This window comes from Patagioenas fasciata, chromosome 30, assembly GCF_037038585.1.
Source record: "Patagioenas fasciata isolate bPatFas1 chromosome 30, bPatFas1.hap1, whole genome shotgun sequence".
NCBI classification, from domain to species: Eukaryota; Metazoa; Chordata; class Aves; order Columbiformes; family Columbidae; genus Patagioenas; species Patagioenas fasciata.
The window spans coordinates 4,834,141-4,969,659 of record NC_092549.1 but is presented as its reverse complement, the minus strand read 5'-3'; the positions used below and the strand labels follow the sequence as shown (position 1 = coordinate 4,969,659).

At 52.1% G+C, this 135,519-nt stretch overlaps 9 protein-coding genes and 1 long non-coding RNA gene across 21 annotated transcripts; 4 read left to right on the top strand and 6 right to left on the bottom strand.

The window, feature by feature from the left end:
* The first annotated feature begins 15,494 nt into the window (after nt 1-15,494).
* LOC136112950 (uncharacterized) lies at nt 15,495-18,467 on the top strand. Its single transcript, XM_071800375.1, has 7 exons — nt 15,495-15,602; nt 16,463-16,669; nt 16,817-16,918; nt 17,493-17,531; nt 17,633-17,694; nt 17,886-17,966; nt 18,098-18,467. The coding sequence occupies exons 1-7, from the start codon at nt 15,542-15,544 to the stop codon at nt 18,155-18,157; spliced, it is 612 nt and encodes a 203-aa protein (XP_071656476.1). The 5' UTR covers nt 15,495-15,541; the 3' UTR covers nt 18,158-18,467.
* A 1,565-nt stretch (nt 18,468-20,032) lies between these two features.
* On the bottom strand, nt 20,033-36,563 carry VANGL2 (VANGL planar cell polarity protein 2). 6 transcript variants are annotated; one of them, XM_071800387.1, is made up of 9 exons: nt 36,488-36,563; nt 28,830-29,019; nt 26,975-27,242; nt 26,761-26,881; nt 24,669-25,276; nt 23,526-23,662; nt 23,192-23,327; nt 22,420-22,693; nt 20,033-22,169 (listed from the first exon to the last, which is right to left on the bottom strand). In XM_071800387.1, exons 3-9 carry the CDS (start codon nt 27,043-27,045, stop codon nt 21,909-21,911), a joined length of 1,608 nt encoding a protein of 535 aa, XP_071656488.1. In that variant the 5' UTR covers nt 27,046-27,242; nt 28,830-29,019; nt 36,488-36,563; the 3' UTR covers nt 20,033-21,908. The 6 variants fall into 6 exon arrangements, with proteins under 6 accessions (XP_071656488.1, XP_071656486.1, XP_065713952.1 ...); XM_071800385.1 differs by lacking the exon at nt 36,488-36,563 and adding an exon at nt 35,278-35,430; XM_065857880.2 differs by lacking the exon at nt 36,488-36,563 and adding an exon at nt 35,278-35,430 and having other exon boundaries at nt 22,462-22,693.
* Nucleotides 36,564-39,854: 3,291 nt separating this feature from the next.
* NHLH1 (nescient helix-loop-helix 1) lies at nt 39,855-46,523 on the bottom strand. Of its 4 annotated transcripts, XM_065857887.2 has the most exons (3): nt 46,239-46,511; nt 45,410-45,556; nt 39,855-42,926 (listed from the first exon to the last, which is right to left on the bottom strand). In XM_065857887.2, the coding sequence occupies exon 3, from the start codon at nt 42,536-42,538 to the stop codon at nt 42,140-42,142; it is 399 nt and encodes a 132-aa protein (XP_065713959.1). In that variant the 5' UTR covers nt 42,539-42,926; nt 45,410-45,556; nt 46,239-46,511; the 3' UTR covers nt 39,855-42,139. The 4 variants fall into 4 exon arrangements, with proteins under 4 accessions (XP_065713959.1, XP_071656492.1, XP_071656493.1 ...); XM_071800391.1 differs by lacking the exon at nt 45,410-45,556 and having other exon boundaries at nt 39,855-42,553; nt 46,239-46,523; XM_071800392.1 differs by lacking the exon at nt 45,410-45,556.
* An 11,333-nt stretch (nt 46,524-57,856) lies between these two features.
* Nucleotides 57,857-71,555, bottom strand: NCSTN (nicastrin). The gene is made up of 17 exons (XM_065857870.2): nt 71,410-71,555; nt 71,062-71,166; nt 69,191-69,314; nt 68,599-68,717; nt 67,448-67,593; nt 67,117-67,267; nt 66,587-66,696; nt 65,605-65,757; nt 64,130-64,234; nt 63,880-63,957; nt 63,563-63,732; nt 62,256-62,358; nt 61,884-61,979; nt 61,289-61,376; nt 61,000-61,151; nt 60,029-60,241; nt 57,857-58,555 (listed from the first exon to the last, which is right to left on the bottom strand). The coding sequence occupies exons 1-17, from the start codon at nt 71,516-71,518 to the stop codon at nt 58,433-58,435; spliced, it is 2,145 nt and encodes a 714-aa protein (XP_065713942.1). The 5' UTR covers nt 71,519-71,555; the 3' UTR covers nt 57,857-58,432.
* A 40-nt stretch (nt 71,556-71,595) lies between these two features.
* COPA (COPI coat complex subunit alpha) lies at nt 71,596-91,678 on the top strand. 2 transcript variants are annotated; one of them, XM_065857768.2, is made up of 33 exons: nt 71,596-71,736; nt 71,873-71,986; nt 72,814-72,887; nt 73,204-73,284; nt 73,543-73,619; nt 74,070-74,179; nt 76,177-76,286; nt 76,887-76,986; nt 77,545-77,680; nt 78,116-78,198; nt 78,793-78,943; nt 79,369-79,435; nt 79,521-79,596; nt 81,626-81,708; nt 82,690-82,829; nt 83,741-83,826; nt 84,245-84,383; nt 84,734-84,896; nt 85,008-85,154; nt 85,930-86,119; nt 86,238-86,333; nt 86,685-86,773; nt 87,016-87,139; nt 87,418-87,507; nt 87,598-87,707; nt 87,876-87,953; nt 88,155-88,223; nt 88,423-88,559; nt 89,177-89,363; nt 89,445-89,555; nt 90,190-90,351; nt 90,452-90,646; nt 90,971-91,678. In XM_065857768.2, exons 1-33 carry the CDS (start codon nt 71,697-71,699, stop codon nt 91,028-91,030), a joined length of 3,675 nt encoding a protein of 1,224 aa, XP_065713840.1. In that variant the 5' UTR covers nt 71,596-71,696; the 3' UTR covers nt 91,031-91,678. The 2 variants fall into 2 exon arrangements, with proteins under 2 accessions (XP_065713840.1, XP_065713841.1); XM_065857769.2 differs by lacking the exon at nt 73,204-73,284.
* Nucleotides 91,679-92,160: 482 nt separating this feature from the next.
* On the bottom strand, nt 92,161-94,117 carry S100A11 (S100 calcium binding protein A11). Its single transcript, XM_065857770.2, has 3 exons — nt 93,914-94,117; nt 92,696-92,833; nt 92,161-92,467 (listed from the first exon to the last, which is right to left on the bottom strand). The coding sequence occupies exons 1-3, from the start codon at nt 93,914-93,916 to the stop codon at nt 92,315-92,317; spliced, it is 294 nt and encodes a 97-aa protein (XP_065713842.1). The 5' UTR covers nt 93,917-94,117; the 3' UTR covers nt 92,161-92,314.
* A 2,994-nt stretch (nt 94,118-97,111) lies between these two features.
* On the bottom strand, nt 97,112-103,474 carry TCHH (trichohyalin). Its single transcript, XM_071800410.1, has 3 exons — nt 103,337-103,474; nt 97,580-102,865; nt 97,112-97,246 (listed from the first exon to the last, which is right to left on the bottom strand). The coding sequence occupies exons 1-3, from the start codon at nt 103,472-103,474 to the stop codon at nt 97,112-97,114; spliced, it is 5,559 nt and encodes a 1,852-aa protein (XP_071656511.1).
* A 391-nt stretch (nt 103,475-103,865) lies between these two features.
* On the top strand, nt 103,866-118,125 carry LOC139825901 (uncharacterized). Of its 3 annotated transcripts, none has more exons than XR_011736059.1 (5): nt 103,866-103,968; nt 105,875-106,043; nt 107,938-108,088; nt 110,887-111,183; nt 116,565-118,125. It is a non-coding gene; the product is annotated as an uncharacterized lncRNA (long non-coding RNA). The 3 variants fall into 3 exon arrangements; XR_011736057.1 differs by having other exon boundaries at nt 116,493-118,125; XR_011736058.1 differs by having other exon boundaries at nt 110,568-111,183; nt 116,493-118,125.
* LOC136113019 (uncharacterized) lies at nt 108,315-110,715 on the bottom strand. Its single transcript, XM_065857964.2, has 3 exons — nt 110,668-110,715; nt 109,973-110,132; nt 108,315-109,615 (listed from the first exon to the last, which is right to left on the bottom strand). Exons 2-3 carry the CDS (start codon nt 110,108-110,110, stop codon nt 108,548-108,550), a joined length of 1,206 nt encoding a protein of 401 aa, XP_065714036.1. The 5' UTR covers nt 110,111-110,132; nt 110,668-110,715; the 3' UTR covers nt 108,315-108,547.
* Nucleotides 118,126-124,782: 6,657 nt separating the features above from the next.
* LOC136112668 (uncharacterized) lies at nt 124,783-126,513 on the top strand. The gene has a single exon (XM_065857462.1). It carries the CDS (start codon nt 124,783-124,785, stop codon nt 126,511-126,513), a length of 1,731 nt encoding a protein of 576 aa, XP_065713534.1.
* Nucleotides 126,514-135,519: the final 9,006 nt, after the last annotated feature.

Here is a 135,519-nt window from a genome sequence, read left to right as displayed (position 1 = left end):
TCAGGCTCCGTCAGGCCCTGTCGGGTTTGCTCGTGCCCTGTCGGGCTCCGTCGGGCCCTGTCAGGTTTGCTCGGGCCCTGTAAGGATCCGTCGGGCCCTGTCGGGTTTGCTCGGGCCCTGTCGGGCTCCTTCGTGCCCTGTCAGGTTTGCTCGGGCCCTGTCGGGTTTGCTCGGGCCCTGTCGGGCTCCGTCGAGCCCTGTCGGGTTTGCTCGGGCCCTGTCGGGTTTGCTCGGGCCCTGTCGGGTTTGCTGAAGCCCTGTCAGGCTTCGTCAGACCCTGTCGAGTGTGCTCGGGCCCTGTCGGGCTCCGTCGAGCCCTGTCGGGTTTGCTCGGGCCCTGTCAGGCTCCGTTGGGCCCTGTCGGATTTCCTCGGGCCCCGTCGGGTTTGCTCGGGCCCTGTCGGGTTCTGTCGGGCCCTGTCGGGTTTCCTCGGGCCCTGTCGGACTCCATCGACCCCTGTCAGGCTCCGTCGGGCTCTTTCGGGTTTGCTCGGGCCCTGTCGGGCTCCGTCGGGCCCTGTCAGGCTTTGTCAGGTCCTGTCAGGTTTGCTCGGGCCCTGTCGGGCCTTGTCGGGCCCTGTCGGGTTTGCTCGGGCTCTGTCGGGCTCCAGCGGGCCCTGTCGGGTTTGCTCGGGCCCTGTCAGGCTCCGTCAGGCCCTGTCGGGTTTGCTCGGGCCCTATCGGCCTCCGTCGGGCCCTGTCGGGTTTCCTCGGGCCCTGTCGAACGCCATCGAGCCCTGTCAGGCTCCGTCGGGCCCTTTCGGGTTTCCTCGGGCCCTGTCGGGCTCCGTCGGGCCCTGTCGGATTTGCTCAGGCCCTGTCGGGTTTGCTCGGGCCCTTTCGTTCTCCGTCGGGCCCTGTCGGGTTTCCTCGGGCCCTGTCGGGCTCCATCGAGCCCTGTCAGGCTACGTCGGGCCCTTTCAGGTTTGCTCGGGCCCTGTCGGGTTTGCTGAAGCCCTGTCAGGCTTCGTCGGACCCTGTCGGGTTTGCTCGGGCCCTGTCGGGCTCCGTCGAGCCCTGTCGGGTTTGCATGGGCCCTGTCGGGCTCCGTCGCGCCCTGTCGGGTTTGCATGGGCCCTGTTGGGCTCCGTCGCGCCCTGTCAGGTTTCCTCGGGCCCTGTCGGGCTCCATCGAGCCCTGTCAGGTTTGCTCGGGCCCTGTCGGGTTTGCAAGGGCCCTGTTGGGCTCCATCGAACCCTGTCAGGCTTTGTAGGCTTCTGTCAGGTTTGCTCGGGCCCTGTCGGGTGTGCCTGCATCCTGTCGGGCTCCGTCAAGCCCTGTCAAGTTCGCTCGGGCCCTGTCGGGTTTGCTCGGGCCCTGTCAGGCTCCGTCAGGCCCTGTCGGGTTTCCTCGGGCCCTGTCGGGCTCCGTCGGGCCCTGTCAGCTTTGCTCAGGCCTTGTAAGGATCCGTCGGGCCCTGTCGGGTTTGCTTGGGCCCTGTCGGGCTCCTTCGTGCCCTGTCAGGTTTGCCCGGGCCCTGTCGGGTTTGCTCGGGCCCTGTCAGGCTCCGTCGAGCCCTGTCGGGTTTGCTCGGGCCCTGTCAGGCTCCGTCGGGCCCTGTCAGGTTTCCTCGGGCCCTGTCAGGCTGCATCGAGTCCCGTCAGGCTTTGTCGAACCCTGTTGCGTTCGCTCGGGCCCTGTCGGGTTTGCTCGGGCCCTGTCGGGTTTGCTGAAGCCCTGTCAGGCTTCGTCGGACCCTGTCGAGTGTGCTCGGGACCTGTCGGGCTCCGTCGAGCCCTGTCGGGTTTGCTCGGGCCCTGTCAGGCTCCGTCGGGCCCTGTCGGATTTCCTCGGGCCCCGTCGGGTTTGCTCGGGCCCTGTCGGGTTTGCTCGGGCCCTGTCAGGCTCCGTAATGCCCTGTCAGGTTTGCTCGGGCCCTGTCGGATTTGCTCGGGCCCTGTCGGGCTCCATCGAGCCCTGTCAGGCTCCGTCGTACCCTGTCAGGCTTTGTCAGGACCTGTCGGGTTTGCTCGGGCCCTGTCGGGTTTCCTCGGGCCCTGTCGGGCTCCCTCGGGCCCTGTCGGGTTCGCTCGGGCCCTGTCGGGTTTGCTCGGGCCCTGTCAGGCTCCGTCAAGCCCTGTCGGGTTTGCTCGGGCCCTGTCGGGTTTGCTAGGGCCCTGTCGGGCTCCGTCGGGCCCTGTCTGGTTTCCTCGGGCCCTGTCGGGCTCCGTCGGGCCCTGTCGGGTTTGCTCAGGCCCTGTCGGGTTTGCTGAAGCCCTGTCAGGCTTCGTCGGACCCTGTCGGGTTTGCTCGGGCCCTGTCGGGCTCTGTCGAGCCCTGTCGGGTTTGCATGGGCCCTGTCGGGCTCCGTCGCGCCCTGTCGGGTTTCCTCGGGCCCTGTCGGGCTCCATCGAGCCCTGTCAGGTTTGCTCGGGCCCTGTCGGGTTTGCACGGGCCCTGTTGGGCTCTATCGGACCCTGTCAGGCTTTGTAGGGTTCTGTCAGGTTTGCTCGGGCCCTGTCGGGTTTGCCCTCATCCTGTCGGGCTCCGTCAAGCCCTGTCAGGTTCGCTCAAGCCCTGTCGGGTTTGCTCGGGCCCTGTCGGGCTCCGTCGGGCCCTGTCAGCTTTGCTCGGGCCTTTTAAGGATCCGTCGGGCCCTGTCTGGTTTGCTCGGGCCCTGTCAGGCTCCGTCAGGCCCTGTCGGGTTTGCTCGTGCCCTGTCGGGCTCCGTCGGGCCCTGTCGGGTTTGCTCGGGCCCTGTCGGTTCTCGGTCGGGCCCTGTCGGGTTTGCTCAGGCCCTGTCAGGCTCTGTCGGGCCCTGTCGAGTTTCCTCGGGCCCTATCGGGCTCCATCGGGCCCTGTCGGGTTTGCTCGGGCCCGGTCGGGTTTGCTCAAGCCCTGTCAGGCTCCGTCGGGCCCTGTCGGGTTTGCTCAGGCCCTGTCGGTCTTCGTCGGGCCCTGTCGGGTTTGCTCAGGCCCTGTCGGTCTCCGTCGGGCCCTGTCGGGTTTGCTCGGGCCCTGTCGGGTTTGCTCGGGCCCTGTCAGACCTTGTCAGGCCCTGTCGGGTTTGCTCGGGTCCTGTCAGGCTCCCTCGCGCCCTGTCGGGTTTCCTCGGGCCCTGTGGGGCCCCCATCGAGCCCTGTCAGGTTTGCTAGGGCCCTGTCGGGTTTGCTCGGGCCCTGTCGGTCTCCATCGGACCCTGCCAGGCTTTGTCGGGTCCTGTCGGGTTTGCTCAGGTCCTGTCAGACCTTGTCAGGCCCTGTCGGGTTTGCTCGGGCCCTGTCGGGTTTGCTCGGGCCCTGTCGGGCTCCGTCGCGCCCTGTCAGGTTCGCTCGGGCCCTGTCGGGTTTGCTCGGGCCCTGTCAGGCTCCCTCAAGCCTTGTCAGGTTTCCTCGAGCCCTGTCGGGCTCCGTCGGGCCCTGTCAGGTTTGCTCGGGCACTGTCAGGTTTGCTCGGGCCCTGTCGGGCTCCGTCGGGCCCTGTCGGGTTTGCTCGGACCCTGTCGGGCTCCGTCGGGCCCTGTCAGGTTTGCTCGGGCCCTGTCGGGTTTGCTCGGGCCCTGTCGGGCTCCGTCGAGCCCTGTCGGGTTTGCTCGGGCCCTGTCAGGCTCCGTCGGGCCCTATCGGGTTTCCTCGGGCCCTGTCGGGCTCCATCGAGCCCTGTCAGGCTCCGTCAAGACATGTCGGGTTTGCTCGGGCCCTGTCGGGCTCCGTCGGGCCCTGTCAGGTTTGCTCGGGCCCTGTCGGGCTCCGTTGGGCCCTGTTGGATTTGCTCAGGCCCTGTCGGGTTTCTTCAGGCCCTGTCGGGGTCCATCGGGCCCTGTCGGGTTTGCTCGGGTCCTGTCGGGTTTCCACAGGCCCTGTCGGGTTTGCTCGGGCCCTGTCAGGCTCCGGCGGGCCCTGTCGGGTTTGCTCGGGCCCTGTCGGGTTTGCTGAAGCCCTGTCAGGCTTCGTCGGGCCCTGTCGGGTGTGCTCGGGCCCTGTCGGGCTCCGTCGAGCCCTGTCGGGTGTGCTCGGGCCCTGTCAGGCTCCGTCGCGCCCTGTCGGGTTTCCTCGGGCATGGCGGGCTCCATCGAGCCCTGTCAGGTTTGCTTGGGCCCTGTCGGGTTTGCTCGGGCCCTGTCGGGCTCCATCGGACCCTGTCAGGCTTTGTCAGGTCCTGTCTGGTTTGCTCGGGCCCTGTCAAGCCTTGTCGGGCCCTGTCAGGTTTGCTCGGGCCCTGACGGGCTTAGTCGGGCCCTGTCAAGTTTGCTCAGGCCCTGTCGGGTTTGCTCGGGCGCTGTCGGGTTCCGTCAGGCCCTGTTGGGTTTGCTCGGGCCCTGTCAAGTTTGCTCAGGCCCTGTCGGGTTTGCTCGGGCGCTGTCGGGTTCCGTCAGGCCCTGTCAGGTTTGCTCGGGCCCTGTCGGGCTCTGTCGGGCCCTGTCAGGCTCCGTCGGGCCCTCTCGGGTTTGCTCGGGCCCTGTTGGGCTCCATCGGGCCCTGTCAGGCTCCGTCAAGCCATGTCGGGTTTGCTCGGGCCCTGTCGGGCTCCGTCGGGCCCTGTCAGGTTTGCTCGGGCCCTGTCGGGCTCCGTTGGGCCCTGTTGGATTTGCTCGGGCCCTGTCGGGTTTGTTCAGGCCCTGTCGGGGTCCATCGGGCCCTGTCGGGTTTGCTCGGGTCCTGTCGGGTTTCCACAGGCCCTGTCGGGTTTGCTCGGGCCCTGTCAGGCTCCGTCGGGCCCTGTCGGGTTTGCTCGGGCCTTGTCGTTCTCTGTCGAGCCCTGTCGGATTTGCTCGGGCCGTGTCAGGTTTGCTCGGGCCCTGTCGGGCTCCGTCGGGCCCTGTCGGGTTTGCTCGGGCCCTGTCAGGCTCTGTCGGGCCCTGTCGAGTTTCCTCGGGCCCTATCGAGCTCCGTTGGGCCCTGTCGGGTTTGCTCGGGCCCTGTCAGGTTTGCACAAGCCCTGTCAGGCTTTGTCGGGCCCTGTCGGGTTTGCTCGGGCCCTGTCGGTCTCCGTCGGGCCCTGTCGGGTTTGCTCGGGCCCTGTCGGGCTCCGTCAGGCCCTGTCAGGTTTGCTCGGGCCCTGTCGGGATTGCTCGGGCCCTGTCGGACTCCGTCGAGCCCTGTCGGGTTTGCTCGGACCCGACAGGCTCCCTCGCGCCCTGTCGGGTTTCCTCGGGCTCTGTGGGGCCCCCATCGAGCCCTGTCAGGTTTGCTAGGGCCCTGTCGGGTTTGCTCAGGCCCTGTCGGGTTTGCTCGGGCCCTGTCGGGCTCCGTCGCGCCCTGTCAGGTTCGCTCGGGCCCTGTCGGGTTTGCTTGGGCCCTGTCAGGCTCCCTCAAGCCTTGTCAGGTTTCCTCGAGCCCTGTCGGGCTCCGTCGGGCCCTGTCAGGTTTGCTCGGGCACTGTCAGGTTTGCTCGGGCCCTGTCGGGCTCCGTCGGGCCCTGTCGGGTTTGCTCGGACCCTGTCGGGCTCCGTCGGGCCCTGTCAGGTTTGCTCGGGCCCTGTCGGGTTTGCTTGGGCCCTGTCGGGCTCCGTCGAGCCCTATCGGGTTTCCTCGGGCCCTGTCGGGCTCCATCGAGCCCTGTCAGGCTCTGTGAGGCTTTGTCGGGTTTGCTCGGGCCCTGTCGGGCTCCGTCGGGCCCTGTCAGGCTTTGTCAGGTGCTGTCGGGTTTGCTCGGGCCCTGTCGGGCCTTGTCGGGCCCTGTCGGGTTTGCTCAGGCCCTGTCGGTTTTACTCGGGCCCTGTCAGGCTCCGACAAGCCCTGTCGGGTTTGCTCGGGCCCTGTCTTTTTTGCTCGGGCCCTCTCGGGCTCCGTCGGGCCCTGTCGGGTTTCCTCGGGCCCTGTCGGGCTCCGTCGGGCCCTGTCGGGTTTGCTCGGGCCCTGTCGGGTTTGCTGAATCCCTGTCAGGCTTCGTCGGACCCTGTCGGGTTTGCTAGGGCCCTGTCGGGCTCCGTCGGGCCCTGTCGGGTTTGCTCGGGCCCTGTCTAATTTGCTTGGGCCCTCTCGGGCTCCGTCGAGCCATGTCGGGTTTGCTCGGGCCCTGTCGGGCTCCATCGGACCCTGTCAGGCTTTGTCGGGTCCTGTCGGGTTTGCTCAGGTCCTGTCGGGCCTTCTCAGGCCCTGTCGGGTTCGCTCGGGCCCTGTCAGGTTTGCTCGGGCCCTGTCGGGTTTGCTCGGGCCCTGTCGGGCTCCGTCGCGCCCTGTCAGGTTCGCTCGGGCCCTGTCGGGTTTGCTCGGGCCCTGTCAGGCTCCCTCAAGCCTTGTCAGGTTTCCTCGAGCCCTGTCGAGCTCCGTCGGGCCCTGTCAGGTTTGCTCGGGCACTGTCAGGTTTGCTCGGGCCCTGTCGGGCTCCGTCGGGCCCTGTCGGGTTTGCTCGGACCCTGTCGGGCTCCGTCGGGCCCTGTCAGGTTTGCTCGGGCCCTGTCGGGTTTGCTTGGGTCCTGTCGGGCTCTGTCGAGCCCTGTCGGGTTTGCTCGGGCCCTGTCAGGCTCCGTCGGGCCCTATCGGGTTTCCTCGGGCCCTGTCGGGCTCCATCGAGCCCTGTCAGGCTCTGTGAGGCTTTGTCGGGTTTGCTCGGGCCCTGTCGGGCTCCGTCGCGCCCTGTCAGGTTCGCTCGGGCCCTGTCGGGTTTGCTCGGGCCCTGTCAGGCTCCCTCAAGCCTTGTCAGGTTTCCTCGAGCCCTGTCGAGCTCCGTCGGGCCCTGTCAGGTTTGCTCGGGCCCTGTCAGGTTTGCTCGGGCACTGTCAGGTTTGCTCGGGCCCTGTCGGGCTCCGTCAGGCCCTGTCGGGTTTGCTTGGACCCTGTCGGGCTCCGTCGGGCCCTGTCAGGTTTGCTCGGGCCCTGTCGGGTTTGCTCGGGTCCTGTCGGGCTCCGTCGAGCCCTGTCGGGTTTGCTCGGGCCCTGTCAGGCTCCGTCGGGCCCTATCGGGTTTCCTCGGGCCCTGTCGGGCTCCATCGAGCCCTGTCAGGCTCTGTGAGGCTTTGTCGGGTTTGCTCGGGCCCTGTCGGGCTCCGTCGGGCCCTGTCAGGCTTTGGCAGGTCCTGTCGGGTTTGCTCGGGCCCTGTCGGGCCTTGTCGGGCACTGTCGGGTTTGCTCAGGCCCTGTCGGTTTTACTCGGGCCCTGTCAGGCTCTGACAAGCCCTGTCGGGTTTGCTCGGGCCATGTCGGGTTTGCTCGGGCCCTCTCGGGCTCCGTCGGGCCCTGTCGGGTTTCCTCGGGCCCTGTCGGGCTCTGTCGGGCCCTGTCGGGTTTGCTCGGGCCCTGTCGGGTTTGCTGAAGCCCTGTCAGGCTTCGTCGGACCCTGTCGGGTTTGCTAGAGCCCTGTCGGGCTCCGTCGGGCCTTGTCGGGTTTGCTCGGGCCTTGTCTAATTTGCTTGGGCCCTCTCGGGCTCCGTCGAGCCATGTCGGGTTTGCTTGGGCCCTGTCGGGCTCCATCAGACCCTGTCAGGCTTTGTCGGGTCCTGTCGGGTTTGCTCAGGTCCTGTCGGGCCTTCTCAGGCCCTGTTGGGTTTGCTCGGGCCCTGTCAGGTTTGCTCGGGCCCTGTCGGGTTTGCTCGGGCCCTGTCAGGTTCGCTCGGGCCCTGTCGGGTTTGCTCGAGCCCTGTCGGGCTCCGTCGGGCCCTGTCGGGTTTGCTGAAGCCCTGTCAGGCTCCGTCGGTCCCTGTCGGGTTTGCTCGGGCCCTGTTGGGCTCCGTCGGGCCCTGTCAGGTTTGCTCGGGCCCTGTCAGGCTCTGTCGAGCCCTGTCGGGTTTGCTCGGGCCCTGTCAGGCTCCGTCGGGCCCTGTCGGGTTTCCTCGGGCCCTGTCGGGCTCCATCGAGCCCTGTCAGGCTCTGTCGGGCCCTGTCGGGTTTGCTCGGGCCCTGTCAGGCTCCGTCGGGCCCTGTCAGGCTTTGTCAGGTCCTGTCAGGTTTGCTCGGGCCCTGTCGGGCCTTGTCGGGCCCTGTCGGGTTTGCTCGGGCTCTGTCGGGTTCCGTCAGGCCCTGTCGGGTTTGCTCAGGCCCTGTCGGGCGCTGTCGGGCCCTGTCAGGCTCCGTCGGGCCCTCTTGGGTTTGTTCGGGCCCTGTTGGGCTCCATCGGGCCCTGTTAGGCTCCGTCAAGCCATGTCGGGTTTGCTCGGGCCCTGTCAGGCTCCGTCGGGCCCTGTCAGGTTTGCTCGGGCCCTGTCGGGCTCCGTTGGGCCCTGTTGGATTTGCTCGGGCCCTGTCGGGTTTCTTCAGGCCCTGTCGGGGTCCATCGGGCCCTGTCGGGTTTGCTCGGGTCCTATCGGGCTTCCACAGGCCCTGTCGGGTTTGCTCGGGCCCTGTCAGGCTCCGTCGGGCCCTGTCGGGTTTGCTCGGGCCTTGTCGTTCTCTGTCGAGCCCTGTCGGATTTGCTCGGGCCCTGTCGGGTTTGCTCGGGCCCTGTCGGGCTCCGTCGGGCCCTGTCGGGTTTGCTCGGGCCCTGTCAGGCTCTGTCGGGCCCTGTCGAGTTTCCTAGGGCCCTATCGGGCTCTGTTGGGCCCTGTCGGGTTTGCTCGGGCCCGGTCGGGTTTGCTCAAGCCCTGTCAGGCTCCGTCGGGCCCTGTCGGGTTTGCTCGGGCCCTGTCGGTCTCCGTCGGGCCCTGTCGGGTTTGCTCGGGCCCTGTCGGGCTCCGTCAGGCCCTGTCAGGTTTGCTCGGGCCCTGTCGGGTTTGCTCGGGCCCTGTCGGACTCCGTCGAGCCCTGTCGGGTTTGCTCGGGCCCTGTCAAGCTCCCTCGCGCCCTGTCGGGTTTCCTCGGGCCCTGTGGGGCCCCCATCGAGCCCTGTCAGGTTTGCTAGGGCACTGTCGGGTTTGCTCGGGCCCTGTTGGTCTCCATCGGACCCTGCCAGGCTTTGTCGGGTCCTGTCGGGTTTGCTCAGGTCCTGTCAGACCTTGTCAGGCCCTGTCGGGTTTGCTCGGGCCCTGTCGGGCTCCGTCGCGCCCTGTCAGGTTCGCTCGGGCCCTGTCGGGTTTGCTCGGGCCCTGTCAGGCTCCCTCAAGCCTTGTCAGGTTTCCTCGAGCCCTGTCGGGCTCCGTTGAGCCCTGTCAGGTTTGCTCGGGCACTGTCAGGTTTGCTCGGGCCCTGTCGGGCTCCGTCGGGCCCTGTCGGGTTTGCTCGGACCCTGTCGGGCTCCGTCGGGCCCTGTCAGGTTTGCTCGGGCCCTGTCGGGTTTGCTCGGGCCCTGTCGGGCTCCGTCGAGCCCTGTCGGGTTTGCTCGGGCCCTGTCAGGCTCCGTCGGGCCCTATCGGGTTTCCTCGGGCCCTGTCGGGCTCCATCGAGCCCTGTCAGGCTCTGTGAGGCTTTGTCGGGTTTGCTCGGGCCCTGTCGGGCCTTGTCGGGCCCTGTCGGGTTTCCTCAGGCCCTGTCGGTTTTACTCGGGCCCTGTCAGGCTCCGACAAGCCCTGTCGGGTTTGCTCGGGCCCTGTCTTTTTTGCTCGGGCCCTCTCGGGCTCCGTCGGGCCCTGTCGGGTTTCCTCGGGCACTGTCGGGGTCCGTCGGGCCCTGTCGGGTTTGCTCGGGCCCTGTCGGGTTTGCTGAAGCCCTGTCAGGCTTCGTCGGACCCTGTCGGGTTTGCTAGGGCCCTGTCAGGCTCCGTCGGGCCCTGTCGGGTTTGCTCGGGCCCTGTCTAATTTGCTTGGGCCCTCTCGGGCTCCGTCGAGCCATGTCGGGTTTGCTCGGGCCCTGTCGGGCTCCATCGGACCCTGTCAGGCTTTGTCGGGTCCTATCGGGTTTGCTCAGGTCCTGTCGGGCCTTGTCAGGCCCTGTCGGGTTTGCTCGGGCCCTGTCAGGTTTGCTCGGGCCCTGTCGGGTTTGCTCGGGCCCTGTCAGGTTCGCTCGGGCCCTGTCGGGTTTGCTCGAGCCCTGTCGGGCTCCGTCAGGCCCTGTCGGGTTTGCTCGGTCCCTGTCAAGTTTGCTCAGGCCCTGTCGGGTTTGCTCGGGCGCTGTCGGGTTCCGTCAGGCCCTGTCGGGTTTGCTCGGGCCCTGTCGGGCGCTGTCGGGCCCTGTCAGGCTCCATCGGGCCCTCTCGGGTTTGCTCGGGCCCTGTTGGGCTCCATCGGGCCCTGTCAGGCTCCGTCAAGCCATGTCGGGTTTGCTCGGGCCCTGTCGGGCTCCGTCGGGCCCTGTCAGGTTTGCTCGGGCCCTGTCGGGCTCCGTTGGGCCCTGTTGGATTTGCTCGGGCCCTGTCGGGTTTCTTCAGGCCCTGTCGGGGTCCATCGGGCCCTGTCGGGTTTGCTCGGGCCCTGTCAGGCTCCGGCGGGCCCTGTCGGGTTTGCTCGGGCCCTGTCGGGTTTGCTGAAGCCCTGTCAGGCTTCGTCGGGCCCTGTCGGGTGTGCTCGGGCCCTGTCGGGCTCCGTCGAGCCCTGTCGGGTGTGCTCGGGCTCTGTCAGGCTCCGTCGCGCCCTGTCGGGTTTCCTCGGGCATGGCGGGCTCCATCGAGCCCTGTCAGGTTTGCTTGGGCCCTGTCGGGTTTGCTCGGGCCCTGTCGGGCTCCATCGAACCCTGTCAGGCTCCGTCAGGTCCTGTCTGGTTTGCTCGGGCCCTGTCAAGCCTTGTCGGGCCCTGTCAGGTTTGCTCGGGCCCTGTCGGGTTTGCTCGGGCGCTGTCGGGCTCCGTCAGGCCCTGTTGGGTTTGCTCGGGCCCTGTCAAGTTTGCTCAGGCCCTGTCGGGTTTGCTCGGGCGCTGTCGGGTTCCGTCAGGCCCTGTCAGGTTTGCTCGGGCCCTGTCGGGCTCTGTCGGGCCCTGTCAGGCTCCGTCGGGCCCTCTCGGGTTTGCTCGGGCCCTGTCAGGCTCCGTCGGGCCCTCTCGGGTTTGCTCGGGCCCTGTTGGGCTCCATCGGGCCCTGTCAGGCTCCGTCAAGCCATGTCGGGTTTGCTCGGGCCCTGTCGGGCTCCGTCGGGCCCTGTCAGGTTTGCTCGGGCCCTGTCGGGCTCCGTTAGGCCCTGTTGGATTTGCTCGGGCCCTGTCGGGTTTGTTCAGGCCCTGTCGGGGTCCATCGGGCCCTGTCGGGTTTGCTCGGGTCCTATCGGGTTTCCACAGGCCCTGTCGGGTTTGCTCGGGCCCTGTCAGGCTCCGTCGGGCCCTGTCGGGTTTGCTCGGGCCTTGTCGTTCTCTGTCGAGCCCTGTCGGATTTGCTCGGGCCCTGTCGGGTTTGCTCGGGCCCTGTCGGGCTCCGTCGGGCCCTGTCGGGTTTGCTCGGGCCCTGTCAGGCTCTGTCGGGCCCTGTCGAGTTTCCTCGGGCCCTATCGGGCTCCGTTGGGCCCTGTCGGGTTTGCTCGGGCCCTGTCAGGTTTGCACAAGCCCTGTCAGGCTCCGTCGGGCCCTGTCGGGTTTGCTCGGGCCCTGTCGGTCTCCGTCGGGCCCTGTCGGGTTTGCTCGGGCCCTGTCGGGCTCCATCAGGCCCTGTCAGGTTTGCTCGGGCCCTGTCGGGATTGCTCGGGCCCTGTCGGGCTCTGTCGAGCCCTGTCGGGTTTGCTCGGGCCCTGTCAGGCTCCCTCGCGCCCTGTCGGGTTTCCTCGGGCCCTGTGGGGCCCCCATCGAGCCCTGTCAGGTTTGCTAGGGCCCTGTCGGGTTTGCTCGGGCCCTGTCGGGTTTGCTCGGGCCCTGTCGGGCTCCGTCGCGCCCTGTCAGGTTCGCTCGGGCCCTGTCGGGTTTGCTCGGGCCCTGTCAGGCTCCCTCAAGCCTTGTCAGGTTTCCTCGAGCCCTGTCGGGCTTTGTCGGGCCCTGTCAGGTTTGCTCGGGCACTGTCAGGTTTGCTCGGGCCCTGTCGGGCTCCGTCGGGCCCTGTCGGGTTTGCTCGGACCCTGTCGGGCTCCGTCGGGCCCTGTCAGGTTTGCTCGGGCCCTGTCGGGTTTGCTCGGGCCCTGTCGGGCTCCGTCGAGCCCTGTCGGGTTTGCTCCGGCCCTGTCAGGCTCCGTCGGGCCCTATCGGGTTTCCTCGGGCCCTGTCGGGCTCCATCGAGCCCTGTCAGGCTCTGTGAGGCTTTGTCGGGTTTGCTCGGGCCCTGTCAGGCTCCGTCGGGCCCTGTCAGGCTTTGTCAGGTCCTGTCGGGTTTGCTCAGGCCCTGTCGGGCCTTGTCGGGCCCTGTCGGGTTTGCTCAGGCCCTGTCGGTTTTACTCGGGCCCTGTCAGGCTCCGACAAGCCCTGTCGGGTTTGCTCGGGCCCTGTCTTTTTTGCTCGGGCCCTCTCGGGCTCCGTCGGGCCCTGTCGGGTTTCCTCGGGCCCTGTCGGGCTCCGTCGGGCCCTGTCAGGTTTGCTCGGGCCCTGTCGGGTTTGCTGAAGCCCTGTCAGGCTTCGTCGGACCCTGTCGGGTTTGCTAGGGCCCTGTCGGGCTCCGTCGGGCCCTGTCGGGTTTGCTCGGGCCCTGTCGAATTTGCTTGGGCCCTCTCGGGCTCCGTCGAGCCATGTCGGGTTTGCTCGGGCCCTGTCGGGCTCCATCGGACCCTGCCAGGCTTTGTCGGGTCCTGTCGGGTTTGCTCAGGTCCTGTCGGGCCTTCTCAGGCCCTGTCGGGTTCGCTCGGGCCCTGTCAGGTTTGCTCGGGCCCTGTCGGGTTTGCTCGGGCCCTGTCAGGTTCGCTCGGGCCCTGTCGGGTTTGCTCGAGCCCTGTCGGGCTCCGTCGGGCCCTGTCGGGCTCCGTCGGGCCCTGTCGGGTTTGCTGAAGCCCTGTCAGGCTCCGTCGGTCCCTGTCGGGTTTGCTCGGGCCCTGTTGGGCTCCGTCGGGCCCTGTCAGGTTTGCTCGGGCCCTGTCGGGTTTGCTCGGGCCCTGTCAGGCTCTGTCGAGCCCTGTCGGGTTTGCTCGGGCCCTGTCAGGCTCCGTCGGGCCCTGTCGGGTTTCCTCGGGCCCTGTCGGGCTCCATCGAGCCCTGTCAGGCTCCGTCGGGCCCTGTCGGGTTTGCTCGGGCCCTGTCAGGCTCCGTCGGGCCCTGTCAGGCTTTGTCAGGTCCTGTCAAGTTTGCTCAGGCCCTGTCGGGTTTGCTCGGGCGCTGTCGGGTTCCGTCAGGCCCTGTCGGGTTTGCTCGGGCCCTGTCAAGTTTGCTCAGGCCCTGTCGGGTTTGCTCGGGCGCTGTCGGGTTCCGTCAGGCCCTGTCGGGTTTGCTCGGGCCCTGTCGGGCGCTGTCGGGCCCTGTCAGGCTCCGTCGGGCCCTCTCGGGTTTGCTCGGGCCCTGTTGGGCTCCATCGGGCCCTGTCAGGCTCCGTCAAGCCATGTCGGGTTTGCTCGGGCCCTGTCAGGCTCCGTCGGGCCCTGTCAGGTTTGCTCGGGCCCTGTCGGGCTCCGTTGGGCCCTGTTGGATTTGCTCGGGCCCTGTCGGGTTTCTTCAGGCCCTGTCGGGGTCCATCGGGCCCTGTCGGGTTTGCTCGGGTCCTGTCGGGTTTCCACAGGCCCTGTCAGGTTCGCTCGGGCCCTGTCAGGCTCCGTCGGGCCCTGTCGGGTTTGCTCGGGCCCTGTCGTTCTCTGTCGAGCCCTGTCGGATTTGCTCGGGCCCTGTCGGGTTTGCTTGGGCCCTGTCGGGCTCTGTCGGGCCCCATCGGGTTTGCTCGGGTCTGTCGGGCTCCGTCGGGCCCCATCGGGTTTGCTCGGGCCCTGTCGGGTTCTGTCGGGCCCCATCGGGTTTGCTCGGGCCCTGTCGGGCTCCATCGGGCACCATCGGGTTTGCTCTGGCACTGTCGGACTCCGTCGGGCCCTGTCGGTTTTGCTCGGGCCCTGTCGGGCTCTGTCGGGCCCTGTCAGGTTTGCTCGGGCCCTGTCGGGTTTGCTCGGGCCCTGTCGGGTTTTGTCGGGCCCTGTAGCGCTGTGTCGGGCTCTGTCAGGAGTTGTCAGGCCCTGGCACGGCTCCAGTGCACCCGTCAGCCTGCTCTGAGCACGGTGCTCTGCTCCGCTGGCTCCCAGCCTGTAGGACTGCAGCATCCTCCTGCTTCCCTCCCCATGGCTGATGTCCCTGTTTTGCTTGCTGGCAGTGGTCCTTGACCACCGATGTAAGGATGGAAATAAGTGCAGGCTTGTCTGGCATAGAAGCTTTACCAGTGTTTTGGCATCCCCATGGGGTCTGGGCTCATTTTTCTGCCCTCTCTGACCAGACCAAGGAACATGGACCAAAACTGTGGTTGCAAACCCAGCCCTCCCAGTGCAAGGACATGAGCCGATGCTCCTGCGATTCGTTCTGCAGCACCTTGCACTGCGGAGCCTCCAGACAAGAGGACAGCAAAACTCAAGGAGCTTCTTAAAGTCCTTTTAAAATAACTTTATTTTTGCTATACTTTTAAACTTGGTAAATACTTTGACTCCTCTGGTTGCTAAACCAAGAGAAAGCAAAAATAACACTTGGTGGTAGGAAGCTGCAAAAGGAAACACATGTGCCTTTGCTCCGGCACACACACACACACGGCTGCTGCGGTTTTGGTGCTGCCGGCTGCTTCCTCAGTGCTTGATGATGCTTCCCTGGTGCACATTGCTTCTGGGCCCGCCATGTACCTTCTGAACCTCGCAGCCCTGCACCATGCTTCAGCATCACTTTGTGCTGTGAATGCACTTGTGGTCCTCGGGGATGCTGCAGGGCCACTCTGGAGTCTAGGGGCAGAAGGTGGTCCAGGCTCAGGGGAAAGCAGGACAAGTAACTGGCTGGTGCCATGCTTCTCCATTCCTTTGATGTGTTTGTATATGAGGCCTTTATTCTTGGATGAACTATTTGGATGTGAAATGCTGTGGCTGCAGTGAGGTGGCTTCCTAGCAGACCTTTAGGGAGGAGAGCAGGTCTCTGAGCCCTGAATGATGCAGAGATGCTGCACAGGGTGGCCATGGCTGCATCCCAGCAGGATCTGCCTGGGTTCACTCTGAGCTGGTGCCCACAGGGACCTGGGTTTCCGGACAGTTCCCCACCTGACCTTCTCCCCTGTCCTGCCCAGAGCAGTCAACTGACCAAAACACGCACATTGGCATCAATTTTCCAGCGCTGCCAGAGAGACAGATGCTGCCCATGCGCTGATGCGTCTTCCCGTACATGCCACTTCCCCTTGGTCTTTGTCTTGTCTGTGCAGATAGTAAATTATTCAGGGATGAAACCAGAGATTTCTTTGAAGTGCCTGGCACAGGAGACCCCTCTAGGAGCTACTGGAATAAAAATGCAAGACGCATCTGAGCTCAGTTTCTGTCTGTATATTATTTTGGGTGAAAACAGTCATTTACTGAAAGTCCGTGGAGTAATTTTTTTGTTCTCTGTGTTTTCACAGTATGTGACAGGCTTGATTTTGAGTTCCTCAAATTCACGCCCATCGATTAAAAATATATACCTCAGTGGGTTACATATTTTACCAATGGATTTGTCTACATGGCACCAAATCTCTTGTAACTCCAGTCGCCATCCTGGACAAGGTGGTGATGGCAGCAGGAACTGGCCTGAATGGAGCCAGGATAGTGCTGGACCATTACCTTGTCCTTCACCCATGCCAACGGCTGATGGGGCTCTAGCCCTCACCCCAGAAATGACCTCCCAGGGTGGTTTCTGGCTATTAATCACCCTATTTCAGTGCCAACAACTTGAGCTCACAGGAAGCTGTTGGTGGGGCAAAAAGGGGAAGGAAGACATTGCAAGAGAGAGCAGCGGTGGAGAGCTCGGTGTGGCAGAGGAGGATGGAGCCGAGCAGTGTCAGGACAACGTGGCTCTGCTTCGCCGTGCTCTGCTCTGGAGCTGGTGAGTGTGGTCAGGGGGATGGTGTGGGGTCCAGGCACTCCTCACAACTGTGGTGCTGGAGAGAAGAGGAGGAAGGGGTGGTGTGAAGGCAAGTGGGTGCGAAGCCGCAGGGCAGGATGCTCACCCAGCCTTTTCATGGGCAGCCAGGCTCAGAGCTGCCTGGTCTATTGCTTGATTTGGGTCTGGCTTGTGTGGGGGGAAGAATCAGGGTTTCCTGACTTCCCCCTCCACCAAGCTGGGCCCCAAACCAGCACCCTGGGCTCCCCTACTCCTGCCCAGCCCTCTGCTGGCTAAGTGGTAAGGCTGCTCACTGACCACTTGGCTCCCTGCATGGTGAGAACCATAGGTGGTTGTGGACTAGTTTGCTTGGAGACCCTGTTTTGCCACCACAGATCACTCGTCTATGTCAGCACCACTGCCAGTTGCCCAACCTCCAGTAGCTCAGCGTGATGCCATCTGGCAGCATGTGGCCCTACACGACTTCCAACCAGCCCTCGGTTCTGCCTCCCCATTAGCACCTTCTTTGTTAGTGGGCGTTTGTCTCCGCAGGGTCATGCAGGAGGGTGGTGTGGGACTGGCTGCTTCAGTGTCCCAGCTGGGTGTGAGCCAGCAGCACCTGCTAGCACCCACCAGCCCACCCAGGAGCTGGCCCTCCAGCCCCACATCTCCACCCCAGCTCACTCGAAGTTGGCAGGACATGGGTTTGCTGTTTCTTGCTCCTGCCTTGTGTTTCCAGCCATCCTCGGTGCAGGACCATGGTAGGGCCAGTGCAGCCCCTGGCTCTGCAGCTCCATTCCTGCTCCTCAGGGGCACTTCTGCTTTAGGGAGGCATTAACATGAATAATGACCCTTGTTTCAAGCTTTCGCCCTCAACGGAGAAGAGCTGAGGCACCAAAGCACCACGAAGGGTGTTCATGTTCCAGAGACCATGGGAGACCCCACCACAACCACCGAGGATGAAGGCAAGCTGATGACATGGCCAATGGCCACTCTGACTCCTCTGGTGACCGAGGTCCCTGTCATCACCCTCGTGCCAACACAAGCAGATGCCGCAGAGAACAAAACACGTGAGTGCCATGGACAAAGGAATAGATGTGGCTTGGGAATGTGCCACCATTCTGGAGGGTCCTGCATCCTCCAGAGACAGTGCCAGGAAACACCCCCGAGGCCACTTTTGTGAGCAGAAATCCTGCATCTTCTGTCTTTTCCCATAGAAAACATGTCAGCTGTTCCCATCAGGTACTGGTCCCCTTTCATTTTTGTGGTGGTTGCTCTGCTCGTGCTTTTCTTCACCTACCGGCGGAAAAAGGGGGAAGGTGAGCACCCCACCGGGGCACCGATATCTCCCAGCTTCACTCAGCCCCACGCTGGCTTAGCAGGAAAGGGGGGGCAGCCATCCTGTAGCCCACATCCTCAAAGCAGCGAGAAGTGCGGTAAAAAGTCAATTATTCTGGTGCAGCTCGATGGTGGGGCGGGGGGGGGGGAGGGGTGGTGTCTGCCTTTATGCTGGGGGGGCAGGATAAGGCCTTCGCACCAACAAGAGGCCATCCCTAGAAGTCCCCTTTGGCCACAGTTCAGCCCCATAGGGACAGTTCCCCCTTGCACAGATCTGGCCTTAAGAGTCCAGAAGTCTGGACTTTCCTGCTCCATTTTGCATCTCTTGCTGCCAGCTCTGCCCTTCCCCCCGGGTGGGGGGGGCAGTGCTTCTCCTCCTCTGCTTTAACACAAACCTCGAGCTCAGGGTTTTTTTTTTTGCTCCTGCAAAGCAAACCCAAAAGCTCACCAGCTTATCCCCTGCTGCTGCCCTGTTACCAGGTGGGTCTTGCTGGGCTTTTGATGGAGCTCATTTGGCCCTGCTGGTGTAACACCTGTGTCTACCCTGGCCCACAGGGAGCCAGGACCAAGTTGCCCCCACCAGTGACTCTTCAGGTGAGAGAAGCTCAGCCTAAGTGGAAGGTTGGCTGTGAGGCCAGGGTGTTGTGTTATGCCATCTCTAACTGTGCTGGGATTCACATCTCATTGTGTTGCAGATTTGGGAGCCCTGGACCCACTCCCTATCCAAGACACCATCCCAATAATTCCTGCTCCCCAGGTGAGCCCAACCAACGGGGATCCTCTCACCAGCAAAGTATGATCTGGGGGGTGGGTGGTAGGTTGGGAGCTGCTTTCTTACCCTGCATGGCTTTGGCCAAACCCCAGGCTGTGACTCAGTTTCCCTATCCACCACAGCGGTGGCGGGTGATGAGGAGGCTCAGATGGGTCCTTGAGCTGCTTCTCTTGCAGGAGGAAAGAAAGGGACTGGAGAAAACCCCAGAGGACACCGAAACCAACTTCAGTGAGCCGAGCCCCCCAGTGGTGCCCCAGGTATTTCACCCTAGTGCCCAGCAGAGGGGGGAGCTGCCAGCTGAGACCTTGGCCCTCCAGGCTGTGCGGGTCCCCGTGGGGGGTTTGTAACTGTTCCCCCGCCCCCAGCACCTGATTTTGCTTGTCTCCAGCCTGACACCCCCACAGCTGCTGGTGGTCTCCGCTGTCCTGGGGAGCTGGAGGCTGACTGAGGGGTTCTGGGGGAACCAGTGGCTTCCAGACCCCCCCAAGGAGTGCAAGGCCACCCCCGAGGGACAGTATGGGGATGATGCTCCTGGCCAGGGTACCATGTGGCGGCTGCAGGCCACGAGCATCTTATGCCACCTCTGCCCTTCCTCTGGATGCTGGAGCATCTGCTTAAATCCCAGAGGAACAGGGACATGTGTGGGACGGGGACTTGTGTGGGATGTGGCCACACGTGTGCCCCGTGTGTGAGGATGGAGGCTCAATGCACCTGCAGAGGGCATGGCTGAGTCAATAAAGCAGGATTTCATCCCAGAACCCCTGGACTTTCTCTGCTGGGACAGGCAGCCTCCCCCACTCACCCCAGTTTGAATAATTGAATCATTCTGGTTGGAAAAGCCCCTCAAGATCATCGAGTCCAACCATTAACCCACCCCTGGCACTAACCCATGTCCCTGAGAACCTCATCTCCATCTGTTCAATGCCCCACAGGCCTTTCTGTTGAAATTTTTTTTCTGTGTCAGTTGTCCCTTTTCCCCCCGTTTCACACGGAGGGTGAGAAGCTGCCATGGGGGCTGGAGGAAGGAATTTCTTGTGCTGCTCCGTTACTCACGGAGGGAAAAAAACCCAACCACCACACAGGACTGAAATAACCCCATGGCTTCAGGGCCCGGGGCTGGTCAGGTAAATGTAAAACTCATCGCTGGGCAAAGATGGGATGAGGGCTGGAAAGCTCCATGGGTAATGTGGCCTGGGAGAGGAAAGAACAACCCTGGGTAAATGAGGAGCTGTGGGGGAGACAGACCCTGAGCCCCAACATGGCTCACCGGGGGGGCTGGCAAACCCCCCCAGCTCCATCCATGCATGCACTGCAGGCAGCTCGCGGCTGCCGCTGACCTGCCTCAGTTTCCCCTCAGCCACAGCACACATCTTCCTGCAACAGGATGCAGTGGGGGTGGGGTCCAGGGCTGAGATGAGGGGGAGGAAAGGTGCAAAAACCAAAGGAAATGCTGACACCAAGTCCCAGCGAATCAGCGTTGCTGTTGTCGTAAGGGGATCCCAAACCAGCCCCCGAGCAGGGGGGGAGTGCAGGCGGGTGCTGGGGCTGCGGGTGCAGGTGCCGGCACATCCGCTGCCTCCGCAGCAACGGCAGTTGTGCGAGGGGGAGTGTGAGCTGTGCGTGGAGTGCGGGTTTGCTCCCCAGCAAAGTGTCCTCACCCCAGGGAGGGTTTGGGCATTTCTCTGCTAGCAGAGCAGCCCCTGCTCACCCTAAGCCATGGCCCCATCAAAACCCTTCACCCCCATAAACCCCAAATCCTTGGTCCACCAAAACCTTGGCCCTCACAAATTCCAAATCTTCGGCCCTATGAAGCCCAGACCCTTGACCTCACAGATCCAAACACTTGGCTCCATAAACCCCAAATCCTTGGCTCTCAAGCCCTTGGCCCCTGTAAATTCCAAATCTTTGGCCCTATCAACCCCAAACCCTTGATCTCACAGATCCAAAACGCTTGGGCCCATGAAGCCCAAATCCTTGTCCCCACAGATCACAAGCCCTTGGCCCCATTAGACTCTAAACACTTTGTCCCACAAACCCCAAATCCTTGGCCCCACTAGATTCCAAGTTATTTGTCCCATAAATCCCAAATCCTTGGTCGCACAAACCCTCAGCCCCGTAGACTTTAAATCCACCATCCTACAAACCTCAAGGCCTTGACCCCCCAAACCACAAAACCTTTACCCTCTAGACTCCAAACTCTTGGCCCCACAGACCCTAAATCCATGATACCCCAAAACCCCTGAGCCCTCATCCTGCTCTGAGCATCCTCCAAGGGCGAATTTCTCTCATTGGATGCTGGAAGACAAAATTAGAAAAAAAAAAGTCAAATGGGTTCATTTTATTTAAAAAAAAAAAAAATGTACAATTTTAGCTCCTCTATGAAAAAATAAACCAAAACCAACCAACAAAACTTCCTACCACTGCTGTAATGCTTCGATCCACTGCAAACTGTAAAAACAAGCTTTTTATATATTAAAAAAAAATATATATATACATTTTACAGTTTTCTACACACATGCACAAGGTCTCGGCTCTGCAGAAAAAAAACCAAACAATCAAAACAAAAACAAACCCAAAAATGAATGAAACAGGGTTTATTCTTCTTAAAATCCAAGTGGAAAATGCCCCATCCCTGGTTGACCCATCCGCTCACACTCACAAAAGTCTTTTTTGCAGTAAAGCACACCAAAAATGGGCTCCCAGAGGCAGCAGCACTGATGGAGTGGGGGAAACCAGGGGGGTGAAACCCGGATTCTTCAGCCTGAAGAGGCTGGAAGATCAGGGCTTAGAAACTCCTGAAAAACAGTGACTTCCTGGAAATCAGGAAAGTCATCCCAGAACAACACGTTGCCCGGGTGGGGACAGACCCCACAGGACCCCTCCAGCTTCTTAATCTTACTACTGGTACTTACTGGGGAAGCCACCAGCCCCTCTGGGGTGGCACCTGTGGCCTGAGGACACACAGCATCATTGCTCCCCTCAAACTCAGCCCTTTTTAGTGCTTAGGACAAAAAAAAAACCAAAATCCAGTAAAACCACAAGCTTCCCCACGATGAAATTTGGCAGCTCCCATAACCAAAGAGCCCCACCCTGCCCAGTCACAATCCCCCCTGGGACATCGTGAGACCCCCAGCCTGGCTGGATGACAGGACCCAGAGGGATAATAACATAACAAAAATTAAAATAAATCCATGAGGTATTTGTGACTCTAACAAAACCAAGGGAAGGCAAAAGCTTTTGTGTCCCTGACAGCAAGTCAGCCCCTGTTCGTGGCATCACCACGGGCTGCTTGCCACCCTGGGATGTTAATTAAGGACCTCCAGGACCTCCATGAGCCACCAGCCCTCATCATCCTCATGAGGAAACCCTTCTGTCACCCACCTCGCCAGCTCCAAGTCCAGGGTTGGAGCCCCAGAGACATCTTAAGCTGCCCTTCCTGCAACCTGCGGCCACAGCTCCAACCACCCCATGGGGATGTTGCTGAGGCCAAGGACACAGGTCGCCTCGGGAGCAGGGAAACAGCTTAAAAAAAACCTCCTCCTCTTTCACTTAAAAAACAGATTTTTGCTTGCTTTTGTTAAGAGCTGAGTGTAGAAACCATCAGCAGAGAGGCAAGGAGGACATTTCTGTGTCGCCACTCTGGTTTCTTAGGTGCTGGGGGAGGTTTTCATAGCAGCCATGGATCATGGAGGTGTTTGCAAAATCTTCCCCCCAAAAAAGTCTCTAGGATTAAAAACCAGCCCCAAATGCTGGGCAGCAGTTTAAGGCCAGAGCCGGGACAGGCACCAGGTAGAAAACGGGTGAGCATGGAAGGTCCTTGGGACCTGATGGTGCTTGAAGACGCTGGTGAAGAGAACATAGAGTTTAGCCCTTGAGTTATGGCACCAAAACACCATCTCCTTCCTGGCTGCACAGCTGTCCTCTGCCGGCTGCACCTTCTAGGGGGTTGCTACAAGGATTTGGGTTTCAAGGAGGAGGAGGAGGAGGAGGACAAAGGGGCTCAGCCCACCCTGGCGGAGGGCAAGTGGTCGTGGGTGAGTGATGGAGCCAGGCATGGGCGCTGCGTCCCAGTGCCCACCACAGTTCTGCCCTTGAGTCGCAGCCTCCCGGAGCCCCAGTGGAGACGGGGAGGATGAGACGGGGGGGGTCTGGAGAGGGTATTCCCCCCTGCCCCAAACCCCTCTCCATCCCTCTTCAGCTCACACAGAAGTCTCTGACTGCAGCCTCATGACGAACTTGTGTGACTTGGGGTCCACAAACTCTTCTGAGAGCTTGAAGAACGGGATCTTCTTGGTGCTCACCACAACGCTGAAGTCCTGGCGCTTCAGCACAAAGACCACCCCATCTTTCAGGCCATTTGTCACCGGCTCCTCGCTGACCAGTGTCCACTGCTTGGCCAGCCAGCGGTCCTTGTGGTACTGGATGGTGGGTCCTGCCGTCAGGTACCGCTCAAGGAACGCCTGGAAGAAGGAAAGGGCACGTGAATGTCACCTACCTACGGATCAGCCTATTTGTTTTTTTTTTTTTTTTTGCAGCCTCAAGTTGCTTGGCAGGTCCTGCAGGAAAAACATCCCCACTCAGCTGCTTCCCATTGCCGCACGTTGCTCCCTCGGGGTTACACCCACTTTTCTGGCTGTATTCCCCAGCCCCTCGTCCTCTCAGGGAAGAAGCTCTCACACAGTGCGGTAAAAATCCCACCCAAGTCCTCACCTTCTGGACCAAGAACCTGGGAACCCGTTCCACCCCGCGCACCTTGGGTGTCATGTCATGGGTGATGCAGAACTCGAGGTGCTGCAGGATGCTCTCCATGGTGTGGTAGGGCTGCTGCTTGGTGGTGCGCAGGTACTTCTGCATGGCCCGGGCCATGGAGGCGAAAATGGCCTGAGCCGCTTCCCGAGGGTCCATGATCTCCCGGGGGTTCTTCTGGTCCTCCTCCTGCAGCCGCTTGATGTGGGTGAAGGCTTCTTCCACCGCCACCACCAGCCTGCCAGGAGGACAAACTGTGGACGTGGCTGCAGCAGGGCAGAGTCCAGCCGCAGGCAGGAGATCCCCTGGGGCTAGGGCATGAGCCGCTCGCTGCCTGCCCACCTATGGTGGCAGGAACCTAGCTTCCACCCCACAACAGCTTTGCAGGAGATCTGGCCATGCCATGCAACAGCCAGGCTTGTGATCATAGAATCATAGACTCATTTTTGTTGGAAAAGAGCCTCAAGATCGAGTCCAACCATTAACCCAACACTGGCACTAACCCATGTCCCTGAGAACCTCATCTCCGCGTCTGTTCAACCCCCTCCAGGAATACCCTGGGCAGCCTGTTCCAATGCCCAACAAAGATGTGCTTTCCCAAGAGAGTGGGTACCTTGTTTTGGGGGTGGTAGAGGTGGACACCCCGTGGGAAACCCCCAAGGTCCTTGGGGGGCAGTCCTGTGTACCCCAAAGGGAGCAGCAATGGGGCACCCAGTCCCCGCCCCCAGCCCCGTACCTGGCACGGCGTTTCCGCACCCTGCGCTCATGCTCAGCCTCCTCGTAGTAATACTCGTTGTGGCTGTTGTCACGCCTCCGGGCAGCCGCTGCGATGACGGCCCGGGACTGGCCCGTAGAGTTGTTCGTCGTGTTTTCTGCAGGGAAAAGGGTGAGGTTAGAGAGGACTTTGGGGGCTGCGAGGTGCCCGATGTTCCCCCTGTCCCTTGGCCAGGCTGTGATGATCCCACTGTGGGCTCTCTGGAGTCAACAGGAGCCTTCCGAGGGGAAAATATGGGGATGGAGAAGGGAAGGAGAAGAGAAAACAGGAGAAGCCAGGGGAAGGGGGAACTCACCCTCGCCAAGGGAATAGACTTTAAACCCGGACATTTTCTTGGACAGGATGGATTTTGGCAGGTTGAGGAGGGCAGGGTTGTAGACCGGGAAATCGTGGTAATAGTTCTCCAGGATCCACACGGCCGCTCGCTGGATGCTGCAGGGAGAGGCAGCCGGGCGGGGGGGTGCACAGAGAACCGTGAGCACCACGCCACAGCAAGGGGCACACACAGATGGGCGGGACAGGGAGGGACAGACGGACAGCATGTGGCACTGTGAGGACGGGGACGTCTTGTCCCACAGAAGGAAGGGAGCTGTGCCCACCATGGGGCACACATGCAGCTCCTCCAGCCAGCGGGTGCTGGGTGCCATGGAGGGGAGCAGTGTCCCACTTGTGAACATATGCATGGATATACACACATGCACCTGCACACACAAGTGTGTGTGCTCAAATGCACATGCCTGAATATACATACACGTGTGTATGTGGACATGTATCAGTGCATATGTCATATGTATGTGCGTATGTCCATGTAGAAGGAGAATCATTTCTGTTGGAAAAGACCCTCAAGATCAGGGAGTCCAACCATAACCTAAATCTAGCACTAAATATGTCCCTGAGAACCTCATCTCTACGTCTGTTCGAGCCCTCCAGGGATGGTGACTCCAGCACTGCCCTAGGCAGCCTGTTCCAATGCCCCACAGCCCTTTCCAGGGATAAATTGTTCGCAAGATCCAACCTCAGCCTTCCCTGGTGCAACCTGAGGCTGTTTCCTCTGCTCCTGGCGCTTGTTCCTGGGGAGCAGAGCCCGACCCCCCTGGCTCCAAGCTCCTTTCAGGCAGTTCAGAGATCAGAAGGTCTTCCCTCAGCTCTTGTTCTCCAGCTGAACCCCCAGGTCCCTCAGCCGCTCCATCACACTTGTGCTCCAGCCCCTCACCAGCTCCGTTCCCTTCTCTCAACTCACTCCAGCACCTCAAGGGCTTTCTTGGCCTGAGGGTGCACATGCACAAATCCATGGACACATATGTATGTGCACATGCACCAACGCCCATGCAAACAGATGAATATGCACTCACACACGGGACACGCAAACACCCCATGGTCACGCAAACCTTGTGCACACCCACAAAAGCAGGACCCCCACTTCCCGGCACCCCCGCACCTGAGGTGGCCAACGTTGTAGAAGCGGCTGGCCCCATCTGTGGAACGGACGGCCTTGAGGGTGAACTGGGGCTGGAGCTGCCGCAGCTCCAGCAGCACCACAGCCAGGTAGTGCACGAAGAGCAGAGCGTCCACCAGCGAGACCGTGTACTGCACCACCCCCTGGTAGTTCCGCTCACGCGAGTCCAGGATCCGCACCCCATAGAAAAGCCAGTAGGAAACGACGAGGAGGAAGACAAGCACCATGAGCAATGCTCGGAAGATGAAGATGCGGGGGAAGAAGGCTTTGGGGCGACGGAAGAAAAGAGCCCAGCTACCCAGCAGGAGGATGAGGAGTTTGAAGGCCACGGAGATGAAGAGCCCCTCGCAGGGGGTCCCGCAGGGCTCCAGCTCCTCCCTCCACAGCAGCTGGGGCAGGACCATGAAGGTGAGGGGGGTGACAAAGGCCAGCAGCGCCAGTGCTGCCGCCAGTGCGACGCCCAGGTGCCGCGAGCAGTCCAGGTGGGCACTGTCCTCCATGTCCTTGGTGATGCGGGTGATGTCGTCGTGTGAAATGCTGTGCTCCGATGTCCCCGTCACCACCGTTGTGGTCTCGCCCCAGTTGTCATCCTGGGGAGAGGCAGACGGGAGGGTTACATGGGGGGATGGCTCTGTGTCACCCCAGCCCAACCCCAGCATCTCCCATCCACCAAACCTCAATGCCTGGCACCATCACCCCCATTTCATTGGCAGAAACCGCAGCCTGGAGCAGGGGGACACAATGATTTGGCTGCCACCCTCCATGAAACCCCCACTGGTGGCTCCATGCTGCGCCCCACCTCTCCAGCAGCGGTAAGAGCAGCTTTGGAAGTTGGAAGCATCCTGCTTCCAGGCAAACCCCCTCATTAGCAGGGCCAGAACGAGCATGCCCAGCCACTGTCCCAACACACCCTTGCTGCCACTGCACGGGCAGGCGCTGCCGCCTCCAGCACCGGGCAGGACAAAGTCACAGGTGATCCAGCAATTCCGAGCACCGGGCAGGTCTCCCACCACCTTTGGAAACCCCTTCCTCAAGCCAAGTGGTGCAGAAATAAATAATCCCCTTTTGATTCCTCCCCAGCTAAAACTGGTTTCAGTGAAGGGAGAAGCGTTGCACCACAGTTGCTGAAAATGCCATCCCAGGTCTGCCCATCTGTCTGTCTGCTCACTCAGACTCCTACATTCTGTTTTATAGCACATCAGCATCCCTGAAAATTGGCAGTTTACCATAGCGTATCTTTTTCCCCCACAATTTCTGCAGGAAAGCTAGCAATTTAATCGTAAACATCAAACTAAAGCCACAGCCTGGGGCTTTCCAGAGGGACAGGGAGCAGAGGAGGGTCCAGGAGGGCCAGTTCCTGTCCAGCCCATCCCCAGGTGAACCCGTGATGCTGTTGCTTCACTCCACCTGCAGCTGGATTGGGTGGTTCAGCTTCCGTCACCCGCAAACCCCAGCCTCTGCTGGCACTGACTCCTTGGTGGGGGAAGATGAAAGGAGCTGGAGCCGCCTGCGTAGGTGGCTGGGAGATAATTAAAGCTGGGGACTGGGCTCCAGCGCCCAGTGCAGGGGGCACAGCAGCACTGCCCCTGCTGCTGCTCACACCAAGGGACCCCACGGAAGTGCAGGGCTGGGGTGGCTGGTCGAGGGACAGGGCACAGGATCCTCCTGGGGTTATTAATGCTTTGGCACGGCCAAGCTGGCACAGCCCTGTGGGCAACAAGCAAGGAGCTGGAGCTAATCCCCAGGGAGCAGATTCCCAAGGAGCAGATCCCCAGGGTCTGGATCCCCAGGGCATTTTCCACCCTGAGTAGCCCGTGCCCACCCCAGCTGCTTCCACGGGGCACCCTGACAGCCAGTCCCCTTTCATTTGCATCCGTGCTGCCCGCCTGCCCTCCCTGTCGGCACTCGGCAGAGCCGCCAGCAGCCCAGGGCCTGCCCGACCAGCTCGACTGCTCTGCTGGGGAGCACTGGGCATGTCTGGAGCCTCCATGCTCCACTGGCGGCTCCCACCCTCAGCAGCATCCCCATGGCGGGGCTGAGATGCTGATCCCATCCCTCCCCGTGCCCGACTCACCCTCTCGTCCCCCCGGGTGGACTCGTTGTCCAACAAGGGCTCGCCTGGTGCTTGGATGGTCACTGACTTGTCCCCACGGCTCCCGTCCCGGCTTTTGGAGCGATGCCGGTCCCGCCGGTCCCTGGAAGGCAGAGACGGGAGAAGGTGGGTGCACTGGGGTGGCAGCACCCACTGGAGCCAGGGGAATCCCCCGGGCATGCACCAACCCCCTCACCTGTGCTTGCGGGAGCTGCGGGAGTGCCCGGATTTGTAGGAATACCCCGAGTACTGGGACTCATTGTCCATGGTGTCGCAGTGCCGGGACTTGTGCCGCTCCACACCGAAGGGCTTGGCTCTCCCCGGCCCCGGGACGGCGGCCAGGGCCTCCTTCAGAGGGGGCTTCTTCAGGCCCAGGGGCACCTTCAAGAAGTCAACCGTCACCTTGAGGGACTCTATTTTGATCACCTTGTTGGGCTTGTCTCAGGAGAAAATGGCTCACCCGCCTGCAGAGGGGAAGTGAAGGTAGCGGCAGAGCAGAAGCATCCCCTCGCCCACCACCCACCCCATTCCTCCATCCAGCCCTGGTGGGACTTCGGCAGGGAAAGGGAATTTAGGTCACCTTGGGGCATTTTCTATTTTATCCCATGTCTGAGCTGGGTCCGGGATGATCATCTTCCCCTTTATTAACAACACAGCACAATTTGCTTCTGTTTCGTGTGATTTATGCTTAAATTAATATCACGATCATTATTTTAACTGCTGAGAGTGCCTAGGGTGGGGGCCAAAAAAAAGAAAGGAATGAATAACTGGGTGCAGGCAACGTTTCAGGCCCATCTCACAGTGCAGGGCGCTGCCTGGACACGTTTCCCAGCACGGAGCCAGGTGATGGCGCGGGATCCCGCTCTGCCAAGGCGCACTGCTGCGTGCTGGCTCCAGCTCGCCTCGCACCGGCAGACGGACTGGGGAGAGCTTCGGGTTTGCTGGGGGAACTCCCAGGCTGCTGGGAGCCACAGTGGTGGCTCCGAGGATAGGACTGGGGACTGGTTCCCATCGCCCTGTGCCACTGACTCACGGCTGCCACGTTGCTGTTTGCCAACCCCAAACTTCCATTACAGGCGTTTGTAGGCCCAGGCGTATGGGCCTACAAACACACGTACATGACACCCACCTACGGTATCAGATCTTTGCTGGGATGGGAAAATATCACCTTGTTTCAAACCTGGCCAGATGGCACAAGGCACTGGGACCTTGGGGAATGGCTTGGGGGATGGGGGCAGGAGATGGGTACCACATCAGTTGTCTCCGGGGTCCCAATTCATGTCACCCCGCTGTCCTGGGGGACTCGTAAGCTACTTACAGCTGCGACACAGCTTGCCTGGGTCCGTGATCCCAGCAGCGAGGGGACCTGGGGAGGGACGGGAGCCACCAGCAGGGCGGCAGTGGGGATATCACGCTGTCTAATGCGTGCTGGATGCTGCTGCAGGGGTCCTGCCAAATTCTCCTGTCCTCACCCTAAGGGTGCTGGGGGGCTGGGCGCTGTTCAGAGACCTGAACCACCCCTCTGAGCCAGCACCGCCACAAGGGGTGCACGCCAGGGGGGCCATGCTGGCTGCGTTTGGGGATGGGTCCATGACAGGTTACCACAGAAATGCCATTTCAACCAAATAAAACCCAAATGTCTTTTGGCCTCTTTTCCAAGGCCTCGGGGAAGGGGGAGATGGGGTCAAGGAGGCGAAAAAGGGGGCAGCAGGGGATCCTTTTGTCCCAGATGCTGGATGCTCACACATTTATCACTATGGAAACAAAAGCGCCCCCCCCCCACGTCCGTTGTCTAGGAGATGGCAACAGCGCCTAGAGCTCGTCCTGGCATCTCCAGCGAGCAATGGGGGAAGGGACAGGGAGAGAAAGGACCCCGTAGTGCCCCCCAAAACCTCCTGCCAGACCCCTCTTCTGGGCTTTGTTTGCAGCTGGGGATCGGGTTTCTGTCAGGAACAATGATGGGCGATGGCGTAAGGACACATTTGTCCCCAGTCCATTAACACCCATAGGACATTGATACTGGGGCAGAGGACAGACCCAGGAGGACTCACCAGTGGGGCGGCACAGGTCAGGGTGAGGCAGCTGCAGGCAGGCGCTGTCCCCCGTCCCAACAGTCACCGAGGCACTTGGGGCATCCTGAGCCGCCGACGGGAACGGCATCCAACTGGTGGGTGCTGGAAGGGGCTGCGCATGGGGGGCCACTCACAGGACAGGCAGCTGTGCCAGGGGTCTGCAGTCAAGCTGGGGGGAGCAAGAGAGGAGGAAATCAGGAGCCAGGCATCCCTGCCACACACAGACAGAATCAGAGAATCGTTTTGGTTGGAAAAGCCCCTCAATCATTGAGTCTAATCGTTAACCTAACACTGGCACTAACCCATGTCCCTGAGAACCTGATCTCCGTGTCTGTTCAACCCCTCCAGGGATGGTGACTCCACCACTGCCCTGGGCAGCCTGTTCCAATGTCCAATAACCCTTTTGGGAAGACATTGTTCCTAATTTCCAATGTATAGAAAGATGTCTTGTGGCATCCCTTCCCTGGGGACTGGGACAACGCATGTGCTGCGGTAGCCATTCAGCACCTATTTGGGGGAGAGTTGCAGCACGTCATGCTGGGGACCATCAGTCAAAGTACTTGTCCTGCAGGTCACCCAGTCGCCTGGGGACACCCACCCCATGAGAGCTCCTTGCTTGGCCATGACCCTCGTGAGCACCCAAGAGGAGCGATGGGCAGGGGAGGAAGACAAGGGTAGGCTGGATGTGTGCACAGACACCGCAAGAGCCCAAAACCTGCCCAAGCATCACTTCCATGTGGCATCAGCAGCCTGCTCTGTATCCAGCACCAGGCACCCACCGGCTGCTGGATGTGACTCCCCTCAAAGTGTCTGGAGCCCCCAGCATGGCTCCCACCTCTCAGCCCCAGCCTGGCAATCCTGCAGAGGCAAAGCTGATTTATCAGTCAAAATCTGGACAGGGTTTTCTAGCACATCTCAGAGATTCAAAGTACTGGCCCGTGGATTTAATGCTTCTCAGCCACCACAATCCCATGGCCAGTGGCCACACTTTGAGTCTGTCCCTGAGTCACAGTGTCCCTGTGGCTGCATCGGTAATGTGGGGACCCCAGAGCCGTCCAGCAAAGCTGGAGCCAGGAGCTGAAGGTGGATCCATTCAGAGGGAGAACAAGCGTGGCCCTTCCATCACCATCCGGCAATGGGGCCGAGGTTATGAGCAGAGGCTTTCGGACCCTTTCTCAGGGCAGAGCAGCAGCACGGGATGGTTTGGTCCAGCAAAATCCACAGATGAACCAGAAGCAACCTCCAGATTCAGAGCAGGGCTGGGCTCTGGACAGTGAGGACCCTCCAACTTGCCTGCACAAGAGTGGCTGAACCTTCCCCCCAGCAAAAGGCTGGTGTAGGGATAAACCCCAAACCAGGAGTTTCGCCAGCTTAATTTGTAAATCGAGCAGGTTGCTGGAGCTGGGAGCTCCTCATCCATCCCACAGCTGCTCCAGTGCCGGCAGAGCAGCTTGACTGCTTCAGCAAGGAAGAAAGAGAACTTTTTTTGATGGTTTGCCCAGCAGAGTGGGGAGAGCAGGTTCGGCGGCACAGGGTGCTCTGGTGGAGAGGCTGGAAACAGTTCCTCATCTCCAGCAGAAGCGGCCTCGCCTTATGGAGCCCGTGGAGACGTGGAACAACCGCCGAGGGCTGGGAGCAAGATCCAGCCGCATGCAAATGAGAAGGAAAATTCACATTTTTTAATAGCGAGGTGATTAACCATCAGAACGAACTCCCCAGGGGAGGAGAGGATTTGCCATCTCTTTACATCTTCAAGTCCAGACTGGATGGCTTCTCAGGACGATGCTGGAGCACATCAGAGGGTTCAAAGCAGAGAGAGCTCAGCTGGGTGACCGGGATGGTCAGAAAATCCACTGCTGCCGTCTCTCCTGCCTTTGAGCCCACGAACCTCAAAAAACAAACTCTCTTTTACATTCAAATGCTCAAAAATAAATAAGCTCCAAGCCTGTCTAGTTGAGAAAGCTTTCTTATTTCTAACAGCTCCAGGGCAAATCCTAAAAGGGAGATCCTCTCCTCCCCCCGGCATGGCAGCACATCCCTCGGACAGGGCAGCACCCAGCCGTCACCCTACTCGCTTCAGCACCTTGCGGGAGCCAGGCACAACGTTTGCTGGAGAAAAACACACTTGGAGCAAAGGGCAGAGGGAAAAAACGATAGTTGAGCAACCCTGTCCCAGCCAAGAGGGCTGGGATCGAACCAGCTGCAAGCACTCATGCCAGAGCTCAGACAGGTGAGACCAAGGTCCTGAGGGAACGTTGGGAACAGCCATCAGCAACCAAACCGCGCCGGCTGTTTCCTCAGCGACTGTACACCCGCACCTCTGCACCAGCAGGACAAGGATGGAACCGCAGTGTGCCCGCCTGCATTGTGCCACCACGCTGGTGCCCGCCATTTACACCACCGGTGCTTTTCTTCCAGCATCGTCAAATCTAGTGCAGTTAAATAAATACCAGCGTTAAGTCAGGACGCTCTAATGTGGTCAGGAGAAAGGTGCGAATGCAGCCCTTCGCACACCGGCGATAGCTGGCTTCCCGCTGCTGAGTCAAGCAGGAGCAGAACGAAACATCAGCTCAGGCACATCTGGGCAGGTGTTTTCCTGCACCACGCGACGAACATCACAGCAACTTGGAAACCGAGTCACGGAGCTGGTCAGGAGAACCCTCGGGTCCTGGAACATCACCCCACCGCTGTTTGTCCTCCCAATAATAAGCCCAGGAGAGCTGGAAGCATGGCTCTGCCTGTGACAGAGATGAGGAAACTGAGGCACGACACAAACTGGAGTTTATGGACAGGCGGGAAAGCTAACACAAGCCTTGGCCCTGCCTCACACTGTAACTTTCGGGGTGTCCTTCCTTGCCATGCCGACACCGGGGAGGTTGACCCAGGGACCCCTGAGCAGCGATCCCCGCCATGGGGACGCCATGTACTGCCGCGACGCTTCCAAAACCGATTCTTTCCCTGCCTGGGAACGGGAGGCACCTCCCGGCTCCGGCAGACGGCTGAGCCAAGCCCAGTGCCCGGCACATTTGCTTGCTTGGCTACACAAACACGCCTTGTTGCCTCCACACAATAGGCACCTCTCCCCCACCGGCCACCGCCTCGGTCCCCCGCTGGTCACTGGCCCCAAGGCCCTGCGCTGCCCAGCTTTGGGGGGGACGCAGCCGTAGCTCCCATATGCACCAAATTCTGGAGAGCCAAGGCAGCTGCCAGCACTGGGTGCCCCCAGGTGAACGGCAAAGTACAGAAGGTGGGTGCCCGGTGGGTATCCCTGCTTGGAGTGGGGGGACACGGTCTGCCCAAGGAGGAGCTGGTTGGGAGTCAGCGCGAGGGGGGCCCCAGCCCCCCCCATCACCCCAGCCCCGGGAGATGCGACCACCAGGGGAAATCCACAAACTTCCGACTTTCTGGTCCATTGGCACAACTAGGTGCTTCAGGGGGATGCAGGAGAGGCCCATGGGAAGCCCAAGTGGCTTAATCCGCCTCCCCCATGGGGTCCCATTCTGCTCTCAAATTGCTCAGCGTCAGCTTGGATGCAGAAGGTTTAATATCCCTTCCAAACTGCCAGCTTTAATTACAATCACTCGGGATTGTTACAATATCCACAGGAACGTCCAGTCCCTCCAGCACCCAGTCCTCACCAAGCTTCCTCCGGCAGGGAAGTCCCACTGTGTGACTAGGGGACAAAGCCCGGCCTGTCCCCCAGCATTTCATTCCTGCTGCATCTGGGAGTGACAGAGGTTGCAGCCACATCAGGTGGCAGGGATGCGCTAGCTCCACAGGTAAAAATCACTGTACCAAGATCTCGAATCAGAGGAAGAAAAAATGTACAAAAAAAGAGAAGGATTTGCATGAGAACGGGGCTGGATGCAAAGAGAAAGCTATTTGCATTGCAAAATGTGCTGGCATCAAGGGATCCTAACTCCAGTCCCACAGCCAGCTGCTCTCCCAGGCACCCCCTGGCTCCTTCTGGCCCACCCCAGGGCTCAGAGGGGTTCAGCCCTCACCCCATGTCCTCACAGCCCCTGTCCCCCTCAGCTCGAGCTCGTTGGAAGCGCCCAGGGATCCCCGGGAAGATGAGCGGCAGCTTGCCCCTCGTGATCTCTGGTGCCAGATCCAGGCAGCGGTGGGATGGCACCGTGACATCCAGCACAGCGCCAGCCCCACCAGTGGCACCTCTGAGTGGGATGACGGCATGAAGTGACAAACCTATGGTCACCCTGGGGCAGAGGAGGATGCAAATGCTGGTGTTCTGGGCTGCTTCTCAGGTGGTCACAAGCATCACGAGCTGAGAAGGCACACGGGTCTGCACTCGCAGCTTGGGCCATTACTTGGATTTCAGTGCGTTCCCCAAGAGCATCTCCAAGGCACTGCAGTGACACCCCAAAAGCCCAGTTCCCACCCCAAAGGGACACTTGCAGTGTAAACGACTGTGCTTGTAGATCGATTGTAACTCTGGTCTGTCAGCTGTGGAGTTAACCCTCCTAAATCATGCCAGGCTGCGGCAGGCAGACAGCATTATCCACCTCTTGGAGCCTGGAAAAGCAGCGCAGAGCTGGGATCTGTCCGTGGAGAGACATGGAGGAGGGTGACTGCATTTGCACACCAACCGCAATGCTTGAGCTGAAGCTGAGCTCAGCCCGAGGTGCCAAACACCTTTGGAGGGCACCAGGGAACAAAAAATCCCTTCATGCAGCATCCAGCTTTGGTGGCTGGTCCCATGGGGACTCCAGTGTCACCCTGGTATGCCTGTGCCACGATGGCCTTGAGTTTGAGTACTCGCTGCTTCTTTGCTGACACTCACCCAGGGGCAGCTGGGGACAGGCAGCGAAGCCCTGTGGTTTTCTCCAAGGCCTCCTCCCAAGCATCCCAGACAGACAATGAAGCCATAAAGCATCTGCCGGCCACACCAGCTCTCGAAAGACAGGACCAAAAATCTAAAATTAGCTCAGACCAAAGGACCTGGGGTTGATTCAGTCCTGCCTGATGCCAGGGTGAGGGGCTCCCTGCCTTCCCCCAAGCCCCCTCCAGCCCCATTGTCTGTGAGCTGATGAGAACAACAAACCACATTTGATCACTCAAACGGCTGAAGGGAGCCCAGAAGGAGCATGGGGACGGGCAGCTGGTATCCCCAGCGCGGTGCCCGTCCTTGGGGCCATGTCTCCAGAACAAGGGCTGCCCACGGGACCTGGTGACCTGCACCCCTAAACCAAACAAGCTGACGGCCACCCCACGGTCCAACAGCCAGGTAGAGGAGCCGCCACCAGCTCCAAGGTAGTCCTGTGCTAATTAAATCAGCCAGTCTCACCCTGAGCTTCCCTGCCCCAGCAGAAAGGCAGTGTAAATACACAGGGAGAAACCCGGCTGCTCGGAGCTCGCATCTGACTCAGGCTGCCTCGGAGCCCAGCTTGGTCCCAACACAATCCTGGATTGCTGTGATTAAGCAACAGCCATCCCCAGAGGCTCCATGAAGATAATATTTAATTCTTTTTTTTTTTTTTTAAGCCTCTGCCTCAGTTATTATACCACGGCCTGCAGGGGGAACAGGCTCTACGCCCTCTCCCAAGGAAATAAAGCCCAGACAGAGCAGCAGGGCCGATGTCTGAGCTCGTGCTCAGTGTAGAATGGAGGGAACTCCCTGCCGGTTCAGGGCGCTCTGCCAGGACAGGACCAAGATAAACCGGATCAGAATCCGGCCGGGTCTCTCCCAGAAGCAGGTGAGTGTGCTGGCGGGGCCAGACCCTGCCCTGCAGGTCCTGCAGATCCGGCAGGAGCATCACGTCCCCGTCCTCACCAGCAGCGCCCCAGCCCTGGCACAGGGCAGGTACTGGGGTGGGCACCCCATAAGCGTCCACCCTTACCCAGGGAGAGGCTGGCCGCTGCTGCGGTCACTCTCTTGCTCGCAGGGGTTGCAGGCAGGGAGAAAACCCGGTGCCAGGCACAAAGGGCTGGAAGGCCAAGGGCTGGTTGACCGCAGCAGAGCAGCTTGACCAGTAAACTCCAGTATAAGCATGCCCGCTGCAGAATGAAAAAGCTACGGGCACTGCTGCAACCGGGGGAGACCCGGCCCCGCTGCATCGCCCCCCAGGGAGGCTCCCCAGGGCCAGCGGAGCCCTGCGAGAAGGGAGCACCCAGCACGATGGGAGCGGGGCCCATGCCCGGGTGCGTCCTCAGCACCCCCCGCCCAGGGACCCCAGCACTGCAACCGCCCCCACCCACCCCGGGACCCTCTCGTACCACGCAGCGGGGTATCCCCGGCAGTGGGGCTCGCCGAACAGCCGCTCCCCGCCTGGCTGGCGGCCCAGGAAAATCCCCGGCTTCCCAGGCCCCTCCTGCGGGGACGCGCCGAGCCCGGCCCCGTTCCCTCCGCGCTGCTGCGGGGCCGCCCAACTCCCCCCGCATCCCCCCTGCTTCTTGCCCCCGCACTCACCATCGCCGCCGCACCTTTGTGCGCGTCAACGCCCCCCCCCGCACCAAAATCCTGGGGCTGCTGCTGCGGCGGCGGCGGCGGAGGAGGAGGAGAAGGAAGAGGCGGAGGAAACCCCGAATCCCAGCGGAGCGGCTCCCCCCCCCAGCCCCGCCGCTCCCCGGGCCGGCAGCCCCCGCCCGCCGCTGTTCCCGGCCGCTCCCCCCGCGCCCGCCCATTGTCTCCGCTCCGCGCTCCCGGCGCCCCTCCGGGGCCATTGTCTGGCGAGAGGCCGGGGGAAACCCGGCGACCCCCGGCTTCCCCCTCCCCCGTACCTGCAGGACCCCCCGCCCCGGGGATCCCACCCGCTCTCCCGGTTCTCAACACGCAGCCGGGGCTTTTGGAGTAAGGAGTGTAAGGATAGTGGGGTTGGGGGCGCCCTGGTCCTGGAGGGGGTCCCTGCTGCTGGGGGTGTGGGCACAGTGGGGTTCAGGGTTCTGCCCTGCTGGAGTCTCCCCCAGCTTCAGCAATCGGTGGGGTCACATGGGACCTCCAAGAGGGTCACTGTACCCCCAGGTGCCCCTCTGCACTCAGGCATGAGCTGTGTGCCCCCAGAGGGGTAACAACCCATGGGGGTCATGCTTCTGCTCCCACCTTTGTGCCAAGCCCAGGTGTTTTGGGGTGAGGGTAATGATGTGAACACGCAGTTCCTCTTGGCTCTTGAACCCCCTCACCCATGAAACCTGGGGCCATCGCCCGGGTCTGGCTCTGTTCCTCAGTGTGGCCGGGTGGAGGGTGTCTGTCACCTCCAATGGCTGGGGTCTCCTGGCTCAGCCCAGAAACGGGTCATGGCACATGGGACCTTCCCAGTGCCAGAGGGTCAGCCCCAAATCTCCACTTCAGTGGGGCTCCTGCCGCACCAGGCTGGGTGGGAGCACCTGGGAGACCCCCACCCGCTCTCCCAGCTTCCCAAGGACAAGGGATGCACACGGAGCAAAGAGGGATGAGAGAGCACAGGGGCCAGCAGCTCAGCACACACACCTGCAGACCTTCCGTTCGCAGGGAGGGAGCCAGAGGGGCTGGCCAGGATGGACCCAGGGGTGGGTGTCCGTTATGGGAGACTCAGGGCCCAGCACCACCCCCTCACCCAGCAGGGCCCGTGGGAAGGAGCCCGTGTGCTCACAGGCTACTCACAGCCCCGCTCAAATCACCCCTGCTCCCCGGGGATACCCACGTAAAAGCAGATCCCTCCATTTTGAGGGGGGCAAATCCCACGCGTAGGACACCCCGCGGAGGGGGTTGCGGCGCTGCCTGTAAGAGCCAGGCTGAGCCGCCGGGCGCTTTATATCAACGAGCACGGCTGGGAATGGGCCGGGCCCACCCCCCGCGCCGCCCAATGGCGTGCGGCGCTCTCCTCCCGGAGCGCGCCATAGGCTGGATTTAAATGGCTTGTTTCCCTTAGTGGAGAGGAGGCGTTGGAGCGCGCGCGCTGGGTTAATATCAGTACTAGGCTTAGCCAGGTCAGGCTGGAGGGGCTCTATCTGCCTGAGCCCTGACACAGTTCAGCCTGTGTTATTTGGGTCCCTCTGGGTCACCTCCTCACCATCGTGTGCCCCACGGGCAGAGGTGCCACCTGACAGCGGTGTCTGGCAATGTCCCCTCCACAGCACTCAGAAATGCAAAGTGCAGGCTCAGGTCAGTGAGAGCTGAAAAAGGTGGTTAGAGCTGTCAGCTGGAGGATGGAGCTTGGGGCACCTTGGGAGGGACCCTCAAGTCTGGCCAGCTTGTCTGTCCTCTTCTATCGAGGGTCTCAGCTCCCATGTAGGAGCCTGTTTAGGCACCATAGTTGTGGCTTCAGATCTGGGCATCCCATGTAGCTCAGCTAGTGACGCTTATTCCGCTATCTCTCAGCAGCTGTCAGCCACATGCCACGTGCTATGGACCCTGCCTGGAAGGACACGTGGGTCCCAAACTGCACCCACTGCCCCACTGCATGCCCTCACCCCTCCGATCTCTGTCCAGACAGGCTCTTTATCTCTGCTACGCTGTCGCTGGCGTGAGGCATCATTAGTTCCTGCTCCATATCTCGTAAGAAGGGAACAGATACACGCTTTACCTCCTGCAACTGTTGGCCCTTTTTGGTCAGGGCATGTCTCTCTCAGCCACCCTTCTCCGATCAACACTGCAGCTTTAGGGGACCCTTGTGCTCTAAAGCAAGCACAAAATAAGCATTTAAAATGACGGGTCATGGAAGATGCTCTTGGGAAGGTCCCACACATGGGCATAAAGGCGCCGTTTTCCTTTGTCCCTTGTGCCGGTCCCAGCCCTGCCCAAGAGCTGCAGCAGGGCTATGGTTCGCAGGGGGCAGAGATGCTCCAGGGCTACCCGGGACACGGGTCTCCAGCTTGGGGGTGACCTGGGTCTGGTGCGAGCATGCAGGGACCCAGCAGATGGCACTGCCTCCTCACACAGAAGAACTGGGGACACAGCTGCTGCCCACGGTGACATCCCTCAAGGGACCAGGGCACAGGCAGGCTGCCTGGCCCTGGGGCAGAGGGATGAGACAAGGGGGGGGTCCTTCCCCCTTCCCTAACTCAGGGCATCACATCCTGACCCAGCTACTTCTTTTTTGGAGGAGGGAAGGACACAGAACAGGGCTCGCAGCCATCCCCACCTCATTGTCCCTGGGGCAGGGACACAGAAATGCCACTGGGCAGAAGCAGCCAAGCAGTTTCATGCATCTCTGTTTTTCTGCTCTTTCAGGACAATTTTCCACGGGTATTTTTCAAATGAAAAACCACTGTGAAAAATTCCTCTTGCATACACTCTTGTGCACCAGGACCAGCATCCTCCAGAGGCTGGGGAAGGGATGGGGAGATGGAGATATGCATGGGGAATCATAGAATCATTGAATCATTTTGGTTGGAAAAGCCCCTCAAGATCACTGAGTCCAACCATAACCCACCCCTGGCACTGACCCATGTCCCGGAGAACCTCATCTCCGTCTGTTCAACCCCTCCAGGGATGGTGACTCCACCACTGCCCTGGGCAGCCTGTTCAATGCCCCACAGCCATTTGGGGAAGAAGTTGTTCCCAAGATCCAATCTGAAACTTCTCTGGCACAACTTGACGCCATTTCCTCTCATCCTAAGGGAATGAGAGCTAGAGAGAAGGAAATAGCTGTGGCAACAGGGAAAGAGCTGGGAAGCATCTGGGAAAATGCCCAGGAAGGTAGAGGATGAGCCGAGCTGCCCGTTACCCTGCCTGTTACCCTGCCTGCCCACATACACAAAGAACAGGCAAGGGACCCAATCTGTTGGAGATGACAGCGAGGCCAGAACCAGCATCTAAATTAGCATGAAGTGTTTCCATTGTGCACAGCACAATGAGGACCATATGTCAGGGCTGGGGCTGGCAGCCGGGAACAACAGGCCCCGCTGAGGTTTGGGAACTCATGCAGCCCAAACCCTATTACCATCTCCTGGAGCTCAGCAGCCAGGGGTGGGATGGAGACTGCCAGCACAGGGCGGCTGGGAGCAGAGCTGGGTCTGGATGCAGGCCACGAGGACATGATGCATCCCAAGAGGTGAACACCAGGGAGAAATCCCTGAGATGGGACAAAAAGGCAGCGCCCAGGTCTCCTCCTGCACCTCATCAGCCACGACTGCTCCTTCAGCCCAATGCTGCAGAGTCTCCCTGCTCCCTCCCCCACATTCATTATTTCCCCTTCGACACATCTCTGCTGAGCCGAGCTGCAGCCGAGGCCAATTGATTATATGAAGAAATTTGGAGCAAATCGGTGAACAGCTGCAACCTGCCCCCGGGGATGCGCAGGATCGGCACAGACAAAGGAGAAGAGCTGCAAACTTGCTTCCCCGCTTAGGTTGAGATGGGCTGAAGATGCAGGGAGAGGGCCGGGGGTTCACAGGGGCAACTGGGAAAGGGGAGAGGGCTGGGAGGGGTGTGTGGAAGGGAGCGTGGGGGCTCTGCCAGGGGTACGGTCAAGCAACGGGTGACTTCGTAGCCAAGGCCACACCAGTTTCCCAGAGAAATGCAGGAGAGAGGGATTATTGGGCATGTTTGGAGATGCTGATACCTGGACCAGATGTCCTCATCTCTCTGCTGTCACCAGCAGGACTGGGACGTTCGAGGTTTGCTTGTCCCGGTGGGCTGGGCTCACATGGTGACTGCAGATCCAGGGAAAGGTCAAGCCTGGACAGTCCTGGTCTGACTCTATGAGTGCCCAGAGGACACGTCCTGGTCCCCTGGCCGGAGTGGAGGGTAGTGCTCTCACTCCCACCAACCCCGTTCACTGGCACAGCTGCAGCCATCAACTCCTGCACGGGGAATCTGCTGCCACCTGAACAGCGCAAGGAAGACACAGTTAGAAATAAGATTAAAAGAAAAGAAAAAAGAAAAGCTGGGCAGTCCAAGTTCATGATCTCCCTTTTGCTGGCAGTTTAATCAATTTCCCCCTTCCCAACTTCCTTGTTAACTCACAAATAATAAATCCTTGCACAGTTCGAACAGTCAAGACGAACACACGCTGGGGCACACCGCATACAAGGGTGGGCTAATTAGTTGTTTTTTCACCATGGTCATTATTTTTTTGTTTGTTTGCTTATTTTCTAGTTTTCCTTTCCAAAAAGTGCACAACACAGCAAAATAAATAATAACATTTATCAATAAATTAATTCAATAAATATCCTTGTGGCACAGAGACGTGGCTGGTGGGTGGAGGGGAAGGACGGGCTGACCTGCTCTGTCTTCCTGCCCCGCTGAGCAGCACGGTGACGGCAGCCAGCAGCGGGGACGGCTGCTCCGGCCCTCAGGGATCCCATATTCACTGCTGAGTCCTTGCGAGACAGAGGTAGTGATCGTTCTCCCCACATTATGGGGATGGGGAAACTGAGGTACGGAGCAAGGCATTGCTGGGAGCTGGGCAGAGACAGGGGTGGGATGGAGCCAGGAGGTCTATGAGGTGCCAGGAAGCCCAGCTGGGGTTTGTGGGGCTCAGACACTTGGTGTGGGCAGCAGCAAACACCTCGGGAGGGCAAAATCAGCAGGTGGGACCCCAGAGAACTCCCTGTTCGCACTCTGGGGGTTTGCTGGCGTTCACACAACATGGCACTGACCCTCTCACCACAAGTATTGCACCTCCAGCACATCCAAATCCACCTCTCCCAGCACCCACCATGTGTCCCACACCACTGCCTGTCTTATGGCGAGGCTCAGTGCCATGGGCCAGGCTGGGGCTTTGCTCCCAGCCCAAAACATTGCAGTTCCTGCACGGTCCTGGTCCCCCATCTGTGTTCTGCTTGTGCTCTTGCCACTGCCAGTGCAAAATTAAGTCTTAAACCAACCAAACACCCAAAACACAAGGCAAAACATTCATTCTTGCAATGAGCTTCCCCCAGCCTCAGCGTGCCCCTGCTGGAGAAGAGGCTGCTCGGCTCTGCCTTCCCTTTCCCAAAGTGCTGATCCATGTTTGTGGGGGGGCTGGGGAGAGCCCCGCCAGCTGGGTGCCAGGCAAAGGGCCGGGCTGGGGGCCGTATCCTCTTCCTCCCCTCTCCAACGCTCTGCCCTGCGAGCCACACGTAAAGTGCAGTTTACCCCAGCAGAGCACGTGCTGCAAAAGGTCATGCTGCACCAGTGCCTTACCAGTGTGAACAGGGGGGACCCCTTTGCGCACGAGTCCCAGCAGTGCCGGCTGCACTGTAGGGGAGGGACAGGGTGCTGGGGGAGCTGAGCACCGCGTTCCCCTGCACGTCCCCCCCCACTTGTGACCCCCACTCAGGCTTTTTTCACCAGGAGCACAGAACTGGAGAGAGTGGGGAGGGATGAAGTGCTGCACTGGGAGCTCTGGTGCCCCAGGGTTGTGGCTTCACACTCACTGTGCAAAGGAGGGTCAGACAGCGAAGACTGGGATGCATGGGGCAGGGAACCAGCATGCTGAGGTTTGGGGAGCCCAGACCGTGCAACTGAGCAGCTTGGCGAGCCCCCAGGTGCTGCTCCGGCTTGGGGCCAGTGTGGTGGCAGGGACTTCGCGGGCAGCACAGCGAGTGAGTGCACCTCTCTGGGAACGTGCCGCTGTCGTCCATGGGAAGCGTGGCCAGGTCCGCACACCGCTTTGTGCTTCTTTTTGGGGTGTGAAAAGCCAGAGCGAACACCAAGCAGCTGCTCTGTGCCCAGGGATGCTCCTGGGCTGTGTTCCCTCTGCAGAGAGGATGGTCCTGATTTCAGCCTTTAAGTTCCCAGCATGATGCCAGGGGCAGAGCAGCAGCAAACAGACAAAATGCCCAGACTGGCCATGCTGATGGGGTGGCTGGTGGGAGAAAGCACAGACGGGACCACGGGGCTGCTTGGCACTGTTGTGTTTCACAGGTCCATTTTTTTGTGGCTCGTACAAAAGAAGTGACAGACAGACAGACCTGGGCTCAGGGAGTGGACATGGCTGGGGCTCAGGGAGTGGACACGGTGGACAGACTGACAGATGTGGGCTCAGGATCCCATAGGCATTATCAGTGGGATGCGCAGCAGAAGGACAGAGAGAAGTTGGGAGCACAACACAGCCAGCACAATCTTCAGGTGGCTGATACAGCAGGACAGACAGATGGCTGATGGACCAAACATCCAGCCTGACTCAGGCAGAATGGACAGACAGATGGACGTGGGCTTGCTGGCAGGGAAATACAGCACTTAGATAGAGGGTAGAGCAGACAGTTGGGAACTTTGTGCATTTGAGCAGATGGATGAACACAGACACAGAAGCTGAGATGCCTCACATGTGGTTTATGTCATAGATGGACAGACGGACTTGAGCCCTTGGCTCAGATGCCCTGTTCAGGTGGCAGGCAGACAGACAGAAAGACAGAGGCTGGGCGGCTCAGACGTCCAGCACATGGTTCAGGTAGGAGATGTAGCAGATGGCCAGGCGGAGGATCTCAATCTTGGAGAGCTTCTTGTCTGGCGGCAGGGTGGGTAGGAGCTTGCGCAGCTCAGCGAAGGCCATGTTGAAGGCCTCCACACGGATGCGCTCCCGCGTGGCATGGGCTGTCCGGTATTTGGCCGTGGCGCGGCGCCGACGCCGACGTTCCTCCCGACTCAGGTGCTGCAGGTCTTTCTTCACAGCATCACCCGGCTCGGCTGCCCGGGACTGAGAGCACAAACCAACGCCACCGGCGTCCCCCGTGCTGCCCGTTCGGCTGCAGTTGCTGAAGATGGACTCGGACTTGGAGTGCGTCGGGGGCAGCTCGATCTCTGTCTGGTCTGAATTAAGCATCATCTTCGCGGAAGAAGGCTGCACAGAGGGACAGATGCTTCAGAGATGTGGTATGTCAGGAGGACAGACTGACCCAGGCACGACGTCAGAGCAAGTCTGCTGCACTTGAAAGAGAAGGTTTCAGGCTCACAGCAAGCCCCTGGTTACTCTCCTCCTCTTCCTCCTCATCACACACACTCTCTGCAAGGGAATTTAAAAATTCTCCCTGGAGTACTTGTAGGGTGTGTGACAACTTTCACGATAAATAACGTAAGAAAGATGGCAGGATGCCTAAAATAAATAAACAAATAAATAGATATCCTCTACGTGCACAGGCGCAGAGACCACAGGCTCTTCTGTGCAGCCAGTTTCGGAGCCGTCAGGTGTCAGAGCTGAACTCCTCCCGCGAGCTCTAGAAAACAGAAGCACAGGGGCTCTCAGTATTGCCCGGCTCTTGGCAGACACAAGAGACGGAGCTAGAGAGCATGAGGGCTCTTTGCTCCACCTGCCCTGTGGCATCGGCCCCCGCCAGAGCAAGGGACAGCCCACTGGGCTGGGACAGGGCTCCTGGTCCCCAGTTGAGGGTGATGGAGCTGGTGGGATGGCTCTGGGAGAAGGTGGAAGCCATTTCTCCTGGCTCTCCAGAGAGATGACAGGTGGTGGATGAGCGAAGGGGAAAAACAGACTGTGGAGGCGAGAGGAAGGGGGGAGCTTATTGTATAGTAAATGAGCCCGTATGTCATGGATCCTGGCACCCCCGACATATGGAACCCAACACAGCTGCTTTGCTTGATGTGACCAAATAGATGCTGGCTCCCTGCTCCCTCCGGGATGCCGTGCTGCCTGCTGGGAAATCTGCCTCTCCTCTCCCTTCTTCTCCCCCTGCCGCCTTCCCAGCACAGCTCTGGCACACGGCGGGGAGGCCAGGCCCACGGGGGCTCCCGGGCTGGCAGAGGTGCCTCCAGCATACCGGGAGCAGCTCTGGGAAAGGCAGATGTGTCACAGGTGCGTCTTTTCCCCCCACCGAGCAGGGGAAGGGCTGGGGTGGAGCAGAGGAAAGGGAACAAACTTCATATGGGGAAATGCTGCTGCTGGAAGCAACGGCAGCCTGGGAAGGCGGCCAGGCAGAGATGTACAACATATTACCTCTCCCAGGCCTGACAAGCTTGTAATGAGCCATACGACTGAGAAATGGAAACTCAACAAATATGGACAGGCAGTGACTGGGGAGAAATAGTCCACAGCCTGCTCTAAAATACCAGCGGGGAGCAGAGCCCTTGATGTGCATTTGCAGAAGCACTGCCTAAGGAACACAAGGAACCTCATAAGCATGTATAGAATCACAGAATCACAGAATAGTTTGGTTTGGAAGGGACCTTCAAAGCTCACTGAGTCCAACCTCTCTGCAATGAGGAAGGACATCTTCAACTAGATCACATATAGAAATGCCTGCACAGCCCCTCTGAGTACCCCACCAGAACATACGTGGCTGTTTCTCTGCGTGCTTACACACATGTGTACACACATACACAGACATGTTTCCCAGCACATTTGTGTAAATGGTCCCAGTCAAAGTCTCCTCTGCAAGAATCCGACATCCATTTATGCACAATAATTTACAGCCACACTCACAAATCTACCCAAAGTTGGGCACCTCTGCGTGCACACACACACACATACACACTCATTCTTGCACTGCGATATTCAGATTTCACTAAAAAAATAACCTGGACATCTGTGCTCTAACACAAAACCTTTCAGCTGTGTGTGAGGCTATCAGTAAACCATCCATATCCCAAACTTGTGCAGTCCTTAGCCCAGAGATGACAGAAGGGCTGATGGAAACACGGCTTTTGGGATCCGCGGAGATGCCCTCTCAAGGCTTTGAGCTTGCAATAAACTGCAGTGCCCTTGGAGCAGGACTGAGTTTGGTTTTGTGTTTCACTTGCTCTCCCTGTGATCAGCTTCAGAGACAAACCAGCCAGGAACCAAGAACCATGACAAAGTTATTGAATCAGCCACGTCTGCTGCAGCCACCCGCCACAGCAGTGACTCCTGTACCTTTTTAACCTTCTCCATTTTCCCCCTGCTTTAATTTCTTTTCTCTCTCTGCTCTCGTCTCCTTCCCACAGACCCAGGACCTCCTTTCTGGCACTCAGTGGTGAAGGGATCATTCCTGCCCTGCCCTCGTGAACACCACCCAAAGCAAACCTGGAGCTGGCAAGCAAGCTGGGGCAGCCCTTGGTGGCCAGATCCAGGCTCACGGTCACGGCCACGCTTCCCTGTGTGCTGGCAGTGCCGCCTCACTCCCAGTATCCTTCCCTGGAGCATCACTCTGGCAGCAAGGCCAGGAGGAGGAGGGAAGGTCAGCCCTGGGGCCAGACACATGCCACGGCAGCTCTGCGCTTTCAGCCCCAGGGTTGTGGCAAGGAGTTGGTGCGTGGACATCCCAGGATCACGCTCACATGTGCAGCTTCTCTTTAAGTACTCTCTCCCTGCTTCTTGGGGATGGGGAACTGTATTTGATCTCTTGCACGCTCTTCACCGCTCTTATGTCTCCCTCTTACCCCGGTGTTGCTGCTCTGAAAACCACAGGCCTGATCTACTCTTGCTCTGCAAATGCAGGCTGTGTCTCATCCACCCGGGGCCGCACTGGAGGTGCCGTCCACGTGCAGGTGAGCCACCCCAGCAAGAAACTGCTGAGCAGCTCTGCTGCCTCCTGGCCTCATCACTTCAGCATAGGGCAGGGAAGGAGACAAACAACCTCCTAGGACACCAGCACTGAGGCATGAGTGTGTCACTCTCATCCTGGTGGAGAAGAGGCTGCAGAAGCTCCTTCTCCTTGGGCAGATGGGGATAGTGACCTGGCCCAGGAACAGCCCAGGAAGCACTCACCAGTCAGACATGGGCTGTGGGACACGTTGCTGTTGCTGTTTCAGCATCCTTGCGAGTGAATTCAAGGTGTATCAAACACGGGAGGCAGGAGTCCTGCACGGGGGTCTCTCTCTGTTCTCAGTCACAGCAGGATGTCAGCAGGAGACACTGGACCATTTGCATGAAGACACGTTTCAGTACTGGACCCAAATAAACTCCTTCTCTCACTCTTCCTTTGCTGGGTTAGTCCAGTCCTCAAAAAGCTTTTCCTTCACCTGGGTGACTTGTGCTCTGAGGTGCTTCCACTCTCCTTCAGATGAACTGTAAACTGTCGTCTTACTTAATCAACCTACTGCAAGAACCTCCTTTAAACCTACACTTGCTCCAGTCCTGCCTTCAGCAAAACCTCAGTGATACTTACACCCCCGAGGGGAAGCAATGCTTCCCACCTCCTTGCCTGCCCTTTGCCTTGCACTCCAGACTGGCAGCGTGACAATTTTTGAGGACTCCTTGGCCATGCAAACTGTGACAAGTGCCCAATTTAAGGCCATCTGAATGGAGGTTCCTTTTCTTTTTCCTGATCAGAAATCCCCTGTGCCACTACCAAGCCCAAAGCAAAGGACGCGCAGGCGGGTTTGTGTGTTAAACCTCGCACCGAGTACGAGCAGAAGGGTCAAGCCCCTTCCTGAGACAGCCTGCAAGCTTTGTACTGAGGGTTTCCATCCCACACGGACCATGCTGCTTATCTCGCTCTCCCTTTCCCCACCTGCCATGCTTCCATTTTCCAGCATCAAACCTCACAGAACCATCCAGGAGCACTGTCCACCCAGCCCCAGGACAGCCACCTTACCCCCAAGCTGATGACCATTCCCAGGCTCCAGCTTTTCTCTTCCAGCAGGATGAAGCTCAAGTAATCCAGGGAGGGAGAAATTGCTTGGCTCATCTGTCCATTGAGGAGGTAAGAAGTTCCTCTGCGTGTGCACGGTGTCCTGCTCCACAGAATGGACCTGAGGGGTCAGGGAGAGCCCTGGTGGCCTTGGAGCCCAGTCATGCTACTCCTTGAGCAGGAGTGGGAGTGGGCCACCACGCGTTGAGATGGACACCCCAAAGAGGCATGTGCCCCATGTGCTATATATACACCCCAGCCTCGCGGACAGGTCCGACCCCGGCTGCCTCATTGGCCGCTCCAGTGCCCCCCCCCTCATAAATATTAAAGTCAAGCGAGGGGATGCCATTGGCTGTGCGGGAGGTTGGAGCCCCCGGGAGAGGAGGGAGGTGGAGGTTGGATGTGGTCCTGGAGGGTGGATGGAGGTGGTGGGCTGGGAGAGAGGGAGGGAGGAGGGTGGGGGTGCTCCGGGAGAAGGCGACATCTGTTCTCCATGCATATTTCATAAAGGAGAAATAGAGAGATGGGAGCAAACGTGGAAAGGGGAGGAGGAGAGACAGGCAGGCAGGCAGGCAAGTCTCTGTGCTGGGGTGGGATGAGGAGCAGGGTCTGCACAAGATGTGGGACTGATGACACAGCCTTCCTGGTGCCTCCCACTGGTGCACGGCCCCTGCTGCCGTGGCGTGGGTACGTGTGGGAGCCAGGCCGCGTGTCTGTGCTGCGCTAGCATGCACACGTGTCTGTGGACACACAGCCGCACGCTGCACGGGTCTGCAGGTGCGTGTGTAGGGTGGGTGAGCACTGGTGGGTGCCCAGACCACAGATTCCACCAGCAGCAGCAACTATCCTATAGGTCCTGCCTAGCAGCTGCGGTAAAATTCACCTGCAGTAAAGTTTGGTAAGGAGAGAAAGTAAGTGAAAGCAAGCGGTACCTAGAATACACAGGTATTGCTTTGAAATGCTGATCCTCTATTTAACCACTAAACAATGATCTCTTTTGTGGGTTAGACTTTGTCTCTGCCTCTCACCCTTATCCAATCTCAAATTTTCTTGTTAAACTCTGTCTTGCAAAAATCTGCTCCAGTTTGTCCTCATTATCAGTAAATTCCTATATCCCCCATCCCGCTCACATGTATCTCTGTATCCTCTTAGATCTCTCTGTAGTTTCCTTGCTGGAGTCTCCTACCTTCATCCTCTCCCTCCCTCCTCGGAGTGCTGGAGGTTATGGCCCTCCCGTGCTTTCTCCCAGCCCTGGAGGCTGGTTCCCCCTCCCCTGCACTGCAGGAAAAGCCCAGGTGATGGGCATCTGCACTTGGGTGGACTCCAGCCCATGGCATGGATGGGCAGATGGTCTTGGAGTTTGCAGGGTGAGCAGTGGAGGAGGCAGAGGGATCAGGTGGCAGCGAGGAGCCCACCTCGCCATTGCTATCGCACCGATTAGAAAACAATATTCACCTAATGAGCTCGTGGCAACAGCCACATTCGCCCTGAGACCAGCGCACACGATGCACAGCATGCCTGGGCAGGGAACTGGATGCAACGCGCTCTGTACATCCATCGCACACGCGCCCCATGGACACTGCGCACACGCACACGTCATGGCTGACATGTGGACACGCGAGCAGCACGTACAAATTCACATGGGAGTGTGCACCCTTCGCCGTTGCACACCCCATATCCTCCTGCACACACCTCCCCCTCCTCCCGTGCTGCCTTGCTCTGCCTGGGCCCCCCATCTTCCCCAAGAGCCCAATGGACTGTTTATATGTTTTCCTTGCTCCATGCTGCCTGTCCCTCCTCTGTCTCGCCTGCTCCCGCCCAGGCCAGCTCCTCGTTTCCTGCCAGGACGCCAGCAGGGCCCCACCTCTCTCTGCAGCTGATGCTGGGCTGCTCCGGGCATCCTGCCGGGCTGGGCCCGGGGAGGAGGGGAGGGACGGAGTGGAGCTGGCTGCCGGAGCCTCTCCACGGCAATGCCAGGCCCGGTCTGTGCCGGCCTCATGGCCATCGTAGCGTGCAGCACCTGGGCAAGCAGGCGTTTCAGTTCCCTTCAGCAGGCTCCTGCTCCAGTGCTTCTCCCAAGTTGAGGATTTAGCAGCTCCAAAATCCCACCCTGGATCCTCGCGGTTCTCCCAGTGAGCAATGCACAGTGTTCTGTGGGAACGCCGACTGCCTGGTTGTCCCCCAGGCATCGGTCACTAACCAGAGACAGCCCCCTCCAGTGACACAAACACAGCACCCACTCCCCTTTCCCACAATATGGTCACCTTAACGCTGCCCTGGAATGATGAAGACTTTCAGCCTTCTTCCTCCCATAGGTAAGAGCTGAGATTGCAAAAGCCCCTTTATCTGTCAGCATCCAAATTCTGCGTTGCCGGGACGGAGGATTTCACCTGCGGATGTCCCTCAGCTTGGAAAATGGTGGCTCTTTGTACCTGAGAAATGTCTACGGTCAGGATGCTTCCTTGATGCTGAGTGCAAAGCCCCGCAGAACCGCCCGGCTCATGGCAGGTAAGACGGACGCCGGCGAGGCTGCGCCAGGGAGCGGAGCAAGATGAAGCCACAGCCATGGGTCTTGTGGGAGGGTGATGGCAAAGCGAGAAACTCAAGATCTTCCCTCTACACTCTCCGCCATGGCTGCAATCCTCCCCGGTCCCCGCTCACAGCCTTCAGCCCGGGGAGCTGCCCTGCTCCCTGGGAGTTCGGTGGCTACCTCATTCTCTACCTCCTCAGCAAGAACTTGTGAGCTTCAAAATCCTATGGCTGTCCAAAAACTGACGGGATTTGGGGGAGGGAAAACAAGAGACCCTCTAGTTTTCTTCTTCACTTCTGAATTACCCAACTTGCTAGCTGAGAGAAACTGGCATTCCCTGTCAAAACCAGGCAGGTTTCCTAATGGCAGGAGCCCATAACCCAGAGCCTGCAGAAAATCCTCATTTCCCCTGAATTCCTGAACCTCTCTTTCAATACAGCATCATTGAAGAAGAAAGAGGCTGGAGAACACTGACGGGGCACGGCCAACTTTTGAAAGTCTCTTGATACCTTCAATTTGACCCCGAGTGAGTCCATTGTGGCGTTTCCATCTGAGGGGACAAAGCCCTCCAGGACTTGCCCACCTTAATGCACCAGGTTCGGGGATCAGCTGCAAAGAAAGGAGCTGTGGGCCAGGGCCGGGGGGACCTGAGCTGGGCTACCCACATGCAGGCAGGGAGTGCACAGTGAGGTATGAAAAGAGACTAGAAGAGGCAGCATTTGGCAGGGGATGAAGCGACATATTGTACAAAGCCACTGGGGACCACACTGGCCCGGGCTTGTCAGGGAAAACAGGCAGCTTTAACCCTTGTGCTGCTGGAGCAGCCCCAACCAGAATCATAGAATCATTTCAGTTGGATGAGACCCTCAAGATCATCGAGTCCAACGATAACCTAACCTAACTCTAGCACTAAACCATGTCCCTAAGATCTCACAACTTTTCTACAGCGAGGGGCTGGATGCCATAATGATGGGTAGGAGATTTGGAAGATCCCTACCATGATGCCAGCAAGATCAAGACCCTAGGGGGTGTTACTGCTCATGCCCCTGGAAAATGGTACCTTCATGCAACTGGTGGGACTGTGCTCCATCTCTCCAGCAAGGACCCTCTGCAAAACAAAAGGCACCGGGCTCCCCCACGTTTCTGTGACCACCGGCTGCTCATTCATGGCAGTCCTCTCCAGCAGACCTGCCTGTTTGGGCTGTTCTCTGCAGTCAAGCAATCACAGATCCCATACCATCCACAGTATCACATTTGGTGCCATTACACTTTGTCCAGATGTGCACAAGTGCAGTTCGTGGAGGAAGCAGCTGCCAGCTCCATCCTGTCTGGTTTGCAGCACGCTTTTGCAACCAACGGCTGCAGCCCGAGCTGGCTGCGAAGGTTCAGACGCTCCGCACAGACGGTGTGAGGCCTCTCTGACCACATCATGATGCTCAGCTGGGTGAGCTCCAGCTACCAGACTCTTCATACAGTGAGTGGGAAGCAGAGCTATTTGGATTGACACTGGAGAAACACCCAGGCAGGCTGTTAATCGTCACTTGGGGTGATAATGCCCTGCAAAGCCAGGGCTCAAGGCCTTTTTGGGCCACTACATTAGAGCACACAAACGTGTGTGCGTGTGCAGGCTGTGTAAACTGTGTGCGCACAAGTGCGTGTGCACGTGCAAACTTGGGCCGCAGGGTACGTGTGCATGCAGGTAGGTGGCTGAGCAAGGCCCAGCACCCCTCAGCAAGTGTTTGCACGCTCAGCTGTGTTTACTGTGCGTGTGCTCAGGTAACAACAGAAGGTCCCTGAATGGCACAGCTCTCCCCAAGCCCTGGGCACGCTTGCCTGGCTTGTGACAGAAGCTCTCAGCTCCGATAGCCCCTCTCCTCTTCTCGCCTTTGTCTCCCTGGCTTTTATTGAATGCAGGTTTTGTGAGCGGTCGGTGACAGACGGCCCCGGTGCTCGATAACTAGACAATCTGTCACTACCACCACTGACAGCTTTCACAAGGAGCCCCTTTCCTTTCATCCTTCCCGGTTCCCTTTGCCTTTGCTTGTCCCCCTTCCACACGTGCTCTCTGGCTTTGTTCCCCCCTAAAAGCCAAATAGCGACAGAAGTTCCTGATCATAATATTGCTCTAATCGAGTCTGTCATAATCGGATCCAATCTAATTACGTTCAGATCCCTCTCTTCTCCTGACTCTCTCTATTGCCTGTCCATCTGTCCCTCTCTTCCCTTCCAGTCTTTGTGTCCATCCATCTGTTATCTGCAGGCCCTTCTCCCTTCCCATCATCTCCCTGGGCCCCTGCCCCATTTGCAGTGTGGCTGCCCCAGCCCTTTCCTCCAGCGGCTCCCTCTCCAATCCATCTCTCTTAAAGGCCTCTCCATCAATCCATTTAGCAGCAGCTCCCTGCCTCCTCTCGCCCATCTGCTTCTCCCTTTTTGCTGGCTGCGAGATGTAGAGATGCTGTTTTGTTTGTATGCCGATCTTGATTAGCCCCAGAAACCTCACTGTTAAGGCCATGCTGGCACTAGGGAAAGATCACCTGGGTAGCATAGAGCTGTATGTCCTAGGCAGCATCCTCCATCCCTGCCCCACCCTCTACCTTCTCTGAGTGATTGCATCACAATCAGGCTGGACATGCAGGTGAAAGGCTGGACAAAGCACAGAGATAAAAGGATGGAGCCCCAGGAGCACAGAACTGCACAAGGCAGGCGAGGAAACAGCAATCTTGAATCTTCCCAAAGTAGCTTCCATTTTTCTCCAGCCCTGGTTATTTCTCCCCAGGAATGCACACGGCTGGCTGGATGATGGGCAGACGGATGGCTGGATGTGCAGGCATGGTGGTGGGACCTGCCTGGATGTTCTCAGTGCACACAGAGGGGACAAGGCAGAGCAGAGCGGTGGCAGAGTGCTGCAGTGGTACCCACTGGGGGAAGCAGGTGCCCAGGTATCAGGGTGTAGTGGATTTGGGGTCACTCGAGGGTCTCCTGTGCCTTTCCCAGCAGCACCTGGTCCCTGTCAGGGACAAGGGCAGCCACAGAGATGGACCCTGGGCATGATCTAATCTGGCAGTTCCTGTGCTCCTATTTGTAGCAGTCAGACCCTGATTTTAAACACATGTTGGACTCAGATGCCTGCTGGGTGCCAGCCAATGGCCCTTTCTTGCTGTGATAGTTATATCCTGAGCTAGGCTGCCTTCATTCCTTCATCTGGACCTTGTAGGTGCTCACGGGTATGGCACAGAACACTGCTGTCAACAATCATGGCAGCAGGACTACTAGAGACTGACCAGAGGCTACTGGACAGAGAGCTCAGAAAAGGGAATGGAGCTGGTGAGGGGCTGGAGCACAAGTGTGATGGGAGCGGCTGACAGACCTGGGGGTTCAGCTGGAGAACAGGAGCTGAGGGAAGACCTTCTGATCTCTGAACTGCCTGAAAGGAGCTTGGAGCCAGGGGGGATCGGGCTCTGCTCTCAAGGAACAAGCACCAGGACCAGAGGAAACGGCCTCAAGTTGTACCAGGGGAGGCTGAGGTTGGATCTTGGGAACAATTTCTTCCTGGAAAGGGCTGTGGGGCATTGGAACAGGCTGCCTAGGGCAGTGCCGGAGTCACCATCCCTGGAGGGCTCGAACAGATGCGGAGATGAGGTTCTCAGGAACATGGGTTAATGCCAGGGGTGGGTTATGGTTGGACTCAATGAGCTTGAGGGGCTCTTCCAACCAAAATGATTCTCTGATTCTATGACAGAGCACTGGACTAGGACACAGCACTCAATGTATTCTTTAGACAGCATCATGCAAAGGCTCTGTTACGTCTGTAACCACTTCAGTGGTCCACAGACCAAAGCCCTGCCAGTCTACGCAGGGAAATGATGGGCTCTGACCCACTTCAGAGACTCGAGGCACAGGGCATACAAAGCTTCGAGATCTTTAAAGTATTCAGCATAGACAGATCTAGAGCAGTTTGAAGACATGTAGAAGGAGTAGCTCTACTTCATGAGGCAAGCGGGTTTTCTCCACATATTTATCTGGCAGTCAAAGCTAAATTCTGTCCCTGCAAATGATGGTCCCAGCAAGGCCACCTGTGGGACAGCTCAACTGCGGCAGCTGCAGCCACTGCTGTCCAAAGCACAGCCGCTGGGCTCCAGCACCAGGAACAGGAGAGGCACCAGAAGCTGGGCAGACTGGAGGGGAAGGAGGAGCAGAAGTGTTAACTCAAGTAGTGTTAACTCCAGCCAGAAAAATAGCGACTTCTCAGAGAAGCGACAGAGAGCACAGTACTACGAACTCTGCTCTGCGATGCCCCAAGCTCAGTCCTCAGCTTGAATAATGCACTGGGAGCTGCTCCTATAGCTCACCCAGCAAACTCTCCTGCCCTTAGCCAGAAAGCCTCTTTGGTCTCCAAAAATCAAGCCCTCTGCCTCCCAGTCAGCTTCATCTCTATTTTAGCTGCTGATAAAACATAGAAAAATTTTTTCTTCCTGTCTCCATCACTTCCTTCTCCCAGAAGCCAAACAGGCCTGGCTTTGTTCTAGGTATTAATTAACTTCCCTGCCTCTTAATATTCCAGAGCCATAAAGTTCCCAGGAGCTGAGAGGCTGAGCGCTAAGAAAACATACATTTCCTCTCCTTTCTCCTTGTCTCATTGACTGTCACCCCCATATGTCTCCCCCTCAGGGCATGAGGGCAGCTGCAAACCCTCCTCTCTGGGCTCAGCCCCAGCCCTCTGCCTCCCGGGAGGCAGCTGAGTTCACAGGTCAAGAGAGTCAGCCGCATCTTCTTTTTGTGCAGAAATCCCTGTTAGAGTTGCATGGGGAGAGAGGAGAGGAAATTGATGCTCGCAAATTATGTGTGTGCATGAAGCAGGGGGGGTGTGTCTCAGCAAGATGCCTGGGGCTCTGTGGTGGAGAAAGCATGTGCCAGCTGCCCTCCTCGGCAAGATGAGTCGGGGGCTGCCCAAAAAAACGAGTCTGCGCTTTGGTGGAGCTGGAGATGGTCTGGGGTAATCTAGGTGCTCTCTCAGTACCAGAGGCATGGGTTGCAGTCCCAAGGAGAGGGCGTGGGGATATTGGTAAGGATGAGACTTCTCATTGAACTGTAGAATGCAAGGTATAGGGATGAAGGTAATTTTGGAGGACAGTCAAGGACAGTCAGGAGAAAAGTGAGGCAGAGAGATCCCTGAGTTTCTTTCTATTCCTGGCTCAGCACCTTGTAGCCAAAAGAGCTGTCAGCAGGTAGTGAATTACTTCTCTCCCAGGTTTGACAGGAAAGGAATTTCCAGTGTCCTCTTGATCTTCTCCAGGGCTGCCCTGCCAGCACCAGTCTCACTGGAACTGGACACAGGGAGGAAATGGGAACAGGTGCAGAGCTGTAGCCTTCACCACCAAACCCAGTGCAAGGTGTAGACAGGCAGGTGCCCCTGGGAGTGGATGCCCCAGCCCTCGCTGGCATCAGCAGGCTGGTTATTTGGAGGAGCAGTTCAGCAAGACTTGCCAGAAGTTGCATCACCTCCTTTTTCCCCTGGCAGAGGGCTGCAGAACTTGCTTCTTCCAGGCCCCACCTCTTGAAGGTGTGTTTGCCTGGGGGTACTCAGCTGCTTTCGCTTTTTTTCCCTGTTTCTTTGGTCAAAGGTGGAGCAGAGAAAAGAGCTTGCAGACCCTCAGTCCCCTTCAGCCAGCAGAATAACTGACCTGCTGATCTCAATGCCTGAAAGACGCCACGGATGTTAAGTGCTTGGACAGAACTCAAAGCCGTCCAGCACCTATAAGCATCAGGAAGAACTAGTTAGAGCAGGAATAATGTAAAACAACCTCAAAATGTAGTAGTTCTGGAAGAAGTACTCATGACTTGGAGCAACAAGGCAAAGACTAAGAGAAGAGAATATTTTCCCAGTACCTGAACTTGACTGTGACGTTGAACTCCAACAGCGTGAGCTTTTGCCTCCTCTGCTGGCTCTGCTAGAGGGAGGGTAACCTTTGTCACCCGGGAGAGTATCTTGAAACACTGCAGCAAGGTTTGTCAGGAGAAATCTGCCGAAGCCAGAAAAGAGCTCAGCACCTCTAGAGTGTTCCCGTGAATTGTTTCCCAGCTGGACTGTGTCCTCCTGGAGCAGCTACGACAGACACGAGTGGTCCTTGCTGCATCCTTTCCCTTGGCCAAGAGGCAGCCAGGGTTACTCTGCTGTGGGTGGCTGCTTCAAAGACAACCAGACACAGAGCAGAGAAGTTGTCTGCTTTCCCTACCTTTTGCATAATTTTCCATGCAAACTTTTCTAATTATCAAAGCAAGTAGGCTTTGAACAGGGGAATGATGTCATTCATCTCAAAGAAGGCCAGCACACACCAAAATACACCTAGTTGCACCTCAGAACTCAGTAATTTTGTTTCTACTGTAAAGATAAAAATGAAACTATGTATATATCAGCACTCTACTTTCCACATTCATGTACTGAGAAGGCACTTACTATTGCTTATTAGCATTAGGGATGCTCTAATTAATGTACATAATCTCAGGAGTGATGGAGAAAAGCGTATCAGGGGAGTTATCAACTTTAAGGCTTGCACAGCTGAGGACAGCTGCTGTTACGGCACAATGGGCAGGAGCAAAAAGAGATGAAACTCAGCCCAAACCAAAAGCAGCTATTGCATGTTATGAAGGAAGATAAACAAGAAGTCAAGCCTGGTTTGTGTTGAAACCGGGGACATACCTACTGCAGATAACTGTACTCAGACTGAAGGCATGGAAAGGATGGCTTAAGAGGGAGCCTTTCCAGGGCTAAGACACTAACTCTGGGCTTAAAGCAGCAGACAGCAGCTCCCTAAGGGTCAGCGATTTAGTAGCTGTACACAATAGCTGCAGAGGCTTTCCTAGTCCCAGCGGAGGGGCATGAGCACTCCCAAATCCACTGTCAGCTCTTTGTCTGAAGATCAGGAGTGACACCAGACGACTGGATAGGTCAGAGATCCCAGTTCCTCCCATTTATGATCTGACAAGGGATGCAGGTGAACCTAAGACTTTCTGCATCATCTTGTCCCTGTATAAATCATTATTTCATTCTCCACAACACACACAGCAGTTTCCTTCACCAGCACTAGCTCTACTTTAACAAAACACCTTTGTATTTCAGGTCCGGTTCACCGCCAAGGTCTCAGAGCATCCCCTCAGCCCTGTGAGACAGGGGCCACGTCACCGGTGGGGACACTGCGAGGGGCAGGGGAGTGGCCACAGCCAGTCTGGGGAAGAGAAACCTGGGGACTCGGACTTGCTCTCGTAGCTCATGTATTTCCCAGACAAACCCCACAATCCTATTTCTTCCTCACCCCCTTTCATCCAACACTCAGGCTCGATTCCCAGAGGAGGGAAGGCTCAGATCTGTACGGCGCAAGCCTCATCATCAAAAGCCAGCTGAACAGAACAAGTTTACTGACCATGGCAAAACATGACGAGGAGGGCTGGAAACACCGACGGCCACTGCCTTTTCCTTTTACCCCCTCTGTGCAGCAACACTGCTGGCACCAAGAGAGTCTGAGAGACACACAAACCCCCAGCTCAGGTGAAATTTTAGACTGACAGTCAAGCGAAAACTTGCAGTCTTCTCCAGTGTTGGCAGCAGGAGGCAAAATGTGTCTCTGCTGAAGCGTCTGCCAGCGCTCGCTTCCCCCTTCCTTTTGTCAGGCACCGATGGGAGGGTCGCTCATCGCGGTGTCTGCAGGGAGACCTGTTGGCCATTCGAGGAGCAGCGTTTGTTCGCCTCACCAGAGAGCAGCTCCGAACAAAAAGCTGGGAGTGAAAAACGGGGCTGGGAGCGGCAAAAGGGTTTTTATCTGTTTGTATGGGGGAAAAAAAGCAATTCCAACCAGAAACCTTCAGGAAAATGAAAAAAGAGCCCAAATCCAAGCAGAGAATCTAGATTTGAAAAACAGAAGAGAGAGCAGTATGGGAAGGCCGCATTTTTAATATGAAAATGATCAAGAACCTTGTGTATATTGACTCAGTTTGCTGATCAGCCATCACCGATCCTACCACCTCCCCACACAGCACAGCTCCACCATGAATTAAGCGTTTGCATTTTGATATGTAAAAAAACATAATAAACTTACCTCAGGGAAGGAAAAATACATTTTAGAAAATTCTCTGCCAAATCAGATGCTCTTTTGAAGTCTTCTGTCTCACCTGAGTACATTAACGCACAGAAACAGTCTACTTGGATAATTTTGGGGCACCGATTTTGTTCTGATGAAGTTGGAATGAGTCCAAAGATTAGGAGTTAGAGGCTATAAAAACCCTTATTGTAAAGACAAGATATGTCCATTTAAATAGAGATATGAGTTTCTTCAGTATTGCTAGGAAAAACGCAAAGAAATCCAGCACAGAAACACTTCACCAAGTACCAGGAGCAGTTTCCTGATAGCAGGATGCTTTATCAAGTGGAAAAAGTCTCCCTCAGGGTGGCTCTGAAAGTACAAGGTCTGAATTACTTTAAAACTCCAGAGTGCATGCCTAGTTGAGAAAAGACTTGAACATAATAAGCCCACACTGTCCTCTAGGGAAGGGAAGCCGATGTCTGCCTTTGTGCTACTCAGCTCTGATTTCTGCAATTAATCCTCTCTAATTTTGAGCCAACAACAGCACTATTGCACCTTTGAATTACAATCACTGAAGAATAAGTGATTTTTTATACACAAGAATAAATCTGAGTGCTTGGTCAATCACAACAGAGCCTGGTCTTGCTGGGCACTAAGCAACAGCATCAAAGGAAACAAAGTGTGTGAGTAGGCTCACTATAAAACACATTTATTATATCTGTGCCCAGGTATTGACCAAGAACCAGGAGCGATCAGCCATCCTGCCTTGGAGAGACCACAGTCTGAAACCCAGCGAGTTAAGCCCTGTCAGCCCTCAGAGCACAACGTCTCTCTTTCGTCCAGTTGTAGAAACAATTTGAAGTTCACAGAGAGCCAAAAACCAAATCAAACTCCATTTCTCCCGAGACCAAAATATATTGCAACACCCAGTGGATTTGGTCCTTTTGGCAGCAACTAAGACAAAATAGGCAATGGGGTAATTTCTAAGTGGAGATTTTTTAATTAAACGGAACTATTTATATATATACAAAACCCAGAAAATATTGCACCATTAAAAAAAAGGACATTTTACATCTAATCATCTGTTAAACATACCTTGCCCTCCCTGCATTGTAGTAAACACAGATTCACAGCAACTGTTGGACGTTAACAGGCAACCTGTGCTGTCAAACACCACGTAATTCCGCCAGTCCACATTCATCCCAAAGAAAACACCTTTCCCCTTCCCACCCCGCCTGCCTTTAGGGAACAAATCCATCACATTGTTGTCTTGGTGGCATTCAGGACCAATCCTCTCAAGTTGCTCGAAATTAAGGACAAATTAAAAAGAAAGGCTTTGGGAACTTCTCAGTCACAGTTTCTTTCAGGCTTAGTCGGCACCGTTTTCTGGGCAAGTCTCTTATGTTTTTGGGGCTCAGTCTCCAGAACCCAAGCACAGAAGCTCTGGTGAGAACCATGTGCATCCCTCTCCAGAGAGAGGGGCATTCCAGTGTAGTTTTGTATTTGACAATTGGAATCCAAGGGCTAAGACTTCTCAAGCCCCGAGAGCATCTTCAGTAAGCCACAGCCCCAGAGTCCCGTGGGATGCTAAAAAGCACATCCGCTTTGGCGTTGATAAAATACGTGGCGAGGAGAGAGATGATCAGAATGGCAATCCCCACAACCAAAGTGATTATCTAGGAAGGGATGAGAAACACTCAGCATTGTTACACACACGAATCTGCAGCACCTTACAGAATTTGCTTTGAATTGGGAGTCTCTGTCAGAAGCTACAGAGACCAGCTTGTTACTGAGCAGTATGTGCCTTAAAACACAAAGATAATCTGAGGACCTTACGGTCTCAGACAAAAGCAACTACCAGACAGGACCAGGTCAGCTTTCACTGAAGTTATCAACAGCGCACACAAACAAATGTTTAAGAGAAAAGGTAAAGAAGTATCACAGATAAAGGACATATTGCATTTCAGAGTGGTTGACACAGTTTGCAAAGATTTTTAGTGAACATTCAATGTGACATTTTGCCCACTCCTGCATGAACCGTCATCTCCTCCGTCATGGAACTGTAAATGCCTTCAAGCACCACAGCTACTGGCAGAATCAACATCTGCCAACAGCCTCTGCATAACCGAGATCACCTCCTGCTCAGCACCTTTCCTGCAGCCTAAGTGCCAAACCAGTCCATCAGATTCCTCTTTGACAACCCTTCTCCCTCGGGGGTAGGACTCCCATTCCCAGGCTCCCCCGAATATCTCAGGGCAGTCCCCATGGGGTGGCCAGAAACACACTGCTACGCCTCTCACGGTACGTCTTCTATGGGGTCAGCACTTCAGGGATGGCTGGGCTCAAACTGTGCCTCTCCAGGGCACCAGATCTACTGAGCTGTAACGGGCCGAGAGGCACAGGCAAGTCACAGTGCCACACAAATAAATTGCTCATATTTCAAATAATCACCTGAGAGACGCAACAATTGCTTGGGTTTGTACAGCTTTTAGGTGACTTACTGCTAGCAAAGGACGATGAAGCTCTGGAGTCTGTCCTGACAAGGTCTGACATTATTAACAGCAAACCAGAGGACACCAAGACAGGCAGAGCATCCCAAAGTAACGGTACCCTTAAACCTTATTCTGCTGGCACCCAGCCCAGGGCTGCTCAGAATCTGAGACGCTGAACCAACAGCAGCTTTTGTTGGTGAAGGTTTGTGCAAAAGTTATTTCTGGGCTGTTGAGGGCAGATCTGAACTCCAGGAAGACCCGGGTTGCACATCATGTAAAACACCAGATCAGCCAGATTCATTGCCTTGGCTTCCTGTGCTTGGGGAAGGAGTTAAGACTCCTGTCACTTCTTTTGCTCACAGAGTTCAGCGATTATGCTGCACTGTCTCAGGCCCAGTGACCAGTTTATTAACCCACAAATGGCTGGAGGTGGTAGGGTTATCATCAGCTGTGCACTCTTGGTTACCTCTTTCTCAAGGATCAAAGCCTGGCTGTTCTTAACTGAGGAGCTCACACAGGATGACGGTACAAGATTCTGTAACAAACTCTGAATTGTTTCTTCAGCTGTTAGGAGGCGTTATTCAAAGCCCTACGGATTTCAACCATTCACTTTTGTCTTTTTCTCTGGTTTTCTCTTCCAGACATGTACAAACTCACCTCTAGCTCCTTGCTGGCTACCAGAAATATTCGGGCACGGATCTCTTTCCACCGACTCTCTGTCCATGTGGAGTACTCTGTAGATCCCCACTGTCTCAGCTCAAAGGCAGGAGAGAGTGCTTTGCTCAGGTGAACGCTTGACCGAACGCAGTAAGGGACTCGTGATGTTGCGTTAGGGTCCAGGGAACCCTGCACCCAGAAATATTCATACATCTGCGAAGAAAACACGAGAGTGAGAGACAGCAAACGGTCACTAGCAAATAACCAGACTACCTCCTTGTTCTGGAACCTTCCCCGTGTCCCCAGAGAGAAAGAGAAACTTTACAGAGCGTTCTCACTGTAAAGGGATCCTTTTCACAGAATCACTGAATGGTTGGGGTTGGAGGGGACCTCTGGAGATCATTTAGTCCAACCTACCTGCTAAAGCAGGTACAGGAAGGTGTCCAGGCAGGTTTGAATGTCTCCTGAGAAGGAGACTCCACAATCTCTCTGGGCAGCCTGGGCCAGGGCTCTGCCACCCTCAAGGTAAAGAAGTTTCTCCTCATATTCAGATGGAACCTCTTATGCTTCAGTCTCTGCCTATTGCCTTTCATCCTATTGTTGGGCACTACTGAAAAGAGTCTGGTCCCGTTCTCTTGAAACCCACCCTGGAGATATTTATAAACGTTGATGAAATCCCCTCCCGGCTTCTCTTCTCCAGGCTGAACAGAGCCAGCTCTCTCAGTCTCTCCTCAGAAGAAAGGTGCTCTAGGCCCCTAATCATCTTCGTAGCTCGCTGCTGGACTCCCTCCAGTAATTCCTTGTCCTTCTTAAACTGGGGAGCCCTTGGGCATTAAGATGCCTCCTTGTAGGAGGAGTTTCCTAGCTATCCCATGTGTTATTATGAGGAATTCTTAAGCAGCTTTCCTCAAAAGCAGAAAACAGCAAATCGGACAGCAGATGCTTGTCACCCCACTCTGACTGATACTTACTTCCTTCTCACTGTTGGGTGTTTTTTCAGGGTTCAGACACTCTTCCTTGGTGAGGTTCACAACAGTGCCTGTGAGGTTGGCTAGGACGTACTGCACAAGGTAGGTGGTGTTCACAGGGCTGGAAACGGCAACGTAGTGTTGGGGAACGTCACCTGGAACAGTCGGAGAAATGGGATTGACGGGGAGATGGCCAGAACCAGATAATGTTAGCGTGGTCCTTCAGAAAGCTGCCAGGTAACATATGGGGTCAAACCCATCCCTGTGTTCTTTTTCCCTATGTTGCTCTTACCCAGAATTCCTTTTAAGTCTGGTTTAATGATGGACTGAAACCAGGAATTGTTCATTTTAATCAGAAACCCATACAGCATTCGAGAGACCTGGAAAGAAACGGAAATTCGTTTATACAAAGAGGAGAGAAAATAGCATCTTAACAGCTATACCTCTTAAGATCATTCATCTGACACGTGACAGGGGTCAAGAGCACAGCAAAAGAGAGACCATATGTCACAACTGCGTATAATTCAGGACCGAGCTGTGAAAATTCGGTTTGATTTCAGTTCCACTGACTCCTTATCTGATCCCTGTGGCACACACTGCCATTTCACCTCAGCTTCCTCTTTTGCTTTATGGAATGAGGATACAGGTCTGTTTTTGTAGAGGGCTCATGAAGTTTAATGTCTGTCCAGCGACTGAGAAGCAAGGAGCTAGGGAAGGGTGAAAGGTTTTTGATTCAGCTGTGGTGGAGAAAAGGAGAAGGGGGTAGGCAAAGCCCTCACGGAGACAGACAGGACAGCATGCTGCGTAAACACATATAAACAGAGACAGAAGGGGGGTTCGTGAGGGCTCATCAGAGATGCCAGGGACTCAATTCCATCTGCTTGTACCGTTTTTGGATCTGCCTGAATAGCAGAGGTGTTGTTGGCTCCCCCTGCAAGCTGGTAGAGCGCACGGGCGACCACTGTGGCAACTTCTGCCAGGGACTGCAAAGAAAAAACACTGTGTTAATCAAGATAGGCAGATTCAGCAAAACAAGCAAGGAGAGCAAGCCAGAATCTACCCATCCATCAAACCATTTACATCGGGCTAGCGTTTGAGTGCCTATTGCCTTTTTCACTGTACAAAGCACTCCTGCCTTCCTCCTGCCCTTTTTGGAAATGGCTTTGCCCCTCTCCCCATCACCCTGCTTGTTATCTGCCCCTACCCAAAGCCCCATCCAACCCAGATGCAGTAGCTTAAGAAAAACGTAAAGTAGGAACCTTGGCTGTGTCTGTGACATACTCCAAAGTCTCCTCCGGGCTGAGCCCCTCGGGGTATTGCATCCGGATGTTCTCTGGAGTGTCGTACATGCTCTGGTAGTATCTGAAAAGAAGGAGGCAAACAGAGATTGGGGAGGGGCAGAAAGAAACCACAGGGCATGGAATTCAATTCAGAGTCTGCCTAAAGCAAATAGTGGGAGCAGTCTCCTGGGAGCAGAGATACAGCTCTGCCAAAGCGCTGCCCTGCCACACGCTCCTTAAACCAGTTAATGAGGCTTTATAATTAACTTGGCCCTTCCGCAGCTTCTCCCATCTGAGGATCTCCAAGCAATTTCCAAGCTGTGATTAGCGTTCAGGTGGGCAACAGCCCAATCTATTAAATGGGTAGAGAAACTGAGGCAAGGACAACCCATGCAGAAGGTCTCCTGGGACGAGAGCTTTGAATGCAAGTCATGTGAGTGGATTTTATTAATGCCTCATCTTGAAGGCAGCAAGGAATTCCAACTACAAGACCACAAGTCTACAAAAGATTTACACCAAGGCATCTGCAGCACATGCAGCTGAATGGGAAACTGGGCGGAAAGCCCACGGCGTAGTCTGACATTCCCAGCCAGCCTAGGACTCATCCTCCTAGTCTAAAGAGGGGTCACACAGCAGCGAGGCATGTTTTCCTCCACCCAGCTCTTCTTATCCCTTTAAAGTAGTGCAGATTTAGAGGCGAAAGGGAATTTACTTCCCTTTGATTGCTACAGAGATTCTCAGAAACAGCAGAAGGGTTGAAGATAAAGGGAAAGAGACTATCGGAAGAGTCTGGGGGAAAGAGGAGAGGCATATGTCTGTTCTCTACCCCATGTCACTTCCAAAGTTGATGAGGAGCAGGGGATCCCCAAGGAACACATTGTAGCAGGGTCATGTGAGGTGAATAAAAGTGCCCTTTCCAATGCCTGGGGCATTCTGCCATCACAAATAGTAAGCTATATTAAAAAAAAAAAAAGGCAGCTAGCTTCTGGAAGAACAGATGAGGCTTAGGCACGCTCAGTTGCCATTTGCTCACCTCTGGCTTCCAGCCAGCTGTGGGGAACATTTTCTGTACAAAACTGGATTTCTTTCGGTTGTCAGAATAATTATGTTGCGCTTGTTCAATTACATGGCACATGTTTCCTCCTCTGCTCCCCCCGAACTGCTGCTCTACATGTATGTTAGCCAGCACACTCCGGGCACAGGCGCTGCAGGAGCTCAGGTGCCCTCTGCTGGCTCCGTCGCCTGCAGAACAGGGTCCAGGCCGTGCCCACTTGTCCCGGACATACCTGTTCTGGAAAGCTGCCTGGTGGTCGGTCAGGACCACTCCAGGGATGTGCCGGGCTCGAAGGAAGCGCTGGAAGGAAGATGGGGGAAGAGGCTGCGAATATCCAACCTCCTGCAAACTCACATTTGCTCCCATGCTGCTGTTACTCAGAATATGTAGCAAGTTCCTAACCTGAAAAAAAAGAGAAAAAGGCACCGTCCCACTATTCTTTTGGATCTATAATTTCTCTGGAAAGGTTAACATCCTGATCACCTGCAGCGTGCTGAAGATCCCACAGTATTTTGGCTAGGTGACTGACTACATATTGCTTTCTATTACCTGCACTTCAACAGATTTATTCATTCGAGAGACAGGGTCTGTATGCATCCATAAAATTGAGCCATTCCTTAGAGCCACCTGCAAGTAAAAAAAAAAACACCATAAACACATGACTGGAAATCACTGAGTCTTGCAGAGCAGGGAAGTTCAGTCCAGGGAAAAGTCAAAAACAGTGAAAGCTTGGCTGGGAAAACCACAGCAAAATTATCAGAGAAACAGGGAATGAAAAGTCCTCTAACTTAACCCACACCTGATTCAACTCCACAAAGGAATGAATGTTGTCCAAGCGGAGAGGAAACTTGTCTTTTTCCATATCATACACCATTCGGGAGCTGCCAATGTAATCAAAGGTTTCCTACGACAGAAAAAAAAAAAAATCACACATGAATCACCTAAGATTGCTGTCCGGCACAAAAGCAATATATGAAAGGCTGAGCTGGAACAAAACCAAAAGCTTGAGGGCCAACCACTGCACCAAGTATTTCTGAAGGTTTGTGTAGCCTGGCACACATCAAAAGTAAATATTACACTGTCCCTGGCGCCAAAGACAAAGGTGTTGTAGGCAGGGACAGAGCAAAGGACAAAAATTAAGGCAAACAGCAACAAAACAGGGGACAGCTATTACGCTCCACAACCAAGAAAGGCACAAAGGCAGACTGAAGCGAGCACTGATATCTGGCAAGGCACTGCGAGTGAGCAACAGCAAAGACATTCATACAGCCTCTGCTCTGGCATATGTCGTCCTCCTTGGTTTTGGGGAAGGAGGACAGCAAGTCAGGGAAAAAGGACAATTCTCCATTCCAGGAAATAAAAATATGAAGCTTTCCTGAAAGAAGGGGTATCTGTTTCCCTTGAAAAAAAGGGGGGTAGGCAAGGCAGCAGAAATGAGTACGTCAAGGGAGCTACAAGAAGCTGAGCGTTGCCTGGGGAGGAGCTGGTGCCCCTAAGAAGAGAACTGGGGTGAGAGATGAGCAGTGCGGTCAGCCAGCCACCAGCCATCTCCGCAATGAATGTACAGCCAAGCCTTATCATTCCTCCTCCATTCAGGGAGCACGACAGAAAATGTTTGCTTCATCATGCTCTACGTCTCCCACCCCCAAGGAAATTCTGGGTAGGGATGGATGTGCTGAGCAGAGCGAATGAAGGGAATCGCAGGGCCACAGAATGGGAGCCAGTTTCACAAAGCTGCACAAAAAAACCACCCATCAGTGCAGATGCCTTGAGGGGAACATCAGCTGTTGGCCATCAGTCCCTCCTCTACAAGCTTGTTCTGCATTTCCACAGCTGCTGGCTCCAGTGCTGGGTTCTCAGAAATGAGCTACATTTTGCTGCTGTCAACACATATATTTTTAATCTAGCCTTCTCTGGGCTTCATTTCAGAATTTAGAGCCTGGCCACTGCAGTTCACCCTGAACTGAAACAGAGAACAAACATACAGCCAGGCACACTGGGAGGAGAGGGGAGGGAAAGCAAAGTTTGTGTCATTCATGTAGAATGAATTGTGGGGCAGAAAATTAGTTGCCCCAGTGGAAGCTTCATCTGCTGTTGTTATCGCAGTGCATTTAAGATCCAATTCTTGCTGGGGGAGCAGAGAAAATCATGGTATGAGGATGCAAACAAATGTCTCCACACACAGAGTAGGGAAAAAGTTCATTTGCAGGGAGCCAAGGGTTGATTTGTTATCTTAGAACAAGCCAAACGGGGGAGTGACGCTGCTGCTCTTACCCCTTGGAAGAAGGTGAACATGATATTCCTTTGTAGCAAATGAACATCTGACACTTTATGAAGGGCTTCGGCAGCAGCCAAGTGGGTGACAAAAGAAGAGACAGCGCTCTCTGCCCCGGGCGCAATGTTCCAGAAGAAGGAATGGCTGTCGATCTGTAAGCATGGACGGGAGGTGTAAGAAATGTGCACATGGAGAGAGGAACACTGTACCAGGAAAGCAAATCCATCGCCTTCCTCCTATCCCACTCACCCTACTGATATGGGAAAAAACAAAGCACCCCATGTACCGTAACCGAAAATACCAATTGCATTGCTGCGGCAGTCCTGAAGCCTCAGAGCTCTGCCCCCGCCGCCCTCAGCCCTGACCCAAAATAGAGATCATTCGGCGTGCCGTAATTTTAACGCTGGCAGCACTGTTCAGCACTGGCCTCTGAGACGGCAACAAAATGGAGTTTTGAACTGGCATCTTTGGAAGGTGTAAAGTGCTGTAAAACAGACTGCTAGATGGGGAAGCAAACTTCTTTCTCAGCCCTCACGCTGACTCAGTGCTTGACACACAACAAAATCTCCAAGTGATTCAGTCTCCCTCTCCCAAAAAATACAGATGAGCCAACTGCACGGTCTGCTTCTCTGTAGCACATTTTGAGGATGTGAAACGTCTTAGGAAAGCATAACAGACACACCAACTACTTCCACTTGTCTGGTTCCATCAGCAAAGAAGATGCTGAAAAACATATCGCATAAGATAGCAAGAAACAAAATGCAGATGTTTTTATATTGAAACAATAGATAAATATACGTAAAACTACCAGCTGAAAGGTTCATACTTGCAGAACCACAATAGCCAGTCAGATCTAAAAGAAGATTTGAAACACAGGAAGAAATCAAAATATACAAGGAGTATATTCCCATAAGACTAAGTCTCTGGCTTTCCAGAATCCTTCCAGTCGACACTCTAAAAGCAAGATTAAGAGGTACCTACTCGCGTCGCGACAATAATAACTTCCTTCTCAGGATCAACTTTTCCAGAGGAATTGATAGGTTGCAGGGTGCTCCAGACATTGTAATCAAGCAGAGGATCACACACAACCTCTAGGAAGCAGAAAAAACAGGGTTTGAGTCGAGCCTACAGCAGTGACAAGTCAGAAATGTGCCTCCTGGTCAGCTGTAGCTCATCAGTGGCTCTATCACAAGAGATCTGTGCTCAGTGGGGATGAAGTCCTGGCCCCAGGAAAGCCACTGGTAAAACATTCCTTAGGATTTAACTTCATGCATACACAGCCTAACGGAGCAGTAAGCTCGGAGCCATTCTTGATGATTTACATAGCAGGTATTAGGTCCCATCTTTTCTATACATTATTTTCCAAACTGAAGACAAACATATTTTGAAAAGGCTCAGCTGGCAAGCAAGCCCTTAGGGAAACTCTAAAATTTTCTTTCTTTTGCACAACTGTATTCCACTGGGATTCTTACAACCAGGCATAATGTCAAGGAAAGGAGGAACGTGCTCACCTGGATTAATGCTGAAGGTGCTTTGGAGGGAGCTGCGCCTCATGCAGGTGACGGTGCTGGTGACAGCGTGCATATGGGAGAAAAGTTGCATGGCACAGAGAGGGTACTCGGGGCCCGATCCACCGCGAGGGACATTATGATCTTGATAACACTGTATGGAAACAAAAATCAGGACAAAACAGTATTCCTGTAAAAACATTGTGTATTGCATCTAAAATTTGACAGTTTTACTGTAGATTTCAATATCTAAGCTGAGACAAAACAAAACTTCCACCCCCTTTCCTGAACAGTGGCAGGAGTTCCCCTTCTGCTTGCTGAGGAAGCTCAGTACCTGCTTAATAACTTGAGTCTCATTGGCATCTTCAAGGAGAAAAATAGGGAAGTCAAAATCCTCATATGACAGCCCATTGCCCACAGGGTTCCACGCAGTCCTGTTGCAGTGTGCAAACTCAGGGCCGTAATCTTTGGAATAGACACCTGGCAACAGAAAGAAACAGGTGAATCAGAGCCTGGAAGAGAAGAACAAACAGCAGAAAAGGTAGGGCCTGCTGAAAAAATAGAGAATGAGCGCCATGACGAGCTCAGGAACCAGCTGACAAAAGCTTGGAGGGATGGAGCTGGTCACTGCATGGGGCAGAGCGGCAGAGAGAGCGAGGAGAAAGACACTGGTGGGACGCTGGAGTGTGCTCAGCAAGCAGTTATGACGTGCTGAGAGAGTGGAGGAGGCACACAAAGGAGCATTATCCTTCTAAAGGAGGAACATAAAAACCTGCATTTTGTGAGCTCATCATGTGCTGGAAGTAGCCCTAAAGCATCCATAACGTGCCAATCATTTGAACACCCAGATACTGTGCAAACAGCATGAAGGCAGGGACGTGAGAAAAGCCAGCACGTCAAACTCATGGCAGGAGTGTACACACAGTAGAAAGCTCTGTGCAAACTACTGAAGGCATTGCGATTTCCCCCCTCCAAGTGCAATACAGTAAATTTGCTGCATGAAAAACCAGTGAGACGAAAACCTGAAACCCTGAAACCACAGGGGGAAATCAAGGAGGTGGGCTGGAATTTCAAAAAGTAGTGACTGGTCCAGACAGGGAGGTTGACACACTCGCTGCTCAATCTCCGCAAACACGAGATGCTTTTACCATCACGTGTGGACAAAGTACGTGTTTCATGCGTTAAAGAAAAGGAAGTTACAACCACCCTTGGTCAGGCTTAACACTTCTGTGACTTCACGCTGTTTTAGTCAGCTTATCTACCAGTCTTTCACAAACATCCCCGACAGCTCTTTTTGAGAACTGATGAGATTCCAGCTCAGACCAACGACTTTGAAAGAAGATATTGAGCCTGTTATCTTAAACATCATTTTGACATTAAAGTGGAGCTGCAGCTTCAGCTATCCTTCACTCATCTTTGACCATCCAATGGCAAGGCATCATTTTTCTTCCTCCCAGTGAGGATCAAGACTGAACATTTCCTTACCAAACCCATCATTGGGGCACTTCAAACCAGGAGAGAAGCCCTGGGGAGGGTTGGGTTTGGCCATGGTCACAGCTAGGCCTGACACCCGGGAGGTTCCCTTCAGCTGCATCATCACTCTCCTGGAACACAGAAAACATGAGTGAAATTTCGAATTAACAAGCTCTTACAGTTGAGCACATGATAATAATTTTGATCAAAATAATCAACTTATCCCCTTTTCATTATCTTCTACATAAGATTACGCCCACAGCAACAAGGAGGAAACTTCAACCACTTCTTTCCCACTCTGCCCAGGAAGAGACATGACCAATCTTAATCACGTTATTTAATGAACTTCAGTAACTGCTGGTGATGAACACGGCAAGAGAATTCACACAGAACAGAGCCCTTCTGACCGCAAAAGAGCCCATTTAAGAAGAAATAAATTCAGGCACTAAAACATACGTTTCAACCTCAATATAGTTTGGTGCAGTCAGGTCTGATTCTGCCACCTGTCACTTGAAAAATGACATTTTTACCACCAGATTAAGGACCCAGAGTGGTCTTGGGGGCTCATGGCACCCTGGGAAGATAAAAGCTGATGGTGACTGACCTGTTGAAGAGGTTCCCATCCAGCAGTATCATGTAGGGTGGGTGTGGGCCATCAGCAAGCACCCACTTCAGGTCTTCCTCCTCCTCAACCACGTGGATCACTCCCGTGTCTCCGCTGATGGAGGCTGCAGAAAGAGAGCATGCCCTTTGTGTGTCACAGCGATCTACTTCCTTCACACCCCCAAGCCACCCCAGAAGAGAGTCATAGAACCATTTAGGTAGGAATAGACCTTGAAGATCATCAAGTCCAACCAAACCACGTCCATAAGTGCCACATCATAGAAACACCGAATAATTTTGGTTGGAAAAGCCCCTCAAGCTGATCAAGTCCAACCATAACCTAAATCTAGCACTAAACATGTCCCTGAGAACCTCATCTCCACGTCTGTTCAACCCCTCCAGGGATGGTGACTCCACCACTGCCCTGGGCAGCCTGTTCCAATGCCCCACAGCCCTTTGGGGAAGAAACGGTTCCCAAGATCCAACCTCAACCTCCCCTGCTGCAACTTGAGGCCGTTTCCTCTGCTCCTGGCGCTTGTTCCTTGGGAGCAGAGCCTGACCCCCCCTGGCTCCAAGCTCCTTTCAGGCAGTTCAGAGATCAGAAGATCAGATCCCCTCAGCTCCTGTTCTCCAGCTGAACCCCCCAGGTCCCTCAGCCGCTCCCATCACACTTGTGCTCCAGCCCCTCACCGGCTTTAAGGGCAGAGCGATTTGTTCCTAAGGGCTTTATGGAAGAACAACTCACAGGATTAAAGGGCTAGAGGAAGCAATTTGGTGAAGTGATACCATTTAGCTAAAGCAGGACAGAAAACAGTGGCTTTTAGTAGAGGAAAAAGACGCTGAAGGGCATACATTAAGAAGTAAGCACTCATGCTTTGAAAGCATCTTTTGTTTAAGCTCATCAGAGCACTCAAGGATCTTCAGATAACTACAGGCCTCCTGTGACTGAACAGAATAAGAAAGGACAGGAGGAAACTGCAGTCCGAAATAGAAAAGAACTCAGAGCCAGAACCAGCCTCAAAGATCACAGCCACAGACCCAGGTTAGTGCTGCCCCTCTTCAACAAGTAAAGATCACAAATTCAGAAACCTGGAGCTCAAAGACAGCTCAGCATGAGCCGCAGAAGAGCACGGAGGGAGATAAAGGGCAAAAATATCATGGCAGCAAAGAGGGACAAGAAACAAAGCAGGTTCACTGCTCATCATTTTGCCCTGTCTGAATGAAAGCAGACAAAGTGCTTTCAGAAGAAGCTCCTGATAAGGATAAGCACCTTGTCAATCCCTACAATTAGTAACTGTTGTAATTAACGGCCACTGCCTGTGTCGGGGGAGCAGGAAGCGCACAGCTGCCTGCCCAGACACTGGGCTCACAGCAAAGGGTGGCAGAGGTGTCAGAGAACCTTGTACCCTCAGATATCTGCCAGCCCAGGCGCAGCTGTGCTGCCCTGCTGTGGCAGCTGCCAACCTCTGCTGCAGGGAGTGGCTGAGTGAAAGCAAAACTTAGTTGTGTGTAAAACACTGACTCACAGGAAGCCCTTTCTACACTAACTTCAGCCCGGAATGCTGCTTGAACAGGGTTCTAGAATCACAGAATACCCTGAGTTGGAAGGCACCCACAGGATCATGGGTTCCAACTCCTGTCCCTGCACAGGACACCCCACAGCTCACACCATGTGTCTGAGGATGTTGTCCAGTCTCTTCTTGAACACCGTCAGGTTGGGGCCCTGACACCTCCCTGGGAGCCTGTTCAGTGTCCAGCACCTCTGGGTGAAGAACCTTTTCCTCATGTCCCACTGACCCTCCCTGGCACATCTTCCAACCCAGGGCAGAGCCACCGCAGGGAGGAGTTCTGGCGCCCCGCTGCTGTACTCACACTGGCAACCAATCTGGTGGGTGGCATTCAGAAGGCGAACGCACGGTGCAGTTTTGTTCAAGGGGATGTAGATCTTCCTCTCCACCGAGTTCCCCTGGCAGGAGCCTGAGGAGAAAATGCAGCCCCGCCTCAGAGGGAGCCAAACTAGGGGCTCCCCACACCTCAAAAGGCTCTCCCCGGCTCAGGGTGGGGAAAAGCGAGCCCCTCCACAGCTCGGAGAGGAACACCGAGGGCTCCCAGCGCCGCCATGTCAAAGGGGGCCAGGTGGGGCCCACCCCACCTCCGCCCCAGGCCGGGGGAGGCCGGGCCTGCCCTGCCCCGTCCCGCCCTCCTCCCAGCCAGCCTCACCCGCTGCAAGCGCGGCGAGCACCAGCCCCCACCAGGCCGGGAACGGGGCCCAGCAGCTCCCAGCAGCGGCCTCCATTCCCCGCCCGCCCCCGGCTCTCCCCACCGCCATCTTCCCAGCCTTTCCGCTTCCTCGGCCGCGCCCGGGCAGCGCCGGAAGCCGCTCTGCGCCGGCGGGAGGACTGACACTCGATGCTCGGAGAGGTGGCGGAAGCGGACGTCGGTTGGTGGCATTTCCGGGGCGCTGACGTGGAGGGCCGGGGCGGTGGAGAGGGCCGAGGCGGAGGGCGATGCTGACCAAGTTCGAGACCAAGTCGGCTCGGGTGAAAGGTAACGGCGGGGCAGGACCGAGGCCGTGGTGAGGGCCCGGGGGGTGCTCTGCCGGGAACTCCCTCGGGGCTGCTCCGGGTCTCTGGGCTCCCCGGTGCGCGGAGGCCTCGCTGACGAGTCTCTCGGTGCCTCACAGGGCTCAGCTTTCACCCCAAGCGGCCGTGGATTCTCACCAGCCTGCACAATGGCGTCATCCAGCTGTGGGATTATCGGATGTGCACTCTCATCGACAAGTTCGATGAGCACGACGGTCAGTGAGCTGGGGGAGCTGGTGGGTGTGGGACCTGCTTTTGGGGGGAGAGGGAGAGGAGGAAGGGAGGCTGAGCCCGAGTGTTGCTGAGGCTTGTTGGACTCCTCTGTGTTTCTGTGGGGCCAGTTCACTGGTGCTGAGCTTCATAGAATCATCAGATAATTTTGGTTGGAAAAACCCCTCAAGATCATCAAGTCCAACCATTCCCCCAGCCCTGGCACTAACCATGTTCCTGAGAACCTCATCTCTGTCTGTTCGAGCCCTCCAGGGTTGGTGACTCCAGCACTGCCCTGGGCAGCCTGTTCCAATGCCCCACAGCCCTTTCCAGGAATAAATTGTTCACAGAATCCAGCCTCAACCTCTCCTGGTGCAACCTGAGGCCGTTTCCTCTGCTCCTGGCGCTTGTTCCTGGGGAGCAGAGCCCGACTCCCCCGGCTCCAAGCTCCTTTCAGGCAGTTCAGAGATCAGAAGGTCTCCCCTCAGGTCCTTCATCTGCTCCTCATAAGACTTGTGCTCCAACTTTGCTTGCATATGCATAAATCAGGGTAATCATTTTGTTTCTAGTGTGAAAATGATCCTGTAAATAGAGATCTGAAAGTTCTGGATGTTTTGTGATGCTTTGTTGCAGACGTGTTGATGAAAAAAAGCACATTTGGGAGTGAGATCTCAGACTGTTATGTGACATTTCAGTATTATGCTGAAGCTCTTAATTTACCAGTGGCAGCAGGAGTGAGGAGGAATGCGAATTGTCGTCTTTTAACTTGCTCAAGGGGCTGCTCCAGCTGTCAGCAGTCTTGTTGTGTCCAACCTGCTCTTCCTATTTGCAGGACCTGTTCGAGGTATTGATTTCCACAAGCAGCAGCCTCTCTTTGTTTCTGGAGGTGATGATTATAAAATAAAGGTAAAATTGTATCTCTTTAGCTCTTTTTCTCTCAAAGGCATTGTCTAGGGAAAGGAATGTGGAAAGAAACTGGTTAAAAGATGAGAAAGAGTGTGGTGGGGAAGGGAAATAGTTTTGGGGTATTTAAGTGCTCCTGTTTCATAGACATTAGAGTTGAGTGCAGCGAGTTGAAGTCTCTGTAGTGTTAGAAACACATTTTAAAATGGAAGTAAGAGGCTTGAAGTTGAACTGAAATCTTGAATCTCTTGAAAAAGGACAAAAAAAATCTCGGTGGTGGAGGCGTGTAGAGTTGTTGTTCTGCTCCTGTGTTGTGCAGGTCTGGAATTACAAATTGCGTCGTTGTCTCTTCACTCTGCTCGGGCACTTGGATTATATTCGCACAACGTTCTTCCACCATGTATGTCAGCTCCTCTCCTGTTTATCCGGGTGCTGGGTGTCTCCTCCCTTTGCTAAAGAGATTGTGCTGGATTTGCTGGTTTGAGGCTGCTCCAGCTGTGATAGCCTTTTGTTGAAGTGTGAGAGACATAAATTCTGCTTCCAAGATCTTTAATAAAATTTAAAATGGGTTGTTTCTGGGGATAGTTGGAAAATATCCTGCGGGGAGGGAATGTCTGAGATGTGTGTCATTTCGTATAAGAAGATTTTGTCTTTTTAGGAATATCCCTGGATCTTGAGCGCTTCTGATGACCAGACCATTCGGGTTTGGAACTGGCAGTCCAGAACCTGTGTTTGGTAAAATGAATGGGCACTTTAAAAAGTAGCTGTACTGTTTGGGGATGAACTGTGATCTTTTGTCACGTTCAAGCAGAAGCTGCGCTTATTTGAAGGAACAGAACCGAAAATGAGATCTGAGCAGTTCTGAATCTTTCTGTCAGTCTTTTCCTCATTTATTCTGATGGCACTAGGCCTGCATTCATAAATCCATGTGTCGTTTGGTTGAACGTTTTTTGGGGGTTAAAATAATACATGTTGGCACCAAAGCCTGTGAAGTTATTGATATCAGAAAGTCACCCCTTGAGTGCTCTTTGCCCGGTGTTGAGGTGTGGTACCTCTGGAAGAGCAGCATTTGGCAATCCTGTATCATCCTTCCCCAGACTGAGCTTCTTGTTGTTGGTGCAAATTTGAATTCTAATAATAATACATTTTATGTTTAAATGGTATTTTCTGTCCTTTTCGTTGTAGTGTGCTGACAGGACACAACCACTATGTGATGTGTGCCCAGTTTCACCCCTCCGAGGACCTGGTAGTGTCGGCCAGCTTGGATCAGACTGTGCGCGTTTGGGATATTTCTGGTGAGCTGCCCAGGTTGAGGGGTTACCCCATGGTGAAACCGACTTCACTGCAATTGCTGAAAGCCAATTGAGGCAGGAAGGAACAATTTGGGTCTGAGAGCAGGAGCCTCAGGTAGAGAATTGGAAAATTCTCTATTGGTGGGGACTTATTCCCCTCCATTTCCATGAAGTTGTAGGATAGTGGCTGGAATGGACTTCTGGAGGCCACCTCGGCCACCCTTTTGCTTGAAGCAAGTCCTCTGCAACAGTAAATGCGGTGAGCTGTGGTTTTGTGCAGCCAAAACACCCTCTAAAGATGGAGATTTTGCAACCTTGTCTCCCAGTCTGATTTGATAGCAAACATAAGCAACGAGTATTGCAACAAGTGACATAGTGTGACTTGGAGGATGATTTTAGAAAATTCTGTATAACTTTTATCCCCTTGGCAAACTCTTGGAGGCAGCAGTAAGTCATTTGTTCTGAGAGAAAGAAGTAAAGACCTCTGTAGGAGTTGCCAAAAGGAAAGGGTGTAGGGGTTTGGGAGTTTTTCTTGGTAGCCTGGTTGTGGGTGGTGACAGGGAGAAAATAGTATTAGGAATTCTGTCAACATTCAGCCGCTTGTCTGCTTTATAAATGAAGGGTGGAGCAGGAGCTGCAAGTCAAAAATCCGAAGTACTGGTATCTTTGCTATTTCTTAGGTTGTACCTAGGCTGCAAGGTGACTTCGTGGGATGAAACCCGATTCGTAAAGGAAAAATTAGGAACAAAAAAAATACCAGATGGAGATCAGGGACTGGTGGGAGGGAGGGAAGGGCAGGACTGGTGGGGCTGTGACACAGAGACCCTCCATCCGCTCTTGCCATTGCGGTTTTGGTTGGACATGCAACGTTATTCGTAGCGCACGCTCAGACGTGACCAGCTGTGTCAACAGTAGGGGCTGGGGACAGAATATCCCAGTTATTTAAAACCTGTCCCTCTCTCTACTGCCAGCATGGGGAATTTAACAGCTCTTGTGCTCTTTGCTGCTGCATTCTCCCACAAATGCTCTCTCTCAGCAGAGTTCCAGCTGCCAAATTGGTTTGGAGATAGTACAGCCCTTTTTTTGTTTCTCTTCTCAGCTGATGTGTGATGGGGGATTTTAGAGACCTCTGAATTATTGACTCAGCTGCCGCTCCAGTCAGACACGACACTGTGAGAATGCTAGTGTGCAGAAAAGCTACAGAGGGATGAGAAACAGATTCAGAACACATTCCCTCCCTCCGCAGTTTTTCCCCCAAATTACATATGTCCTTTGCGGGATTCTGTTCTGGCCCTACCAGTCTCCCAGGAAGGGTTATTTCCCCATTTGGTTTGATGTCTGTTGTTGATACAATCCTGCCCACAGAGGGCAGCATTTGGTGTTGAGCTTTAACTCCGTTTCTGAACCCTGCTGTTAACTTGCACCTTCTGCTGACGTCAATGGGAATTTTCTTCAGCAGGTTTTGGCATTATAAGCACTGGGGTTTTTTGATGTTAAATGAGTTTTCTTTAGAATAAGGATCAGACTTTATTTCCTATAGTTTTAGCTCCTGAAAATACCTTGTGTCTAGGCACCTTGTCCAAAATATGTAAGCAAGAGGACTTCAAAGTGTCTTGGGTGAAATTTCCCTCCCCCCCAACACAGGCCCAAGCTCGGATTAGCGACGGGGTGCGAGGGGGAGAAATAAGAATGTATCAGCCCTTTGCTGAGGTGCTGCTGTTTGCATCCCAGTGAGCTGAAGTGAATCCTCCCTGCAATATGCTGCGTTGCAGACTTTGCTTTTGGTCTGTCTCATCTGAGCTTGTGTTTTTGAAGGAAGTGGAAGAGGTTCCTGGATGTTTCTCACCATCTTCCGTTCTTTCAAGTCCCCATTTTCACCCAAAGATGTGTGTAAACAGCACAGGGGAGTGCTCAACTAGTTGGTAAATTAGAAACATTGTCTTGATAATATACTTCTTGCTTCCTCCCCCTCTGCTTCTCCTTCCTCTTTGTTCCACAAGGCCTAAGGAAGAAGAACCTGTCCCCTGGAGCTGTGGAGTCGGATGTCAGGGGAATAACTGGCGTGGATTTGTTTGGGACAACAGATGCGGTTGTGAAGCATGTTCTTGAGGTACAGTGTAAATGTGTGTGTTCAGTTCAGCCTTTTCAGATTTATTTAATGAAATCCCTGTAACACAAATGATTCTGTAAAGGCCAAGAAGAATAGCAGAGGAGGAAAGAGCTAGAACACTGGACTCGGCTCTATAGAGATACATGTTCTTATAGATTATGGCACTCCTTTTTCTGGGAAGTTTAAAAATGGAAATCTGGAGAAGTTTGTGCTGTAACCAAACTGATACAGTTGTCTCTATGATGCCAAAAGCTTAGTTAAATAACAGATGTTATTACCTTGTGTTACTGGAAGCAACAGAGGAGATTATGGTAGAGAGAACCATCTGTAAATGGCTCGTTAAAGCTGGGATGTAGTGCCGCTCTGCTGCTGAGCATCAGCTTTGTTCTACTGGTGAAGAACAGTATCTGCAAAGCTTATTATTGTGGGCATCTATAAGAATGCTTTTACTATCTGTGAGCATTCAGCATGAGCAGCATGGTGTATAAAAAGGGGGAAAGCTGTGTCTTGGCAAGCCCGTCCACAGTCTTTGTTGCTTCATCCTTCCTTTGTTCATTCAGTCACCGAGTTGCTTCAAGTGATGTTTCTTTTTGCCTGTAGGGCCATGATCGTGGGGTGAACTGGGCTGCGTTCCACCCGACAATGCCGCTTATTGTGTCCGGAGCTGACGACCGGCAAGTGAAGATCTGGCGGATGAATGGTGAGAAAGTTCTCCCGAGGGAGCGTGTGGGCTGAGGCGCTGAGAGTTGGAATTTATGTTAGGACATCAATAGGCTGAACCTGGAGGTAACTTGCACTTTGCAAACATGTCTGCATGAGAGGTAGATAATCCCCAGCAGCATTGTCTTGCAATTTGAGGAGAGCTCAGTTGTCTAACAAACACCTTTAGCTGCTTCTGATTTACAGGCACTGCTGAGTGGAAACTTGCAGGAGTAGAACAGCTTGACTCTGAAGGTTTTTGAGTATGCATCAGTGGAATAAGAAAGGGAGATGATTTGAGAGCAGGAATGGTCATGCTTTTGTCAGCTCAGTCCATCTCAACTGTGGCCCTTTTGGCAAACTGATTTATTTGTTGTTTGTTTTGTTTTTTTCACTTGAACTGCGCTCGTGGTTAAAAAGTGACCTTAAGTGTAAATCACAGGGAATGACCGAATCAGCCAGTGCAGTCACTTTACTGAAGTACTTGATGTTTTTCTGCTATGGCAGTCCTTAGCCTGTTTAAGTTTTCTTTTCCTCATTCTTTTCAACTTTTGGTTAGAATCGAAGGCCTGGGAGGTTGACACTTGCCGGGGGCATTACAACAACGTCTCGTGTGCCGTCTTTCACCCGCGGCAGGAACTGATCCTCAGCAATTCAGAAGACAAGAGCATCCGTGTCTGGGATATGTCTAAACGGTTAGTGCTTGTCAAGCATCTGACACAACCTTATTCTAAAAGTTTTTACACATTATGAAAGGCCTACGGTTATTTCTAGAGAAACTGAACACTAGCAACTCTTAAAACAGCACTAGCGTTTGAGAATTCAGGAGTGAGAAATCATGTTTTGAGCATTCTCTGTCCCTTTGAGACACATGCTAAGGGCAAGGCTTGTAATTGTCTGAAAGCAGGCAGAAGAAGGCTGACTTCTCTAGTGGTACTGCTGCTGAAAGTATGTTAAATGAAAATATATTATTTGACAGAAGGCTTTGAATACAGTGCTTTGAACTCTCAGTGGACTCATGCTGAATACTAGAGGTGGTCTGTATGACAAAGCTTAGGATCTTCATTTTGGGAACTGAAGTTTACGCCAGGGTTGCTTTATATTTGCTATTCCTTCTCTTGCACATCTAGCACGGGCGTCCAGACCTTTCGGCGTGATCACGATCGCTTTTGGGTATTGGCTGCTCATCCCAACCTCAATCTCTTCGCAGCAGGTAAAAAAAAAAAACAAAGACCCATTCAGTGTCTGACAGGTTGTCATTGAAGGTAAAATGTATTCCATATAGGAAATCCATATAGGATGTGCATTTCTTTAGCATGCTTTGCAGAACATACTGACTTGCAGATGCTTTTATTAAAGGTATTATTGGGAAAAGATCCTTGTTTAACTCCCTGCAGTGGCTGAGAGCTGTGAGCAGAACAGTCTCTTTTGCCAGCTGCAGTTCAAAGCTTAGAACAAGACAGCCTCTGCATTAACTCCCAAAATACTCTAAGGCTAAGAAAAGATGGGACAGATCCCAGGGGATCTAGTGATGCTTGAAGAAATGCGTGACAGCAGGGCAGGCTGTTTTTAGAAGAATGTCAGATCTTGAATTTATGAAATGTGTACAGGAGTGGGAACATGGCCCTTAGTGAGGAAATAAGTGGAATCTCTTAATTCAGTCTGGCCGAGGGGTAGCAGACGTGGCTGGAAGTCACTGGTCTTGTTAGTTCTTCCTTGGTTTGAAAGACTTGGTAGCATCACCTTCATAATGAGAAAATACACAGGATTTCATTCATGTTTTAAATTCTTCCGTACCTTTTCTCAGGCCATGATGGTGGCATGATTGTGTTCAAACTGGAACGGGAGAGACCTGCCTATGCCGTGCACGGGAACATGCTGTATTATGTGAAGGACCGTTTCCTCCGCCAGCTCGATTTCAACAGCTCAAAAGATGTTGCTGTCATGCAGCTGCGAAGGTGGGAGATGGGTGCTCATCGTGTTACAAGAGGTGTTGCTAGTATCCTGAATGCCATATTAGTTTTTGTGCTTACAAATATGTCATATTGTTGTATTCACATACCTCAGTTTCAGCCAACTCTTCCATTGTATGAACTTGCAAAGCCTACAAGAAGCTTTTTCAGTCAGTTCTTATCTGTGCATAGATATACATTTTTTTGTAACAAACATTAAGTTTGAAATAATTTCAAACTGAAATACCAGTTCTTTGATTTATGAGGCGCTGATGTTCTTACAGTGTTTCCAAGTGTTTTTGATCCAGGAAATTAAACAAAACTTAGCTTTTCTGAGACTTGATGTATTTCAGAAAATAGAGAGTGTTTATCAGAAGATGACTCTTGATCCACTCTGACTTTTCTTTTCTTTGTTCATGACCCTTCTTCAGTGGTTCCAAGTTCCCTGTGTTCAACATGTCGTACAACCCAGCTGAGAACGCTGTCCTTCTCTGCACAGTGAGTCTGTTTGGTTGCATAGTGTGCTAAAGAACTTTCCATGAGGCTGTGGAATCCTATCTCAAAACGCTTTTTTCGTTTGCAGAGAGCCAGCAACTTAGAGAACAGCACTTATGACCTGTACACCATTCCCAAGGATGCAGACTCCCAGAATCCCGATGGTAGGCATTTCTTATTTCACATTAATCCTTGTGAGTGTTTATTACTGTGTAACTGTCCCATCCTCCACTCTCCAACTGTGTGTGTGTTATATATAAAAAAGCTCCATTTCTCTAAGCCTCTCTCATTGGACTCTGTGTTTCCCAGTGCCCCTGCAGCACACATCATTTGGCAGGATTCCTGCTCACTATATCACACTACACTGACTTGAAAAATTCATGTTCATCCCAAACTTTTACTGCTACAAATATATATTTTATAATTTTGTTATTAGGAACTTTCCATTTTTCCCTTTGTGCTCAGCAGGCAGCCTTCCTGGCTCATCAGCAAAGATGGATTTTAGTCAGATATGTTTTGTTCTAAGAGCCTTTATATTCCGAACAAGTGACTGTAAAAGTGACAGTGCCAGGATGCCAGTAGTCATTATTCCTCTCAGCAAATTCCAGATCAGTTTTGGGCAATTTACAAGTCAAAACATGATTTAGGAAAAAAGAATCATTCTTTCTCCTAACTATGAATTCCATTTGGAATCTGAAGCTCCAGCTGGTTCCTCCTGCCTCTGTCGTCGTGGCAGTAAAGATTTTGAAATGAGTGGGAGTGATGGATGAGTGAGACTGGAATCCAACTCACTCGTTATAGATTTATTGGTTTCTCTGGATCTAATGAAGGGAAGATTTCTTTGAGTACAGTCAGCAGGTGTATGTGGGGAGAGAAAGAGAAATGGAACCTTTTAGTAACTTTATATGGCTTAAACATTACTGAATATATTTCAAATATTTAGGTTGAGTGAGGCATTCAAAGCTGACTTGCCTGGGGACACCCAGCTTGTGACCCTTTAAATAAGGAAAGGGGTTTCTTCTTCCAGAGGAAGAAATGTCTCTACCTCATGAAAGCTGTGAGCTCTTAATGCATTTGCAAGAATAGCATAAAATTTAATGGACTGATAAATATCTTCTCCAACAAGCCGCTGTGTTCGCAGCCTTCTCATGATCTCCAGGACTATCATGTAGATATTTAACACGTGCCTTGGAGTTGCCATCATCATGTCCTCCAGCTTATTTACCCAACCTACAAGGGAAACTAAGCTTTCTTACCATTTTTTAATTCCGAGTAATATATTTAAATAGTTTTCTGCCTGATCTACAGTCAGCGTTGAAGACTTAAAACCAGTAAAAATGTTGAGTTGTGAAGATTCTGAAAAACAGATGAAGTTGCCATCAGAAAACCCCAAGCAGAGCTGGGAGTTGAATTCAGACAAGTCTTTCTTGTATTGAGTTGTAAATGAGGGCTGAGACAGTTCACGTTTAATCCATCAGTTATTTGGATGTTGATCTGCCACAAATAGCACTTTGCTTGGTGAAATAGCACTTGGCGTGGTGGGTGAGTCTCCGAAACCACTCATGCTGAGCAGCAGGAGGACTGGTGCAAAAAGAGACTGAAAACCAAAGTTTTATTTTACCAAAACAGCAACAGCTCTCTTGCTTTGCTTCTCTGTTCTCTTCTGCTGCTGCGAAAGCCTCCTCCGCATCTGAAGCCCGTCCTGCAGTACTGTCTGTCTGTGCATCTGACATGACGAGTGTTTGTGTTCGCTTTTTAAAAGCAGGAGCACAGCTGCGTGCTGGGGAGAGTGCAGCCTTTCTCCTCCAGCTCATTACATCGCTTTGTGGGGGGGTTGCGTTGAAGCTGGGACCCTCGCTGCTCGGTTTGTTTGGCCAGCGAGGCTCTTGCTCGTTAGTTTGACAGACGGTGCTGTCGCCCGGGATGGCTCGCTCCCGCGCCAAGCAGCGGCGTTGGCAAGACCGACGGCCACTTGTCTTGTCCCTTGGCTGGAGAGAAGGGCTGGTGCTGGCCACGCTCCCATCTGAAAGGACATCGGGGTGGAAATGAGTCTCTTGAATAGCCTGGGGTTAAATAGGAATTAGTAGGAAGCGGCTCCAACGGCCAATATGGGATCAAACAAGACTGACTGATGTGTTGCTGTAAGAGCCTGCCAGAGGTTTTATTCACTGCATGTGTTTTGCTCCTCCCCAGCCCCCGAAGGGAAGCGTTCCTCTGGGCTGACAGCTGTGTGGGTCGCTCGGAACCGCTTCGCAGTCCTGGATCGCATGCATTCGGTAAGAGGACAAGCTCTATAGGGTCGTCCTTTTAACAGGATGTTTTGTCGTTTGGAAGCACGCAGATGGAAAGTGGGGAGATTGGGTTAATGGCATTTTGTAGATCAGAGTAGACTGGCAAGGCATTGTCAGGGTGAGCTGCAGGCACACGTGAAGAAATATAGTGAAAATGTAATGAGTTGAAATATTATTGAACTCCTTTGACAGTAGATCTTACCTTGATTGCTTGTTGCCTGCTGCAGCAGGTGAGTTCAGGAATGAGTGCTGACCAGAACAGGGCTGGGAAGCCACCCAGGCCATGTTCATACCATGAAATTAATGTGGAAACAGCGAAAATACAGGTTCGGTTTTTATAAAGCTCTTTGTTCTGACGTACGGAGTACAATAAGAGAAAGGGGAGAGACAGTCATGGAAAGTTTTCCCTGCTTGAATTACTTGATTTGAAGGGGAAGACAAGTTTTGCTCTTTGCCCCATGGAGGATATTGTGTTTTTTTTAATTTAGGGTGTGGTTGGTTTGTTTGTTTTTTTGCTTAGTAAGTTCAAGTTTATTTCGTACCTGTTCTGTTACTCCTCCCTTCTTTCCCTTTCTTCTCTTACCTTTCTCCTGTCTCAACTTCCACATTTCCTTTTTCCAGCTACACTGTGTTCTCTCTCACTTTTCCCTAATATTTACATTGTTCATATACTCATTGGAGAGAGGACTTGCAAGTTGTATCAGCCAGGTAGTCCTGACAGCAGTGAGGCTGAACAGAAAGGGTACGCTGTGTCTGCACCGTGGCAAACCTGGGGTCAGGTTTTCTAGCAGGATAAAGTCCCATCCTTCAAGAAAGGCTGAAGCTCTTTTTTTGGCCTCTTGTCACCCAGGTTTAGCTACACAAAAATTCCGAGTTCAAATAATCCTGAATTTCTTTGTAGACTACCTAGCTGTAGAATCGATCTAACTGTCCTTTGCTGTTACGTTTCTTCTCATCAAATGGCAGATCCTCATCAAAAACCTGAAGAATGAGATTACAAAGAAGGTGCAGGTGCCGAACTGTGATGAGATTTTCTACGCTGGCACAGGGAACCTGTTACTGAGAGATGCAGACTCCATCACCCTGTTTGACGTGCAGCAGAAGCGGTAAGATGTGGTCTGTTGGGAGAAGTTTTAATATCGTAATCCTGCTGGCTGTGTTCTCGGGGGACAAGTAACAGCTATTAATGCACTCTAGAATTTAGCATCAGCTGCAGGCTGTGTCAGGCTGATCCAAACCACAGCTAACAACTGGTGTGAAGAGCAGAGTGTGAACGTAGCCAAGGTGCAATTTATGCTGCAGGCATTGTGCCGTTTATTTATCACAGGGAGATGTGTGCCATACCCTTGTAAATCCTGCAACTGCAGATTCAGGTGCTATGAAAGTGGAGAGAAATAAATAAGCTAAGTCCAGCTAAGCCTGCCTGATTTCTTGTCCCTTACATTTTATATCTGCTCAAAACGCTCTTGAACTGGAATGTGGCAGCCTATTTGTGCTGGTATATGTGTTGCTAGCCACAAAGGCAAGGAATTGGTGCTTTTTGCCATTTTTATAGGCTTGAGAAGGCTCTGGATTGTCTGCAGATGCATACAGTCTATGTTGATCACTTGCATCTCAGAACATGCCTCATGACTTTAATTTCCTTATTTTTATGCCTTTCTTTTTCTAGTATTGTTTGGGAAGTCACAAATATATTTAGCAAAGCAAATGCTCCTTAGAAATGTCTTATTTCCCTTGTTCTGTTCAATCCATCCCTAAAACCCCATCAGAAATCCAGGTTTTGAAGTCAATTGTCACTTCCAGTGTATTTGTTACTGCACAGATGTGGAGAGAGGTTTATTTTGCTGAACTGGACTGCGGAGACACGCAATTCTGCCTCATGATTTTATAGCTTCAGAATTGCAAAAAGGAGCTTCAGAGCATCTGCGAAGTGGGTTCAGGGTGTTGGGTACTGGTAGTTCTTGCACAGCTTGGTCACCTTGTTCAACTCTCTGATGTCAGCGCTTTCCTTTTCCAGAACTCTGGCCTCTGTGAAGATCTCCAAGGTGAAATACGTCATCTGGTCGGCTGACATGTCTCACGTCGCTCTGCTGGCAAAGCATGGTAAGCAGGGCAGGGGAGTCAGTGTTTCACCTGGATCCTGGTGCATAGTAGCTCCTTCCTTGCTTGGGAACAGAGTCCCTGATCGTGTGACCTGCTAGAGAAACCATTCATTGTGGTGGCCAGCAGTGAAGGTGCAGCTGAAGACGTTCACAGTGTGGGCCCTTTCTTCAGCAAAACCTTCCTGCAAGCTTGTAAAACAGAGGATTTCTTGTACTCCTCAAAATGATCCAGCTAATCCCTTTTGTAAAACAGAGATACATGGTGACAATTTTGGTGTTTGCCATCAACTCCTTAGTGTCTGACTCTTTGAATGTAGTCCCTGTTGCTGGGACTATGGAAGAGACCTGTTGTTATTCCGAGGCAGATTTGTAACAGTAGAGGGTTCCCTAGCCTTACTTCTTTTGGCTTTCCTCCCCAGCCATCATGATATGCAACAGAAAGCTGGAGTCACTGTGTAATATCCATGAAAACATCCGTGTCAAGAGCGGTGCCTGGGATGAAAGCGGCGTTTTCATCTACACCACCAGCAATCACATCAAATATGCTGTCACCACAGGGTGAGTCTGGGAGTCGTGCACTCAGTCCAGTCCTTGGACTAGCGGACCTTGTGCACACTACCGTGGGTTTTTTTTTTGTAGATGCCAAAGCTGGTGCTTCTGAAATGGCACTTTTATTACAGCATGGACATACCTAAAGAGCTAAATACTCATGTTTGGTTGCTTGCCTGGTGCACTGGTATTTTATCGCTGGGCTGGATGTCTGCACTGTTCATCTGACTGGAGTTTGTTTTTATAAGTCAGCCTAAAATAACACACAGAGTGTAGGAGCCTTTTTGAGGTAGGGGATGTGGCCATACAGATACATTGTGTTGGCACATGTGTCACACATGTACTGTGTGTTGGCGTAGGGATCACGGAATTATCCGCACCCTGGACCTGCCTATCTACGTGACCCGCGTAAAGGGGAACAACGTCTACTGCCTGGACAGAGAGTGCCGCCCCAGAGTCCTCACTATTGATCCCACAGAATTCAAATTCAAGCTGGCATTGATCAACAGAAAGTATGATGAGGTGAGGTGGCATGAGAAACCCTGCACTCTTCCTTGACCGTGGCCTGAGGATATAGAAAAATTCCTCACAAGTGGTGGCATCAGTTTCAGTGCTTGGGCCTTTTCTTTGCAGGTGCTGCACATGGTGAGGAATGCAAAGCTTGTGGGCCAGTCCATCATTGCCTACCTGCAGAAAAAAGGCTACCCCGAGGTGGCACTGCACTTTGTCAAGGATGAGAAGACCCGTTTCAGCCTCGCACTGGAGTGTGGCAACATTGAGGTGAGGTGACAGTGGTGCTGTGACAAAGGCATGGCCTTGTAGGGCACCACTTGCAAACCTTGCTTTTTGCTGCGAGGAGGAGGAGTACTGAGAAGAAGAAATATTAGTTGAGAGTGATAGTGTCCCAAAACCAGAGTTTTGTCACCTGGTGTGCAAAAAAAAAGAGTTATTGTTTATTACAGAGTTGCATAAGCATGAATGCTGGAATAAAGCCAGCATGCCAGAAAGGAAAATAACAGCCATTATATACAAAATCTTATCACTACATTCAAATTTGAAAGAGCCAGTTGGTGACACGTTTGCATATTGCATTACATAATCCCTTTAGCGTATAATGAGCAACGTTCAGCTAACACACTTATCCAACAGCGGTGTTCAGCTAAAGGACACTTTATCCGACAGTCTCAAGATACATGTTAAAACAGGACTCGACTAATCATGCAGGCTACCACATGTCTAAAGCTGCAAGGTCAGTCTCTCTGATTAAGTATTTTTCAAGTCACCCTTGTCTTTGTCAGGCTGACCTAAAACGGAAAGGATTTACGTATCTTTAGGTTAGCAATTGCAGGCAGGATTCATTCTTTTAAGTGATAATGAAAACAATAGAGTTGAGAATGATAGCAGCCCTGCTAAGGCCCGGCCTCTCAGCTGGGGCAGGATTTAGTGCAGTGATCCTTGTAATCCCATGCTTTCCATCACAGGCATTATCAGCAGGAGCCTGCAGAGAAAACTGCTCTCTGGAAAGCCCTTGTCACCATGTCACTTCTCTCATTAGATTGCTCTGGAAGCAGCCAAGGCTCTGGATGACAAGAATTGCTGGGAGAAACTGGGAGAAGTGGCGTTGCTGCAGGGAAATCACCAGATTGTGGAGATGTGCTACCAGCGCACCAAGAATTTCGATAGACTCTCCTTCCTCTATCTCATCACTGGCAATCTGGAGAAGCTTCGGAAGATGATGAAGATAGGTGAGTGCCAGGGTGCTGACAAAGAAGAGTGAGATAAGAAGATCTGAGTGTTATTCCCACAGGGAATGATCAGCATCAAAGTAAAAGCTCTTGAGACTTCATGTTTTCTTTGTTTTAGCTGAGATCCGTAAGGATATGAGTGGCCACTACCAGAATGCCTTGTATCTGGGAGATGTGGCAGAGAGAGTGAGGATCCTGAAGAACTGCGGGCAAAGTGAGTAATATCACACTAATGTGGGGAGAAGCTGGGGAGGTAGTTGGGAGGAACAGTAGTTCCTGCAGGCAGATCAATGTAATCCCTTCCCTGAGAAACTGAATCGGATGAGCACAAAATAACCCAGGAGCTTGAATACCATCCAGGAGACCCGAGTCAACTGTAGATGATATTCAGATGGTCAGTCATTGCCTACACGTTCTATTGACACCCCTAAAGGTGTAATTCTGCACCTTGCTGTGCTGCTCGTCTTTCCTTTGTGACAGTGTGGCCATGTGTGCTGCTATGAGAAGTTTTTGTTTCTCTAGGCAATGAAGAATGTCCACTCATGTTAATTATATTTTATTTCAGAGTCTCTGGCCTATCTCACAGCTGCAACTCATGGTCTGGATGAGGAAGCTGAAAGCCTGAAGGAGACATTTGATCCCGAAAAGGAAATGGTTAGCAGACTGACTAATGCTTCCTATTTTGTTACATGAGCTCTAGAGTTTGGGAATATGACAGTGGGATCTGGTGTTAGTGTGACTGGCGAGGCAGCTCCTTGCTGGGAGGGAGGAACCCTCTCCATTCCAGTCACCACTTCTCAGGCTTCAGACTGTCTGTGCCACTTGGAGGTGGGTAGGTCAAAGAATAGGATTTTCCTTATTTGGCCTTTAACCATTTTCTGCTCCTCTCTGCTCAGATTCCAGACATTGATCACAATGCAAAACTGCTGCAGCCTCCTGCTCCCGTCATGCCATTGGATACCAACTGGCCATTGCTGACTGTCTCCAAGGGGTTCTTTGAAGGAACAATTGCTAGCAAAGGTATTGCTTTGCACTTGGAAAGCTGCATTAAGCTGGGATATGCGGAATGCAGATATTTGTCTCCGTGGTTCCTGAACTGTTGCTGTTAACCTCACAGAAGCTGGAATCCAGCTCGCATGGCATTTACACCATCTTTGGCAAATCTTTCAAATCTTTGGCCTTCTAGCACAAGATGGGACTTGACAATTGGAGAGGAGGGTGCTGACCTAATGCAATTCTTTACTTAACACCTGACCACCTCAGAAATGAGTAAATGGAGGATCCTGCCCTTTTTGCAGGCAAAGGAGGAGCCTTGGCTGCCGATATTGATATTGACGCTGTTGGCACTGAGGGCTGGGGAGAAGATGCAGAGTTGCAGCTGGATGAAGGTGAATTTAAGAATTTCGTAGTTTTTCTTGAAGTGTATGGGTGCATCTGTGTAAGAGCTCTGACTATTTCCTGTTGCCTACTCCATGCAGATGGCTTTGTGGATGCTGGAGAAGGCTTTGGAGAGGAAGGTCTAGGTAAAGGACAAGAAGATGGAGGTGGATGGGAAGTTGAGGAAGATTTGGATCTTCCCCCTGAACTGGTAGGAGGCTTCTGAAGTAGCCCAGTTGTAGCAATGACAACTTGTAGTGGTGGGAGAAATGTGTTCTGGGCTTCTTCAGAGACTTGGTCGCCATAGCTGTGGCCAGCTCTGATTTCATCTGGATACTGGAGACTTCCATGATGCTCACTGCTCTGCGTGTTCCCCCAGGATGTTCCTGCAGGTCCACCAGGAGCAGCTGAGGATGGATTCTTTGTGCCACCCACCAAGGGCACCAGCCCAGCTCAGGTAACAGCACAGATCTTTTCATTGTCATTCTCAGAAACAGTGTAATTTGGCACTTCTCTTTTTGGGTTCAGTCCTTCTTGTGAACACTTGTGTGAGCACAGCGTAAGAACTTGTTAAGGGGACTTAGGGGTGATGAGGGTAGGTAAGGCTAATGTGCACATACACGCGTTTCCTCTTGTATTTCCTCTTCCCTTCTTGTAGGTGTGGTGTAACAATTCTCAACTTCCTGTGGACCACATTCTGGCAGGTTCCTTTGAGACAGCAATGAGAGTAAGTTTCCCCCTGGAGTTTCTAGGGAAAAAATGTGCTGTGATCCAGTCTGAAGCTTCGTTTTGTGTCCTTTTGTGAGTCATTTTGTGCATTGTTTTCTCTTTGTATAAAATAAGAGCTGCTGTGAGCCTGAGTTATGTCTGTGCAGCTTTTCTACTGCCCTGGACCACTTTTACTCAGATCAGTGTGTCTTTTTCAGCTCCTCCATGACCAGGTAGGAGTAACAAACTTTGGACCCTACAAGCAGCTGTTCCTGCAGACCTATGCCCGTGGCCGTACAACCTACCAAGCCCTGCCGTGTCTCCCTACCATGTACGGATACCCGCATCGCAACTGGTAAGCAACCGGGTCAGCTCCTTTTCTCTGCTCTTTTCCTTGTGCTGTCTACCTCCCAGACTCCTTGAGAGCGATGTCTCCTCCCCCTGTTGTGAATCATAGAATCATTTTGGTTGAAAAGGACTTTAAATATCATCGAGACCAACCTTTAACCTGGGAGGAGCCTTCCTGTTTGCTGGATATGAACAGGGAACATTCTGTCTTTAGTGGGATTTTTCTGCTGCTAGATGTAAAGATTTTAAAGAACCACTTTCATTTTTTTAGAGACTAAAACCAGGGTGAGGTGGTTGGGATACTGTGTTTTCTCGGACTAGTGTTCTGCCTCTGACAAAGCTGGTCTGAGGGATCTAGAGAACCACAGGTGTGTTTTTACAGTAATGTCTGGAAGCTGCTGTAGAAAAATGAGCCCCACTTCCCAACCTGTGCTAACACAGAACTGAGTAATGTGGGGGCAGAATTACAGAAGCATGGATGTCTTTTATGTTAAGCTGATGGGCAAGAAAAGCAGCGTGGCCCTGGGTCAAAACGTTTCTGACAAGTTGCAGACAATGCCTGTGTTCTTGCTGGCCTCTGCAGCGGTGTCCTTTGTACCCCCAACCCATCTTTGGTGCCCCCAGGAAAGAAGCTGGCTTGAAGAATGCCCTCCCCGCCGTGGGGCTGAAACTGAACGACCTGATCCAGCGCCTGCAGATCTGCTACCAGCTGACTACGGCTGGCAAGTTCGAGGAGGCCGTGGAGAAGTTCCGCTCCATCTTGCTCAGCGTGCCCTTGCTGGTGGTGGATAACAAGCAGGAGATCGCTGAGGTGAGGGGCAGACTCTGTATGTTGTGTGCGTGCCTGTGGGGCAGGAGGCTGAATGCCTGACTCTGTCTCCCTCTCTGAAAGGCCCAGCAGCTGATTGCTATTTGCCGGGAGTACATTGTAGGACTCTCGATGGAGATTGAGCGGAAGAAGTTGCCCAAAGAGACCCTGGAGCAGCAGAAGCGAATCTGCGAGGTACAGAAACTCCGTTAATTTCCTCACTGGGAGGGAGATGAGGGGGAATCATAGAATCATTTTTGTTGGAAAAGCCCCTCAAGCTGATAGAGTCCAACCGTTAACCCAACCCTGGCACTACCCCATGTCCCTGAGAACCTCATCTCCATGTCTGTTCAACCCCTCCAGGGATGGTGACTCCAGCACTGCCCTGGGCAGCCTGTTCCAATGCCCCACAGCCCTTTGGGGAGAAATTGTTACCAAGATCCAACCTCAACCTCCCCTGCTGCAACTTGAGGCCATTTCCTCTGCTCCTGGCGCTTGTTCCTGGGGAGCAGAGCCCGACCCCCCTGGCTCCAAGCTCCTTTCAGGCAGTTCAGAGATCAGAAGATCAGATCCCCTCAGCTCCTGTTCTCCAGCTGAACCCCCCAGGTCCTTCAGCCGCTCCCATCACACTTGTGCTCCAGCCCCTCACCAGCTCCATTCTCTTCTCTCCACTCGCTCCAGCACCTCAAGGGCTTTCCTGTAGTGAGGGGCGCAAAACTGAACACAGTATTCAAGGCGGGGCCTTGAATGCAGCATTTTCAGGACATCCAGATTTTCCTGTGGTTGGTAGTGATTATATCCCCACTTTCCCTCCTTCTCCCTAACACAGATGGCTGCCTATTTCACCCACTCCAACCTGCAGCCCGTACACATGATCTTGGTGCTGCGTACTGCTCTCAACCTCTTTTTCAAACTCAAAAACTTCAAGACAGCTGCTACTTTCGCCCGTCGCCTGCTGGAGCTGGGTCCGAAGCCTGAGGTGGCTCAGCAGGTATGTCCACGAGGTGCACAGGCAGAAATACCTGCCGGGGCAGACCCTGTTGGGACTGCTTCCTCGCTGCCCCTGTGGTCGATGTGCTTGCTTCTTGCAGACTCGCAAGATCTTGTCGGCATGTGAGAAGAATCCCACTGACACCTACCAGCTCAACTATGACATGCACAACCCCTTTGATATCTGTGCTGCCTCTTACCGACCCATCTACCGTGGCAAACCAGTGGAGAAGTGTCCGCTCAGCGGAGCCTGCTACTGCCCCGAGTTCCATGGGCAGATCTGCCGTGTCACTACGGTAAAGGAGTCTTGGTGTCTGTTACCACCCACTCCTAGTCTGGGATGTTTCCTTTGAGAATCCCCTCCAGCAGCTTCCCCTGTGCTCCCCCTAAACTGAGCTGGCATGGGTTGTGGGTCAGGTTGAACATCGGAAGACTTGTGAGGTGGAGCAGTTTGGGAATTGGGAAATAACCATGTCATTTAAAAGCGACCTTCAGGGACTAACACTGCAGCGATCAGCAGCACGTGTTCTCAAGAACCGTGTCTAGGCTCTGAACGCCACATACGGGGTTGGGCTGTTGAGTCACTTTTCAGCATTAATCATCTCCCTTTTATTCCTCAGGTGACGGAGATCGGCAAAGATGTCATCGGGCTGCGGATCAGCCCACTCCAGTTCCGCTAGGCCTTGTCTGTCCTGGGGAGGTGCTAGATGGGAAGTAAATGGTCCCGTTTCACAGCACAGTCTGGAAACTCACCTCCCACACTGTTCCAGCTTCTAGTCTAGTCTAGTCTAGTCTCTTCACCGTAGCTGTGCAAGTACTGTCTTACCTGCTCTCCCCACTCCGAGGAATGCTGTAGTCAGATTCTCTGCTGCTTCCCAGTCATAGCAACTTGCGCTTCTGTTTCCAGATCCAGCTGACGTGATTTTTGTATGCATGATTTTCTCAAGACAAATCTTTCCCAGAGGATAAAGGATGACTCTTGCTGAGTCCCAGTTACTGCACGGTACACTCTGTAGAAACTGCTTGAGGGGCATCACCTGCCTCTGACATCCTTTAGTGTTTGGCTACTGATAGAAGAGCTCGAAGATGCTGCTGCAGCCTGGAGAACAGGGAGAGCCAAGCCCGGCTCTCCTGGGAGCACAGCACCGTGTGGAACTGGGGCCAGCGCAGAGCCTGTCCCTGCGCCGGGGCAGCTCTGCTCCCCACAGAAGTGGCAGGAGAACAGCTCATCATCCAAGTGCTAGTGTTGACTTTTTGTTTTGTTGTCCTAGCAACATTTCTCAAAATACTCAGCTTCTCTCATGAATAAAGTAAGTTGACCATCTTGATCTTCCTGTTTTGTAGCTTGATTGGTCTTACTGAGATAGAGATTAGACTTAATTTCCTTATCTCATCTCCCCTTCACACCTGTAAGCTGCCAAACTTGGAGGGTTTTGAAGTTCGCAGAAAATGGAGGCTGTAGTCCTGAAATCATTTATTATGCCAGTAGGGGCTGCTTCTGTTGATTATTAGTGTGTAATCACTGTTGCCAGTGCTGAAATTATCCTTATTGGTAATGCTCCTGCCTTTGCATTTACCTTGCATGGTTGTACCATTTAGTATTCGTGTACCGTAGTACTTAGGGGGCCAGAGGATCTCCAAAGCCAGGTGGATCATCATTTCCAGCAGTGACAAGGATGAGAACACGTGTGTTCTCGTATCCATGGAGAAGCAGAGGGGAGGGTAAGACCTAAAGGTGCTGCTCCTGTTCTGGCTGGACTAACCACCTAGTGCTTTCTCCTCGCTTGTGATGCCAAAATAAAACCATGCCTTACGCTAGAATGTTAAACCTTTTATTTTATACATAAAAAGGAGGGATAAAAAGAGGAATTGGGATGTCTCCATCTTGAGGGCATTGCTTCTAGCTGTGCGTCGGTCTTGTTTGAGGAATGTTCACAGTGGCAGGGGAGACGCAGCAGCCAGGGCTAGTGGGCAGGGGCCTTAACCACCAGGGTATCATGGCAGGCCACCGCGATGCCCCCAATGAGGTTCAGGAACTCCTGGAAGTCCAGCTGCCCATCGCTGTTTAAATCGAGTTTCTTCATCATCCTGTCCAAGACAGCTGGGTCCTTCTGATTCTGCAAAAGAGCCAAGAGGTGGGAACTGAGGTTGGCCTGTAGGCAAAGGAACGCCCCTGCCCCAGGAAGGGAACTGCAGCTGCTGCTTTCATCACCAGAGGAGAGAGATGGGGGGAGCCAGCTCTTCCCATTGCCCATCCCACAGCATTTGTAGGGGCAAAGGCTTCACTTCACTTCCCAGGGACTGAAGCTGTGCCAAAGGAGACTCCTGGCCTGGATTTTGCTCACCTTGGTGAAGGCAGCCAGCTCAGTGTTCATGAAAGCCAGGAACTCCTTCTTGGAGAGCGTGCAGTTGTCCCCTTCGCGCCCTGCATACCGCTGGAAGACGGCCAGCAGCGACTCGATGCAGCGTTCGGTCTCCGTGGGCTGCAGGAACAAGAGCAGGTTCAGGCTGGCCGTTGCAGGGAGCCGCGGGCTCGCAGACAAGCAACTTGGCTCCATTTCTGGAGGAGGGTTGGGCTGAGAGGGGTCTCCTGCAATTGTTTTCCTCGAGGAGTCTCCTCTGCCCAACCTGCCCAGCTGCATTTTTCTTTGGTATTAATTTCTCTGCTATTTTGGCACAGCACTATGGTGCAGGACTGGGGAGTGGTTCATGGAAAATCCCCTGGGGAAACGTCAGCTCCCATCAGAGGAGTGTCCTGATGGGAAGGAGCTTGCGCTGCAACCACAGCAACTGCTAATTTTTTCCATGCTGTCCAGCACAGCTGGACTGAGGCTGCTTTTCTGGAAAGATAAAGCAGCCTGCCTCCTCTTTCCTTCCCTCTGCCCTGGCTGGACAGAGGAGAAACTCTGAGTAAGGAGAGAAAAATGCGACTGGAGTTGGCTCCAGGCAGGGAGGGAGTCGGAGTGGCCTGTGTGGTGATGGATGGGGCAAAATGAGGGAGATTGAGGGGATGTGGGGCTCTTTTCCCTGGGAAAAGGACAGCTCTGGGAGGAATCCACCCTTCCTGGTCTGACCTCAGCATCCTGGGGACTCCCTGCTACACCCTGCCCTGTCTGAGGCTCAATTCACCCTTTTTTTTCTTAATGTGAGAGAAGCTGAGTTGCTTCCACCCTCAGCTGCAGGTTCTTGACTCCTCTGCACCCCCTACTCTGCTGCTTGGGCGTGGGGGGGTGAGGGTGGAGGCAGAGCTGCAGGCCCAATGATGGGCATTGGAAGCATCAGTGGGGAAAAGGAGGGGGGGGACTGCATGGCTGGGGGTGTAACACTGCTCCTTGGTCCCCCCCAGCTTGTGGGGACCCTCTCCCCTCCCTCACTAACTCTGCACCCTCTTCCTGCACCCCCTCCCCAGCAGCTCAGCCCTTGGCACTGTCTCCTCTTTTCCGTGCCAAAGCGAGTTTTGCCTTCGGCTCCGGGACCACTTAAGGAAACTCCCCTCTGTCATCGCCCTCCTCCCCCTACAGAGTCGTTTCTCCCTCCCCATCCTGGGGTCCCTGCTCACTCACCATGGCTGGGGTGCGAGGAGGGGGCTCGGTGCTCGGCAGGGTCACGGGGCGATGTGGCGGAGCGGGAGCCGGGGCAGTTATGAACCTCACGCCGCAGCCGCCGCCCTTCCCGTGTCAGCCGGTGCCGGCGCTGACTCAGCCCTGGGGCTGCCTGGGCAGTCGTCAGCAGCAACGGCAGATCTGGACGTGCCTGTGGTTCCCAGGAATGGGCTGGGCCCCTCCTCTGGGTTCTCAGTCCCTTTACCCTCAGTTTTATTCTTTACAGTTATTTACACTTCAGTTTTCTTCCCTCAGTCCTTTGCAACTTGTCTCTTTATGGCTCCCTTTATTTCTTTCCCAGGCTTGGGGCTCAGCCCCTGGCTCCCAGCACTGCCTTGCTGCTACCCAGAACAACCTCAGTGTTTCCTCATGCTAGGGCAAGATTTGGCCCTTCCCAGCTTTGCAAACGAGGTCAGTGAAGGCAGATCAGGCACAGGAGAGCAGGCAGTGTCCCTCTGCCAACACAGCTGCGGGGGCCATCTATCCCTGACCCAACCCACCTGCTGATAACACCTTTTCATCATGTTGTAAACGGATTGGTTGTGTTGCAGCCAGGATTTGTCCCCAGCAGTGCAGGTTTGAGCTCCTGGCCTGGGCTGTTGCAGAGTGAGAGTCCCCAGAGGGGTGAAAATGGAGAAGTGCAGAAGTGGAGGAGGGACATGAGGCACCTGAAAGGCAAGTGATGAGCCAAAATAGCTCAGAGCAGGGAGGGTGGGGGCTGTGGGACTTGTGCTGCTCAGAAAGCAGCGCACAGGGCTGTACTGCCCCGCTGCAACCCCCCTGACAAGAGCCAGGGAAGCTGCTCAGACACGTCGTGTTTCCCCGTGTTTGCACAGGCAACCGGTCCATGGTTACGGCACCCACGTCTGTGCTTTTGCAACCAGCGCTGACGCAGAATCACCCACTCGAGGCCATATTTCCCTGTGGCTCCCAGCCCTGGGTGGTGCCGCTGTTCCTCAAAAGCTTCAGGGGAAGCCTGGAGCAGAGAAGCTGGGGTGACGTGGGAGCCGGGATGTCCTGTGGGATATGCAGCACCTTCCAGGGATGGGGCTCTTTGGGAAATCCCACTGGAGATGGTGACTCAGCACAGACTGGGAGAAAGGGAAGTAGTAAATTAGGGGGCCAACAGTCCCAAATCTCCTTTCCTTTCTTGCCCCAATATCCTTCCACCAAACTATCCTTTTTTTCCCACGTATTGAGGAAAAAGTACCTCTAGTCCCCAGCCGGCCCCTCCCGAAATGCAAATAGTTCAGTCCACGTAAACCAGAAGGATTTGCCAAACTTGGGAGCTGATAGCAGGAAACCTGCTGCACTTCTCTTGGGGTTTTGCACTCCCACCTGCTCTTTTGGTCCCTTAACAATAAAATATGAGCTGGTTGGAGGCGCAAGTGTTATTTTACCCTTTGCAAAAGGGTTGTGGCCCGACTCTGTCTTGGCTGCAGTGAGGGATTTCGGGAGGTTTCTTTTTCTAGCTGCTGCCATGTGTGTTTGCAGTCCAGGCGTTGGCCCTGTTTGCAGACAGCCCATCTGTGCTGCCATATGTTTGTCACCAAGACTTGCGACTGTCACATGCACAAAGGGCACGTTGGTCAGAGCATTGCCTCATGCATCTGCCTGCCCCTGGCTGGGACAGACCCTTCCAGGTCCCTCCGGCACCAGGTTCAGGATGTCTCAGGGTGGTGACTGTGGCCAGGTGAGCAAGAAGCGCTGGCCGCTGAGGCTGCATCAGGCTATGGTGGACCTGAGATGCCTTTGTTCCTCCTGGCCAGCCCTCTTACCAGCCAGCAGGCTGATTGCATTTAAGAGCAAGGCACAGATGGTGCTGGGGTTGCCCTCGCTTCTCTGTCTTCTTGCAAAATTACAACCCCGTCTGCTGCTAAGGGAATTGGTTCTCTTTTGCTCAAGGGAAAGAAAAATGAATAAAATCTGGACTTCTCAAGGAAGGGTCACTGGTGTCTCCATCTCCAGCCTCATGCACCATGTGTGGCACCTTGTGCATTTTTTTGTGCTGTGCTGCTGCCTCTCTCCTGCCATAGGATCAAGGAGTGATCCTGGGCACAGGGAAGTCCGAGGGAAAAAGCAAATGGATGCATGTGGCCAGGAAAATGTGCATTGGGCTGGCTTTGTGCTGCTGGCTCTCCTCGTAGTGCACGGCTGCTGTGAAAGCTGGAGCGCATGGACACATCGCCATGTCCCCATGTGGGTCTGAGATCACAGCATGTGCAGCTGTGCTGGGAGCCCCTGACACCATGCAGATGAGTAATGAGGGCCAGAGTTTTGGAAGGATGTGGACTCCTACGTGTGTAGTAGGGGGGATTTGGTGGGATTTTTGGCATCCCCTGTCTGCACTAAGTGTCTGGCATTAGGAAGAATGCATGACCTGAATTGGGACACCCACCCACCATACTGAGGCCGTTATAGAAATTAGATGCAAGGACGAAGGATGGCAGCAGTTAGTGCAGTCATCAGCTATTTATTCTGATTTTTCGTGCAATACATCAGTGTGAAGAACAAAGAGACCCACCCCCACCCCACCACCATTACCCTGCAGTAACCACAGCATAACCCAGCTGCTTCAAAGCCTTTGTGAGGCCAGAGTTTGGATCCTGCTCTATTAGGGGAGCAGAAAGGTGTAACCAAAAGCACTGAGTCTACAAAGGTGCTTTTTTTTGTCAACCTTGAGGATTCTCAGGCCCTAGAAGGAAGATGTTTATTTGTTGTTGTTGTTTGATTGATTGTTTTTGTGTGTGTGTTTTTGTTTTGTTGTTTTTGTTGGTTTTTTGTTTGTTTGTTTGCAATGCACAACAGAAGCTAGCATGAGAGCCAGGCACAGGGCGTGGGACACAAGAGAGCAGTGAGATACAGGACAGTCATGCCACAGGGTAGGAAGGATGACAGGGACATAAAGGCCAGAGAGTCCCAAAGAAACCAAGTAGAGCACAGATGTGACTAAATAATACATTAAGGTAGACAGACATAATGAAGGAAGGCAGAAGCTTGAGATCTTAGGGTAAATCTCTACCTACAGAGCTGCTGTTAGATGGAAAATCCAAAACTCACTTAACAGGCTAAAAGAGAATCCCTTAAAACTTATACATTGAATACCTCTCTGTCATACACAGTAAAAACCTAGGAGGAAAACAGATAGCAGAACTGATCCTAAAAGACCACCATGTGCTGCTGGTGTTTGATCCTCCTCTTCTGCTTGGGATCATCCCTTTCCCTTTCTGGGCAAATACTCCTCTCGTTCTCTGGCTCTTGGCGCTCACAGGGATGGTCCCTCCTTTCCAGGTTCTCACGTGGCTCCAGTTCCTTGAACTTCACACCTGCCTCTGCTGCCACCACTGCACTCTCCCGTTTTCTTTCATACTGCGCTAACTCATGTGGTCTCCTTCCATTGTCTTCTGGCTCATATTTTTGATGGTCACATCTCTTGGGTGCATCTTTCTGGTCGCTGGTGGCACCTCGGTCTTCCCTCTCTCGTGTCTGGTGGCTGTGGGGCTCATAGACATCCAATTCCAGCTCCGGTTGGTGATCGATCCTCCTCTCCCGCTCAGGCTCTTCCCTTTGCCTTTCTTGGCAAATCCTTCTCTCGTCCACTGGCTCGTGGTGATCACGGAGACAGACCCTCCTTTCCCCATCCTCACGTGGCTCTGTTTCCCAGGAGATGCGATGGATCTTCACATCTGCTTCTGCTGCCACCACTGTGCTCTCCTGTGTTCTTTCGTACGTAATTGAATCATGTGCTCTCCTTCCATTGTCTTCGGTCTCATGTGTTTCATGGTCACGACTCTTGCGTGCCTCTCTCTGGTCTCTGGTGGCACCTCGCTCTTCCCTATCTCGTGTCTGGTGGCTGAAGTGCTCGTAGACTTCCAGTTCCAGCTCCCTTTGGCCATCGATCCTCCTCTCCCGCTTGGGCTCTTCCCTCTGTCTTTCCAGGCCAATCCTCCTCTCGTCCTCTGACTCTCGGCACTCACGGGGATGGTCCCTCCTTTCCCCATCCTCATGTGGCTTCAGTTCCCTGGAGACGTGTTGGATCTTCACACCTGCCTCTTCTGCCACCAATGCAGTGTCCCGCATTCTTTCATACTGCACTGACTCACGTAATCTCCTTCCGTTGTCTTCGGTCTCATAATTTTGACGATCACGTCTCTCGCGTGCCTCTCTCTGGTCTCTGGTGGCACCTTGCTCTTCCCTCTCTCGTGTCTGGTGGCTGCGGCGCTCATAGATTTCCAGTTCCAGCTCCAGATGGGGATCAATCCATCTCTCCTCCTTGGGCTCTTCCCTCTGTCTTGCCGGGAAAATCCTCCTCTCGTCCTCTGACTCTTGGCACTCACGGGGATGGTCCCTCCTTTCCCCATCCTCACGTGGCTCCAGTTCTCTGGACATACGGTGGATCTTCACATCTGCCTCTGCTGCCACCACTGCAGTCTCCCTTGTTCTTTCATACTGCACTGTGTCATATGGTCTCCTTCTCTCATCTACAGGCTCATAATTTTGACGGTCACGTCTCTCGCGTGCCTCTCTCTGGTTTCTGGTTGCACCTCGTTCTTCCCTCTCTCGTGTCTGGCGGCTGCGGCGCTCATAGACTTCCAACTCTCGCTCCCTTTGGCCATCGATCCTCCTCTCCCACTTGGGCTCTTCCCTCTGTCTTTCCAGGCCAATCCTCCTCTCGTCCTCTAACTCTCGACACTCACGGGGATGGTCCCTCCTTTCCCCATCCTCACGTGGCTCCAGTTCCCTGGACACATGGTGGATCTTCACACCTGCCTCTTCTGCCACCACTGTAGTCTCCCGTGTTCTTTCATACTGCACTGGCTCACGTGGTCTCCTCTCATCTTCAGGCTCATAATTTTGACGGTCACGTCTCTCGCGTGCCTCTCTCTGGTCACTGGTTGCACCTCGTTCTTCCCTCTCTCGTGTCTGGCGGCTGCGGCACTCATAGACTTCCAACTCTCGCTCCCTTTGGCCATCGATCCTCCTCTCCCGCTTGGGCTCTTCCCTCTGTCTTTCCAGGCCAATCCTCCTCTCGTCCTCTAACTCTCGACACTCACGGGGATGTTCTCTCCTTTCCAGGTTCTCACGTGGCTCCAGTTCTCTGGACACACGGTGGATCTTCACACCTGCCTCTTCTGCCACCAGTGCGGTGTCCCGCGTTCTTTCATACTGCACTGACTCACGTAATCTCCTTCCGTTGTCTTCGGTCTCATAATTTTGATGGTCACGTCTCTCGCGTGCCTCTCTCTCGTTTCTGGTTGCACCTCGTTCTTCCCTCTCTCGTGTCTGGTGGCTGCAGCGCTCATAGACTTCCAACTCTTGCTCCCTTTGGCCATCGATCCTCCTCTCCCGCTTGGGCTCTTCTCTCTGTCTTTCCAGGCCAATCCTCCTCTTGTCCTCTGACTCTCGACACTCACGGGGATGTTTTCTCCTTTCCCCATCCTCACGTGGCTCCTGTTCCCTGGAGACGTGTTGGATCTTCACACCTGCCTCTTCTGCCACCAATGCGGTGTCCCGCGTTCTTTCATACTGCACTGGCTCACGTAATCTCCTTCCGTTGTCTTCGGTCTCATAATTTTGACGATCACGTCTCTCGCGTGCCTCTCTCTGGTCTCTGGTGGCACCTCGCTCTTCCCTCTCTCGTGTCTGGTGGCTGCAGCGCTCATAGACTTCCAACTCTTGCTCCCTTTGGCCATCGATCCTCCTCTCCCGCTTGGGCTCTTCCCTCTGTCTTGCCGGGAAAATCCTCCTCTCGTCCTCTGACTCTTGGCACTCACGGGGATGGTCCCTCCTTTCCCCATCCTCACGTGGCTCCAGTTCTCTGGACATATGGTGGATCTTCACATCTGCCTCTGCTGCCACCACTGCAGTCTCCCTTGTTCTTTCATACTGCACTGTGTCATATGGTCTCCTTCTCTCATCTACAGGCTCATAATTTTGACGGTCACGTCTCTCACGTGCCTCTCTCTGGTTTCTGGTTGCACCTCGTTCTTCCCTCTCTCGTGTCTGGCGGCTGCGGCGCTCATAGACTTCCAACTCTCGCTCCCTTTGGCCATCGATCCTCCTCTCCCGCTTGGGCTCTTCCCTCTGTCTTTCCAGGCCAATCCTCCTCTCGTCCTCTAACTCTCGACACTCACGGGGATGGTCCCTCCTTTCCCCATCCTCACGTGGCTCCAGTTCCCTGGACACACGGTGGATCTTCACACCTGCCTCTTCTGTCACCACTGTAGTCTCCCGTGTTCTTTCATACTGCACTGGCTCACGTGGTCTCCTCTCATCTTCAGGCTCATAATTTTGACGGTCACGTCTCTCGCGTGCCTCTCTCTGGTCACTGGTTGCACCTCGTTCTTCCCTCTCTCGTGTCTGGCGGCTGCGGCACTCATAGACTTCCAACTCTTGCTCCCTTTGGCCATCGATCCTCCTCTCCCGCTTGGGCTCTTCCCTCTGTCTTTCCAGGCCAATCCTCCTCTCGTCCTCTAACTCTCGACACTCACGGGGATGTTCTCTCCTTTCCAGGTTCTCACGTGGCTCCAGTTCTCTGGACACACGGTGGATCTTCACACCTGCCTCTTCTGCCACCAGTGCGGTGTCCCGCGTTCTTTCATACTGCACTGACTCACGTAATCTCCTTCCGTTGTCTTCGGTCTCATAATTTTGACGGTCACGTCTCTCGCGTGCCTCTCTCTCGTTTCTGGTTGCACCTCGTTCTTCCCTCTCTCGTGTCTGGCGGCTGCGGCGCTCATAGACTTCCAACTCTTGCTCTCTTTGGCCATCGATCCTCCTCTCCCGCTTGGGCTCTTCCCTCTGTCTTTCCAGGCCAATCCTCCTCTTGTCCTCTGACTCTTGACACTCACGGGAATGGTCCCTCCTTTCCTCATCCTCACGTGGCTCCAGTTCCCTGGAGACGTGTTGGATCTTCACACCTGCCTCTGCTGCCACCAATGCGGTGTCCCGCGTTCTTTCATACTGCACTGACTCACGTAATCTCCTTCCGTTGTCTTCGGTCTCATAATTTTGATGGTCACGTCTCTCGCTTGCCTCTCTCTGGTCTCTGGTGGCACCTCGCTCTTCCCTCTCTCGTGTCTGGTGGCTGCAGCGCTCATAGACTTCCAACTCTTGCTCCCTTTGGCCATCGATCCTCCTCTCCCGCTTGGGCTCTTCTCTCTGTCTTTCCAGGCCAATCCTCCTCTTGTCCTCTGACTCTCGACACTCACGGGGATGTTCCCTCCTTTCCCCATCGTCACGTGGCTCCTGTTCCCTGGAGACGTGTTGGATCTTCACACCTGCCTCTGCTGCCACCAATGCGGTGTCCCGCGTTCTTTCATACTGCACTGACTCACGTAATCTCCTTCCGTTGTCTTCGGTCTCATAATTTGGACGGTCACGTCTCTCGCGTGCCTCTCTCTGGTCTCTGGTGGCACCTCGCTCTTCCCTATCTCGTGTCTGGTGGCTGCGGCGCTCATAGACTTCCAACTCTTGCTCCCTTTGGCCATCGATCCTCCTCTCCCGCTTGGGCTCTTCCCTCTGTCTTTCCAGGCCAATCCTCCTCTCATCCTCTAACTCTCGGCACTCACGGGGATGTTTTCTCCTTTCCCCATCCTCACGTGGCTCCTGTTCCCTGGAGACGTGTTGGATCTTCACACCTGCCTCTGCTGCCACCACTGCAGTCTCCCATGTTCTTTCATACTGCACTGACCCACGTGGTCTCCTTCCATTGTCTTCGGTCTCATACATTTCATGGTCACGTCTCTCGTGTGCCTCTCTCTGGTCTCTGGTTGCACCTCGTTCTTCCCTTTCTCTTGTCTGGTGGTTGTGGCGCTCATAGACTTCCAGTTCCAGCTCCCGTTGGTGATCGTTCCTCCTCTCCCACTTGGGTTCTTCCCTCCTTCCATGCTCTTGTTCGGTCTCACTAGTCTGCTGAATCTGTCTTACCTTTTTTAGCTGATATTCCTTGTTTCTCCTTTGTTCAGAGATGTCTCTTTCTAGCTCACGGGTCTTACTGTACCTCAGATCAATCTGTATTGGTTCCTGAATGTATGACTGATGCAGGCATCTTGAGTCCAGGAACTGAAGCTCATGTCTGTGTCGGCTCCTGTCTTCAAGTTCAAATTGTTCTGGCTCATGTAGGTGGTCCCGGCTTCTCTCTTCCGTTAGTAATTCAGCTTTATGTGGCTGATTGTAACTCACTCTATCTGCTTCTTGTGAATGATGTTTTTTCTGATCGTAGGCTTGTAGTGCTGGCTCATTTGGCTCATGGCTTTTGCACTGGTTTGGCAGTGGTTGAGGTTCATGTATCTGGTTGTGACTCCTCACTTCTGCCAATTGTTTTGGCTGAGGCCTCTCTTGGTTTTGCCTTTCATCTGCCTCTAGTTCGGCGTGATGTGCTTGCAAGTTGCTGTGCTTTTGGAGTTGTACATCTCCTTGTCTGTCCAGCTTCGCTGGCTGACGTCTTCTCTGGCTGTTACATCGGTCTTGTGGCTCTTGGCTTCGTTCTTCATATACCTGAAGGACTGGCTCCCCCAGCTCGGTGCTTCGTTTTGCATTGTTTCTACTTTGTGTGTTACGTTGCTGGTGATGACTCCCCATTTCCTCTAGAGTTTCAAGCTCATTGATCCTGGTGTCTTGTTGCAGCTCATGTTCACCAGGGGGATGATGATTGCTCTCACAGGTTTTTCGTTCCTCCTCCTGCTGATTCCGGTGGCTCTCTCTGTTCTTAACTTCAAGGTCTTGGAGTGACTTATCACTGGCCGTCAGCTTTGTTCTTTGCAGAAGACATGGTGCCTTTGACCGGTACCAGTAGCAGGCCTTAGCCACTCTGAACACCAAAAGCAGAAACTCATTAAAATCGATTTCCCCATCATCATCCCAGTCCAGAAACTGCAGAATCTTGTAAATCGTCTGAGGGTCATGCGGGTTCTGCAGGGAAAACAGACAGGGAAACAAAAAATGGATTTTAGCCTTTGTGTTCCTTGTCAGAGAAATGCAAAGCCAGGAACAATTGCGATCTTTTCTCCTTCCATCTCTCCCGCCTTTGCTTTTGTAGCTCAGCAAAAACTCCATGTGTTTGTTCTCCATTTTCCTGTTCATTCCCTGGCTGCAGCCCACCAGCTCTCCTCTTTTGGGGAGATGCGGAACCCCTCTCCTGGATTCATTTATTTTCTCCCTTTGGAAGAAAACCATACCTTGCCACAGTTCATTCTCCAACATTTGCCCATTTGCTCATGACAAAATGTGTTGGAAGAGCTGTCAAAGCAATCAGTGGAGAGACACATCTGATGCTCCCCTTTGGTGAAAGCCTCCCAGTCATAAGAATCATCTGGAAGGAGATTTTGCAGTCCCTGCACTCCAGTCTTGGACTCAAGCTCTCCTTCTTGCAGCAGCACTCACCACTATAACATCTGCAAACTCTCTCTGGATCAACTCTCTCATCTTCCTTTGGCTGAGGTTGGAGCAGCCTCCGTCTTCCTTTACGTGTTCGTGAAAGACACGGATGATGGTGGAAATGCTGTCCAAGAAGTGAGACATCTTCCTGCAGATTCAAGCAAGCCTGCATGGAAAGGAGCAAGCTTAAGAATGGGAGATTCACTTGCCTTTGAGCATGAAAGGAGGGTGGGGAATTAATGAGATCAGGCTATGTGCATTAATGGGACACTGGATGCCATGTACTGTGTGTCTACTCCTGTGCCGTGGTGAGCTCTATTTCACCAGAGCACTGTGAAGAAATCGAAATGCTTAGGTGTTTTAGTGGGATGGGGAGGGTCCTCCAACTTGTCTACTGATGTCTTTTAATGAGATTTGATAGTGGATGGCAGGATGCCTGTGTTTATGGATCACAGGGAGGGGTCTGGGGATGGTGACTCCAGAGATGCCCTGAGAATGTGCCCCCTAGAGCTATACCAGGTATTTATGTTTTTCCAGGACCTGCACTAGATGTACATTGGCTTCTCTGGAGCCGGTTAGAGGATGTCTAACGCAGCACTGGCACGGCCTGAGACAAGATCTGCCTGGGTCAGAGACAGGTAGAGTGCTTACAGAGTGCTAAAACAAGCCCTGTTACTGATGGTCCTATGACCAGTAGTAATGTAAAACAATTGATAAAGCTTCCATCACAACATCAGTTCGTTGGCAAATTGATTTAGCCAGAGGGGAACAGTCAGATCACGTAGGTCAGAGCTACTGATATAATTTTACTGAGATCTGCATGGCAGAAAGCTGTGCTCCTGTTCAAGCTTTTTGTCTGGAACCCTCAAAAACCACCTCCTTCTGTCCTCCTCATAGGATCCCCAAGCCTATTATCAGGCACATCAGTGCAGCTGGTGAAGCTGTACCATGTCTGCTTTGCCGCCTCTGTTTTACATATATGTATATATATACACACACATGAACACGTGCACATCTCTGCATACAAAATCCTGGGGTTCGATATTTCTTTTGAAAACAGAAAATTCCTGCAGTCTGTTCATTCTGAATAGCAGCTGACGCTAGACCAAAGCAAGCCACAAAATCTGGCTCCCTTTCTTGGTTTCTGCTTGAGAAAAGCTGCCTCTACACGTGAACACACAAAAACCGCATGCAGGTATCTGAATCGTGCAGAACATTTCACTACATATAAACACAAAGACTCCCAGAAAATACTGTGGCAGTAATGATGCTACCACCCAACATGAATCCTATAGAAACAACATGTTCTTGCCCAGCAAAGAGCACGTTTCAGGAGTGACTTACCCAAATCAACAACAGGACCAAGTGGGATTCCTGTGAAGCCGTGCGGACTGATCAGAGGACCCAAGTCCTTTTATAGGGTCCTTGATGGAGCTACAGAAAGGAGACACCCTTTGTGGACATTGTCCTGATTCATCTTTGGCCAAGCCCAGCTGCACCTTCATGTCCTCAAACGGGTTATTTAACTTATCATCCCCTTACCTATCATTTTAACCCAGAAATAGCAGTTGCCATGTGGCAATTCAGGCACTGGTTGGTTCCACCTAATCCGGACTGTAAAGTTATTTTACAGGCTGATTGCATTTCAGATTTTAAAAAATCCAGAACAGCTATAAAGTGTATATATGTATTAATGGGAGGGTGTATTTATATATAAATGTGCATTTGCGTAGGTATGAATTTATATATGTATAATATATATACACACACGCACATTAAAATAACACCAGAATTAAATTTTGAAGATGGGGTCAGAAGTGCTGACAGCAGCAGAGCCCATTGAGAGTGGATCAGGGACAGGAACAGGGACAGGGACAGTCAAGCCAGTGAGCTTGATACCACAATATCTGAGATTATTTTTGTTTGTTTTTCGTGCAGTTCCTTTGGCACCTTGGGCCCAAGGATAAAGGAATTTGGGTCTGGCTCTTGCGCACAGAGGGAGAGAAGATGACCTAAGTGAGATGACAATGGTGAAATGCAAGTGCGCATTTGTGAGGTCCCCAAATCCTCCAGATCTTGGCCTGTGTGGCATCTTTGTAGAGTGTGCTGAATTTTTTTTTATTTTTGGTAACTTCTTAGTAAGGAGTCTTGTTGTTATATTATTCACGTTTTTGTTGCGAAAAACTAAACAAAACAAAAAGAACAGCCACAGACAGAATATTTTTGAATGGTAAAACATGCAAAATGAGTTTTTGTACAAGAAGTCTTTTCAATAAGCAATGTCTTTTCATTGAGAAAAATAACCATAAAACAGCTTTCATATTAACTGTCTTCAATGAATAACTTTCATTTCAACTTTGCTTGATCTGTAATTAAAAATAAAAGCAGAAACCTCTCTGCTGAGTGGTTGATTCATGTTGAATCTTCATCTGGTTGCCCTAGGCAGCTTTTGCTCTAATTACAATTATTTTTTTAAGAAAAATCTTTTAATAGTAGATTAATTAGAGACCAACTGACTCCTTTATTCACCCTGAACTCTCCCAGTACAGAGAGCAAATGAGGATGATACCAGCCATGCCATCTGGGCCCCAGCTTTTGGTTTCGGAGGTAGGATGCTGCCTTGCCAGGCACGACAGAGACGTTGCAGAGAGTATTCGGAGCATGAACTTGTCATGCAGCCTTGGGTGAACGGCTCATCTAGCCCATCTGTAAGGTAAGATCATACTGGGTGTAGGAGCCTAATTAATTAGTGCTGGTAACACTTTGGGGATACTCATACAAGTGCGTACTAAGGATTGTTACTAACCATACTTCATTTTTGAGCTTTTTTTCAGGATTAAATTATACTTGTGCAAATTATACCCCAGCTGTGGGATAATAATACCCTTGGGAAACTGTAATTTTATGGTAGATTGGAGTTATTATTAAAATTAGAGTATTACAGTGCGGCTGGAGCTTGTACACTTGGTGTCCTGTAACAGTCTCTAATCCCCTCTGCAGGGACTGGGTCAGTGCAGGATGGTCGGGTGTACGTGACCCGCGGGCAGAGTTCAGGTATCAATGCAGCAAAAAGTGTGTTGCATTTTCAGCCATGCACACGCTGGCATCCTCACCTGCTTTCCCGTACTTTGCTGCCATTCCTAGGACAAAGCAATGAGTTTCAAAGTATGTTCTTGGCAACACCAAATGCCCCCTTTCTCCCATGGCTTGCCTTTCCCCAAAGATGCTTTCTTGATAGATTTTTAAAAGTTTGTTACCCAAGAGCATGGGTTCCATCTTCCTGCTTCTTACCCAATTCTGCACCCATCCCTGTTGCTGTTTATATAGGGTGATCGAGCCTCTATTGCATTTAATCTCAGAAGATCCAAGTTCCAACACCTCCCAGACTTGCAGGACTATTTTTTTCAATTGAGTCAGCGGGATAATTTTCATTGTGCCATAATGTTCTCCTCAAAATGAACCAAAAAAAAAAAAAATCCCTTCTTCAAATACGACACTCGTGATGGCAAAAGTAGTGTCATTCGGAATAGAGAATATAACTAACACATCCCTAACAGGGCTTGGTTCTTGCCTGAACTGGGAGGTCGGTTTTTTATTGATGCCACAAAAGGCGGTAGCTGATGGACAGACAGACTACAGGCAGGTGGTTTGGTCTGGTGATTTTAGACCCTAAGCCAGAGGTAAGAAGAAGTAAAAGAGCTGTTGGACAACTCTCGAGACATATTTTACAAGAAAAATGGAGTTTTCTTGAAAATGAAATGTTTCAAGGAATGTTTCGGATGAAATGGGATTTTCACAGATAGGTGATGAAATTTAAGTCTTGACTCTCCAATTTCGTGTCCACATCTGTCATGAGGTAGATATATGTTGTGTCTCATACATTTAATTATGACATTGGCACTTCTAGACCGAATCGTTTTTGGATGTACATTCTGGGGATAGTTTTGAAATGCTGTTTTTTCTGATTCAGTGTTTAGCAAATTGTGAAATTCTGGGGTGTCCCAGAGGAATGACGTTTTATTTTCACATGAGGTCTCTGTGTGCTGCTTGTCACCAGCCACAGAGCAGGAGGTGTGGGTGCATTTATCATATGCTGATTTAGTTGATAGGTCTCAAGTGAAAGATAGTGTAATGAAAAACAGGCTGAGCATCACCCTCCCTGAGGGATGCCAAGTCCTGGGTCTGTCTGGTGGTCCAGCATGTCTGAACTCCCTAATAAACCACACTGATTTCACCAGACTGCTCATGCCCTCAGAGTTATCCACATTCCTGGATGGAATGTGTCAGGACAAGTGCCCAAGGCTCTGGTACCCCAAACCATGTGAACTGAATATGAGTTTGAGATTGGCTCCATTTGTGCACAGTTTGCATTTTAGCTCTTTATCTCTGGCTTCTCAGTTGTTGCTGGGATTGGATGTATGTGAATAATTTTTCCTGTGTGTAATGTATCTCCATTCCTTCCTTTGGAGTTTTCCATAGCTAATAGGGATTTCTGTTCTTCATAGCATGCTACAAATTCCCCTTGCTTCTGAGATTATTAATAAGTGAGGTCAAATAGGAAAAATCTCTCCCATTCAGTGTTAAGCAGCTGTTTATTCTTTTCACAGACATGAAAAATGCCCAGAGCAGATGGAGGCTGAGAGGAATCTGTTCAGGTCAGCTGTGCTGTTGTGTTAATCCAGACTTTTACCCTCTTTGAAGACATCTCTTGCAAGGATGTCACATCCCTGCCTGCGGGAAGCAATTGATTCACCTCAGGTAAATTGCAAAGGCGACTGAGCAGCAGCTCCTTTAGGCTATCCACCCCCCAGACACACCTGCCTCTCTGCAGCCATCCCTCTGCCTGTACCCTGGAGCAATGTGGCCCTATGTCATGTGAGGAACAGATGCTCAGGTCCTCTGCACTGCGTCTTGTCAACCTGGCAATGCTCAGAGCTGGGTCAAGGGTACACTTGCAACAACACACTGGGACAGAATGTCCTTTTGCTTTCAGTTTTATTGCTTTGCTTACACAGACAGAGGCAGTCTAACACAGAGTAAGAGGAAAGATCTCTAGTCATGCAGAGATTAATAAAAACCAGGGGTGAAGCCCAGGGTTAATAAGGAATGGGGTAAGACATGACTAATAGAAATGCAAAAATCCAGAGTGGGACAGGACAAAATATACCTCTTCTCAGGGGACAACAGCTTCACTTAGACGGGGGCTTGTATCAGCCTTTACTGCTGTGTTGGCCATTGATACAGTGACTTCAGGAGCTGTTGCTCCATAGCTGGTTGTCTTTGGCCATGAGCACCTTGTTGCTGTTGTGCTGGACAACTCGGAGCCTCCACCTTGCTGTGCTCCTGCTCTAGCACCTTGCATACAGTGAGCTGATGGAAAGCCAGGTCATGATGCATTCCCTGGGGCTTGGGATCCCGACAGGGGCTTGCACCCTGCTGTGGATGCCGCAGCTTCTCAGTCTTGCCAGGGTTGGGGTCCTGCCAAGGGGCCTCACAGACCTGAATCTTATTGTTTGGGTGTCTCTCTTGTGTCTCAGAGGGACAATTCTGGTTCTGCTCTGCTGGCTCTGTCTCTGGGCTCTGATCACAGTTTGAACCCTGTCCTGGTATCTTATTTTCTTGGGCCTGGTGGGTTTTTGGGTCCTGTTTTCGTGTGTCAGTCTCTTCAGCCGTATGGGTATTTCTGACCTGGTCTTGTTTCTTGGTGTCCAGGATCTCACCCCTCTTTGCATCCCATTCTGGTGCTTCAGTCCTGCCATCCTGGTGCGTGTCCCAGTCCTGCTCCTGTGTCTCACCCTCCTGGGTTTGAGGCGTGTCTGGGTCCTGCGTCTCACCCTCCTGGGTTTGAGGGGTGTCTGGGTCCTGCTCCTGTGTCTCACCCTCCTGGGTTTGAGGGGTGTTTGGGTCCTGCTCCTGTGTCTCACTCTCCTGGGTCTGACAGGTGCCCTGGTCCTGCTCCTGTGTCTCACCCTCCTGGGTTTGACGGTCTTCTGGATCTTGTGTCTCAGTGTCCTGGACCTGATTGTTCACATCCTGCTCAGGGACCTGCTGGTCAAGGGAGACCCTTCTGGCTGCATGTGGCCCTGGCAGCTGCTCCCCACCTGCCTTTCCTTGCACTGTTGTCTCTTGATCATCTTCTGGTGCCTGGTGTTGCTGGGGTGGCTTGCAACAAGCCTTGGCCACACGGAAGACCAGGCTGAGCAATTCATTGAAGTCAACCCTGCAGTTGCTGTCATTGTCCAGAAAGCACAGCACTTTCTTGATGGTTTGGGGGTCCTGGGGGTTCTGTAAAGAGACAAATGGTGTCTGCAAAGCCAGTGACCCATTTGCGCAATCTCTCTAGGAGTACCTGGGTGGTCTCAGAGCAGAAATCCAACTCCACACTTCCCCCACTCCCCGTGGCTTGTGTTTATCCCTGCACTGAGCTCTAGGAGCTGCTGACACTGGGAGAATGAACAGCCTCTACTTTTCCCTGCAGATCCTGGGCTTTTGGAGGCATCTGTACCTTTCCCAGGGAGCCAGCTGTCCTGCATACCCGCATGGGGCTGCATGGCTTTACCCACTGTGCTGCACACTGGATCCCAGCCCTGCAGCCAGAAGGTAAACCCGCAGCAGGCGCCAGCTGCGGGGCTGGATCCTCACCTCCATCGCATCGGCGAACTCCTGCTCGATGAGCAGCTTCAGCTCCTCCCTGCTCAGGGGGCTGCAGTTGCCGTCGCTTCTAGTGCATGTGTAGAAAGCAGAAATGATGCTGTTGGCATTTTCCTGGAGCTGGGCCATCTCCCTGCAAAACTGAGGCAGCCTGCAAGAAAAACACATTTTAAAAGGGTCTTTTTGTTTGTTTGTTTTCTTGCTTTTCAGCTAAGTGACTCTTTAACAACACAGTTGGGCAGGCAAGAGAGAAAGAAGAGCCAAAGAAGGGCAAAGACAAAATGAAACTGTGTCAGTGAAGAGAAAGAGAGGGCAAGAAGGGTCTCACAACAAAACATCTGAAAAATGAAACTTAACTGCAGAGACAGGTGTAAGGATGAGCAGGTGATGGTTGGAGAGATGAGGGACAGCAAGAGCTGAAAGGCTGGGGGAACACAGGAAGAGAGAAGAGAAAAAATCCCATTTGGCTTTCTCTGCAGCAGAGCAGAGCTGTGAGTGCAGGTTATCTCTAACAAATGATGGAATAGTGCAGTTACAGATCTCTTTTATAATTCTTGACATATATATATATTTCTTTTCCTTTTAGGAGAGTTCAGCAGTGTCACCTTCAGGGACATCCTCATGACCAGAAGCTCCTGCTTTCCTGCTGGTAGCAAAGTCATTGTGAGAAGTTTCTCCAGGCTTACCTGGGCGAGGAGCAGGAGCACTGGGCTTCGGGAGCGCAGTCTGGAGCAGATCAGCTCTCAGCGGTCTTATATACAGTTCAGGGTCACAACCTTGCGTTTTCCAGAGGAGATACCCCTTCATCAGGGTGACCTGAAACCTCTCTCACCCAATTACATTGTCATGACCCTGCCTTAATTTGTCTCTTTCTCATTAACTTCTGCTCTTATGCTTTTCTTTAGAGTTAATATGTGATCCTTCCCAAGCTTGCCCCACCTGCAGACACATTTCAGAGGAATTTAACAGAAAAGGATATTTTTACCACTGAAGGATTTAATGTAAGATGATGCCCGAGCAACGCCCGAGACGCTTGTGTTTGGCAAACGTGTTTTGTGAGATGGAGATCCCCAGTGACTGACACACAGGGAGGAGGCCACCCGGGAGTGCTTTCATGGTGAATAAGGAGAAAACAAAGGAAGAAAAATGAGGATATTGTGATGCCGAGGCTGATGAGATTCCTTCCAGCATCCCACACGGAGGTAGGCATGAGCAGCGACATCTTTTCGAACAGTGCCACCAAGTGGCGCTGGAGCGGGGCAGAGGGCGGCCCGGCCCGGCCAGAGCCCGCGGGCAGCGGGGGCTGTGGGCGCCTGGGCTGCAATCGCCCGTTTACCAGGAGGAGAAACTGGAGCATATGGCAAGGAAAGGACTTAAACTTCTTGTGCTATGTCTGGCACAAATCCCTGCTGTTACCCAGTGTCTTGTTAATGAGGCCACCATACGGGGGTCCGGTGGGCTGACTGAAGCCCCACAGGCCTAGATGCAGTTATTGCTGCTTGCTCAGGAAATTCATTTATTTTTTTTCTTTCCCTGTATTGTCTTATTACTCCTCAGCAGCTCCAAATGCGTTGTGGTGTGAAAGTCATTTCCAAGGCACTTTGAGCAAGACTTTTAGCTGTCCTCAGCTTAGCTATTTTGTAAAGTCTTTTTTCTTGGTGAACACATGGTTAATAAGAAAGACGGGGAAAAAAATGATGTCACAACTCCATATAGCTTTTAATGGTACATAAAATTAAACATGGCCATTTTTTTTACTAGGAAAAACACTGAGGAAAATGCCTGGCTTGCTCGAGAAGAGAAGGGCTGCAAAGGGATGAGTACGGGAGGCTGGAGGGTCGGGAGGGCTTTGCAGGCCGTCGAGTCCTTTGGTTGTGTGTTGAGTCCTCTTGAACTCAGGGCTCCTTTTTCTCTGGCAGGTTCTGTCTGAACTAGTCCGCTTTCTTTAAGCTCAAAGGTTTCTGATCTATCACAGCTTTAATCCCAGGTACCATCAAGCAGCTCTTCTGTCAGCCTGAGCAAGCAGTGCCCAGGGAGCAGCTGTGACCTCCTGGCAGTGCCCTTTTATTTTTATCTATAAATCTATCAACCTTTCCTTCACATCTGCATGGAAACACACTACATTCCTCTAACGTGAGGTGTGTTTGCTATGAACCTTCTCACTAAGCTGCAGTGAGGCAGGGGGGGCAATTACTGGGGGCACCTTGGGAGGTTGAAGTATTTAAGGTGTTGGTGCTGAAGATATTTCTAGCAAAACCGTGCAGACCGTGAGCAAGGCAGTTTCTGCTCTTGTAGACAATAACAGGTTTATGTTGCACAGGATTTCATACATGCTTTATGAAGCGCAAAAGGTTAGAGTGTCAAATGATATGTAAAGAATTTAAAACTGCTGCATGGCAAAAAAGACAAAACCACCCCTTTTAGCAGGGCTTGCAATAAATTATGTTGAATCCAGGGAGTGGAGGGCAGGTGCTTCAGAGACTTGTGCGAATGAAATCACATGAAACTTCAGGGTTACTGCATCGAGAACTGTGGAATAGGAGGGGAGGCTTTGCACAAGCTCACACTTGGTTTGCAATGATGCTGGGGGGTTTTGAACAGGATTGAGATGGGGCTGTGGAGAGTTGCTCTCTGAAAAGTTCTAGAAAGAAAGCCTACAGTTTAGATCACACTAAAATTTCTCCTGCTGTGTTTTAATGTGTAAAAGCTAAACTTCAGCTAAACCAACCTCACACAAAATCGTTATTTGAAAATAGAACTAGAAAACTGGTGCGTCATCAGGCATCCCAGGATCATTTCCCTCTTTTCTGCCTGAAGACCTGATGGATCTGTGGAATTACCCAATGCCTTGGTTAGTGGGGAAGAAGGGAGGAAGCAGACGGGGGGGGGCACAGAAAGAGCATTGCCAGCAGCCGGGGCTGTGTGGTGAGCACGTGTCAGGCAGTAGTGGCAGGGAGTGGTGTCCAGCTGGTGTTGGGTGTTAGGGCTGAGGGTGTTTGGGGTCTGGGGCCTAAGAGGGTAGGAGTTAGGTCAGAGTGGTCAGATTTCTCAACAAAAATAAAGCAGGAAATTACTGTTTATTCCTGCATGGCTATGATTGTTCTTGCTTAGCAGGGAAGAGCAGAAGTGTAGGTTAGCACTAAAGAAGGAAGGAAAGTTCTGCACTGAAGGTTTAATGTGAGAAACTATTTAAACATGGGGTTTGGAGAGCTGGAAGGCTTTGGTGCTCAGATGGTTGGGGCTTGCTTTTGGAGCTTAAAAGAAAAAGAAGATATCTGGTTAGTGCCTGTGCCATGGGACCCAGGTTTTATCTGTGGTTATTGCCTTCCTAACATGCATCCTTTGCCTTTTCTGTCTGTTGTTTCCTTCTTCCTTTGCCTGCTAAGGGCGGTTTATGATGAGGTTCAGGCTTGCCTCCCATTTCTCACCTTGTTCCACACACAAAGCACAATTCTGAAACTTTCCTAGGGCTGGAACTCATCATACTGAAAGCTTTATCTTTACATCTGTGTTGTTATCAGGAATTAAACTAATTAGCATAAAATGCTTTATTTTCCTACACTGGCTGGGCATTTCAGCAAGTTATTTCTGTTGCAACCTTCTTTATTGCTAATTCACTGTGACATTAAGAAGTGTAATACATCAGCTTTTCTCTAAGATGTTTCCACTTTTTTACATGTTAATGACCATATTTAACATATTTCTTCAGAGATAATTGGATTCTAAGGCTCCCTGTGGTAATGCAATGAAAGCCAGCTAGCAATGTCTTTGATATCTAAAAGACTCTTTCTGCATTTGAATAATCCCACAATTAAAATTAAGAATTAATCTCTTGTCTGAAACAAGACTTTTGAGGATACCTTTCTTGTTTTGAGACAGTTTCAATACATATGTTAACTTTACTTACAGAGAAGTTAAGTAAATCCTTCCTTGGCATTTGTATCCTAGAACTCACAAAGGGGCACGGGTATCTCAGATCACCTTGTTTCTCTCACCCATTGACCCTCTCTGTGAAGGCAGGATTTTTCTGTGCTTCATAGCTTGTCCAGCTGACTGTTTTAATTCAAACCATAGAAGCTATCCTTGAGAAAATTATTTTTCTGAAGGTGCAAAGGAACTCACAAATTTACTTAAATGGCTCTAGGTCTGGAAAAGGAAAGGAAATGATGATAGGTAGTGAGCCAGTGCATAGAGAGCACCTGTGAAATTCTGTATCTCTTCTTGAGCAAATCTTTAGCAATTAAAAACTAAGAACAAACCTGAGGGGGAAATAGAACAGGGAGGAAGGTGAGATGAGATTATCCCACGTTTATTGCTATGAAGAATTATTTCACCTCCCTCTGGAGGCACCTGCTTTTCACTGTGAGGAGGATCCCTGGAGAGGCAGCATGCTGTATGGCAGCCATTCAGCCGAGATGGTTGGGAATGCTGATAACTGACAGCTGATCAAGACAAAATTAATTGCACAGCTACTACTGGTTATGTCCAGCTCGGAAGACTCCAAGTCCTGCTATTTACCTGCCATCAGAAAACAAGCTTTGACGCTGCCTGTATTTCCCTTGCCTTTCAACTTCTCCAAGCTCCTGCAGGAAATCTCCAGCCCTCCTGCGCTGTGCACCACCAGAGGACGCTGCGTGGGTGCGTGCTTGCTGTGGGTGCCCAAGCCAATAGTGTGCATGCACAGACACACCTGTGCGTGCTTGGTGTGGACAGCTGGGATCCCACCCCTCCTGTCAGGCCTGCTGCCTGCACCCAGACATCTTTCAGACGTGCTCCCTGAGCCAGCCACGGGGTGTAGCTTTGGAAAATCGGCTTCTGGGCAGAGCTCTGACCATGAAACAGCTTTTTTGTGGCAGCACTCAGAGGCTGGGCAGGTGTAGCAGCCCAGCTGTGAGAGCTCCTCTTTACTTTTTTCCCCCCTCCTGTATCATGCTGAACTCAGAGCCTTCATTCCTGCTGTGTGGTGGGAGCCCGGCGACATGCAGGCCGCAGCAGCTCATTCCTACCACCCGCACGCCCAGGGAGCTCGCTGCCTTCTCCCAGGGCTGTTGGCACAGGAGACGGGCTGGTAGAATACGCGGCAGTCAGCTCAGCTGTGGTCTCTGCTGGATTGCTCCACTCAAAGGCTGAGGGTTTGGTGGAGACCTGAATCACCTCTTGTGGCTCTGGGGGAAGCGAGTCATGGGTTGCACTCATTTTGGCTGGTCCCCTTGGTGGCGGGGCCAATTTTGGTGCTTTTGCCTGTTAGGTTCCTCACTGCCCAGCACATCAGCAGGAAAATTTAAATCATTTTTACTAGCTTGTTTTAAGAGAAACCAGCAATTTTGGTCAATGGCTTAAAGCCTCAGCCTTAGAGTTTTCCCCTGTTGGGGTGTAAAGCTGCTTTCTGCTGTCCTGAAAAGCAACTCTGACCATTAAGGAATGACCGAAGGAGCATGGATAGCAGGTGGAGAGGAAATAACTAAAAAATACGCAGGGGTGGTTGTGCTGCGACAATGGGAGTGTTATCTAGAGCAGAGGGTGGAAGAGGGCAGATAGGACATGTTGGGAAACTCAACCTGATAGGAACCTCACCAAAACCAAGCTGGCAGTGTGATGGATCTGGCTGGGCAAGGTGCTGCTGGGGAGGAAGAAGGTGGTGTGTCAGGCTGGCAGCCGTGGACCAGAGGAGGCGCTCTGGGGCGAGTCGGATATTGCCTGGCAGGGATGTGCGTGGGGCGGCAGTGTGTCAGCGCTCGCTACGAGGCAAACAGTGCAGGGCTGGAAGCTGCTTGCACAAGGCTCGAGGGGTGACAGCAGGGGGAAAGCCAGGCAGCGAGCAGGCCGAGGCACCTCGTCCTACACCGTGCCGCTGGTGCTGCATGCAGCAATGCGGATCCTGCCTGCTCCTGATCTTTTTCTCTAGAAAAATGTGCTAACAGGGAAATCACGTGATTGATAGCTTTTTTTCATAGAGGTTAATTTTCCTTTAGCCTGGCTTTCCCAAGAAGTAAAACTTCAATACTCCCGCTTTTAATATCCTAACCTATTATTTGCAAGCAAATTTGGCACAATGGCACGGTGTCATACTGGTTTTATGAAAATCAGTAGCGACTTGTTTAATGCTGCCGTGGTAGAAAGTTTGCTCTCCATTGGACATAGGAGAGATGGTGGCAACCAGGCTCTACCAGTTCTGCCTGTGGCCTGCCTCATTCAAGAGCAACATTTCTGTTTGTTTACGCTGGAAAGGCGAGCACAGAAGAAGGTGTGCTAGGCTCCAGCAGGCTCCCAGCCATTTTCAGAAACTTCTTGCCTGGCTGTGTGTTTGTGCTGAAGTTTAGAGCTGTGTCCTACTCAAAATGGAGCCAGTAACAGCCCACTGGCAAGAGTCATCTGTTCGTGATGCAAACAAAATGTTGGATGGGAGCCTGAAAACCAGAGGGGAAAAGATGGGAAAAAGAAATAGGGAATTCAGAGCCAATGTGGCAATGTCTGAACTTGTTATTTTTGTTAAAGACTTCATTTCGTGCAGGTTGTGTGTGTTCTGAAGAGTTACTTGGATATACTAAGCGAGGGAGTGACCTCTTTTAACTGGACTTTTCAGTCTCCTTCCTGTGCATGGAAGACCCTCTGGAACGGGTGATGCCGGCCGGGAGAACATGGACTCCAGACTAGCATCGTTCACAAGTGCACACATGCAGCAGTTGACTTGCTCTGAAGGATCAGCTTCCTAAAATGACTCACCTGGCTCCATGAAATAAGCAGTACCAGCACTGGGGTACTGCTTATTGTCCAACTCTGTACCAGCTGAGATGTCTGTGTGCGAGCTCTCAGCCCTGTTGGCCCTGCCTGAGAAATGAGGTCCTCAACTTCAGTTTGCAAACAATGTTTGGCCAAACCCAGGTTGGATGGCATTTTGTCCTTCCCTTTGTCTCTGTAGGAAAGGGATAAATTACTAGCTGATATGTCAGGAATGCCACAATCACACCTGATGCCTCTTTTCCAGCTGTACCAATTACACCCCACCCAATGAAGATGGGGTGTCACAAGGCAGGAATAATGACAGAGGGAGAGGAGGAGATCGTGGTGAGTAGAATGTGAGAACTGTAAAAGGAATGAAGAGCTGGGGGGAAGGCAATGAATGGGCTGCTCATGAGTTTTGAAGTGCAAACACAATACATCCTCAGATAGCATGGGCCAGTGAAAAGATACAGCTGGATCTGGTCCTCTTCTTGCTTTGCAGCTTTATCACTAGCACTGCAGGTCTGGGACTGGGATCAGGACACTGCAGCCCAGCCACAAAGACCATCTCTGCCCCAGATCGCTTCAATGAAGGCACGCTTGATGAAATTACAGTTGATGCACCCAACAAAAAAAGTCTTCCCAGCTTCAGTTTTCATACAATTCATGACATACTTATGGCCCTGGGTAGACGGCAGAGTCTTTTAAAGAGCTAAAGAAACCTTCACTTTGGTCTTCATGAACACCTCCAGCTTAATGACACTTGAGGAAAGGAAACAAGCATTGGCTGCTGTGCTGGAGGAAATGGCTCAGACTCAGGTTTTGTTTTATTGTCATTGATAAGTGCTCAGGAGCACCCAGGATAGTATCAACAAACTCTGAGCATCAGCAAATGGGTGTTTGAATGTCAAATGTGCTGGGATGGAGCACACTGTGTTGGCATAACCATAAATGCCAGGGAAGTGCCAGCCAGGGAGATGCAAGTGTGCGATGAGAAGTTATCTCTGTAACTGAGATTGTGCAGGAGAACACAACAATTTGTAAAGGACAGTCTAGTAATACGGTGCCAAAAGAGCATCTTCTAACAATGAGCTGAGCTTACCTTACTATACAAGTGCATATTTGGTGCTACAGTAGACTGTATTCCTCTGCTTAACATTTCTGTGGGTTCATCTTTAGTTGTCGTTTTTACATTACTATAGGCTATCTTCACTAATGTTTGATTTATAGGTGTTTTTGAAGTCTAATACCACAGATCTAATCTAACTCACGCAAGAGTCACATTACAACATAATGGGTGATATATGTAGTTTCAGGCACGGTAATCTGGCGTATTGTCTTGAGAATTATACCTGTTGATTTATTTACCAAAAAAAAAAAAAAAAAGACACAGTTCTCACTTTTCAGATTCCTTAAGATTTATTCCCTCAATCCAATAAACTGCAATTACTGCTACGGCGTAAGGACTTGTTTCATCTCTTTGCAAATACACATAGAGTGCTAACACATCGACATATTTTATTTGATGTGTTTACAGAGGCAGAAAAATCCTTCCTAACAGAGGACATTAAAGACCATAATCCAATATAAACGGCTTTAATTGAGCAGCTGTTTACAGGTACAGAGGCTGGTTCTCAGCGTTCTTTTTTCAGGCTGTCCTGAGCTGGAGTGGGATTTCCTTGCAATTGAAGCAAAATGCTGTACCAGCAAACAGCAGCTCCTGACCAGGTGTTACCAGGAGAATGGAGAGCCCTGGGTGCTAGCACCCAATCTGATAGGGCTACTATGCAAGAAATGTCAGATGATACCTCAGTTACATGGCAGGCAGCTGCAGGAATAATTGGCTTACCCTTCTCCCCTGGCCTTTCTATAACTTTAAAAAAAAAATTATTCATCTGCTTCATCAGATTGCTGTTAATATTTAGATATATAACTCTATTTCTGGGAGAAGCTGTTATGTAACAAAACCTTTTAATTATACGGAGTTTTACCCGATCTTCAGCTGGACATTGTGCAACAAAACTCTAATTTCTCAGCATTACTCTTCTGGCATTTTCTGCAGCTTCTTTATATTCAGTGTTTGCTCTTTCTTCACCCTAAATGGCATCTATCATTTTGTGTCTCCCTAAAAGACCTTTCTCAAGCTATGGTAAAATTATGTCTTTGAGCTACTTTTCTCAATATTCTTATATTAATTTAAACCTAAAAGACCAAAACCCCAAGTAAAATCAGAGCTGAATTTAAAACTGACTGTGAAAGTAGTCAGTTTGTGGGAAGTAAAAAGGTTGAAGATGATGAAATGGCTCTCTGTGAATGCAAATAATACTTGCATTGCACTTTTGCCATTATTATTGCAGTTAACATTAGGCAATAAAAATAAGGGCCATAATTAACTGATGATTGAAAAGCATTTTTAATTTAACATGAAGCAATATTCTTTCTTGTTGATACACATGAGAACCCAAGAAACTCACTAGAGGAGGACTTGTTTATGCAGAGAAGCCTCTTCTTTACTGTGTGCCCTCTCACGTCACTCTTACTTCTTGCCTTGCAGCCACATTTGACACTTGTGAAGGCACCGCCCCATGATGGTGGAGGTGTGGGTGTTCAGGCAGAGAGGTACTTGCATGTACAGCGGGATGCCGGCACCCTTGGTCATGCCCTTGGTAGACCTGGTGTCTACAGGTCCCACGGTGCTCTGGGATGAGCACGTCCCCATGGACTCTGTAGTGCTCTGGGGTGGACACGTCCCCATGGACTCTGTAGTGCTTTGGGGTGGGCACGTCCCCATGGATTCTGTAGTGCTCTGGGGCACGCATGGCTCTGCACAAATCACACTTTGGGATATGCAGGGATCCACATATGTCACCAAGCACTGGTCAGGGCAGGGATCTCCAATGGTCACATCTTGAGGACAGCAGGACTTGTTGGTCAAGGCTGTGCAGTCGAGGGGCAAGGTCTCTGTGCAGGTCTCAAACACCTCGATGGTGCAGGGCTCCGCCTTTGAGATTGGGTGCTGCAAAGGTAAGTTTTCCAGGTAGGTCCCAACTTTCTTGGGGATGCAAGGTTCCACTGGCAAGATTGTTTGCTGGAGGGGGAAGGTCTCCACACATATCCCAGCTTCATCAGGGATGCAGGGATCCACTAGTGAGATCGCATGCTGAAGGGGGAAGTTTTCCATGCAGGTCTCAGCTGTCTCAGGGGTGCAGAGCTCCACTGGAGAATCTGTGAGCTGAAGGCTGGTGCCTCCCTTGCTTTGATTGGTCTCACAAGGGGTTGCTGCTGGGTTCACACAAGCACCCATGCAGCTGATGACGCATGGAGGTGTGCAGGCATCCCCAGGCACAGGGACAGAAAAAGGTGGGCAGGTGGGCCCAATTTGAGGATAAGAATCCAGGCAGGTGGCTGCCCCTTGACATGGGCAATGATCCACCTGGCAAGTCTGCTCAGGGCAGAGATGCGCATCCTGCATGAGACAAGGATCCAGGTCCACCATGGCACAATGCAATGGGCAAGTGTCAGTGTGCACAGCCTCCCCCATGCAGGCAGAAGGGTGAAGGCAGGGCAACTTGCACTGCTAAGGCACTTCTGCACTTCAGGCAAGCCTGAAAGAAAAAAAAAAGCAATCATAGAAGCATAGAATCATAGAATAGCTTGGGTTGGAAAGGTCATCTAGTCCAATCCCCCCGTAATGAGCTGGGACATCATCAACTAGATCAGGTTGCTCAGTCTCATCCACCCTTCTTTACTTTAAAACCATTAACCCTTGTCCTGCAATTTGGTGTCTCCTGGCCCAAAACATTGGGTCTTTCATTTTCTTGGCTGGTGAACTCTTCAGCAAAGATGCTTGCTGTTCGTGCCACAATTTCATAATGAAATAAGGAATATAGAAAAAAAATGCTGTTTTTTTGTCAAATTCTGCAGCCACTCCATATGAAAATAAATTGAGTCATTCTGTTTTTCTGCATAAACTTCCAAATCCAGCTCTTCCTATTAAAATCTGTTTTCAGCCAAAAAAGTTCCCCCATTGGCATTTTCTTGTGCAGATAGCAGTGGATTTGATTGACATTTTCAGCAGGTTTATAAACTTCATGTTAACTTCCTCTTTTCTAAAGAAGTTGTTCTCCTTGTTCTGAAACTCCCTCGCAGGGGAATACCCACCCCACAGCAGCTGCAAGAGGTGCAGTTACCACTGTCTTGCATTTGCCATTGCTAAAAGCACCAACATGTTAAACAGGGAGAAGGAAGACATAGTTGCTTAGATTTACCATGGGACTATGTGCTCTTACCTGAGACCTTGGCTGCGTGATGCCGCAGTCGTTTCACCACTTAGACGATAACTACACGCACAGCAGTTTCTGCTCCTACGTGTGTGAAGGCACTCACAGAGCAAGACGGTGTCTGAGCCCTCTAAATCCAGTGCTGAGACAACAGGAAGCATTTTGCAAAGCATCCATAACAATTACAGCGAAATAAGAGTGAAGGAAGAATATTTTTACTCTTTCAAATTCTTATCACCAAGGACGTATTAGAGACAATAAACAATTTCCCTTACACAGCTGGTAGCAGTAATATATTTCATCAAATAGTAGAAAATTAACACCAGTAATAGGATGAGTACTGTACGATCCCAAAGATACTTACCCAGCTCAGTATCGGCAAACAAAGACAGTGAGCAGGCACAGCAACTTTAACCTGGGATCTGCCTTGTATATTCAAGAGCCTGGCCTCCAGCGATGAGGTGCCCTGGGCACACAGACAAGCTATCCTTTGCTAACTCGGACCTGCTCTGCCTCTGCCTTGTGATGGACTATTTGACTAATTATTTTTAGTGGAAACCAGTTATTTCCATGGCTGCAGCATTACCTTGAGTGAGCAAAGATGGTTTGTGAATTCACGTGTCCTTTCAGCAGGGCTGATGTCAGAGAAGAATTTGGCAAATGAATGGACTCTCAGCTTGCTGTCAAGCAGCCGACCAGTCATGGGTCAGTTTTTCTGTGACAGTAAAATATCCTCCAGCCCAACACATCATGCAGGCCATTAGAAACAGGATGGGATGTGGGATTTGGGGGATTCTTTTAATTTTTAGCTATATCTGACCTCTTTCTGTCACTGCCACTGTCCCGTTCAGACACGGTGCTGTTGTTGGTAGCGTCCTGATGTGCTTCTGGAAACTCTTATATCATCGCTAGTCTTGTGATGTTTTGCATGTTGTCTGAAAGCTCTGACTCAAAAAACAACACTATTCCATCGCCGTGAATATTAGGAAACATTTCTTCCCATAGAAGGTTGTGGAGCAGTGGAACAGGCTGCCCAGGGAAGTGGTGGAGTCACCATCCCTGGAGGTGTTTGAAACATGTATAGACGAGGGTCTTAGGGACATGGTTTAGTGCTAGCTTTAGGTTATGGCTGAACTTGATGAGCTTGAGCGTCTTTTGACCAAAATGTTTCCATGATTCTATGATGTTGCCTTTACCCTCATGCAGCTACAACTCCTAAGATCAGACAGGTGATAGGAGGAGTGACCACCACCCTTTTCCCTTCAGCCCACTGTTTTACCAAAGTTGGATGCATTATACTTGGTTAATTCAGATCACTGTGGTCAGTAGAGCATTGGCAACCCGTGGTCATGCATCCTGAATTTACTTATTTTGATTTAAATAACATTTCCAATTTTAAATAAAACAAAATCCACTACTCTGGGTACCACCATGCTCAGCAGCACAAAGGTGCACATTTAAAGGGATAATAGAGTACAGACACAAGAATGCAGCTTCATCTCTGACTGATGTACGTCCTTGTCTCTGCATGCAAGCAAGCATGTTGGCTCTCCTTTCTGTCTTATAATGGGGGAATTTCAGACAATAACATCTTTACTTGACCGCAGTTGTGGCAGGTAGAAAGCAGCAACGCTGTGCTATGGCTGTCGTGCACGGTTCACTGTCTTTCGTGAATGGCATATTTAAATCTCACTTTAGCCTGCTACATGATAGATACATGCACAGCAAACCAAAAAAGGCCACTACCACAGGCACTGTGGTCAGAGCACCAAACACAGGTGGTCCATCACTCTGGAGCATCATTGCAAAGAGATGTGCCACCACAGGAGAAGTCCTGGAAGGAGTTCAAGTGACACTGAGGATCTTAACGCAGTGTGAAGCCTTGCCTGGCTGCCTAACTGCTAAAACCATAACAAATTTTGGTTATGCTGGCACACTGCACTTGATTGAGGAGTAGGCATGTTATGAAGCTTCCCAGAAAACTTGAGTGTGCCCAAGTACTGAGCTTCACGCTCCAGAGTGCGTCCCTCTGTCTGGCATGTGTGAGATCACATCTGGATGCTGTGTCAAATTTGGGGCCCACAGTGCAAAAAAGTCTCCAACAAACTGGAGTGAGTCCAATGGACACAACCAAGATGGTCCAGGGGGCTTGAACAGATGATCAATGGGGAGAGGCTGGAAGACCTGTTCACCCTGGAGGTAAAAAGACTTAGGGGAGATCCTGGGGACCCTTTCAACTATTTTAAGGGTATTGACGGAGAGAATCTTCTCAGAGGTGCCTGAAGAGAGGGTGAGAGGCAATAACTGCAGGTTACAACAAGCAAAATTTTGACCAGATTATCAGGAATAAAATTTTTGGTAAGAGGGTTATTGTGCACTAGCAAGAGCAGGTAAACTTTCACAGTAGAGCAGACCAAATATGCTTACAGAGTCCTAGCCCATCTGTAATCGCAATCTGTATGGCTATCTCAGGAGAAGGTGCAAGAAAATGTAGCAAAGTATCTTTTATCAAAACAAAGTTTAATCCTGAGCGGGATTGTTTCCAGTCTGTATCATCAGTTCTTTGTTCCCCATCCCCCATAGGAAATACGTGGATCAAGAATTCAAGCTTGCAGGCAGCAGTTACGGTGTCACATATAGCACCTCAGTGGCTGTGTTTCATTAAAATTATAATGTAAGCACAGAATTTAATGACTGGAGGTGGAACTGGTCTGGATTATTAAAAATTATATTTCCATACTCCTGAGGTGTCTCACTTCCGGAGACAAGGACACTGAAATCATATAAAAGGATACATATTGTAGAGTTTCTCAAACCATTTCGGTTTCATTTGCTAGTTGCTGGTGGTGGATTGGGTAAGTCTCTCTTGGCTTACTGGGAATTAATGCAGTGGCTGGGGTTATTTAATTTTTAAATATTGTCTGCAGAAGCAAGTTAGAAGTGCTTCTGCTTAGCAAGATTTGTGTATGGTACTTATTACGTAACTGAGCTAAGGGTAAATATTTATTCCACCTTCTACCAGCCTTTATTTGTTCTATGTTTTGCAACTGCTGTGCTTTCTTTAGCGAGATGTGTCTCAGTGTAGCTGAGAGTGGACTAACCTCTCTCTTTCCTCAATGATGTTGCTACCCTGTTTAAACCAGGAAATTATTTGGTTTGAGAGAGATCAAAAAGCAAGGCTAGGACTTCAAAGGAAAGAAGTAGGAGGGAAGATAAGAAGTGGAGACTTGCAGGCTGCGCGGCTAAGCGATGCCTGGAAGGAAGTCTGAATGAGAAACACTAGGAGGACTTCTATGGGAGAGACAGGAAAACAGCTGTACTGTGGCCATCAGATCCTTTCCTTGTGGAAATTTTCCAGTGTGAAGCCTCAACTCATGTCCTCCACCTGAGGACCCTCATGTGGACAGGGCACCAACAGAACCCTAGTAGTTTCCTTTTTGGGTGGAAATAGGGAAGTAATTTTGAAGAGCTAATTCCAAACCAAGAACAGCTGTGATCAGGTGGTCAGGTGTCATGACTTTGATATAATCTAGTTGAGTCCAAATAAACCTACTTTTCTTTCCTGTTTTAAGAAGTTGATTGAAATGTGCATACAGCCAGTAGCTACATACTAAAATGCTTTCATGCAGAGTTAGAGTCCTGCTGTCGATTTCAGTCTGTTTTCCCAGTGCATTGTTAAGTATTCCACTGGAAAAAGTATAGTTTGATTCAGTATATAAAATAACCTTGTGAAAGCTGAATGTCTCTGTTTCCACAAAGTATATTCCTTTCCTGCTTTCAGACATTACCCTTCCCTCAAAGATGCAGTGTGAAAATGATTACCAAATCAGACAGATCTGCCTTCCACCTCCAACCATCTTGGTGAAGAACTTGCCTGTGAAAAATCGTGCGGACCCCTGTGGCACTGTCTGTAACATCCAGTGCTTGCCTCCGCGTGTGGAACCCTGCTGCTATCGAGGGGTTCCTCGGGGCACCACCACTTACGTGAACCTGAGTAATCTTGGTGTGACACAGACTGCTGGTTGTGTAGATCCATGCTGCCTTGGACTCACCACACGCGTGTCTCCGTGCTGTGAGGAAGTGACCAAGTGCACCACCAAATGTGCAGTCCCATGCTGCTGCAAAGTGACTGAGTGTATCACCAGATGTGAAGATTCATGCTGTGAGGAAGTGACCAAGTGCACCACCACATGCGAGGATCCCTGCTGCAAGGAGGTAACCAAGTGCACCACAACGTGCGTGGAACCATGCTGTGGAGGTGTGGGTGAATGTACCACTGAGTGTGTGGATCCATGCTGCAGGGAAGTGACCAAGTGTACAACCACTTGTGTGGACCCATGCTGCCAGGAAGTGACCAAGTGCACCACCAGATGCATAGATCCATGCTGTAGACCTGTGACCAGATGTGCCACCACATGTGTGGAACCGTGCTGCCAGGAAGTGACTAGGTGCACCACCAGATGCATAGATCCATGCTGTAGACCTGTGACTAGATGTACCACCACATGTGTGGAACCGTGCTGCAGCAAAGTGACCCAATGCACCACCACATGTGTTGATCCATGTTGTGGGGAAGTGACCAAATGCACCACCAGGTGTGTGAATCCATGCTGTAGAGAGGTGACAAGGTGTACCACCAAGTGTGTGGATCCATGCTGTAGAGAAGTGGCAAGGAGTACTACCAGGTGTGTGGATCCATGCTGTAGAGAAGTGACAAGGTGTACCACCAGGTGTGTGGATCCATGCTGTAGGGAGGCGACCAAGTGCACCACTAAGTGTGTGGATCCGTGTTGCGACAGGGTGACCAAGTGCACAACACGGTGCATAGATCCATGCTGTGGAGGTGTCACCAGATGCACCACTAAGTGTGTGGATCCATGCTGCGGCAGAGTGACCAAGTGCACCACCTCATGTGTGGAACCCTGCTGTGAGCAAGTGACCAAGTGCACCACCTCATGCGTGGATCCGTGCTGCGAGCCAGTGATCAAGTGTACCACTGAATGTGTGGAACCCTACTGTGAAGAGGTGACCAAGGGCACCACCTCATGTGTGGAACCCTGCTGTGAGCAGGTGACCAAGTGCACTACCACATGTGTGGAACCCTGCTATGAGCAAGTGACCAAGTGCACCACCTCATGTGTGGAACCCTGCTATGAGCAGGTGACCAAGTGCACCACTTCATGTGTGGAACCCTGCTATGAGCGAGTGACCAAGTGCACCACCTCATGTGTGGAACCCTGCTATGAGCAGGTGACCAAGTGCACCACCTCATGTGTGGAACCCTGCTGCGAGGAAGTGACCAAGTGCACCACCTCATGTGTGGAACCCTGCTGCGAGGAAGTGACCAAGTGCACCACCACATGTGCGGATCCGTGCTCTGAGGGTGTTCAGGTTGTAACGAAGTGCGTGGATTCCTGTCCCACCGCCTGTGTTACACAAGCCGTGCCCGTATGCGTGTGCGCCTCTGCCTGTGGCCGGCCCTACGCCATCAGATGTGCAGATGTCTGCTGTCGTAAATGCAAGGCTCCTTGAGGGGTTGAGTGTGGGGGCTCGGGCGGTGGGAGCTGCTAGGGAACCCCACTCCGCAGCGCCATTGCCCTGTGGATCCTACAAAGGCTAAGGAACGAAAATGTTTTGCAGATCTGTGAACCTACCAACATCTTCCTCACATCTTTGCTTTCCTAGTGCCCTTCCTGTCCCAGAAGGAGTAAATCCTCAAATGTTTTTTCTTACATTTTGTATCATTTCTGCTATATTTACCTCAAACACAATACTTTTCCTTGTAACATGTAACTAAACGATTTTGTGCCCCCAGGAATATTGCCTGGGAGAGAGATTCTGTAATTCTTCTTTGCACTGATATGGATGGAAGAATTTCACCATTTGTTCTTTATTTCCATCCTCTCCTTTTCTTTTATGAAGCAATTAATAAAAAGATCTTGGCATTAGGTGTCTGCGTTTCCTTCACTCTCACGCTCCCCTAGACTCACACTTTCTCCTTTTAATTTCTTCCTGAAAGCCTGATCTCTGCAGAGTGGCAGCTCCTGCTGGAGTGCATGCGAAAGTCTAAGGCAATAGCCAGAGATCTGGGACTCATCTGATAGGTTCCAGATCATAGAATAATCATCATAGAATCATAGAACGGTTTGAGTTGGAAGTGATCTTAAAGACCATCTAGTTCCAACCCTTCTGCAATGGGCAGGGACACCTTCCACTAGATCAGGTTGCTCAGAGTCCCATCCAACCTGGTCTTGAACACTTCCAGTCAGGGGGCATCTACAATTTCTCTGGGCAACCCATGCCTGCATTTCATCATCCTCATAGTGAAGAACTTCTTCCTTGTATCTAATCTAAATCTACCATCTTTCAGCTTAAAACCATCACCCCTTGTCCTATCACTCCACGCCCTTGTAAAAAGTCTCTCTCCTGCTTTTTTGTAGGTCCCCTGTAGGTACTGAAAGGCTGCTCTTAGGTCTCCCTGGAGCCTTTTCTTCTCCAGGCTGAACAACCTCAACTCTCTCAACCTGTCTTCATAGAAGAGGTGCTCCAGCCCTCTGATCATCTTCATGGTCCCCCTCTGGACCCTCTCTGACAGGTCTGTGTTCTTCTTATGTTTAGGGCCCCAGAGCTGGATGCAGCACTGCAGGTGGGATCTCACAAGAGTAGAACAGGAGAATTATGTCCCTTGATCTGCCGATCACACTCCTTTTGATGCAGCCCAGGATATGGTTGGCTTTCTGGGCTGCAAGTGCACATTGCTGGGTCATGTTGAGCTTCTCATCAACCAACACCCCCAAGTCCTCAGGGATGCCCTCAATCCATTCTCCAGCCAGCCTGTATTTGTGCCTGGGATTGTCTCAACCCATGCACAGGACCCTGCAATTGGTCTTGTTGAACTTCATGCAGTTCACATGGGCACACCACTCAAAGCCTGTCAAGACCTCTCTGGATGCATCCCTTCTCTCCAGCATGTCGACCACACTCATCACTGAATTCTGCAGAAACCTTATTACTATTAGCAAGGTGTATTGAACGATTTTGGTAACCCCACATGAATGCCTTCTAGCAGGATCCCAGTGTTTCCTCCTTAGCACTGAATTTGTTTGTAAATTGTTTGCCCAGGAATGAGCAACATCCTCAGGGACTCAAAGTCACACTGTTACACGTGCCAAGGGCAGTGCTCTGCAGGTTTCCAGAGCAGATGTGGTGCAGAGAGGGATTTGGTTTAGCAGCAACTGCTGCTGAAGGGAGAAGAGATGGGGAGGAAGAGTGTTGGGGAAGCCAGCACAACTGTAACAGCAGACATGGGCACAACTCTGCCTCTGAGCACCCGCTGGCTCGTTCTTTAAAGATGCCCCACAGCACGTGTCTGGTGACTAACCTACAATTATCACTGTCTCACTTTTTCTAGTAGAGGAGTCCAACCAATAGTGGAACATGATAAATCATACCCACTGGATGTGGCATTTCACGTGGGTTGCGTAGATCTGGCCTCATGCCAATTGTTCTGCCCTCACAGCTCTTCTGTTTCTGTCTTCCTCCCTCAAAAGGTTGTGGCAGAGCCTGGATCTTGCCACAGGTTGTACAACTCTCACCATAGTGGGTATCTAGACTTGGGGAAGTTCTCTGGGCATTACCTAGGCACAAATGCTACACAATGGAAATACCAAACCAATTAAGGCTTCCTAATCACCTCTCTGTGGAGGTCTGATTTGACTCCAAAAATCCTTTAAAACTCACTAAAAGCTCCTGTGCAAACAACAATTTCCTTCGTTTCTGCTCCCAAATCACACAGACCAGTCTTCTGGGAAATAAGAAACTGTAGGTGGAAAAACCAGCATTCAGATAAGATTTTCCCTTAAACTATTTCATTATTTCCTTCTGATGGCATGATTCTTGCATTATCTTTAATTCTCCATATGAACAAGGAAACTCAGATTTTAAAATGCTGAGACCATTAGCTGAGAGCAGACAATTAATTTCTAGGTGAACATCAAAAGATTGTGCTGTAGGAAGATAAGGTTCCTTCCTGAACACTTTAACATTTATACTACATCTATGAAACTGTTGTAACAACTTTGGAGAAAACCGCTTTTCAGCGTGAGCAAATGTAGTAGGCCCACAGTTCTTGCTCTGTCAGGCAATGTGCTCGCTAGATCCCCATTCTAAAATATTGGGAAATCAAAGCAAATATCTGTAACAATCAGAAAGCAAAAGATAAAACAAATGCTTTTCTTTTTTGTTTCATAACCACAGCTAGTTCCTCTTTTTCAGATTTAATTGCATGCAGATGCTCACTTACCATTCCTCATGGAGTACTCACCATCCTGAGTAAACAGGAAAAGAGGTGGATAGTGCTGTGTTTGGGTTCTTCTCATCCCCAGAAGTAATGATCTAATTACTTGATCGAATAGTCCCTAGGGCATGGACTAGACCAGACCTTTGTCTTCATGTGATGCTAATTGCAGTCTATACTCAGCCTCCTGGCATCTCAGCTACGCGGTGATTTCCAAAGATGGAGTGGTGGACCAGCAGCCTGGATACCATCCCCGTCTGGAAAGTACTGTTGGTGCTGTATCACATGCCTTCACCTTCCCCAGGTAGTTGTGGTAGGTAATGATGAGAGGGGAAAGTCAGGTGTAATGAAGCCCCAGACATTAAGATTTAATTGCAACCACATGCAGGAGAGCAGGCTGGGAAGGCCTTGCCATGCTGAGAATCCTCGATTTCTATTAAAATGCTTTGCTCATCAAAATGTGGGTGATATACTATATGGGTTGCTGCACACAAGCGAAATGAAATCCCTGTTGCCAACCAGTGTTTTGATGCCACAGGTGAAGAAAAGTTACTTAGGAGGCTTTTAGATAAACTAACAGATGCAAAGAAATCCATAAGTGTCATATTTTTAAATCAAAGTGCTTAGGAGTTTGTGAAATACATTATTTTCTAGCAGAAATCCATTTGAAAAGCTCTAAATCGTGCATATCCAAATGATTACATAGGCAAAAATTTTGGTTTGGGTTGTTTAATAAAAATCATGACTTCTGCACATCCTGAATTTTTTATCTATGTTAACAGTCATGTCTCTGTGACCATGCGGTGTTTCATGTCTGCAGGCAAATTTTTTATAGTTATAGGAAATGGCTCCAATCCTAATGTGCCTCCATATGTGATAGTTCTTGATGGTGAAATACAAAGTCTTTCTTGGATTATTTGGATGCAAAAGGGTTGACCGTTTTCATTTCTACTGAATTCTTCAGAAATATTCTCCTAAGCACCAGAACAAGGTGCTCAGGAGGGTCCTCTTCTGCAGTACCAGACAAACTGCTGGATGGGGGAGTCTGTCTCTTCATGGACTCCAAGAACCTCTTCTGGTTCAGGTTCAATCTCTGTTGTGCCCATTTCATTAAAGTGCTACCCATCACACCAGCAAGAGACATTAACATGGGCCATTTACTTGAAAGAGTTTGAAAAATTTACTTGAAAAATTTCTTTCTAGCTCTTTTGCCAAAGGAGGCTGCCCATGAAAGGATGTTGCTGTGGGGTCCTGAATCACTGAAGTTAATGTGACTAATCAAATGACCAAATTGCTCATAAATATAATAGAGATCCACAAAAATGTGTCAATTGAGAATAATAATCCAACCCTCTGATGTTCCCACCTATTACAAATGCAGGTCAATTTATATCTCCTAAAATGTCTGTTTCTATTAGAAGCTGTTACAATTTCTTGCCACTTAAATATAACCATTGGGTATGCAATAACCCACTATAGAAAGGGAGACGTAGGACTAGTTCTAAGTATTGGTTTCAGAGGTGAGCCCAGCAGATGTCTAACACAAGTGAATTGCATTGTACAAGTCCCTATCTCTTCCTATCATCTATAAAAGTCACCAGTACAGCAGTGTGAGTCTGGGAGGGAGAATCTGCATGAGATGCATCAAGTCCCTGCAGCAGAAGAAGAGAAGTGGAAAGACTGAATGAACCATGAGGTGCTGCTGGGAGGGTGTCAAGAGCAATGCAAATCCCTCAGCTCACATGAGACTGGGGCAGGAATTTCAGTTTCCCCATGTAAACACTAGTAAAGAACCAGCGCCAATGCCTGCAATTCTTCAGTGTAACTCCTGGTTTCCAGTGTAAATGGGATGTTCTCCTCATGCTGAATGGGTTGGTTCATTTCTTTTTTTCCTACCGATTTAACATAGTGTAAGTGATCTCATTGGAGAATTTGGCCACCTAAATGTAGCCTGATGACTACCTCCACATATCTCAGAGAAATAAAGGTTTTCTGTGCTGCAGAGCTGAGATATCTTTATCAGCAAAAGGCTTCAATGTGCTAATTTGAAGTCCTGGGCCTAAATCCCGCTTAAACCCTGCTCTGGCAGTGAAAAAATACCTTTGAAATCTGTGCACCTTTACTTTTCCCTGTATGTCTTGGAAAGGTCCTCAAGGTAACTAGAGTTGTGTCCCCACTGGCATTGCCAAGCATGAATGTGGTCAATAGAGGATGGAGAGGAACGGGTTGGGTGTATTTAATGATTAAAAAGGTACTGGAGAAACAGATTCCTCAACAGTTTGTGGAAGCACTGATGACCCACTGTAGGATTAGCTGTTTCTTACCATGAGAATTAAGACATTATATTTCTCATAGTAAATCAGATCAGTTCTCCATCTTCCTTAATAATACCTATACATTCTTACTGCATTGAAAAAAAACGTAAGATATCATTCAGATATTTATGGAAATAAGGAGACGAAATTATCCAAGAGTATTAAATCTTTTTTTTTTGAAAAGCAATTAATTCAGTACCTGATTTTTTTTTAATTGCTGTGTCATTCCCATTGGGAACCACATGACTTGGGTATTAGGTGGAAGCACAATTTGCTCAGGATCACATGCTTTTCCTGGAAGGAGGTTTCCATCAAAAATTAGGATGTAAACAAATATGTAAAACATGTATAGGTGGAGCCTGTTCAGGTAGTTAGTGGTCTGGTGTCCATACCCCTGGGCTCCCTTGTTTCCGGAGATGAGTCCATGCAAACCATATAAAAAGGTTCCCATTTTAATGCTCACACCAGTTCATTTGACTTCTCCCTCACTCACCTGTATTGGTGAACTGGTAAGTCTTGGATTTATCAGGAGATAATGTGATGGCTGTGTTACTTGGTTGTTCTGGTCAAAAGAATATATTATTGGTCACATAAGAGCTTTGCTTCTGGTGTTTTTGTTCTAGGATTTGTCCTGGAATGGGGGAGAGGATGTCTGACTCTTGTTTAGAGTTTGCTCTTCCTTAAGTAGCTTGTAAATGTCTTGTAACCTCTTCAGAAACTGTAATTGTCTCTCAGCCTTCTTCATATTCCATCTTCATTTTTTCGTACTTCATTAAGTCTGGAAATTAAATGAATTAGTGGATGCAAGTTTTGGGACTTCAAAAGACATGAGTGGGAAGAACCATTGTCTGAAAGAAGGACGCTGCATAATACCTGAGGGCAAAGCTGAAAGAAATGAATTGGAAACAGCTGCAACCTCTGAGCCAACTCCTCTCTTATGATAGGCTGAGCCTGTTTATTTTGATACACCTTCAATGATATACCACGATATACAGCTGCAGGATTTGGAATAGTGTCAAATTTGTGGTCTTTGGGCCTTATCCTTGGGAATTAGCAGCTCAACATCTACACAAAGGGGAATGTGCTCTGTAGTGTGCATGAGGAACTGTGGAAGTGATAAGTAGGAGATGGGTTCCTGGCAAGTCATCTGATTTAATTAATAAAATAAGGAAATGAACTATTTTCCTGTTATGGATTGGTTCTTCAAAGTTTAAGTGCGTGCAATTCTATAAAATTCAGGGTTCGTGGCTTTAATTTTCCTGATAGAGACGCTTGCAGATTGCCAAGAAAGGATGGAGTAATCTGGCAGTGTCAGTTGTATATTTCTCAAATCAGAAAACATTCACACTTGATTTTTTTTCTAACAGTCCTTTTCTCAGTCCAACAGTTAACTGCTATATGTTTCAGAAGTTCAGGTTGTGAATTGCAGCTCAGGAAGAAAGGACGCAAGTCCTGAATCGATATGTCTCTCTTCTTTGCCTTTAGCTTTACCAGCACATCACAAGTATGTCCTTCTGCGAGCAGTGCAAACAGCCCTGCCTGCCCCCTCCCGTTTGTGTGCAGAAAACCACCAAGTGCGTGGAGCCCTGCCAGACGGTGTGCGTGGAGCCCTGCAGCAGCGTCTGTGTGAAGCCATGCCCCACGCCATGCGTGGAGGTCTGCCCAGCACCCTGTGCCACTCAGTGCACCACGTCCTGCACCACACAGTGTGTGGAGCCTTGTGTCACCCAGTGTGTGGAGCCTTGCACCACCCAGTGCGTGGAGGTCTGTCCCCCCACGTGTATTGATGCCTGCATAAAGCCGTGTGCCACTCAGTGCCCAACCCACTGCACGACCCAGTGCGTGGAGCCCTGCACCACCCAGTGCACCACCAAGTGTGTCGACTCATGTGAGACCGTGGTCCTGGAGCCGTGCAGCACGTGCTGCTCTCGCCCATGCTGATCGCTTTAACGCATGAGCCTGGTGTGCAGTCCTGATGTTCTGGTGCATTGCAGTATCCATAGGCTTGTGAATATCCATGGAACGAAAACCAGGTTACAGACCCCACTGCGATGTAACGAGATGTCTCCCAGACTGGTTACCCCATGCTCTCTCTTTGTCTTAAAAAATACTTCTTTGAACGTTTCCAGTCTGTATCTTTTATTCCTATGATACTTCTGCTCCTGCTATCACAGCACTTTTTTAGTTGGTAACTGCAGTTGGCCAATATTGAACTGCTGGGCATCTTGGGAAATTATTTTGCAATGGCTGTGCTGTAAGCAGTTGATGTTGGAAGATGTCTCCCCTTCTATTCTTTAATTCTCATCTTGTCTTCTGATGTATGTCCTCTTATCTTTTAATGTCTATGTGCAGCAATAAAAATTGACCATCGATGGCATAATGTGTCTTCTATCTTTCTTTCATCTCCCTGTTTCTATGTCTTCAGACCCAAGAACATATTCCTTTCTTTCCAAAAGCTGCTATGGTTGTGTAGGATTTGTTCCTGCAATACAGTGCTGTAAACAGAGACAGCAGGCATTATAACATGGAGAAATGTCTTCTATTATCATAAAAAAAACATCATCCGGTCAATACTTTTCTGACAGATTAAAAAAAAAAATAGTTTTGTCCTACTTGAAAATAATGATATGAATTTAATTTTGACCTTTATTACAGATAGAATTTTGATCTTTATAGCTCTGGATTTTGGAGGTAAATCTTAGAAACTGTTAAAACGTAAATCTGACTGGAAGAAAGACTGAAATTCAAGACAGAAAGCAATAAAACTTTCTTGCTAGGATTTATAATTATTTCTGAAAAACATTCTGTTGGACATGAAAATGGTATCTTTGATGGGTGTTTCCCATGATCCTCACTGGCTAAAGATAGAAAGTAGGGAATGAGGCTTCCGGAGATGAGTCTTTTTCTGGTTTGGAAACAGGTTCAAGCCCTGCAAGACTGCAGGTTTGTTTCCAGGTTTGCTGCAGATACTTTGTGTGGCTTTGGGCAGGTCACACTCTTGTTATCTATCCATTCCCCATCTGCAACGAGGAGAAATCGTATCCCTGACTGATAGACTGGTTAGCATTTCAGGTTCATTAATGTCTGGCCCATACAATAATATTTTAATTCATTTATAAATACACCATCCTTATTTGAAGTCATAACTTTTAAAACCAAAGGAGGCCCATTGTCTGGAGGGATATTATACCCATTTAAATGCTGAGTTTCAGAGATGGCGCTCCCACTGTCTTCCATATTGTGCATGTGACTTGCTTACCTCTGTCTCTGTGATGGTCACACAGTTTCCATGTCTGGGATGTAGACAATTGCTATACACCTACTGTATCATTATGGAAAGGGTGGAGAACATCTAATCTAGAAAAGAAAAGAGTTATATTTAGGTGTGCGTAAACACTGTTACCAAATCAGCTTTTAATGAATCCTTGTGCGCGGGTGTAGAGAACCTGACAGTGGATTCCTTTTTGTGTTATTTCTGTCAACACCGAAAGGTGACACCATCAGACAGGAATAATGATGGGCAAAACATGTCTCAGTAAGGCAAACAAATTCTATACCTGAACACGCCTTTCAGTTCAGACAGACAAGGCAGGGGTAGGCGGCCTGGATGTTCAACAGCATGAAAATGGAGAGGGAGACTAGGAACATGTACCTGTAATTCCTACTGTTGAACACAAACCTTTGGGGATTCAGCAGTGAACTCTGCCATCTATAACCTCACAGCTTGCTGCTGCCACATGTGTAGCGCCAGTGCCCACTTTCAGGCATGGAAGAAGTCTCAGTCAGGAAGTCATGTGCAGCTTCTAATGAGATCCATCCCGCAGGTTAGTCACCTGTGACTGATTTCCAAGCATCTTCATCCAGCTCTATCAGTTGTGTTAGTCATTCAAAAATTGTCTTTCTTCTCTGCTGTGAGCATTGCACCAG

Bases quoted from the DNA above. Each gene is read 5' to 3' on its own strand.
- LOC136112950 (XM_071800375.1), top strand. From the start codon at position 15,542: ATGGAGCCGAGCAGTGTCAGGACAACGTGGCTCTGCTTCGCCGTGCTC. The intron at 16,670-16,816 runs GTGAGTGCCATG...CTTTTCCCATAG, and splicing joins TGCCGCAGAGAACAAAACAC to AAAACATGTCAGCTGTTCCC. The intron at 17,967-18,097 runs GTATTTCACCCT...GCTTGTCTCCAG, and splicing joins GCCCCCCAGTGGTGCCCCAG to CCTGACACCCCCACAGCTGC.
- VANGL2 (XM_071800387.1), bottom strand. From the start codon at position 27,045: ATGGACAATGAGTCCCAGTACTCGGGGTATTCCTACAAATCCGGGCAC. The intron at 23,328-23,525 runs GTGAGTTCCCCC...TTTTCCCTGCAG, and splicing joins AGTCTATTCCCTTGGCGAGG to AAAACACGACGAACAACTCT. The intron at 22,170-22,419 runs GTGAGGACTTGG...TCCTTCTTCCAG, and splicing joins CCAGGTTCTTGGTCCAGAAG to GCGTTCCTTGAGCGGTACCT.
- NHLH1 (XM_071800391.1), bottom strand. From the start codon at position 46,331: ATGAGCCAAGCAATTTCTCCCTCCCTGGATTACTTGAGCTTCATCCTG. The intron at 42,554-46,238 runs GTAAGGTGGCTG...CCCTCTGTGCAG, and splicing joins GAATGGTCATCAGCTTGGGG to CCTTCTTCCGCGAAGATGAT.
- NCSTN (XM_065857870.2), bottom strand. From the start codon at position 71,518: ATGGCGGTGGGGAGAGCCGGGGGCGGGCGGGGAATGGAGGCCGCTGCT. The intron at 64,235-65,604 runs GTAAGAGCAGCA...TTTCTGTCGTAG, and splicing joins TGTTCACCTTCTTCCAAGGG to GAAACCTTTGATTACATTGG. The intron at 58,556-60,028 runs GTGAGTTTGTAC...ATCCCTTCCTAG, and splicing joins TAGCCAGCAAGGAGCTAGAG to ATAATCACTTTGGTTGTGGG.
- COPA (XM_065857768.2), top strand. From the start codon at position 71,697: ATGCTGACCAAGTTCGAGACCAAGTCGGCTCGGGTGAAAG. The intron at 79,436-79,520 runs GTGAGTCTGTTT...TTTCGTTTGCAG, and splicing joins ACGCTGTCCTTCTCTGCACA to AGAGCCAGCAACTTAGAGAA. The intron at 88,224-88,422 runs GTAAGTTTCCCC...TGTCTTTTTCAG, and splicing joins CCTTTGAGACAGCAATGAGA to CTCCTCCATGACCAGGTAGG.
- S100A11 (XM_065857770.2), bottom strand. The intron at 92,468-92,695 runs GTGAGCAAAATC...GCTCTTTTGCAG, and splicing joins AGCTGGCTGCCTTCACCAAG to AATCAGAAGGACCCAGCTGT.
- TCHH (XM_071800410.1), bottom strand. From the start codon at position 103,474: ATGTCTCACTTCTTGGACAGCATTTCCACCATCATCCGTGTCTTTCAC. The intron at 102,866-103,336 runs GTGAGTGCTGCT...TTTTCCCTGCAG, and splicing joins AGTTTGCAGATGTTATAGTG to AACCCGCATGACCCTCAGAC. The intron at 97,247-97,579 runs GTCTGTCTCCGT...GAGCCACGTGAG, and splicing joins GTGAGGATGGGGAAAGGAGG to AACCTGGAAAGGAGGGACCA.
- LOC136113019 (XM_065857964.2), bottom strand. From the start codon at position 110,110: ATGGCCCAGCTCCAGGAAAATGCCAACAGCATCATTTCTGCTTTCTAC. The intron at 109,616-109,972 runs GTGAGGATCCAG...GTCTCTTTACAG, and splicing joins AGTTCGCCGATGCGATGGAG to AACCCCCAGGACCCCCAAAC.
- LOC136112668 (XM_065857462.1), top strand. From the start codon at position 124,783: ATGCAGTGTGAAAATGATTACCAAATCAGACAGATCTGCCTTCCACCT.